Source organism: Eptesicus fuscus, chromosome 13 (assembly GCF_027574615.1).
Source record: "Eptesicus fuscus isolate TK198812 chromosome 13, DD_ASM_mEF_20220401, whole genome shotgun sequence".
Classification (NCBI taxonomy): Eukaryota; Metazoa; Chordata; class Mammalia; order Chiroptera; family Vespertilionidae; genus Eptesicus; species Eptesicus fuscus.
In genome coordinates this window covers 49,238,916-49,350,984 of record NC_072485.1, presented here as the reverse complement: position 1 = coordinate 49,350,984, position 112,069 = coordinate 49,238,916, and the positions used below count along the sequence as shown (strand labels likewise).

Genomic DNA, 112,069 nt, shown 5'->3' with positions numbered 1-112,069 from the left:
TGAAAGAGTCAATGGAGTGTGTATGTCCTTTTCCTTGGGAGCTTTCCTTAATCAAGCAGCTCTAGGCCATCACACTGTAGGATCCTCAGGGTCTGTGATAATAAAGCTACTGTGTATTAAGGTCATCTGGTGGCAGGCTGCCTATATTACCTCATTTAATCTTCATTGAACTCATGAATATTTTCTCCATTTAACAGATGAAGAAATGGAGGCTCCGAAAGGTTAAGTGATAGAGCTGGAAGTCAAACAAAAACAATACGAAGGGTAGGATACTCAGGATCAAGTGATAACTTTAAGATCAAATATAGAGCTCTTCTCTGTTTAATGTTAAAATCATCATTGTACATTCTTATTATTCAACATATTTACAGAGAGCCTGCTCAGAACCAGGTGCTGATATACTCTGGGGGTACAAGTTGATCTTGATAGGGTCCCTACCCTGAAGGCATCACAGCCTAATGAAGGATACCCTAAACCCAGCACCGATAACACATAAGCAGTCAAACTGATATAGTAACAGAATGTTACGGTGCCTCAAAGAATGTGGCTTGGGAGACCTAGCATGGGAACTGGCCCTCAAAGATGATAGGAGTTGATCAGGAGGCCAGAAGAAATGGGAAAAGGCATCTGGGCCATGGGCAGAGGGAGGGAGGCAAGGAGGATAGTATGTAGGGGAAATAACAAGTAATCCATAGTGGCTGGAAGACAAGGTACATTTGAGCAAATGTTTGGAGAAGAGGCTGAAAATTATTTCAATCAAAAAATTTATTGAGCCTGGGGCTGGGAGAGGCCAAGCGTCCCTGGGTCCGGGTGAGACCATGTGTCCCTGGATCCGGGTGAGACCTCATGCACCTAGGCCCGGGTGAGGCCACGTTCCCCTGGGTCTGGGAGAGGCCAAGCGTCCCCGGGTCTGGGTGAGACCATGTGTCCCTGGATCTGGGTGAGGCCTCATGCACCTAGGCCCGGGTGAGGCCACGTGCCCCTGGGGCTGGGAGAGGCCAAGCGTCCCTGGGTCCGGGTGAGACCTCGTGCACCTAGGCCCGGGTGAGGCCACGTTCCCCTGGGTCTGGGAGAGGCCAAGCGTCCCCGGGTCCGGGAGAGACCATGTGTCCCTGGATCCGGGTGAGGCCTTGTGCACCTAAGCCCGGGTGTGGCCACGTGCCCCTGGGTCTGGGAGAGGCCAAACGTCCCTGGGTACGGGTGAAGCCGGATCCTGGGTCCGGGTGAGGCCGTGTGCCCCTGGATCCATCAGGGTGAGGCTGGGTCTCAGGCCCGGGTGAGGCCACGCGCCCCTTGGGTATGGGTGTGGCCACGTGCCCTTTAATCCGGGTGACGCCGTGCCCCTGGGTCCGGCCGAGACCAAACCAGAGGGAGTCGGACCTCCGTTACCACCATTTGTCCACCATCCAGAGCTGAGGGGTCAGCGCTGACATGTACACACAAGGAACAGCTGGACATTGAAATTGGGTCTCAAAAGAACTGTTGGTCCAGGGGGAAGTTCGCTACAGACTGATTCATTTGCCTGTCAGCATAACTATTATTGCTCGTCTCACATTCAGTTCTTATAAGTATATATCTAGTGACATATGATCTCGCTCATCTAGGGGAAATGATGGACAACATAGACTGAGGAACAAGAACAGAACCAGAAGCAAGGAGGCATCGATCGGACTATCGGGCCTCAGAGGGAGGAAAGAGGAGGATGGGGGGAGGGGGAGAGTTCAACCAAAGGACTTGTGTGCATGCATATGAGCCTATCCAACTGTTAAGTTCAACAGGGGCTTGGGGCATGCGTGGGGAGAGGGGTGGGATGGGAATGGGGGGATGAGGACAAATATGTGACACCTTAATCAATAAAGAAATTAAAAAAAAATTATTGAGCACCTACTATATGTCAGGCTCTATATTAAGTGCCTGGGAGGAGACAATGAGATAAAACTAGGTTCCTTCCTCATGGAGCTTATATGCAGGTATATTATCTTTCTCTACTTTGTTATCAATAGCCAGAAAAATATAAGCAAAGGAGAGAGGCTTTGCAAAATACTTGGCTGAAATCCACATACAGAGTAGCTGATGTATCTCCTTACAGTTCTAAATGGAATGTGGTAAGGGTTCGGTGAACTTTGGTACGTGAATCTTACGGCCAGAGTTCCTGCCAAGGCTCCGTCTCCGTCCTGACCTTCCTCGCAGATGGATGGCTGGCCTGTTCACCCACCAGGCCGCAGAATGAACAGGAAGTGTGATGGGACAAAAACGGTGGCCATGGATTCTTCCTGTTTAGTTCCTTCTCTTTCCCCTCCTGACTGGCTTTTCCTGTCTCACGAGCTTGGTTCTTTAGGTTTTGACACAGGAGAAAGGTATGCAGGGCAGAAGGATGAGAGAGAAGCAAGGGGCCTGGCCTATGTGGCTCAGTGGTTGAGCATCGACCTATGAACCAGGTCATGATTAGATCCCTGATCAGGGCACATGCCCGGGTTGTGGGCTTGATCCCCAGTGCAGGGGCATGCAGGAGGCAGCCGATCAATAATTCTCTCTCATCATTGATGTTTCTATCTCTCTCTCCCTCTCCCTTCCTCTCTGAAATCAATAAAAATATATTTAAAAAAAGAAGAGAATCCTGTGGTGTGGGGTGGGATCAGAAAAGGGGCATTGAGTATTCCTGTGGTCTGTGTACCCCCTTCAGATAGCCAAGAAATGCACCTCGATTATTCTGAGATGACTTTGATTGCTGGACTGGGTTTCTAAGTTGAGGCCAACAGCTGTGGAGCAGTTCCCTCCGTGCAGGGCTTGCTGAGGTGCCATTTCAGCAGCAGCACAGCTGTTCTGTGGAAAGCCCAGAAAGGGGTTAAGAAATCCCCGTTGAGGAAGTTAGTGTTCAGAAAACAGGCTATTTCCCTCCAAACTCCCATGAAAGGGGAATCAGACTTCTTCCTTTAGCTAAACTTGAGAAGCACATAATTTGTATGGGAGCTACTGATGCATTATGGGGTGAGGCTGTGCAGAAGCCGCAGGTCCCGCTGACTTGCCACTTGACCAGAGGAGCACCGGGGAGGAGAGGTGGCATGTTGCAGCAGCTATGCAGAGTGGAACAGAGGCAAAAAGGAGACTAGCAGCACTCACCCCGCGAGAGGGGTATGGAAGATGGAATAAGGGAGAAAGGCTCAGCGGGGACCAGGGCAGCATGGGACAAATGGTGCACATTTCACAGGAAGGCCTCGTGCCAGCAGGAGGTTGGCAAGAGTCAAGTTTCATAAACTCCAGTGCTGTTTGGAATTGAGTCCTCGTCTGGTAGGACCTGCTGGGCTCCTGTTCACAGTGAATGGACAGGACGAAAGACGACAGGAACCTCACCATGACCAACAGGAGGCTGCAGTGAGGGGATGTCTTTACCCTCCTCCTTCCCCTCCTCCAGTCAGAGCTGGTGCAGGAGCGGGTGGGTGGGGAGAGCGGAGCACTGCCCCCCGCCTTCCTCTCCAAGCCAGGTGCCCCAAGGAGGGGCACTGTGCTTGGTGGTGGGGAAGCTTTAAATCGAATGACTAGTAAGATGATTGTTTTAATGCCAAGTGACTTAAAAGTTACAGGACTGCACTGAGAGCTGGATGACAGCAACTTCAGTGGGAAACTGCATTCGACAGAGCACACAGGGCTGGCAGTTACCACTGCATATTTGTATATCAAGTTGATACTCCGAAATTAAACGGGTTCCTTAAGCATTATCAGAGAGGTGGAAAACTAAGAGATCTGGACAGGGGAAGGGGCAGGCTGGGAGTAGGGAAAGCACATGAGTATCGTCCCCACCTCTCAGGCCAGGCCACAGGGCCCACTAGGAATTCCCTGGGGAGGGGGTCACTTCTCAGCCATGACCAGTCGGAAGGCCGGCTTCTCTTGCAGACAGGAGAGCAGAGCATTCTGCCCAGAGTTGTTTGCCCTCCTTGCTTGCCCCTACTGACTGCTGCATTCTTTTCTAAATGCTCACACTTGCTTTAATACATTCTGGGTTTTGTCCAGTATTCTTGAGTGTTTCTCAAAGCCAAGTTTTGAAAATGAACACTGTACCTAACCACATGACCACAGCATCCCGCTTCCCCAGGTGAACGACACTGAAGGGACATTTCATGTACTCTTAGGTCTAGGTCAGTGGTCGGCAAACTGCCGCTCTGTTGACTAATGAGTTTGCCGACCACTGGTCTAGGTAGTTACAAGGTTTATTTGGACAACAAACTCCTTTATAAATCTGATTTAAACAAAAATAAAAACCTAGAAAACTATACATACACACTATTTTGCATTTAAGAATTTATGGCCTTTTGATGGCTATTGACTCCAGTATTGATTTGTTTTTCAAAAACTACACAGAATTGTTTAGATGGAGTTTTATTTAGCAAACAAAAAACTTGCTAATTCAGATTCTCCTCTATTCCATGTACTCTAGACTACAATTTGCAAGTCATAAGCATAAAAGAGCTGGGTAGGGTCTCGAAGCAGAACAGAGCAAAATTCAGAGGGAGAACTTCAGTAGCCAAATGAGCCAGAATAAAATACTTTATTGCATTCCATACATTCACAGGTCACTTCCAGATTTAGTGCACTCATTTAACTCAGGCCACATTGTAAGCCAGTTGCTCTCTCCTTCTCTCTTAGCCTAGAGATGTGTCACAAAGCCATTCCTAACAGTGCAGCCTGGCAACCAATAGCTACTTGACCATTTTCTAGCTGTGGCACAGGTTCATCCTGCTCTCTCAGAATTTTAAAGTACTTTCCATTACAGTACAAAAGAGAGAACCAATCATCCTATTGTAGATCCTCCTTCACTCACCATTTTTATCCCGTCTTTTCACTTCGTTTCTGAAGTGGACTTTTAACTAACGAACTTATGTACAGAGCAGCTACCACAGCTTGGTCTTGAAACTGTAGCTTTTCCTCCTCTGGCCAGAATGCACCCCTTGCCTTTAACACCTGCCTCAGAAGTGTCCGTGCCTGGTTCTCACAGGGCGTCCTGGCTGACACAAACCCATCTGCCGCACAGTAAAAGCGCTCTGAAACCTCGGTGTGGCCTGTGGAAGCAGGGTCAGTTTACTGCCTGTGGCCTGTCTCAGCCTCAGGAGACTCAGCAGGCGAACCAGGCTCCGGGCCTGCCCGGCGTGGGCAGTTGGTCCACAGTTAATGCTCTGCCCCTTGGCCTCAGAGGTGCTCACTTGATCGTTTGAATCTGAGGAGGGGTGGTGGTGGTGGGACACACATTTATCTCCCTTACACAAATTACTGTTCCTATCACAAGTTCATTTTGAAAAGTTTACCACCCCCTTTACTGAATACTAAGTGCAACATTGTGTTTTCACTCTATTGGGTTCTGAAAAACAAGAGCTTAAACTTTTTCTTTTCTATAATGAAATTTTCTTTACTCTTGGTATTTGTGATATGCCTGCAACTAAAAGTAGCAAACACAAATCAAAAATCAGGGCAGAAGGCACAGAATAAGAATTTTACCATTTACTCTTATAGGATCACTAAACAAAACCAAATCAAACAAGATCACAGATAGTTTTGTTTACAAATCAGCCTCCTCTGCTCCAGTCAGTCCCTGAAATCAGAAACCCCATTTATTAACCCCATGACCCAAGTAAGCAGGCCTGTATGGACCAAAGAAAGTCAGTGATCCTGAGAGACAACTCACCACCACGTTCCCAGTTTTCCTCCGAGACAACAGCCAATTCCAATAATGCAAACTCGGAACACTACTTCAAAGTGATCAGAATGCTATATAGTTTACACGGAATAAAAATTAGCCAGAAAAATACCTTAGAAAAGATTTTTATCCTTGTGGATGCCAAGAGACTTTTAAGCTATATTAAGTCATTATATTCAAACTGCAGAGCCAACATCTGCTAATATTGTTTTCTAATTATTATTTCTTAAAAGGAAAAAAGGTAAAAATCTGATTTTGTAATATTGACAGGATCCTCCAAAGTTAAATATTAACATCTTTTCATCTCTTATGAGAACTTTACTGTAAACATACGTTATAATAGAAGTGAGATAATTATTCAGTACACATTACAAAATGTTATTTTTAAAGAAAACAAATCAATTCTTAACCCAGATTCTTCATCCATAAAAGTTGAATGACTAAAATAACACAACAGAATGAACAAATGTTTTATTGGCATGTTCATTGTTGTAAACAGCATCTGGCATGAAAAAGTTTTACCAAAACCTTTTTATTGATTTTTATAAATTAGATGTCATTTTCAAAATGTACGTATAATTGTGTTCATTGAATAGTTGTATTTAGCAAAGCAAAAACTTGCCGATTCTAATCGACTCTGCAATGAAATCATGTTGACTGCATCAGCCTGTGCTATGACCTGACTTACTAGCAAGTTTATTCAACACGATGTTAAGACATTCCCCCAAAGTTAAACTACGTGTAACTACAAATCAACTCCAAAAATTAAAGTGGGATTTACAAGGGTTCTGGAAGATTCAAACTTGAAGTATATTTTCAAAAGCAATGTACAAAAAGAAATAAAACTGAAGCTGCTGAACAGAAAAACCTCATTAACAAGGGCAAATACAACCGTATGGAACCCAGCACTGAGGAACCTCACCGAGGAATACATTTACAGACTGCTATACTTCTCAATGTACACAAATGTACATCATGAATGACATGTGAAAAGAACAACCACGGGAAATAGGTGAACTGCAAGTAGGATAACTCAATAGGATCAATTATATTTACATGCTGAATGAACGAGTGAAATGTATTGTCTACATCCATAACTTAAGTACAGTTATAATTACAATATTCAGCAATTTGAGCTGCCATCTACTGGGAGCAGTCTAAGGGAAATGTTTCGATGTTCCAGAATAATGTTCTTTATACTTCGCAAAAAATGAAACAAGAAAACACAAATTCACAATTCTTTACTGGGTTACGGCTGGTTCTAAGAATTTCCTTCTTCAGCTTCTATTTTTGCTGCTTTCCAAGAGTCAACACACGCTGCATTTACTTACGAATTGTCAATGAGGTAATGTGTGTATCAGTGAAATAAACAGAAAATTCATTCATTCATGGCCTTTGCACAGCTTTTATTATTAAGCTATGAGCATCCTGTTTGAGGCTAGTTTTACTAGCGGCTATGTGCACATTTGTCCGCAAAAAAAGACATTTACTCATTCCCCTTTCCCCTTTTCTAGTAGCAGGTTTTGTTTTTTGTTTTTATTTTTTTGCACATCCTTTTTCACTTTACAGTACATTTGACTATAGTGCACAACATGATTCCAAGTCAAAACAGTGGCCCATTGGGCACTGAGCTTCTGATTGGTGAAGGGCAGTCCAATCAGTGCTGGTGTCACGGGGTTACCCCTAACCATGTCCGGCCATAATGGCACTACACAGTAGCAGTGAACCATCTAATTAAAACCAAATCCCCCAGGGAAAATGCTATACTAGCAGAGTCAGTCTTGAGTCAGATCTTTATTTGGTGCTCCATCCAGATATATTTTTAATGCTTTCTCTTTCCGAGGTGAGTATGTTACTCGATGTCCCGTCTTCTGGAGTCGACTGCTTTCTTTTTTCATCAGTTCATTTCTTTGCTCATCTGTCAACTCCATTAATTCTTCTGTTTTATCCCTACATTTAAAATATTAATGATGCATTAGGCCAGTATAGCCACCTGCCTCCATTAAATTATGCTTGAATACTATAATGCTCCTTAGTGAGAAAGTGAAATCTGCTGTCACCAATGAAATTAATCTCATATAACTAAGATGTTGTAAATTTCTAATGTGTTTATTAGTATAGCACTCACTTCTGAAACTGGCACAATTTCCATGTTATTAGTATAACAGCTATCATTTCTGAACATCTATTTAATAACAAGCACTGTGCCAGTTTTCAAAAATGTAATAATAGTTCTAATTCTCATAAAATCTGTCACCACTGTACAGATGAGGAGTTAGGTAAATAACAAAGCTAAATTTGAACCTGTATTTGTCAAGCTCCAATGACTCCTTTGTCCTCTACATCTGTGTTATCCAACATATCAGCCAGTAGCCACATGTACGTACCGATTGCTTGTAGATGTGCCTGATCAAAATTAAAATGTGCTGGACGTATAGCATATACACAGTATTTCTAAGACTTACTACAAGAAAACAGTGTAAAATATCTCACAAATGACTTTTTTATATTGATTACATGTTGTAATCATAATATTTTGGACATATAGGGTTAACAATATTTTATTAAAATTAATTTTACCTGTTTCTTTTTATTTTTTTAAATATGGCGACTAGAAAAATTTCAAAATGAAATGTGTGGCTCTCATTATATTTCTATTAATCAGGGATGCTCTAACAATAGTAAAGGTATTTATGGAAAATGACATTTATGCAAAACAAAAATGTTATATCACTAGAAATAACAAAAACAATGTGCATGTTACCTATAAAATATGACTGCACCATCATCGCAGATATAAAGAGGCCAGACATTCAGGGTAGAAACTTTAGGATTCCAATCCAAATCCTGATGAATATCAAGGACAGAAATATCGCAGGGAAAGGTTCCTCTACCCTAAGGAGAATGAAGGAATAAACCAGGCCATTAACCATGTTTAATGCCTACTAGTTACCCAACGCAAACATTCTCATTGCTTTACCTTGGCAAATTCAATATCATCCAAAGGAATTCCACTGATTTCACAAAGCTATAAAAGAAAACATCATATGAGTTCATTTAAAATATAAATTTACTTTAAAAAGTTATTTTCCTTTCATCCAACAAATAGAAATAGCTAGATTTTTTAAAAAAAGTAATATACATTTGATATAAAAAATTAGAAAAAAAGAAAGTGAAATTATTTCATCTATCTGCTCTGTAAATGCCATGTCCCAGAAATATCAATTTAGTATATTCCTTCTAGACCTTTTCCTATGCATATATAAACTATATGCAAAAATTTCTAATACATAAAATTTTATTTATAAAACATCTCTATATAATACATTTATTTTATAAGAATAATTATTCTATTGTAAGAATAGGATATGGAATAACTGCATTCTCTTTAATAGTTGAACTATTTTATCGCCAACTGATGTGGACATTGAGCCTGTTTTAAATTTTTCCCAGTTACACTGCTATACTATACACTTCCATGAATATCCTGACATATTTCTTCAAATATTTCTTTGAACTGAATTCTTAGATGTGGAATTGCACATGTGGAATGTTGATCATGCCCAACTGAACCATGAAAAAAATTATATCAATTACCAAAGGTGTATGATATTTCCTGTTACCTAATGACTTTAGGTTTTCACTGACTTTCTAAATTTACATCAATTATAGGAAGTGAAAATGCTGTTGTTTTAACTTGTATTTCTTCAACAAATTGCCTAATCATGTACTTGTCCTATTTTAAAATTAGATTATTCATCATTTTCGTATTAATGTAGTGGGCTCTTTATAAATTATGGACAAAATGTTTCATATATTATGTTTCAAATATTTTTTTCCCTTTCTTATTTTTTAACTTCATCAGTTGTCTAAAAAATTTTTTTTGGCTGTGCAGAAGATTTAACTTTTATATACCTTTTTTTTTTTTTTTTAGCTTTTTGTATTATGCTTACAAATATCTTTCCCTCTCCTGGATTATAAAAATATTTTCATCTAGTATATTTATCACTTTATTAACTTTTTAATATAAATTTAATACATTTATGATTTATGTGTTTAGTGTAAAGTATCAAAATAATTTTTTCCCCAAAATGCCAGTTGTCCTAGTATTGCTTCTAAATAATTCACTCTTTTCCCAGTGATCCTTAGAACTCTCACCTTTAAAATAAAAAATTCAGCCTGGCCGGCATGACCCTGGTTGAGCATCAACCTGTGAACTAGGAGGTCACGGTTCAATTCCTAGTCAGGGCACATGTCTGGGTTGTAGGCTTGATCCCCAGTGTGGGGCGTACAGGAGGCAGCCAATCAATGATTCTCTTTCCTCACTGATGTTCCTATCTCTCTCTCCCTCTTTGAAATCAATAAAAATATATATAAAAAATAAAATAAAATATTCAAAAGAGAACTTCATCTAGATTCTCTTATTTAATTTTATCTCCCTCTCTTTTTCTTTCTTTCTTTTTTTTAATACATACAGCAATTTACTCCGGTAACTTCTAATTAATCCTAACTACTTAGGACAAAGTTGATGGAAATAACAGAAAGTGAGGGTCCACTTCTGAATGGCCAGAAGCCAATGTTATTTTTCAAGGCATTAGGAGCCTTAAGAAACAACTAGAATGTGTAATTCAAGGTGTCATAAAATGTGAGAGACAAAGAAAGAAAGGTTGCTGCGTCAGTATCTGGCAGTCACTTCCTGGGATACCTCTTAGGCAATACAGAGAAAAATACAAAATGTATACTAGCTCATTTTGTTAAAAATGAACTTACCTTCTCTCGCAACTCATCAACACTACTGCTTTCCAACACAACCTCCTGGAAGGGATCCAACTTCATCTCAGAGGGCCTCCACCGTCTTGACAAAACTGCAAGCTGTGACATGGACTTCATCTTCTCCACCCCTATGAACATGCAAGATTAGACTAGCAGAGTATTTTCTCTAGAGTTTGTAATCTGACTTTTCCTATGCTTGACTAAACAAAAGGATTTACTTCAAGTGTTACTCTGACAAAGTGGGCATAAAAGAAACCAATTATCCCCAGGAGTGTTTGAGAATGAAATATTTACTCTCCCCTCCAGTCTCAGAAGATGATTCCTAACTCTTCTGCAAGCTCTGCTTCCACCAGTATTCCTAATTCCATTCTCTCCTGACCCCTGCTGAGCACTGCTCTGCCAATTACTCTCTTCTCTGGATCTCCGATCTTTGCTTCTCTATTGGCTACTATCCACAATCTAAAATTGTAATCACATTGTCTTCACTCTGCCTCCTTTGTTTACTCAGGCTGTCATTAATTCTTCTCTTTAAAATTTATACCCCCAAATTTACCGTTTCCTCAAAACCCAGCTCTATTGTTACCTTTCTCTCCGGTATATATAAGAACAAATTGTACTGATTTGGTCCTTAGTACCTATCATTTTGGAATTACAGGTTTCGAGTTCTGGTTCACCCACAGACTATGTACATCTAGAAGGCAATCACTAGTTGCTTATTCATTTTTGTAGTACCAAGGATTAGCAATGCCTGGCAAATTACAGGTCAATAAATGCTTCTTAGATTTAATTCTACAACTTACTTCTTACTCAACTATTTGATGCTAAAATATATATTGGAATGATACTGATGCAGGCACCCGCCTTTCAGTAACATTATCTGGCTAACCCATCTCTGCTAACACATAATCAATCCTTCCTAGGAAGGGTGACTTCTGTGTTCTTCATGATCTCCTCCTGGCCTACCCAGACATAGTAATTATTCTCTAAGGCCCCAGACACTCAGAGAGGAAATTACATCCTGAAGCACTTCCTTACACACAACTGCATACAGTATCCTGATTTTTCCTGGTCTCCCCATAACTTGTCATTTAATCAAAATTTCAACCATTAAAATTTAAACCAAATTAGATCTGAAATAGGCAAAGTGTTAGTACTACTGAGCCTTCTGAAAACTATCACAATTATAAATAGAAACATTCAGAACTTATATTTTAATTTCTATGGGAATAAGAGGAAAATCAAAATCTTTCTAAGTGACAGCAAAGTCACAAAAGAATATATATAGAAAACCCATTGCTTCCCTTGATATCATCTCCTAAAAGCCAACTTTCCTCCCACTACTTCCTCTGAAAAATAATACTTTAAATATGCCAATGTTGGTAACACCAGGAGGTATGACAAACACAAGTACCTCCTCTAGGTCACTGTTATGGGTTTAATTGGCCCCCCTCCCAAATACTTATTGAAGTCTTAACATCCCAGTACCTCAGAATGTGACCTTATTTGGAAATAGGGTCATTACAGAGATAATCAAGTTAAAATCAGATCATTAGTGTAGGCCTTAAAGTGACTAGTGTCCTTATGTACAGGGAAATTTTGATAGGGATAAGTAAGCTCACAAGGAGAACATGTGAAGATGAAGGGAGAGATCAGGATGATACATTTACAAGGCAGGGAGCACCAAAGACTGCCAGCAAATCACCATAAGCTAGGAGAGAAGCATGGAACAAATTCTACCTACAGCCCTCCGACGGAACCAACGCTACTGACACCTTGATCTCGGACTTCCAGCTTCCAAAACTGGGAGGCAGTACGTTTCTGTTGTTTAAACCACCCACTTTGTGGTACTTTATTATGAAAGCCTAGGAAACTATTCATTGTTCTCTAAATCTCTGATAAATTATCAATAGCACATCTTCAAAACAAAATAAGCCATAACAAAAAAAGAAACTAAGTAACAAACATGGCTAAGAAAATATTTTAAAAATTTTCTGTAAAAAGTACTAAAAATACAACCTTGAAATTGCAACTTCTCTGTAAGAAGGAATATTTTTTAAAAAATCAGAGCAAAAGGGGAACATTTAAAAGGCAAATGGGAGCTGGAGAAAAGATAGAAGAAACTCATTATTTGATTAAAAGAACTATAGGCTTCTATTAATTATACAGCATTTCCAAGTGATTTCCCACCCACGAAAATATTGGTAATACCATCTAGAACTTCAAGGAAAACCTCCCAGTTGCTGGAAATATTAATATCTTCTTCATATATATGGTAATCCAAAAAGACAGTGCCAGGATTCTTCCATGTTTTCTTCCTTAGACGAAACCTACAAATGTGATAAGACATTTTAAAGTACTATAATTTGAAATTCTTAATTTTAAAAAATGACATAAATCTGACATCAAGGAATAATTAATTATGCTTAAGTCAAATGGTTATTCATTAAAATTTGGGGAAAATAAAATAAAATGCTCCTAATACTTCAGCTTTAGTAGTATTCTACAGAGGAAATTTAAATACAACTCTAGCACTTTTGCTTAGTTCTATTAAACTAATTTGCAGTGCTAAAATTCTGAATACTATAGGGATTTTTAATTCTTCTAATTTTAGAAAATCACACCAATCCATATAATTTGACACACGTTCTTTCTTCAAGTCACTGATGACACTATAATTTTACTTTACCTGTCAATACTGAGCTCTAAACCACATTGCTCCCTGAGTTGAGGAACTAATTCCTCTTTTGATTGCTGTACAGTCATTCCTTTAGCAAACACAGCATCTAGCAGAAACTTGCATGGCTAGAAACATAAATAATTAGAGCTTGAGTTATACATTAAAATAAGAGCAACAAGACATTTTATTTGCACTTTATACTGTGACAATTATGGGCCTCAATTTAGGTGTCTAAGATATCTTCCTAGGTTCAAATATTGGCTCCACTAGTTATTAACTTAGTTATCTTGAGTAAATTTACTTAATATTTCTGTGCCTCAGAGTTCTCATCTATAAAACTGGGGACAGTATCTTCCTCACTAAGTCACTGTAAAGATTAAAATAACAAATTCATATTTCCCTTCTTGTATTAAAGTGATAATTTTGAATGTAAAAAGAATCACTTTACGGACTAAAATAAGGGAAATGCATACTAATTCTCCAAGTAACATTCATTAAATGTCTCAAAAGAGACATAGTATCTACAAAACCCAAACTTGGAAGAAACATATAAGTCAAAATGATTATAATGGATCACATATAAGAGATATGATTGGTGCCCAATAAAATGTTTGTTGAATGAATAAAGTTATTTCATGAAAAATGTATCCCCTTATATGTTTTTCACATTTGTCTAGGTCCCCAATAAGGTATAAAAATCATGAAAATAGGGTCTTTGCCTTATTTTTCTGGCTTATGTATTATAGGAACTAAAATATGTTATTGATTACTCCCTAAAAACATAGCCTGGTTAGAACCTTAATCCACTATTTGCAAGTTGTATGACTTTGTGCAAGTTACTCAACTTCTCTGCCTCAGTTTCTTCATCTATAAAATGGGAATAACAAATAGTAGTTACAGACTTAAAAGAGTTAATACTTGTAAGCCCTTAGAGCACATAGTAAACCCTAGATCAATGCTTGCTAAATACTAAAATGATACTCTGAACACAAAAAGAACCTATAAACTCTACAGGTCAAGTGCTATCCACTTGTAGCATTATACAATCATTCCCAGAAAACAAAATACCCTTTGAAAAGCAGGAAATTTTTACCTCACTCCAACGATCGCAGCAACACTTTAGAGCAGGGGCACAACAAAAAATGACCTGAGAGCAACATTCATCCCCTGCCTGCTTTTATAAATAAAATTTTAGTGGGACAGAGCCACTTGCATTGGTTTTACATATAGTCTATGTCTGCTTTCGTGCTACAATGGCAGAATTGAGTAGCTACAACAGAGGCAGTATGGCTTGCACAACTAAAAGACATCCTAGAAAAAGTCTGCCTGCTTCTGCTTTAGAGAGATAAAAAGAAATGACTAGTAATAAAATTTCTGCACTGTATGTTTTTAATAACTAATAAAAGTGATCTTATCTTGCTTTTAAGTTTATTACTTACCTCTTGTTCATTGACCAGGAGCTGGTACACTTTAACTCTGTATTCTCCTTTTTTTAGTGCTCTCCCCAGTCTAATTGTAATCTATAAATTAAAAACATGTTTTAGATGTACTTTCTCAGCAGAACAAACAATCTATTCTCACCCACTGTTTAGCTTGTTTTCCAAAATTCTCTAGATAATGGGCTCTAAGAACAGATATATCTTTTACCTCTGATTCCCCAGCACCTAGAACAGTAACTGACACAGTTAACATTTAACATTTAGATGAATGAAAAAGCACCCAACAACAAATAACCACTAAACATCAAATTATCCATTTAGGGTGTCTAGTTCACCTTACTTGGATGTAGTACAAGATGTTTTATTTCTATCATTTAAAAGACTCTAATTATTGAAAATTATTTTAATCAACCTTATTGTCATCTGAAAATGATGAAAGTGTCTCATTCAGTCGAACGCTCTCAAACTCTTGATTGCTGGCATATACTCGAAAGACCTTGAAGTGAGAGGACAAAACTCCAACAAAGGGCTCTAAATGTTGTTTGAAAGCAGCCAGGGTAATTCTTTTATCAACATGCACCATCAACCCTAAGCACACAAAAAACAAAACATAAACAAAACTGTAAAAGTAACCTGTCAGGTTACAAATAGAACAGATCATATACTTTTTATTGTACTGTAAGCAGGAAAAAGCACCCTTTTCAATTATTTGACTTTTAGCTAATATAAAACATTTGATGGATAAAATACATGGACACGGAGTATATGATAGCTTAATCTGACAGCTTTAAATGTTCTGATATATTTAAGTGCTATTTATTTATTTTAGCTGTTGAATTAAAAACAAACGTCCAGGAATTCTTTTCAAATACACATATTTCTAGTTCTACACAGCAAAGTGTAGGCTCTGACTGGGTTCCAATCCTATCTCTTATGCTTCCTCGACATGGAGCAAGCCATCAGCCTCCATACCTCCATTTCTTCATTTGAAATATGTAGATAATAATAGATAATAATAGTACCTACCTCATAGTTTTACAGTGAATTCAATGAAGTAGTATAGTTATCATGCTTTGAGCACAATGCCAGATATATAGTAACTGTCTTTCCCGTGCTTCCCCACAATTTCTAACCTCTGCCTAAAGAGAAACTAGTTTTAATTGCTCCAATGCTCTTGCAGGGTTGAAAATGGTAAAAAAGCACAGTAGGTACTAGCTAATTTTTTTACTATGATGTGAGGAAAGTAAGAAGCAGTAGTAGTAGTTATGAGGTGGTAGAAGACACTAGGCTTACAATCAGAAAACCCGAGTTTGATTCCAGGAGTGTGACCTACTGGCTCTGACTTCAGGCAAACTATTTAACCTATTTAAGCCAGTTTCTTCATCAGTGAAAAGCATCTACATCAATTTTACACAGCTAATGAGAACTAAATGAGATAATGTAAGTCAATGAGCCTTATGAGAGAAAAAAAACTCCACAGAAATTTAAAGCATTATTTAGAGTTTCTCTGTCTCCATTTGGGCCCACCAATTCACATTTTCTCACTTGAGTTTTCTGCAAGTTGTATGTGTAAATGTCACATATTTCCAGTGTTATTTGGACCTTATTAATTAAAAAAACAAAAGCACCTTTCCTTTTCTCTGACTTTTTCAATTAGTTATATACCTTTTAGGAGGTGTCAGAGGGGAGTTGTTTGCATTGGGGGAAAGAGGAAAGGGAAGAGCCCTAACTGGTTTGGCTCAGTGGATAGAGCGTCGGCCTACGGACTGAAGGGTCCCAGGTTCGATTCCAATCAAGGTCATGTACCTTGGTTACGGGCACATCCCCAGTAGGAGGTGCGCAGGGGGCAGCTGATCGAGGTTTCTAACTTTCTATCCCTCTCCCTTCCTCTCTGTAAAAAATCAATAAAATATATTTAAAAAAATAAAAAAGAGGAAAGGGAAGAGATAAAAATTTTTCTGGGCATTGAGTACATTGAGTATAGCATTTTCTAAAGTGTCCATTTTATTTTTTTGTATATTATTTACTTTTTAAACTATTTCATAATACTTTATTTAGTATTTTTATCATAATTACTTCCCTATTAAAATATTCTTTTTAAAAAATAACATCTCACCAGAGTTCTGACTTCATTACTGTCAAAGGTCTAATGTGTTTCACAGGTCTAAGAATGCTGTTCACTGTTCACTATAACTCCATCGAAAGTGAAAACTAAGGTGATAGGGAACAGTTTTATAATCCAGGAAATTACAGGTGGTCTTAGAACAAAGTACCTAACTCTTAGCTGATTTTTTAAACTAAAAGTTTAAATAAACTGAGTATAAATTTAAAGCTTTTTCCTTTTTAAGTACATACATTTATGTCCTTCCCCAGAACCTTCATCTGCAGCATATGGTTCCGCTTTGAAATACATGTACTGTATTTCTCCCCTACTCTTGCCACTTTCATCATATTCACTATCAGTTCCAGAGTCTTCTTCTGCTGTATCCCATGTCTCTTTTTTTCCTTCATTTGATTTAGTTCTTCTACTACTCGTGATGCTATGAGTGTCAAGTCCATTAGCCAAAGGGATTTGAGCATTATCTGCATTGCACAAAGTGTCACTGCTATGACTAGAGCTAAGAATATCACTGTCCACTGAACTTGTACTCCGGTCATTATTCACATCTGAGTCTGATCGTTCTTCAGACTGAAAATTTTCAGGATCAGACGTCTGAAGATGCTGTTCGAGTTCTCTATTATCCACCGATGTAGAAGAGTCTCTCTCATTGAGAGGTGATTCAATATTTTCAAAGTCACTCGTCTCAGTACTTTTGCTGCTGTCCCCATTATCTCCATCTTGCTGCTGCTGCAGTGACAAGCTTTTGAGTTTCTCAGTGCTTTCTTCTAGAATAGCTTCCACAGACTTTAGGTTCCCCACAGGTCCTTTGACTCTTTCACAATCATCATCCACATTACCAGAATCACCCCCCGCTTTCTGGTATGCTGTCCTTTTGGAATAAGATCCTGGGGATTGCTCAGGTAACAAAACAAATAATCTGATTGTATTTGCATGCCGATCCAGGAGTTTCCACAAATGAGAGTCGGTAAAGGCCATCTGGTAATCCAAACTTTCAGAACTTTCAACAAACACCTAAATAGTAAGTCAAAAGGGTTATACTGCATCATTAGTTATATTGCATCATTAATTTTAGTGACATTCTCATTCATCATACCACGTCAGTACCAGACAGTGCATAATAAGTGATATATTTTGGGATGATAGTTCTTCTAAAAGACATATGCATGGTTTTTGGAGATTATACAAAATAAATATTGTTCATATCCTACCTAATAAAAGAGTGATATGCAAATTGACCCTAACTCTGCTACACCAAGCCACGCCCACCAGCCAAACAGGAGCAAATATGCAAATAAACCCAACCAATATGGCTACAGCCACAGAGAGCAGGAGGGAGGCTTGTGTTTCCCTGGTAACAAAGGAAGCCAAGCTTTCTGCCTGCCGTTGCTGGCCTAAGCCTCCACTCAAGGCTACAAAGTTTCAATTATAGAAGCTACATCAATCCCAAGAGAAATGGCTGCCGGCCACCGAGAGAGCAGGAGGCTTGGCTCCGCTCCAGGCTACAAAGTTTCAATTGTGGAAGGTAAATAAATCCCAGATACCAGGGCCTCTGCGTGGGTCGCCAGGGGGCATGGCTGGCCTGCAAACCACCACAGGCCCTTCACCCAGGCCGCCCCACACCCCAAGGGAACCCCCACCCTGATCCAGGATACCCTTCAGGGCAAACTAGCTGGCCCCCACCCATGCACCAGGTCTCTATCTTATCTAATAAAAGAGTAATATGCAGATTGACCATCACTCCAACACACAAGATGGCTGCCTCCATGTGGTCAAAGATCTGCCCCTATGTGGACATAAGATGGCCAGCACAAGATGGCCAGCAGGGGAGGGAAGTTGGGAGGGACCAAGCCTGCAAGGGAGGGCAGTTGGGGGCAATCAAGCCTGCATGGGAAGGCAGTTAGGGGTGACCAGGCCAGCAGAGGAGGGAAGTTGGGGGTGACCGGGCCTGCAGGGAAGGGCAGTTGGGTGGGAACCAGGCCTGCAGGGGAGAGCAGTTGTGGGGGACCAGGCCTGCAGGGGAGGGCAGTTAGGGGTAACCAGGCCTAAAGGGGAAGGCAGTTAGGGGCAAACACGCTGGCAGGGGAGCAGTTAGGCATCAATCAGGCTGGCAGGGGAGTGGTTAGGGGGTGATCAGGATGGCAGGCAGAAGCGGTTAGGGGCAATCAGGAAGGCAGGCAGGCGAGCAGTTGGAAGCCAGCAGTCCTGGATTGTGAGAGGGATGTCCGACTGCCCATTTAGGCCTGATCCAGGCCTAAACGGGCAGTCAGACATCCCTCGAGGGGTCCCAGATTGGAGAGGGTGCAGGCTGGCCTGAGGCACACCCCCTCCCCCCCATGCACGAATTTCATGCACCGGGCCTCTAGTGTATTTATAATTACCCATAAAACTGTACTAAGAGAGATGGACACACACATGCAGGTATCTTATTTATTGGGTTGTCCATTTTTAGGAAATTTTTGTATCCATATCTTGCTCTTTAGGAAATCAAAGCTTAGCATGAATATGGATAGAGGAACATGTAAAAAGATATCTTGGGAATGCAAGACCAAAATCGAGATTATAGGAAAAAAAAATCTAATAGACAAATGACTTGATTCTATAGCAAATCAATTGCAAGGAAACAATAAAAAAATACACAGGGGAATCTTTAGATTAAAATAGACTTGAGAGATATATTATGGACTTTATTTGGATCCTGTTTTGAACAGACAAATCCTATTGAAAAAATTGCTATAAGATACTCAGGGAAATTTGAATACTTACTAGATATATATTGGTTGATATTAAGACATTTCTGTTAATTTTTTAGGTGTAATAATGTAATTATAGTTATGTTTTTAAAAAGTTCTCATCTTTTAAATATGTATGTTTGGATTACTTAGATGAAATGATATGATGCTAGGAATATTTTTTAAATAATCTGGAAGAAGTAGGTGGTTGAATGTAGATGAAATGAGAATTGATAATTATAGAAGCTAGTTGATGAGTACATGGGGTTCATTACACTATTCTCTCTACTTTTATGTATGCTTAAAATTTTCCATAGTAAAGTTTAGAAAATAAAATGTACATATATAAATTGACAATTATGAATAGCGTTTTGAGTTTTGCATAAAAATATAACTACTATTCAATAAATGTTACACATCAGGATTAACAGTTAATCATTTAAAGAAAAAAAGAGTTAGATCTCTCCCACTCCGCCTAAACCAATATTAAGGTGGATTAGAACTTTTAATGTTACACACAAATACACCACACAAAAGAATTAAAACAAAATACAGTTGGATTAATCAATAATACTAAATATGGTTAAATGAGATTAAAAAAATCAAGAAAAATGAGACTGAAAAAGGTGATAAATAAAAATGACAAACAAGGAAACTTTTGAATAGAATTTATCCAGTGAAAACCAATGGCATTAGAAATAGATAGGAAAAATGATAAATAATGAAATGCATAGTGACATCAAGAGATGAAACAAAAACATCAACATGAACTTTCTCATTTTTAACAGAGGTAAATGAGTAGGCAAAGAGTGAAGCCAATATGATAATTTTCTTTATACTAGGCATGCCTCTAACTTTCACAATGAAGTATGTACTACTTTATGGGAGAAGCTCAAGAATGAATAAAATTCAAAGACATAATCATTGTGGACAAAAATAGTCATGAAGGCTTCATCAAAGAGGCAGGGCTAAATCTGGGGCTTGAAAAAATGTAGGGAGAAGAGAAAGAACACTCCAGATGGGAAAGCTCATGATCAAGGCAAAAAAGAAGAACCAGTAAGACTAATTCAGAGGACAGAAAGAAGCCAGATCTGACTTGACTACAAAGGATATTGCTAGAGGTTGAGCTTATAATATTAAAAGTTAATTTCATTTGCTTACCAGCATAGAAAATAATAATGAAAAAATAAGAGATACCTTGTTACTTCTAAAAAAACCTTCGGCCTTCAGGGTTTTACTAGGCACAGTGAGAAGACGCAAATCATTGTAGCAGCGTTCCAGCACTATTCTCATTGTTTCAGCAGGTAAATGGATAGCCTACAATTAAAGTAATTTAATTAAAAAATATTCTTTCTGTTTGACTTAGAAATATGAGAAAACAAGACAATGCTGAGTTCTTAAAAACAGCAGAAAGAAAATTAAGAGAAAAATAATCTTGGTAGATATTTAACACCTTTTAAAAGAATCTATGGAAAATTACTAGTCTCATCCATTAATTAGTCTATAAATTAGAACAAAGGATACCTTATAAATGCATGCTCTGAAGCTATTTTAAAAGGTTAATGATTTTTCACTAAAAATTCTATTCCTCTCAAACTAATCAAGCAAATAAAGAAAATTGATTCCAAAGAAATAATTTGGGAGCTGATGTCAAATCAACACCTTTTTTGTTCAACTTATTTTTTAATAATTTTTTATTGATTTCAGAGAGGTAGGAAGGAGAGAGATAGAAACATCAATGATGAGAGAGTATCACTGATTGGCTGCCTCCTGCACGCCCCCTACTGGGGATCGAGTCTGCAACCTGGGCACGAATCGAACCTGGGACCCTTAAGTCCGCAGGCTGGAATCGAACCTGGGACCTTCAGTCCGCAGGCCGAAGCTCTATCCACTGAGCCAAACCAGCTAGAGCTTGTTCAACTTCTTGACTTTCAATGGGTTCTTCTGTATTCTGTGAATAGTTATTAGTTTTACTAAATCAATTTTTTTCTGTGTAAAATAAGATCAAATTAGTAGGTAAAATTTAAAGTTATTTTAGAATTCCATATCCTTAATTTTTTATGTTATTTTATGAATTTCACATAAAATGAACAGATCCAAATAATTGACATTTAAAAAAATATAACTGGTTTCAATACAATGAATGATAACATTCTTAGGCAGTCTAGTTTAAACACCGTGTTTCTTGGCACAATGTTTTGTGACTGCTTTATCCTCTACAAACATATTTTTCCCCAGCAAATTATTAGCTTGTTAAGGAAAGGGAATGTTGTGTGTTTCTTTTGTATTCTATTTCAGTGCTTATACTTTAGATTAAACTGTAATACAGTGCAATTACAGTAATGTAGTCTTTTATGAGCAATTTAATCATAAAATATGGCTTTACAATATGATTGGTTTTCTTTATTTGTTACTCTGACAAAACGTTAGAAGTCATTGTTTTTTAACATAATAATAAAAATCCAGCTTTTATATATGACTTTACAATTTTTTTTTTCACAAAGCACTTGCTTGTTTTATTAACATTTACAACAACCTGTTAAAAGAAACCCTAGGTGAAATAAAAGACAAGATTAATATAAGATGAATGACTGAAAACTGAACTCAACTTCTTCACTTGTGATTGCTATACAATTTCCACTACACCAAGGGATCTTTACTTGGGGTATAGAAACCCTGCAAAATTTTGCCTGTGTTTGTGTGCTCAGTGGTCTATAGAGTACAGAGGCCTTGAAAGGATATTAAGTATTTCTCTGCAATGAACTAGTATTTTTATTTTTTTGTCCAAGGAAATGTGAACGTTTTCATCATGTTTTCAAACTCAGAAATTCTGAATGAGCTTATGTTCTTTATCATTAACTCATATAATGTGGCCAATATTTATGCCATCATCTTCCCCTACCTTATTCTTTTATTTCTATTAATATAATACTACCTTTGTGATTACCCAAGTTTGAAACTCCTCAGGCCATCTGTGCTCCCGCCTTATTCCAACATTTACCAATCACAAATCCTACTTCTATTTATATAATTATTACAATCTATACCTTTTCGAATTTCTAGTCAGATGCCATCACCTGAATTATTTCAACAACTGCCTCATCTACATTCCTGACACCTCTCTCAATCTATTTGAAATACTAATCTAGTGTGGGCAGACTTAACATTCTATAGTAGAGCTCATCACACCAATGTTATACTTAGAAAAACAAACCAAAAAACCTACTTTCTATTGCCTACATCAGATAGATCCCAAACTTTATGTTTATTATTTAAAAACCCTCCATGAGCCCTCGCTGGTTTGGCTCAGTGGATAGAGCGTCAACCTGTGGACTGAAGGGTCTCAGGTTCAATTCCAGTCAAGGGCACATGCCCAGGTTGCGGGCTTGATCCCCAGTAGGGGACATGCAGGAGGCAGCCAATCAATGATTCTCTCTCATCATCGATGTTTCTATCTATCTCTCGCTTCCCTCTTCCTCTCTGAAATCAATAAAGATATATTTAAAAAACAAAAAATAAAAATCCTGCCCTGGCTGGTTTGGCTCAGTGGATAGAGCATTGGCCTGTGGACTCAAGAGTCCCAGGTTCGATTCTGGTCAGGGGCATGTACCATGGCTGCGGGCACATACCCAGTAGGGAGTGTACGGGAGGCAGCTGATCGATGTTTCTCATCGATGTTTCTAGCTCTCTATCCCTCTCCCTTCCTCTCTGTAAAAAATCAATACAAAATATATAAAAAATAAAATAAAAACCCTGCATGAAATAACTGAACTTACATTTCTAGGCATGTATTTTACAATGATCCATCCAAACACACATGTAATTGTTTTACATACTTGCCTCACACTTTCTTACCTTGATACTTTGGTCAATCTGTTTTTTTTTATTTGAAGTGTCCCTCTGTCCTAACTATTGTTGTCTCCTAGCTATAAATACTGGCTCCCTAAAGTAAATACAGATTCCTATATCTTACTCATAACTACATCACAAAGTGCTCTGTACAGAGCAGGCACTCAAAAATAGTCACTAACCAATTTTAAAACTTACCTTTGAAATAAGTTGTTTGAACTCTGTAATTGTTTGATTTAAGTAAGCGCGAACAGTGATAGGTGCAGCTACAGATTCTGCCTTTAGATCAACAACATGAACTTTCACCATCACTTCTGTCACATTTGGAAAAAATAAAACATAACTGGAGGTTATTTTTAAAAACGTATTTCACATGAATAATGAATTTTTAATATGTTTCTAATAGATGGTAAAGATAACATTTTTTCTAGTTATCAAACTGGTAGATGTATAATATGTTATACATGTATAACACATGTTAAAACTTCTTTCACAATTTGTCACTTTACAAGCAAACATAAAAAGATATGGAAAAGAGCCTAATAAAAGTTCTAGATGTCTTGTAAAAAAAATGACAAAAGTAAAAATGTGGTTTTTAAAAATCCATGCTTTGTTTCCTTATAAAACAGAACACTGTCAAATTTATTAAGTATGTTAAAGTATATGTCCAAAGTTCCAAAATACAGACCCAAACCACAACACTAAATAAATATAACTAGAAAATGAAAAACAAATAGTAAAGGGGACGCAGCAGCCCTACTTGCTTTTGAACAACCTTCGTTAAACCATTCAAGACCTTGTTTATAATCAAATAGTATTTTCTATATCCTATGAAAAAGTCCTACAGAAATTCTTCATATTATAATTTAATCCCATCTTCTCTGCTTCTGTTTTCAGGAGATCACATATAACTAAACTTTCAATCATCAGAAAAACAAATGATCTTCAAATAGTACATTTAAGATAGTTATTCTCTAGCTTAAGTGATTTAATCTCTTATATGTAGTTTATGTCAATCCTCAATGTTTTCCCCCTATGTTGCTAATCTAAATCTGATAAAATATTCTGAAGTCTTGATTATTAATCAACTAGAGGCTCAGTGCACGAATTCGTGCATGGATGGGGTTCCTCAGCCTGGGCGGTGATCGGGGCCAATCAGGGCCATGGGAGATTGGCCGGGGGAAGGGGCCACGGGAGGTTGGCCTACTTGAGGAAGGGACCTCTGGAGGTTGGCTGTGGGAGTGCACTAATCAACAGAGGGCAGCTCCTGCTTTGAGTGTCTGCCCCTGGTAGTCAGTGCACATCATAGCAACTGATGGTTTGGTCACTTAGGCTTTTATATCCTACTAGAGGCCTGGTGCACGAAATTCGTGCATGGGGGTGGGGTGGATGGGGGTGTCCCTCGGGCCAGCCTGCACCCTTTCCAATCTAGGACCCCTCGAGTAAAGTCTGACTGCCCGTTTAGGCCTGATTCTGGTGGGATAGGGCCTAAACGGGCAGTTGGACATCCCTCTCACAATCCAGGACTGCTGGCTTCCAACTGCTCACCAGCCTGCCTTCCTGATTGCCCCTAACCGCTTCTGCCTGCCAGCCTGATCACCCCCTAACCACTCCCCTGCCAGCCTGATTGATGCCTAACTGCTCCCCTGCCAGCGTGTTTGCCCCTAACTGCCTTCCTCTTTAGGCCTGGTCACCCCTAACTGCCCTCCCCTGCAGGCCTGGTCCCCCACAACTGCTCTCCCCTGCAGGCCTGGTTCCCACCCAACTGCTCTTCCCTGCAGGCCCAGTCACTCCCAACTTCCCTCCTCTGCTGGCCTGGTCACACCTAACTGCCCTCCCATGCAGGCTTGATTGCCCCCAACTGCCCTCCCTTGCAGGCTTGGTCCCTCCCAACTGCCCTCCCTTGCTGGCCATCTTGTGCCAGCCATCTTGTGTCCACATGGGGGCAGATCTTTGACCACATAGGGGCAGCCATCTTGTGTGTTGGAGTGATGGTCAATCTGCATATTACTCTTTTATTAGATAAGATAGAGACCTGGTGCATGGGTGGGGGCCAGCTGGTTTGCCCTGAAGGGTATTCCGGATCAGGGTGGGGGTTCCCTTGGGGTGTGGGGCGGCCTGGGTGAAGGGCCTGTGGTGGTTTGCAGGCCGGCCATGTCTCCTGGCGACCCACGCAGAGGCCCTGGTATCTGGGATTTATTTACCTTCCACAATTGAAACTTTGTAGCCTGGAGCAGAGGCCTCGGACAGCCAGGGTGCAAAGCTTTGCTTCCTCCATTGCCAGGGGCAACCCTTGCCTCCTGCTCTTTCCAGCTCCGTGGCTGCCACCATTTCTGTTTGGATTTGTTTACCTTCTATAATTGACACTTTGTAGCCTTGAGTGGAGGCTTAGGCCAGCAACGGCAGGCAGAAAGCTTGGCTTCCTCTGTTGCCGGGGAAACTCAAGCCTCCCTCCTGCTCTCTGTGGCTGTAGCCATCTTGGTTGGGTTATTTGCATATTTGCTCCTGATTGGCTGGTGGGCGTGGCCTGTGGGCAAGGCTTGTGGGTGTAGCAGAGTTAGGGTCAATTTGCATATTACTCTTTTATTAGGTAGGATACTAGTGGCCCGGTGCACAAAATTTCTGCATGGGGTGGGGAGGTTGTCCCTCAGCCTGGCCTGCACCCTCTCCAATCTGGGACCCCTCGGGGGATGTCTGACTGCCGGTTTAGGCCCGATCCTTGTGGGATTGGGCTTAAACTGGCAGTCGGATATCACTCGCAATCCAGGACCACTGGCTCCTAACCGTTCGCCTGCTTGCCTGATCGCCCCTAACCACTCTGCCTGCTTGCCTGATTGCCCCCAACTGCCCCCCTGCCGGCCTGCTTGCCCCCAACTGCCGCCCCCCTGCCAGCCTGATCACCCCCAGCTGCCCTCCCCTCCTGGCCTGATCGTCCCTAACTGCCTCTGCCTCAGCCCTGCCACCATGGCTTTGTCCAGAGGACGTCAGGAAGGTCTCCCGGAAGGTCTCCCAGTCTAATTAGAATATTACCCTTTTATTAGTATAGATAATAAAGATATAATATACAAATTGACCATCACACCCTCACACACAAGATGGCTACCACCATGTGGTCACAAGATGGCTGACAGGGGATGGCAGTTGTGGGTGATCAGGCTAGCAGGGGAGGGCAGTTGGGGGCAACCGAGCCAGCAGGGGAGGGCAGTTGGGGACAACTGGGCTGGCAAAGGAGGGCAGTGGGGGCGATTGGGCCAGCAGGGGAGAGCAGTTGGGGGCAATCGGGCTGGCAGGGGAGCAGTTAGGTGTTGATCAGGCTTGCAGGGGAGTGGTTAAGGGTGATCAGGCTAGCAGGCAGAAGTGGTTAGGGGTGATCAGGCAGGCAAATGGTTAGGAGCCGGCAGTCCCAGATTGTGAGAGGGATGTCCGACTGCCAGTTTAGGCCCGATTGCACAGGGATCGGGCCTAAACTGGCAGTCAGACATCCCCCGAGGGGTCCCAGATTGGAGAGGGTACAGACTGGGCTGAGGGACATCCCTTCCCCGTCCCCATGCACGAATTTTGTACACTGGGCCTCTAGTATATAGTTAAAGGCAATTAGCTAGCCTGGCCAGTGTGGCTCAGAGGTTGAACATCGACCCAGGAACTAAGAGATCGCAAATTCGATTCCCAGTCAGGGCACATGCCTGGGTTGTGAGCTTGATCCCCATTGGGGGGCCATGCAAGAGGCAACCGATCAATGATGTTCCTCTCTCATCGATGTTTCTATCTCTCTATCCTACTCTCTCTAAAATCAATAAAAACCTATTTTTTAAAAAGGTGATTAGCTGTAAGTTTTATAATTCACACTCACATTTAGAGTTCTTTTTTAAAAAGTGGTTTTACTGCTGCTCCTATTATTCCTTGATAATAATTTTTTGCTATCTAGCTCAAAAATAATCAGCAAGAAAATGCTCCAAAAGGACTCTTTACAGATTGGGCAGAGTCTGACTGAAGGAGCCCTTGAAAGAATACTGCATGTATTTTACTTTGAAAAGAGAAGTCTTCATTAAAATAAAGGGAGGTGTATAGGATACACAGAGGAACAGAATTTGAAAGGGTACAAGTAGTTTTATAAATTCAACTTTTAGGAATAAAAGTAGAGAAAATAAACCTGATTTCTGATTAACAACCAATCCAAGGGAATTAGGGTCAAGACAATAACAATAAAAAATTGGTAAAAGTTTTTTAAACATTTTGATTTTGCCCTATTTATTATAGTTTACATATAATGATGACTAGAAAATTTTGAATGTGTAACTCTTTAGGGACGACTTAGGGGTATGGTATTTTGCTTTCTAGGTCAGTCTCAAAGAAAAAAAAAACCCTCATATACTGATAAATGTGATAGATTTAATAAAAAACAGAAAAAGCTGAAATGACGAGGATGGAGAAAAATAAAAAATGTTGGCAGTGTCTGGCTGGTGTGGCTCAGTGGTTGAGCACCAACCTATGGAAGTCTAGGTTCAATTCCTGGTCAGGGCACATGCCCAGATTGCTGGTTGATCCACAGTAGGGGGCATGTAGGAGGCAGCCAATGAATGATTCTTTCTCATCATTGATGTTTCTATCTCTCTCTCCCTCTTCCTTCTGCTCTGAAATCAATAAAAATCCCACTGGACACAGTAAGCCAGAATTTTAATTATTTTTTTTTAGCTTTGTGTATATCTTCTTGAAAGCAATCAATTTAATTCCTAGCTTTATGCTGACTACTTCCTAACCTATCTCATTTATTTTAAGGACATATAAAATATTTTAAAAATATAAAAAATTAAATTTAGTTCTATAAACAAAAATTTTATGAAAAATTTAAGTCCAGTACCATGCAAAAATACTGCAAAATTCCTTACCCCCAGGTTTATAAGATTGAAAAACTTGATCAGGTTTTCTTGTCTCCAACAGCAGATCAAACATATATGTTGACTTGACTCCACCTAGTAGAAGTCCCATTGGTGTATCTTCTTCTCCTTCATATGATCTTTCAAGATAATCATGAAACTCATCATATTTAACAAGGCGACAACAATCCACAGGTATTACCTCTTCCAAATCCATCATCTAAAAGAAAAGGACCCCCCCAAAAAAGAAAAAATATACAATATTTTAGTCTGATGTGTAATTATACTCACATTTAGAGCTTTCTTTTACAAAATCTCTGCATAGGTCCTAACAAACAATAAAATCCATATGTTTATGATTTGCATCAAAGCTCAAAGAAATCAAAGTTAAAGGCACAAGTTAAATACTATCCTATATAATAAAAGCCCAGTATGCTAAATGTCTGGTCAACTGGTTGGTTGTTCAACCAAACAAAGCATAATATACTAATGATATGCTAAGGCTGCTCAACCACTTGCTATGACATGCACTAACCTCCAGGGGGAAGATGATCTGACCAGTAGGTTAGCTTGCTGCTGGGGTCCGGCAGATTGGGACTGAGCTAGACGGGCTGGACATGCCCTGGAGCCCTCTCATGATCCCTCCCTGGATGGCCAACCTCCCGCATCCCTCCCCGGCCCTGATCATGCACTGGTGGGGGTCCCTCAGCCTGGACTGCACCCTCTCGCAATCCAGGACCCCTTGGGGGATGTCAGAGAGCCAGTTTCAGCCCGATCCCGCAGGTCAGGCCAAGGGACCCCACTGGTGCACGAATTTGTGCACCAGGCCTCTAGTCCTATATAATAAAAGCCTAATATGCTAAGTGTCTGGTCGACCAGTCGGCCATTCAACCAATCAAAGCTAATATGCTAATGACATGCTAAGGTTGCTCAACCACTCGCTATGACATGCACTGACCACCAGGGGGGCAGACAGTTGACTGGTTGACCAGTTGCTATGATGTGCACTGACCACCAGAGGGCAGATGCTCCAACTGGTAGGTTGGCTTGCTGCTGGGGTCCAGCCGATTGGGACTGAGCGAGATGGGCCAGATACCCCCTGGAGCCCTCCTGAGGTCCCTCCATGGCTGGCCAACCACTCGCTTCTCTCTCTAGCCCCGATCATGCACTGGTGGGGTCCCTCGGGGTGGCCTGCATCCTCTCGCAATCCGGGACCCCTCGGGGGATGTTAGAGAGCCGGTTTCAGCCCTATCCCACAGGGAGAGTGCTGCTCAGCCAGAAGCCGGCTCATGGCTGGCAAGAGTAGTGGCGGTGGCAGGAGTCTCTCTCACCTCCGCGGCAGTGCTAAGGATGTCCGACTGACGGCTTAAGCCCGGGGAGCGGGCCTAAGCCATCAGTCGGACAACCCCCGAGGGCTCCCAGACTGCGAGAGGGCGCAGGCCAGGCTGAGGGACTCTCCCCCGAGTACATGAACTTCGTGCACTGAGCCTCTAGTTTTTAAATAATCACATTTCTTTATCCTTCAGATCATATAACCTATGCACTAACATATATTAAAGACATTTTTTGTTTTAAAAAAGTTAACATTATAAACTCTAGATGGACTCAAAATCATGTAATGAATAAATAAATATTTTTGTGAGACTTTCTCAAAACCAACTATGTTTCAAAGATTTAAATGAACTATCAGTGTGATTGCAAGTGCTTATACTACTATTGACTATAATAAAAACTTTGGAAAATATGTTAATACTGTTATCTAAGATGTCAATAATTAAATGCTAACAGTACAATTATACTTACCTTGTAAGCTATTTCTACTGCTTCCTTTAATGTCTTATCCTTATGAACCTCCAATTTATTTTCCATCATGACTTGTTTCACAGGATGCAAGCAGAATAGTTTTATCTAGGAATTGTAAAATACCATCATAACTCAGCAGGTCAAGAGTCAAAGCTTAATTCTTTTGTAGATAGCATTTTTTTCCTAATAGTAAAAAAACTATAATTTTTTAAAAAACATGCATTGGGATCATTCTCTCTGGTATCTCTTTTTCTCACTTAATAACTGATAGTGATTATATTTAATATTATTAAAACTTGAAAGACATTAATTTTAACAAGTGTATGTTTCTTTTTAAGCATATATCATATTATACATAATCATTCCCTTACTGATATACATTCAGATTGTTTCCAATTTTTCCCTAGTTTTAAAAATACTGTGATCAATGTCTTTGAGGTCATAATTCCACAGCATCTGTTATTATCTTATTAGGTAATACTTCCTTAAGAGAATTATATATAAAATAATATGAATTTGCATTAAGACTCTTGATAAATTCTACTCAATATCTATGCAGAAAAGTTTTACAAATTTATTCTTGTAGCAGAATGTGACAATGCTCATCTTATTGTAACCTCACCAGCACTGAGTATTATCACTACAAGTTATTGTTGTTTTTAATGTATAACATAAAATCTTATCTTACTTTAGTAATATGGTTGGTTTTACTCCTTAATGATCATGATAGCATAACTGTCTACAGAATCAACCCAATTAGTTAGCTATGAGAATTGCAGTTAAGCAAACTGCAATAGCACTTTTTAATTAAAAGTAAAATTATAAAATCTAACCTTGCATGTGTTACGCTCGATTTCTCGTTGCCTCTTTTCTTGTTCTTCCAATTCTCTCTCTCTCTGCACCAAATTTTTAATATGTTCTGGATATTCATCTACTTCTAGAAATTCTATTAATAATGAAAACAGGGTAAGACAGTGCCACTGAAATTGAGCTTCCTTTATTTAATTTTGTTCTACTAGTTTTCCATTGTATATAATTCTACTATTGCTCTCATCAAAATATATCTCAATTACATGACTCAACTTGAAACATGAGCTTCTTTCAGACAAGTGTAAAACGATAGTTAATAATAACACATGGTTAGGTCTCATATTTTAAAAAGTCATATATTTATACATAATAGCATTTGGCTCCAGGACAACTCTATGTATATTAAGACTTTTAAAATAAAAAAGCTTCTCTGAAACTTGGAAATAAAATTATTTCTGATTTTAAATTGTATTATCACCATAAATTATGTGACCCTGAGTAAGCACTTCTCCAGACCTTGGTTTCTTCAGCATATTGCTAGCACACAGTTATTACTCGGGATATAATAAAATGTAATAAATGCTGTTGCTGCTTCTACTACTACAAATACTATTTATTTGTATATTATTTCCTAATACAATTATCTTTCCTTTGTACTCAAAGCAGTATTTTAGCTGCCTTCTAATCAAAGAATTTCACATTTAACTCAAGTATTAAAAGTGACACTGAGATAATGATACTACATAATAAAGCCAATGATTATTAAGCAATAAGTTAGAAAAATTTATATTTTAAAAACCATGCCTCTGTGGAAGGTAAAAATCTACTGCTCTTAGAAATGAGCTCTAATTCTAAAAATATTCCATGTCATACACATAGCGCCCCCTGGTGCTTAATCACAAACCTAGAGCCCAGGAGTGAATAAAGGAAAGCTGTTATTTATTGCTCTATTGTAAATATCTGGAATGCTGGGTGCTAAAGAGACACATGAACCACAATCCTGGCTCTGCCTCTAGGTAGACTAGACAGTTACTTTTTGGGTTATATTGAATGATTACTTCTACTCTGAAATATTTGTTCTGAAATGACTTCTTATTATAATTTCCTTTCTTTTCATTAATCCTACAGTAAATTATTGAAAAGCCACTATATGATAGACCCTGGAATATATTGTTGATGAAAAGATGAATAAGTCCTAAGCCTTGCACCAACTGAATTCAGAATTTAATGAGGGTTAAAAAAAATGCAAACAAAACTTTATACTGCTGAAAATAGATTTACTCATGGCATGGAAGTTTCTAAATAAAGAAAAATGTTAAAATCAATGAGAATGAATATATTATTTTAATTATAAAAAGAATATAAACAAACACATCATCTGTGTATATAACTATGTTCATGTACAAACACATATCTCCACCTATTTGCATACTGTTTTAGTCAGAGTAAAAGTTAGCAAGACAAATCAGGAACTGCAATTTTTCAAAGTAATAATTACAAAAAAGAAAAAAAAAAGACAACCCCACATGCTTTGTATACAGGATTATTTGGGGGAATTATTAATAAAATTAAAATATAAAGGAGGCACACTAGACTCATAAAACTTTACTTGCTTTTTAAGCAAATAGCAAAGACATTTAACACTAGTTTTTAAGAATCTTTCTAGAATGGTAAATGAGAAGTTTACTTCATCTATGGTCCCTATGCAAAGCATATAGATATGAAATACCCCCAAAAATTATAATAGAAAAAAAATAGCTAAATTTGAGTTTTTACTATGTACCAGACATGATGTTCAATGCTTAAAATGTTATCTCATTTAATTTTTTATACAACCTTATAAAATACAATTATTCCCATTCTACAGATGTGGAAAATAACACTTAGAAAAGATAAATAACTTGGTTTGGGACATGCAGCTGCTGAGTTATGACTGCTACACAGGTCTGGAGGTTATCATCACTAAACCAAACTGCATATAATACAAGCTTACTGCAAATAAATACCTGGTTTATTCCATGCAGAGTAAGTCTTGCCCCTTAATGTAGTAAAAAAACAAAAAACCAGTTCATTTTTCCCCAAAATGTTTTTATCAGTTGGTATTATCTCATAATAGTCTTCATAATTAATTCTTCCATGCATAAAAATAACTTAATTATCCTATCAGTTAAAAGTGGTCATCTGGGTTTGCAAAACTTGCTTAAGAAATTAGTTTATACTACAGATTAATATCAAATAATACTACAAATTAAAATCAAATTAATGTATGTTAACATACTTGCATTTCTTGTTGGATCCTTCAGTCTATATATCAGCATATATGCATTTGTGGAGCTAGTAAAAATACAAAAAAGATTAATAGAAACAAAAAGTAGATTGTAAAAACTCCATTTCCTAGCATCAAATATTTATTTAAAATACTTTTTGTTGTTTCAAACAATTAGAAATCATGAAACTGTTCTCGAATAGGTTCAAATTTAAAACATTCTAGAAAAAAAAAATCTACTTTGCTTTTACTGATACATTTATGAGGAGATTCCATCTCCTCTTGGTAAAACAGTAAAGTTTTCAAAATAAACCTGTGTTCTAGAATGATTACTATAATTAAGTCAGGAGTCAGCAAACTTCTGGAAAGGGCCAAATAGTAAAAGTATGATCTGTGTTGCAGTTACCTAACTCTGCTGTGGTAGTGGGATAAGATCAACATATAATATTTAAGCAAATGAGTATGGTGATGTTTCAATAAAACTTTATTTCCAAAAACTGGAAATAGACTGGATTTGGCACACCAGTGGGTTAAACTTCCTTAATGGTGAAAAATATTGAGAAGCTGTTGTTAATTTATAGACACTAAAAATTACGAAATTATTTACCTTGCAAAAGCACTGGAGTAATACCCTCTGCTTCCTGAAGATCCACCATGAGTTTTCTTAATGTCCTCTTGTGTTATCTAAAAAGTTGTTACATTATTTACTTTTTGGTAAAATTTTTAACACCATTACCTTTATGACAATATGTAACCCAATATGTAAATTTTGAACCTCCGAGTTAAATGGACCACACATACCAATTCACAAAGTTTAATCATAATCAGCAGCTGCTAGTGACCCCTTAGTTCTAGTGCTCTCAAACAGCCCACATGAAGGCTCATGACAAGAGGAAAACTGGGAATCTATCTCTGGAAACACTCAGCAAGCCCCCAAAGAAAACAAAACCAAGAAATAACAACAATTAACAAAGCAGGAAATTTACTGAGAGCAAAAACAAAAAATTGATTTGGTATGTATCTTAAAATGCTTCACTGTACACATCCAGTCTCCCATTTCAATAAACCCGGTGATTGATAGAAACGTCCCTGCTCATCTTTTAGAATAATAATATCAAAAAACCCCTCCTTACCCTGCTGACATGTTGATCATTGAAGCTGTACCACTGATCATCACTGAATGACTTTATACAAGCATAATAGTGACCACCAGCAGCACTCCCTGAATGAACCATAACGGAGAAGAGCTCATAGATCAAGGAATTCTAAGAGGAAAAAATAAAGATAACTCAAGAAGAGGAAAAACACTTATTTGTATATTTCCTATTCTCTATTAATACATAGTGAAGTAACATGTTAGTTGTCCTATATGTTTATTGTAGGTTAATGTTTCTCTAAGACAGGGGTCCTCAAACTTTTTAAACAGGGGGCCAGTTCACTGTCCCTCAGACCGTTGGGAGGGCCGGACTATAGTTTAAAAAAAAACTATGAACAAATTCCTATGCACACTGCACATATCTTATTTTGAAGTAAAAAAACAAAACGGCAGAAAACACCCGCATGTGGCCTGCGGGCCGTAGTCTGAGGACGCCTGCTCTAAGATAATTAAAAAGGCAACTCACCATATAATTTTATACACCACAAGCTTCACTCAGTGTATTCCTTCACATTTTAATTATACTACAATCTCTGAAACTATGCATATAGAAATATAATTCATTTATGTAAAAAAGAAAATAACAATCTTAAATATTAGAAGCAAATGCCAAATATAACACTATTCTAATATGCATAGTCAAGATCAAGAAATTTCAAATAACTTTTTTATTCAAGTAAGATTCAATTTCCTTCATAGAGGAGCTGAATGATATAATGATTTGGAACATCTAATGTATTTATGTAATATCTGTGATACAGTGATTACTGATTTGATAGCTTTAAGGTATGCAAAGCTGTTCAACATTAGAAAATCAATCTATGCCAGCAATTTTCAACCTTTTCCACCTCATGGCATACATAAACTAATTACTAAAATTCTGTGGCACACCAAATATATATTTTGCCAATCTGACAAAAAAAAAAATATATGATGATTCCATTTACACCGGACGGCTATTGTTGTGTTGGCTGTTTTTATTTGACAATCTAAGGGAAAAGAGGTGAATGCCCCTGACTAGTCAGGTATCGCATATTTTGAAAATTCTTGCAGCACACCGTTTGAAACTCGCTGATCTATGTAATCCACATTAAAGAAGGGAAATTACATGATCATATCAACTGACCCAGAATTAGCATTTGACAAAATCCAGTACCCATCATGATAAAAACTCTCAATAAACAGGAAGAGGGGAACCTCCTTAAATTGATAAAGAACATCTACAAATCACCTCTAGCTAATACCATAATTAAAGATGAGAGACTGAACATGTTCCTTGTGAGACTAGGAACAAGGCTATCGTGTCATTTGCCACCACTCCTATGCAACATTGTAAGGCAAGTCCTACCTGTTTTAATAAGACAAGGGGGAAAAAAAGAAAGACATAATTGTCTATGCAGAAAAACAGGAACAGTGTTTTTTGCTCTAAAGCCACAGTGTGCCAACCCTTGCTTAAATGTAATGTTCTTTGTACTAAATTATAATGTGTTCTCTACATTATTCATCTACCTGTCCTGAAAAAAATAGGTAAGTTTAAAAGGTAAAGGGTAATGGTTGTGAGAATATAGGTCTTCATCGAAAAATAAATTTATGCAAGTGAAACTCCATTCTCAAATACTGCCTAAAAAAACTATCCTACCTAATAATAGACAAATATGCAAATTGAACGTACCTTCGCTATGCCCGCGATTGGCCAGGAGGCACGGGGGGGGGGGGGGCGGGACTCGGGTTGGCCAAGGTGGCAAATTGGGCCGGCGGGATGCTGAGCTCGCGTCGCCAGCGGCGGCTCGAGCTCAGCGTCTGCGCCATGGCTGTGCTGCAGCACAGAAGGGACCTCTGGGGCAGCGATCTCACGTCCCACCGCGGATCATCAAAAGCGGGGGAGCTGGGTGCCTGTCCATTCAGGCACCAGCGGACAGGCACCCAGCTCCCCCAAGATCGAAAGCAAAAGCGTGGGAGCTGGGTGCCTGTCCACTCAGGCACCAGGCCTTTCAGAAGCCTTCGCAGCGCCAGAGGCTTCTGAAAGGCCTGGTGCACCAGCGGACAGGCACCCAGCTCCCCTGTGATCGAAAGCGAAAGCGTGTAGGAGACCCTACACGTGCATGATTCAATCATGCACTGGGCCTCTAGTACATATATATAATACATGACTCTAAGACTGCACTAGTGATCAGTCTTCATGCCAGTGATTCATATTCATACCATGCCTAAGATATTTGATCTATAATTCTCTCCTCAATAAAGCAGATTATATGAATGTGAAAGAAATGTCTGAGTAAAACTCACCTACACAGTGACAAAAAAATTCTATCCTAGAGATTATCCACCTTTTCAATTTTAAAATTATAATCCATGGAACTATAATATTTTTGAAGTACCTTAAGGGATGTCATGGAGATGGGGTGGTAAGAGGAAGCAGACTGAGGGTTTTGTCTTTCCCCCACCTTAAAAAGATCAGTTCTATTACCGTTGGATAAAGGGTTCCACAGCCCGAATTTTAAAAATCAAAAGACCTAATGTTTTCATTTTGCTATATGAGAAAACTCTTAAGATGTAAGATGTAGAGGCTTGCTGCAACTTTCCAGGCAGAAGTCCTGATTACTAGGACCCTCTCCACAGCATCACCCACCTTACTTACATAATCACAGTCGAGCCTCCCAGAAATCAATGCTCCCACTGTAAGTTTTTCATAAATTTAACTATAACCACATAAATGCATAAAAAATGAACACCTTAAAAAGTCTTAATTTTCAAAAATTAAACTTTTTTTAAAGAGAACTTTCTCAGTCACACAGCTACCGCATTTTATATATATACATAGTATATATCACCTCTGAGATTACATTATTCTCTCTTTCAACTAAAAACCGCAAACTATAAAAGGCACCTTTTCAAGACCAGGTTTTGAAATCTTTTCAGTTCCACTATTGCTTTCAAGGCAGATCCCTTCATCAACACCATCATCATTGGAGAAATCATTGCTCATTTGATCACTGTGACAACTGCCTTCGTTTTCTGCTCCACTGTCAGTGCAACTTTCAGTCTGAGGAGATTTCTTAATAAAACATAATTATCTTACAATTGCAAACTAAATAAAGGAAAAATATATAGTCAAGTAAAACTTTTTATCTACATTCTGCTTTTTCACATAATTTAATATACTGTTAATACTTATTTTACTTTAAGTAAATTAAGTTTTTCTTAAAAAGTGAGACAAAAAATAAAATGACCAAAAAAGTGTATTTTAAAAGCATTTATATTAATGTCCTTAAAATTCTAATTCAACAAATTGTAATTCAGAATTCTAGTAAACTCCTTTTATGTTTATAGTTGCAAAGTAACAATAAAAAATTATTTCTTTCACCAAAATCAATAAAAGCAGAGAACCTAAACTCCAAAATGAACTTCTTCTGTTTTCAAGTTCCCAAAGAACGTAATCTTTTATTGAACAGAAAGTTCCATTCAGTTTATCATTGTGCTATGTATTGTACTGGACAATTAGAAGGAAAAACCAGACATTGTTTCTATCCTCAAGAATTTTATACTCTAGTGTATAGGAGGTGGAAATGTAACAAGAGCAAATCATACGTATCCCTGCTTTTATGATTTTTAAATCCCTTTCATGCATATTGAAAATGAAGAAATCTACTTCTTAAAAATCCTCAATTTTTACCCTTTTCCTTTAATATTTTATATACATACCTAAAAATATTTTTATTTAAATAATTTAAGAATTCTTCTCTAAGATATTGCATAGAAGTTCTTGAATTAACCAAGCAATCTATAATAATAAAAGCGTAATATGTTAATTAGACCAGATGACCTTCGGGACGAAGCCTGGGCTGTGAGGGAAGCCCAGGTCCCAGGTGCCTTCTGGTGGCCAGAGGGAAGCTAGTGCTGGCAGCCAGGGGAAGAAAGGCCTACTTTTGCATGAATTTTATGCATCGGGCCTCTAGTATAAAATAAGCACCAATTTTGCCAAGAACTTTGCTGTAGGAACTGCGTCTAACATAGTCTTCATCCCTTTAGTTGGTTCAAGGAAAAATGGAGGTGAAAACCAACATCAGAACTCTATACTAAGTCAAAAGAGATCATTCCTGAAACTCCTTTACCTAAGCCAGAACATCTCTTTTCGTCTCCCAAGAAATGGACTTAGAATTTCCTAAAAGTTCCTGTCAAACTTTATATATAGGTTTTCTTCCCTTGGGAAAAAAAAATTCCCCTTTAAGAAATATATTAGGAACATACAGAAGACAAAAGTAATAATGATCTCTGAGTAGGAATCCTTCAATGATTACACCTTCTTTGAAAGTTTGGTACACTCTGATTTCCTAGCTTAAGCACAAGTGTTTGAGATATTATTTTAAATTGAATCTTTCAAACTGTTACCTGGCCATAGGTATCATTGAATGAACATCTACTTTATCAAAGGCACTTCCTTCTCACTTATTAGCCTTACTTTACAGACAAGCAAAGTGAGGCTCACAAAGGCTGCTCTTTTATGCCAAACTGCCTCTTAGTACTTAACAGCACTAAATCCAATTTGATGAATGTTTATAATTATTTTTGAGCTTCTGGGAAAAGGTATTTTTATAATTACAGTAATCAGTTCCAATCAGAAAAAAATGTTTCATGACAGTTTTGAGAATAATAAAGATTTATCACTCTTACAACTATATTAAGTAATTGTAAATATTCCTCATAATGAAATATGAAGAGTTTACAAAAAAATATAGTGGGACAGCCCTGGCTGGGTAAATCAGTTGTTGGAGGTCCATCACAATATGCCTGGTTGTGGGTTAGATACCTGGTTGGGGCACATACAAGAATCAACCAATGAACACATGAATGAGTTGAACAACAAATCAATGTTTCTCTCTCAAATTAATTAATAAAAGTTTTTAATAAAATGGTCTTATTTGGAAAAAAACAAAAGAAGGATTAAAAAAAAAAAGAATATAGTGGGACATCATGAATCTTTTACTGGATAAGGAGAAAGAAATAAAGAGAATTCGGGGTCAATGAGTGGAAGAAATTGAAGAGCTTTACCTGTGTAGTTCAAAGTCCCATTCTCAAAACTATTTAAATAAAGTTTTAATTTTTAAAAAAACTAATTAAAAAAGAAAAGAGACAAAATACCTTCCTTTTCTAGCTTCCTAATCTAGCCAATTTAAGAGCAAGCAATCCTTAAATGAGAATAGCCCAAAACCTTTAACCCTGAAAAAGACACTAAGACAAATAAGAAATTAAGGCCATCCTACTTAGTTTGCTTGTTATTCATTCATATATACTTGTTCTGTGTTTTTCATATACCACAAGTGCAGCCACATCTAGATTGTTTTGTTTCAATAAGAAAGTTATTAAACATAAGATTAACTCTCCAATTAAAGAAATAATTTCAGAGTTTTAGGTCTTTTTGTCTTTTCAAATGATATATTAAGTTATTCCAAATAGCTCTTTTAAACATGACTAACCAAATGGATTAATGAAAAACATAAGAAAATATAATACTTACCTCATCTTCAACATCAATAAATGTACTCATATCCAGCTCTTCAGGAAATGTCATCCGATCATTCAATTTAATCCTGTGCATGGTTGTATAATCAAAATCAAACCTTTTCAATTGTAAGGTCAGCAGATAAGGAAAATGCAAAAACCGAAGACCCTAAAAAGAAAGGGGGACATATTAAATATTGACTATTATCTCAGGTAATTAAGTATTAATTTCTACATGGCATCTACCTTTCGTGCATCACACTTCTTCTTACAACGTTCACAAAAATATTGATTTGGGCCATCCAGGATCTCTGGCTGAATAAATGCATGCAATGCTTCTTCCTAATTAGAAAAAAAATGGTTTCATAATTACTTAATGATATTATAATACTAACGACAAAATTCTGAATATAAAAACAGTGCAAAAAAAAGTGCAATTACCAATACACTTATAAATAGAATAAATAGAAAATTAGGAACTCAAAATGCAAAAAGGAAAATAAAAACAAAATGTTATCATTATAAAAATTGAGCAATAATATAAATTCTTATTTCATTCTGTATGAGATCTGCCTTTCCTAGCACTGCGCATCAGTTTGTCATTTCTACCTAATTGTTATTGACTTTACATTGTGGTATTTGCCTAAATAATCTAATAAAAATCCTCAGTCTTTAAATTAAAAAGCAAACCAGCTCTGGCCAGTATGCTCAGTGGTTAGAGTACCAGCCTGAGCACCAAAGGGTCGTAGTTTTGATCTCTGCCCTGGTTGGGGGCACATGGAGAAGGCAACCAATTGATGTGTCTCTCTCACATCAATGTTTCTCTCTCTCTCCCTCCCTCCCTTCCATCCACTCTCTAAAAAAATCAATGGAAAAAATATCCTCGGATGAAGATTAACAACAAAAAAAGTAACTTCGTATTTCTTAGAAAAGCAGTTATATGTATCATTTCAATATTCTTATGAGACATTTTTAAACTGTACAGTAAATAACACAGAACTCTGAAAATTTGACACTACCCATACACTTAAAAATCTAATAATAATAATCTGAATCACTATATTTCGAGTCAATCAGTAATCCACCACTGCACTAGTGTGAAGGTTGAAAACCATTGTGCAATCTTCTCACTGCATGTCAGATACTGCTCCGTTTGAAAGTGTATGAGAGCTCCTGGACTGTTCACCTAGTGTACCAGGTGGTTCTCTTTTCTCCATACAGCTTTAAGACAGAAGCAAGAAACTTAGTATGAATAATGCTGAAGAATTTGCGGGCATTAAATTAATTTTTAATCAATAATTTTTCACAATCAAAAAATTAATTTTAGTTAATACAACACATAAAATTGCATAATCTCAAATTTCATTTGATGTCAGAACTACTGACAATACATATTTATTACACATAAAGAAAAAATAGAAATATTAAGATGAAGTGTTTTCAAATATTTGGTGTTCTTCAAAGGACAGATAAAGGAGCTTGATCTGGCAAAATGGACTTAGTTTAAAATAGCTGGCAGAGCTTATAAAACTACTATCCACATATTGTTTGATCTAGCTCATTTTGGAATAAGATCAAAGCTATGAAAAGATATTCAAAATGCTTCTAACTTCATTTATCTTCCAGTTGTTCTCAAAAACACAAGGAAGACCACAGGTGGGGGGACCAATTAGTTGGGGGATTGAGGGCAGGGTTCTGAAACATGACCAAGCATTTTACTGGAAGTCATAAGAAAGAACACATTTAGCAAATGATTTTTTTCTCTAAAGCGTATTTTAAGCATAAAAAGGCAAATTTTATAAAAACCACAGAGTAAAAGAAGCTTTCAGAGAATCACAAACATAGCTTAACATACAATGACATCAAATTTGTTGTTTTCCAAATAGAGGTCATTTGAATTGGTAAAACACTCAATATCTAAAAAAAAAAATCAGAGCAGGGGTAGGGGGATAAGGGATAGAAGGAGAGTGAAAAATTATCTCACTCAAATTCTACTGCACTAAACTAAACTAAGGTATGTATTGTTTGTATCGGCTAAGGTATATGTATATTGTGTGTATTGTTTTCTGCCTTATAGTTTATACTGAAAGCTTATCTTTTTTTAATTTAAATTCAGAGAAAAGTTTAAAGAACAGAAAACTCCCAGTAACTATTTACTCAGACTCACCAGGCTTTAACATTTTGCTACCTTTGCTTGATCATCCCACCCACATATACATTATTTTTCAAACCATTTGAGAGTAGGTTCATACATCATGCTTTTCCTCTTAATACTTCAATGTGACTTTTTAAGAACAAGAATATTATTAGTTATCAAACTCAGAAAACTATTGATAAAGTGCTTTTGTCTGTCCACATTCCAATTCTATCAATTATCCTAATAGAATTTCTCCGCTTCCAGTACAGAATGGAATCCAGGATCACAAATTGCATCTGGCTGACTGCCTCTTCAGATTGCCTTTTTTTGGGAATAGTTTAAAGCTATTCTTTCATGACATTAATATTTGTTTTAGAGGCCAGTTATCTTATAAACTGTTCCACAGTTTGGGTTTCTCTGACGTTCCTCATGATTAGATTCAGATTATGCATTCCTTTCTAGACTACTAAGTAAGGATATGTCCTTTTAAGAGTATCATAGTCCCAGGCCATGTCCCTATCCTTATTGGCAATATTATTAATTTCAATCAGTGTCAGGGTGCTGCCCATTAGTTATTTTTTCCCCTTGAAACTAATAAGAAATCTGTAAGGAAACCCTTGGAGACCAGGCACAAATCCTGAGCCTTAAACTTTGCACCCTAGATTTAGCACCCACTAATGGATTCTTGCTTAAATCAAATTTTAATGTTTGCTTTTATGAACCAACTTAAAAATCTTTTTAATAGGCCATTTAAGTCCATTCATATTTGATAATGACTGATGTTTAGTTTCATTTCAGTCACTATCATATCTAATAAAGATGGAATATGCAAATTGACCATAACTCTGCGACAAAGATGGTGGCGCCCACAGCCAATAAGGAGGGAATATGCAAACTGACACAAGGCGAGAGGCGGAAGTTGGTTCTGGCTGGAGTGAAGGCGGAAAGGCAGCTCCGGGCCAGAGCGAAGGTGGTGCCAAAAGCCAGGGGAAGGAAGGCCTATTTTTGCACGAATCTTCAGGTCTCTAGTTTTGTTATAATTACTGTATTAAGGAAATTTACTGTGTTCCTTTATGTATGTTTTCTGTGCTGTTTTTACAATTTCTTTTGGTATTTAGGGAGGTTAGCTATATTTTTGTAGTGCAATATACTTGTTATTACCCTTGACCCTTTGCACATGCTTGCTTTTTTCTCGAGCTGCTACTGATGCTAACCGTGTCGAGTCACACTCAACATCCGAGTGCAAAAGGTTAATGCTATTGTTTTTTCTTACTTATGCTTGTAGTGTCTAGTCTGCCAGTTATAGGGGGCACTCTTGTGTTTCCACCTACTCAACAGTCTATGAACTTTCCCTTTCTCTCCTTTTTAAGAATGGCATTCTTTATATGTTGTCTAACATTTCATACCATTCTTGTACCCAGTCCTCATCCTTTTAAAATTTTGTCCTTATTTCTACGGTTTTAATTAGTCCTTAATTCTACAATTCAACAAATCAAATACTCAATCCTTTTGCTGAAGCTTCCCCAGTGGTTCCTTGGTTAGATGGAGCTCATTCTCTCATAAACTCCATGGAAAGGGCTCATGATTATAACACTTAATGAGTTCTTCCATGTTCAAAATTGGTTTTATATAGCCATAATCGAAGGAATACTTGACTGGATATTGAATCCTTGGCTTGTAATTGAGTTTTTTAAAATTGCTATTCTGTTGCCATGATTTGAATGTTGCTCTTCAGAAATATGATGCCAATCTACTTTATCCTTAAAATTTAAGTTTATTAAAATTTGTCCAGAGTTGACTATTCAAAGCCAATCTGTCCAGATAAATGGTGGGTCTATCAAAAGGCAGGTTTAAATTTCCCTTATCCCAGAAAACTTTTCTGGGACATAGTTTAAAAGTTTTGTTTCACTGTGTTTTGTTCTTCACAGACTTGTTATATTGGACACCTCCTTTGCTGGTCTTCCCTTACAATTTTCTCTGAGGTCCTTCTTTTTTTTTTTTTTTTTCTATCTCATTTTCATTTGATGTCCTTTAGATTTTTATTTCTTTTTATTCTCTTTCAAGTACTTTATAAGTTTACTCTTCATTTCTAAGTGTTCTTTTTCTTCAATTTCTTTCCTGAATTTGATTAATATTCATCACATTTCATGTCTTTTTTAAAAAAAATCTATTTCTCTCCTTAAATTTTTGGATACCAGACTGTTTTGCTTGTTTGAAATATTTAATTTAGTCTAGAGTACTGTTCTACTTTGTACTATTCTATTTTGTGGCTATTTTCCCAAGGGCTTTTTTATGGGGGTGGGGAATAGATTTTCATAAGGTGATAATAAACATTTTCTGTTTTCTTCTAAAAGTGGTGTTTAGTTGCTTTTTCTCCCCCTAGTCATTGTGTGGACAGCATTCTTTAGGTTAAGAGTACTTTCTTTTGTCAACATAGTAAAGTGCAGTTTCTTGAACTGGTAATGGAGGAGAGGTTGGTGTCTTTGTTCATTTTGTAGGAGCCTTAATTCTTCTATTTCTTGTCTTCTCTTCACTTGCTATGGATTGGAGCCATCAGCTCTTCTCTATTTCTCTCTTTCTCCAAAAGCAAAATTCCTCCAAGGCTGCCACTTCTAATCCTGCTCATTCTAAAATTCCTTCCTGTAGCTGATGCTATAAACTACTAAGTCCAGTCTATATTGGCACATACTGTTGTATTTTCTCTTTTTGAGGGTGATTTTGTATCTGTTTTGCCTAAGTCCTTCAATCCCCTCTCCTCCATTTCATACAGTCTCTAAAGCTTCCCACTCCACACTCTCCACATACAGACTGCAGCAGCAGTAGAAATTCTGTTGGGACTTGGTGATTATTTATCATGCTACTTACAGGTAATTTGAAGTTCATGATATTCTTTCTCCCACTAATGCCAAAGGAATACAAATGAAACCTAATTAACTCAAACCTTCTATGATTTTGGGGAAGGATGTGTGGAGGTAGCCATTATTATCCTTCAGACTGAGAAACCAGTTAAAGCTGTATTAGTAACTTTTGTTTCTATATTAATAAGTTTCTGCAGCTTCCTTACCCTAGCTTTTTAACAAGTTGTCACCATGATAACTGTCATTAAGATTAGTCAGTTATAAAAATTAGCTTCAATTTATCCATCCATACAACAAATAATTATGTGTAAATGATACATAAATGATGGGCTAATACAGTTGTATACATTTATCTTAATGTGATGTACAAGATAACTAAAAATCATGCCAAGCTACATTTTAGATAGTAAAAATTAGTCATGAATCACAAAATAGAATAAAATATTATAAACTCTATACCATTATTCAAACACACACACACACACACACACACACACACACACACACACACACACAGTGTACTGCTTACCATCAGCTGTTACCTTGAGTATGTTAAATTGATGCATCATCAAAACCAGCATTGGGTTAATTATGATTGTTTTTCTTCATTCCATAGTGAAGATAATAGTTTTACTTTCTAGAACTTATATAGTATACAAAATGTAATTTTGCATTTTTTAATACTGTAATTTTCACAATTCAGAATAGAACACAGATAACTCTTATATCCTTAGTTCTCCAAATAAAAAATATCAGTTATCACAATTTTGTATTTAATGAAGAAAATATAGGCACAGTGCAATCAAAAGATATAACCAAAAAATGGTACTGTCTATAAATCATCAGTTTTCTTTTTACTCTTAACCTATATATAAAATTCTTTCTCCATCATTTAATGTCTATTTTATTTTGAATGGAGAAATGGGCATTAAAATGCGATACTCTACTTTTCAAATTTAAAAGATAATTAATTAAGAACCACAACTGATAATTATTTTCGGATTTTGATATACTTAGCAATTTTGGGCTACTGATATACAGCAGCAAATATATTCAACTATCTTCCCAGGATATATACTTTAATAAACACGTGTGTTTTAACTAGGGAAAGGAGTCCAAATACTCTTAACCTAAGCCATCCACTTATTTTAATTGCAATTTTTAAGGTAACTGTAGATTCATGTACAATTATAATAAATAAGAAATAATACAGAGAGAAACCTTACAGACTCTGCCCAGTTTCCTCCAATGATAACATTTTACAAAACTACAGTATATCACAACCAGGATATTGACATTGATATCTCTACCTATCTTATTCAGATTTCCCCAGTTTTGGTATAGTCATTTGTCTGTATTTGTGTGCATATTAAGTTCTACAGTTTTATCACCTGAATTGGATCATGTAACTATTACCAGTCAAGAGACTGAACAGTTCCTACATCACAAGGATGCCTTAGGTTGCTTTTTTAGAGTAACCATCTACCCATTCACCTGCTGACCCCACCAAATCTATAAGCTCTGGCAACGATAAGTTGTCCTCCAATTTTAAATTTTTGTCACACCAAAAATACTGTATGAATGGAATCATATCATATGTAACCTTGCGATTGTTATTTTCCCCCACTCAGCATAATTCCCTGGAAATTCATTCAAGATTTTGTGTGTATCCATAATTTATTCCTTTTTATTGCTGAGTAGTATTCTATGATTTGTATGTACAAGTTTGTTAATCACTCACATGATGAAGGACATTTGGGTTGATTTCAGCTTTGAAATATTAACATAAAGATGCTATGAACATTTGTGTACAGGTTTTTGTGTGAACATAACTTCATTTCCCTGGGATAAGTAACCAAGAGTAAAACTGCTGGAGTTCATGGTAATTGCAAGTTCCATTTTATACGAAGCTATCTGTAACATTTCACATTCCCACCAAAAATGTGTGTGATCCAGTTTGTCCACACTGTCGCCAGCTTTTAGTGCTGTCATTGTTTTTTATTTTAGCCTTCTGTAGGTAGGTAATGATATCCTCATTGTGGTTTGAATTTGTATTTCCCTAATGATAGGAACATCTTCTCCTTACATCTGTATATCTTCTTTGGTGAAATATTTGTCTTTTTCCAATTACCTAAATGAATTGTTTGGGGTATTTTTCTGACTATTGTGTTTGGAGACTTCTTTATATGTTAATCAGTCCTTTGTCAGATATTTGGTTTGCAAGTATCTTCTCCATCTGTAGCTCCTATTCTTATCCTGTTTGAATGGCTGTCAAAAGACCAAATTTTTAATTGTGAGGAAATCCAACTTCTCAATTTTCCCTTTGTGAATTGCACTTTTGATATCAAATCTAAGAACTCATTTCTTAACCTCAGATCTGGAAGACTTCTTCCCTAATTATATTTCTAAGGTTATATCTTTACACTTTACGTTTAAGTCTATGATCAATTTTGAGTTAATCTTTGTACATATAGGTGCCCAATTGTTCCAACACCAGGGTGTTGAGAACAGATATTCTTAGCATTCTAGAGGGGAAACACTCAGTCTTTTACCATGAAGTATTGTGTTAGCTATAGGTGTTTTTTTTTTAAATATGTTCTTTATCAAGTTGCAAAAATTACCTTATTCCTAGTTTTCTGAGTTTTTATCATGAGTGTTTATTGAATTTTATCAAGTGCTTTTTCTGAGTCAATTAATGTAATCATGTAAATTTTCCTTTTGGTAGAGTAACTCATCAATTTAAAAAAATACTGATCAGCCCTGAATACCTGGAATGTATTATTTAATTCTATCTGCTAATATTTTGCTAAGGGTTTTTCCATTTATATGCCGTAAGGGCACTGGCCTGGTCATAATTTTTTATTTGTTTTGTTTTAACTGTTTTTGTCTGGTTTAGCACCAAGATAAGACTCTGCTATTGTTGAGTGCAGCATTTTCTTAATATCCATTCAATTCTGCTGGTTGATGGTGTTGCTGAATTCTCTATCTTTGCTAATTTTCTGTCTAGAGGGTATACCTATCAATTATTGAGAAAGATGCACTGACAATTGTAGATTTGTCAATTTCTCCTTTTAGTTTGGGCAGTTTTTACTTACTATGTTTTGCAACTCTATTATTTGGTACATACACATTTAGGACTGCTGTCTTCTTGATGAATTGGCCATTTTATCATTACATAATGCCCATCTCTTACCTATATCAATGTACTTCAAGAGGTTTTTGTAGACAGCATATTACTGGGTCATGTTGCTGTTTTTTAAGCTAATATGCTGATCTCTACCTTTTAGTTGGTATAGTTAGACCATTTATACACAACTAAGTTTGCTATTTTAGGTGTTGTTTTTTGTTTTGTTTTGTTTCTCCTCCCTTCCTGGGGATTATACATTTTTTGAATTCTATTTTATCATACTGTTTTAAACATATCTTCTTTTCAGTGGTTGCTCTAGGTATTATAATTATATACACATAATGCCTACTGATGCTATCCTTTTCCCAGTTCAAGTGAAGTACAAAAACCTTACCTCCCTTTATGTCTTCTCATCCTCTTCCATTTATAATAAAATTATCTCAAACATTTCCTCTCTATATATTTAGAATCACATCAGACAGTGTGATAATTTTGATTCAACCATCAAACATAATTTAGGAAACTCAGGAGGAGAAGGAAAGCCGGTTTTATTTACCCAGATTTTTGCTTACCAGGTTTTTTTCATCCCTAATGTTCCAAGATATCTACTTTTTAATCATTCCGTTTAGAGAAATTTCTTTAGCCATTCTTTAAAGCTGGGTCTGCTGCTGACAAATTCTCTTCGTGTTTGTTCATCCAAGAATGTCATAATTTCCCTGAAGAATTTGGGTATAAGACTACTTGACAGTTCTTTCTTTCAGCACCCACTGAAAAATGTGCCACTTCCCTCTGGCCTCCATAGTTTTTTATGACAAATGTACTTTGAAAAAAATCAAGAGTAGTTTTCCCCTATAAGAGGTGCCTTTTCTCACTTTCTGTTTTCAAGATATTTTCTTTGTCTTTAGTTTTTAGAAGTATGACTACAATTTGAGTTGATGTAGAATTTTTCTGGCTTATCCTATCTGGGGTTTGTTCAGCTTCTTGGATCTGTAGACTTATCCCTTTTCCCAAATTTGGGAAGTTTTCATTGATTATTTCTCTGAATATTTTCAGTGTTGCCTTTTTTCTCTCCTTCCAGGACTCCAATGACACAAATGTTAGATTTTTTGCTATATAGTCCCATAGGTCTCTGAAGAACTCCCCCCCTCCCCCTCAGTCTATTTCACTCTGCTGTTTAGATTGGGCAATTTCTATTGTTCCGTCTTCAAGTGAGTTCACTAACATTTTCCATTGTCTCCTCCATTCTGCTGTTGAGTGTATCTGTTGAGTTTTTTTTATTGTTATTACATTTTTCAGTTCTAAATTCCTATTTCATTTTTCTTTATATCCACTACTTCTTCCCTGAGAATATTTCCTCATTTGTTTCAAGTGGGTTTGGAATCTCTCATTGAAGTATTTCTATGATGGTTGCTTTAAAATATTTGTCAGATAATTCTAACATCCGTCATTTTGGTGTTTATGTCTATTGATTGTCTCTTCTTTTATTCAAAAAGAGATTTTTCCTGGTTCTTAATATGTAGTGATTTTTGTTTTTTGAAACCTGAACATTTTGGGTGCCCTAGACCCATTTAAATCTTCTGACTTAGCTGATTCCTTTGACACTGCTCCAGCTGGGGAAAAGGTCCCTGTCTCATTACTGCCAGGTGGAAGTAGAAGTGTAGGTTTCCCACTTGGCCTCTGTTGACACCTGAGGTGAAGAGGAGCGCCTCATTACTAAAGGGCAAGGGTACTGATTCTGGCTGCTCAGTAGGCCTTTGCTGGTATCACCTTGGCTGTGAGGGGACTAAGCTTCTTACTTACGGGGAGGAGATGGAGATAAAAGTTCTGATTCTCCTCCATGAGGTATCAATCCAGTGGGGAGGGAAAGGAGCACTTCCTTACAGTCAGACAGGAGTTAAAGGCACGCTCTCCATGTGGTCTCTAGTGACAGTGAACCAGGGGAACAGGAGAATGGCAGTGGGAAGGTTCCTTACTGCTCAGCACAGATGAAACTTCTGGCTAGCTACTCAGTCTTCTCTGATGTCACCCTGGTACAGAGTTGGAGAACTTTGTTATAACTTTATGAGGGTAGAAGTTGAGGATCCATACCAGCTTCGGCTGGCATGAGTTGGGGGACAAAGTTTTTCCATGGTGCTTGGCTAGAGCAGAGCCATTATTATATAAATGTTTTGTGCCTTACTAGGCTGTCCTTTTCCTGGCCTTTTGATAGAGCAAGTAGGCTTTTTAGTTTGTGCCTGTTGTTTCCAGATTGCCAACTTCTTCATCTTCAAGTCTGGGATATAGTAGGCAAAAAGAAAACCCAAGGAACTCACCCCGTGTCATTCCTTGAGTCCTGAGGTACCTGGTCTTTATGCCTTTTCTCCACCTTTCAGAGACTTCTTAATGCTTGTTTTGTATATAACGTTCAAGATTTTCAGTTGTTTTAATGGAAGGAATAAGAAATTGTACATCTACTCCATTTTCCTGAAAGCAGAAGCCCCACTTTTTAAATTGGTTCCCACTAGTCCAACCACACAAATTCCTGGAAAAATGAGGGTAGTCTATGGAAGAGATTTTTCTCTATGTAATGCTTACAAAGTTGGACCACTGAGCCAGCCATATAACAATGTCCAAATCACCTGATAAATCAAGGTGTATGTCTTATGATATAAACTTATGTAAACACTTGAAATGCTTGTGATTTTATGAATACTCATAAATTTAACAATTTTAAAGTTACAAATTTAACAATTTTTCATTCAAAACTTAAAAATAATCATTAGCCCGGTCATGTGGCTCGGAGGTTGAGTATAAACTTATGAACCCAGCCAGAACACATGCCCAGCTTGTGAGCTTGATCGCCAGTGGGGGGCATACAGGAGGCAGCCAATCAATGATTCTCTCTCATCATTGATGTTTCTATCTCTCCCTCTCCATTCCATTCTGAAATCAATTAAAAATATATTTTTAAAAATCATTAAACTATGTTTACTTATGAAACAAAACCTCTTTTACATAATCTGATCTTCCCAAAGACACTATATGGAACTATACAGCTAAACCCATTTCAGGCTTTTGAATACATATTGTTATAATAAACAGATATTTAAATATACTTACCCAATAATAGAATAAAAGTATCCTAATAGAAAATGACCTAGAACAGTGCCTGTCAGAGTAGGCAACTCAATAAATATGTTAAATGACAAAAGATACCCTTAAAATATAGTGTCTAAAATTTTACTGTTAAAAATGAAAAGCACCTCCCCTGTTAATGTCAAACATATGAGGTGCTATCATTTTTATTTAGTTTGTGAAACAGGCTTTCACAATTAACCAATAAAAATTATGTATCTAATTTTTATGTATCATCATAATGTATTATGTATTCTACACTATCTCCTTATAATACATTCTCAAATGTGCCTGGCAATATGCAGATTCAAGATTTCTTTGATTATAACATTCAGAAAGACTGGTTTTAATATAGACAGCTCTAATCAGTGAAAAAGAAAAGGCTCCAATTACCTAAAAAATCATTAAGAACAAATTTTTTAAAAATAATAATACAAACAACGTTTCAGCTAATGTTAATTTTTTAGGAATAATAATAAAATGTATAAAATAGGAAATTGAAACATGTATTTTAGCATTCTCATACTCCCTCAACATCCCAAGGACATAAATGTTAATGTGACAAAGTAGAAATAGCACCTTAATATAATGCAGTGCTTCCCAAAATCTATTCCTCAGAATCTAAGTATCCCTTGAAATACTAACAGATGTCCCACAGAGAAACACAAGGCTAGGTTAAATACAGTTAAACAAATTTCTCTATTATAGGAATCCTCGGGACATTTTCAAAAAAATATGTACCATAAACTTCACACAAAGGATTACCGAGTTTCCCAAATTTAATCAAAGATCTCCCAAACATGCCAAAACCGGTTTGGCTCAGTGGATAGAGCGTCAGTCTGCGGACTGAAAGGTCCCAGGTTCGATTCCGGTCACGGGCATGTACATCGGTTGCGGGCACATTCCCGGTAGGGGATGTGCAGGAGGCAGCTGGTCGATGTTTCTCTCTCATCGATGTTTCTAGCTCTCTATCCCCCTCCCTTCCTCTCTGTAAAAAATCAATAAAATATATTAAAAAAAAAAAAAAAAAAGATCTCCCAAACATCTATTAAATCTGGTGGGAGACTAGTGTTGAACAAATTCAATCTGAAAGACAGAGAATGGCACAAGAACCCTTAAATACAGATGACCTACTTGGCCGGGTAAAACGAAGACCAGAAATTTAATAAGTATCCTAGTTATAATAACTAAAATATAATTCAACAAGAAAAATATTATGATGAAGTTTTTTTTTTAATTGGAGGCAATTTCTCATACTTATTAGATATAAGTCTATCAATCATGCTGAAAACTCCCATAAAAATTAATCATAGATGTCATAAGGATAAATTAGCTACATGTTAATTTCATTCATATTTTAATTCTAAACATTATTCTAATTTATTTAAACATGGAGATGTTAAAACAAGTCCATGTTTTAGAAGTTTTAGATGACTAAAAGTAAAAAAGCTTCAACTTTTAACAGAACCTCAAACATAACTGTCTGAAATTAAACATTAGGTGTTACTCAATCTCACTGATATGGTGGTACACTGAACAGAACATACCATAAACAGAACATATAACTGTCAATGTTGTGTGTGTGTCTATGTATGTATGTATGTGTGCTTATATGTGTGTGTGTGTGTGTGTGTGTGTGTGTGTATATATGTGTATATATATATATATATATATATATATGACAAAAAAACAAATAAACAAACCAGAATCCAAAATTAAAAGTTGCAAAATAAATTTAAGAAAAGTTCAATTCAAATTAAGGCCAAATATTATATATAGCCTTAATGAGATTTTACAATTCTCCTTTTAACTAGATTTTTACAATCCACATTTATATAATTCCTTTTAAACACATAAAGTTAAAAAAATACACAATGGCAAACAGTGATATAAAACTAATTTTAGATGCTGTGTGATGATTCTGTGGATTAAGAAGTATAGATTGTAAGTTTTGAATTCAGAAAATAATGGGAAGTCACTTACCTCTAACTAAAGTTCTCTGAAGGTAGTATCCTCCTTAGAACCCCTATCTTGGGTAGTTTCACCTGCTGTTATTTCCCTCAAGAGATTCCAGCAAAGTCTAGGAAGTTTTAAGTTACCTTCCGCAAGCCCTATTAGCGCATGTGTGTTATAAACCTGCTCACATACTGCCTCATAGCTGTAGCTTTCAGTTCCCACTGAATCACCACCACCACCATCTGTGTTTTAAGGGAGGATACTACCTTTGGAGAATTCCACTTAGAAATGTGACTTTTTACACTCCTTCAAAAATATTCTCCAAATAGCTCCTCTGCTGTGTCTATAACGTACTTAAGAGAGTGGTGGCAATTCAGTAGGTAAATAGATAATGGCAAAAAAATTAGCTAAGCAATTATATTTGCTGACTACTCAAATACAACACTGCAAAAGACAAATAAAACTAGCTTCCTCAACATTCAATGAATATATCAAAAAACTAAACTAAATGTATATATGAAAAATCCTTTAAAAAATACTTTTAACAAATTAGAAAAAAATATTCTATATCACTTAAGCCTATCAAGTATTTCCCTAGTATATTTTGCTCAAGAAATGCCAATATTTAAAAATGAGTTAGGAAAATAAACCATTGAAAGACAAGCGCTAACTAATTTCCAATGGTTCTTTAGTATGTCACTTCTAACTTAAACTGCCAAAATAAAGTAAAATAAAAATGAAAAACAAAACTAGTAACTCAAACCACAACCAATCTCACATACCTAAAATGGCAGTTTAAAAGGGCACAAAATTTTTCAAATCTACTCAGGAAGTAAACTAAAAAAGAGTGAAGGAAAGAAAGGAGACCTGATCTGCCACTATCTAGGAAAGGTTTTTTACCTTGGATTCCACCAATAGATTCCCTAACTTCTTGCTGATCATTTTCTGATAGCCATATAAAAGTAGAAGAAAAAAGCAAAGGGAATCAATTGTCCTAGAGACCAGAGGACTAAACCACACATGTAGCACTATTTTAGATAAAGTATGAACTAGCTTTAAAAACACTGATTTTAGCTACGGGCCACTATCAGTTTATTAGCATAAATAAAGCCCAAACAACATCATGACGAAATTCTACTTTTTTTTAGATGTGTTAGTTAGCTCTGAAAGTTTCTCCTGGCTCATAATAGGTTCTAAATAAATGTTTCAGAATTCTCTCATTTTAAGTATAAATATAACTCCTTCTGTGACTCTCCTTTCACATAAGTAAACACACATAAGGATAAAATGCAATTAATAATAACAAAAAGCAATTAAGAAATGGTTAACAGGAAGACTAGGAAATCTTAATCTCCCACTTACATACTCAATATATAAATAAACTAACCATATATAGTTCTGATTCTTCAAATTATCTGTGCTTCTTAAATGCATAGATTTAAATAAATTTCAGCATAGGAATGCTCCTTTAAAAATGTGGCCTCTGCTTATCATTAAACCAAAGGTTATTTTTCCAATTTTAAAAGTATAGGGAGCAAAATGTCCCCAAAACAAAATGTACTTCTCTATGCAACAAAAGGTCACAAAATAGCATTTATGGAACAGATTGTTTAGAGGTAAAAAAAAAATAAGTGAAATAATCTAGTCAACTATCAGAAAGAATAAAACACTGAGCCATGAGGCAGTACATATGCATTTACTTTCCCTCGTATACATGTATACATGCACTATTAGGACTCACTGAAGGGTCAAAAATCTTCTAGATCTTGCTAGCTTAAATGCAGGAATGACTAACAACCCAAGAAGGTGTATCTAGGATGATACTTACCTTATGAAAGATTATACCACTGTGCTATTATGTATTCTGTGTATGATACACAAGCAGTCAGCGGAAAGGTACACACCACACTAGCAAATGCTTGGCTGGACCCATAAGGTCGGATGACCAATGGAATATCAAGATATGTGTCGATTCTCCAGCCCTCATAACCACATTCCAGGCATCTCACGTAGTCCTTCAGCTTGCCTTGATATAGTTCATTTATAAGATCAGCCTAAAAATAAGAACATTTACATTTTAAAGTGTTCCTTAAAAATAAATTTTTTTAAATGTGAAAACACAATTCATGCTTTTAAATATGAATTTCAAAAGGATATTCATTTTTACTGAAGTTTCAGAAAGCTTTAATTTAAGGTTTGTCTAAAATTCTATTGAAAAAAGTCAAGGCTTGATAAAAATCAACTGAAAATCAAAATTAGATTAACACTAATTTAAAAATCAATGTACAAAAATTACCTACTGTATTTTCCAGCATATAAGACGACTGGGCGTATAAGATTTTCCTGGGTTAAAAAGTCGATTTATACGCCGGAAAATATGGTAGTCCAATATATCTAATCCATTATATCTAATCCCATCAATATAGTCCAATATACCGTATTTTCCGGCATATAAAATGACTTTTTAACCCAGGAAAATCTTATACGCCCAGTCATCTTGTATGCCGGAAAGTACGGTATTTCAATTATCATATACTAGAGGCCCGGTGCACGAAATTCGTGCATGAGTAGGGTCTCTAGGCCTGGCTGGCAATCAGGGCTGATCGGGGCCTTCTGGCTGCTGGCCGGGGCCTTCCTTCGTTCTGTGCCATCCCCTGGTGGTCAGCAAGCGATCAAACTCCCAGTTTCCCAGTCGAAGTCCTGAGGGGACACTTTGCGTATTAGCCATACATACATATATATGTATGTATGTAGTTAAAAACCCCATCATTAAACAATGTTCTGTTGAAATCAGTTACCAATTTATTATACTATTAAGTGTCATATCTTTTCATTAGGCTGAAAATACTTCCTAATCTATCACTTTAGGTACATTGGTAATTACACAGTTAAATAACTGGCTGTTTTTATAGCTTTACATATGCATATGACCACTCTCACAATATATTCATATTTTTAAAATCATATCTGCTAGGACAAATAAAACTTTTTAGTTTTCAGTAACATACAAAACTATTTTTTAAGAAGGTTATAATTTATTTTTAATGTACAGAAATTTTTTAAAAATCTCCCTTAAAATATCCTCACCTAAAATAATGGATCTCTTACCTGGCCCAAAAAAGGCACATAACTCCCTAAGTAAGGAACCTCCCTCCATGTGAATGTCTTGCCTCAAGATTCTTGTACCCAAACTTTGGAACGCAGCAGGAATACCCCAGCTGCTTTTAATAAAAGTGTTAACTCATAGAGGGATGTAATAATAAGAAAACTTCAGACTTATGAAGAAAAAACAGGCCACTAATACCATCTATATAAATTACTAAAATACAATTCCACAGGACTGTTTAGAGAAACTAGATAACTAAATAAACTTAACATGTTTTCAAATCCCTTAAGAAAAAAGTACATTATAGTTTACCTCTCATAAATTTAAATCTCTTCTAATATCTAGGACTTAATAAGCTTTCAAACTAGGATCCACCATCATTGTCTACTCTAATATTTAATGAAGACTTCTTTATTCTCCTGTCCCAGTCACATTTGATTTTGTCTTCTCTATAATTTTGTACTGGTTCAATCCAGTGTTTTTCAAACAGTTTCAATAGCAACCCACAGAAAGTAATTTTAATTGCAACCCAGTACATATAACTGTAACAAAAGTTACATAACAATAATACTTACCCTTACTTATGTGATGCTCTCTTTTTCATTCTCTTTCTTTCTTTCTTTTTTTTTTTTTTTTAAGTGCTGGTGTATATTCACTAAACTGATTTCATAAACCATGAAGGGGTCACAATCTAGTTTAACACATTAAGCACCCAGCCTGTTTTGTCTTCCGGACGGAAAGTATAGTGTCAGTCACCGGTGACTGACTGGGCATTTTACATGTTAAAACCTCTGGCCCAAGCCACCATAATAGTTTCAATGAGAAAACAGACCCTCCAGGCTGCTGTCCAGATTCTCCACCGAGTCCCCTTGTTTTATCTCTATGATCCTCTATCACTGCACCCAGTATAAATCCTCTGTGCTGAATCCTCAGTGTCATCCAGTTCAGCCTTACTCCACACCCCAATGACATATCTAAGGTTTTTTCATTCTTCTAACCCATTCCTCCTTCCGGTAGATAAGAAAAATAGGGTCAGAATAACATGGATCCTAAATGTGAATAGCATATGACTATGGTCAAAACTAAGGTAATGCTTGATGAATGTACTTTGTAATGTGCTACAGAATACAGACATATATTTTACTTAATAAATATCTGAAAATACTGTTCAAAAATCATCTCCTTAAATCATGCATACCACATGTATATATGTATGTATGCATACACACACACACACACACATACATAAGAATTATGTAGTTTTTAGCTAAAAAGAAACCTTCTACTAGATAATAGAGCCCAACTTCATTATTATAAAGATGAGGAAACTGAGATCTACAGTGGTTTAATGATAATTTTTATTATTTTTTTATTAGGTTCTCAGTTGGCCATTAACTGAGAACCTAGTATTTTTAATTCCCCATTTAGTATTTTCACAATTGAACTATGAACACGTCAAAACATTTCAAAGGAATAAAAGTCCCTTTAGGGTAATGAATGATTTATTAGAAAACACTCCCCTCAACTTGAGAGAGATGAATTACCTGTTCTGTTTGTTTCCATTTCTGTTCCAAAGCATCAAACATGACTCTGCACAGTTCTTGTACATCATGCTGCTGCCAAGCTATTTTAAGACAAAATTTAATGAAAATAGCAATACATTTAGTGTAATAAAATGCTAATTTGTTGTTTAAAGACAAATTTCATGGAAAAGTCTACACAAACTGCTAAAAAATACACATTACAGTCATAAAAAAGCAATTACAGGAAAGAATGAAGAGATCTCAACATTTACAGATAACATATGCTTTATGGTGCTATGTGTAATATTTGCTATTATTCTTTTTTTCACTATAGAGTTAAGAAAAATCTAAGATGACAAATTTAAATTTTTTAGTTTAAGTACACATAAATAGAGTATAACGAAGTGTATTTTAGAGGAAATTTTTAATTAATAAAACATTTAGCTCTGGCCTGTCTTGCTTAGTTAAGAGCGTTGGTCCGAGGACCAAAGGGTCAAGGTTTCAATTTCCAGTCACAGGCAAGTACCTCGTTTGCAGATTCAATCTCCTGATCTCATCAGGGCATGAGCAGGAGGCAACCAATCGATGTCTCTTTCACATGGAAGTTTCTCCCCCCCACCCACCTCCTCCCCTCTAATCTAAAAATCAATGAAAAAAATATTCTCACTCCTGGAGGATTAAAAAAATATATATATATATAAAATTTTAAAAATAAGTTATTTTTAAATACCAGCAAAGAGTGAAAATGTTTAAGGTAAAGTTAATTAAGTTCTTAATTTGTGTTATTTTGCTATTTGTTTATAATACTGTCTGCCAAAATTCCTTTGAATATTAAAAACATTTATCATTACAAAAGAATTAGTACCCTCACTACTATCCCATCCAAAGCTCCTTGTAACATCTGTGGTTTCAATTGCTCTCTTTTTGCTTGTTTGTAACAAAACAAAAAGCCTTTGTAGTTGGTATGGAATACTGGTCACTGGATCTTCTTCAGATTCTTCAAACTCCCACCTATTGAAAGGAAATGATTAAAAATTATTTATAAAATATTTTTATTCCTTAAAGCATAATTAATATTAACATCATAGTAATGTAAGAGCCTATATAGACCATGGATATTAACTGAAGCTAGTAATATCTAATGAAACACTAGTCTTTCTAGAATTCATAAATTCAGAGGAAATTTAGACATTAGTAAGAAAAGACATTAGAAAGCAACATAAATGAAAGACAAAGCACATTTAAAAGTAATTGTCAAACTTAAATTTGATCAAGACTCTTGTTCTAATTATTCACAAAAAATACAGGGGGATAGAACAATTATTAAATGACACTATGGAATTCAAACATCAAAATCCAAACTGTTGAAATTACAGGACAAATGAAAATATATTTTCAAGAAATAAATTTCAAGGGGGAAAAAAGATAGAAAGGGACTAAAAACAGATTAAATAGATTAAGGGACTTATCAATCAATCTGAATAGATTTTTATAATTTAGGTGAAAGCTGATGATAGGTACAGATATATTCATAATAACATTTCACTATTTTTTAATGTTTGAAATTTTCCTTAATAAAATTTTTTAAAATTCGGATAAGTAAATAAAGTAATCCAGATTCAATATTCATCCTCAATATACTTATGATAAACATTACTCTAGCCCTAACTACAAGGACTGTCTCAATAAAAAGCAAATTCCTAATCAAAGAACTTAAGAGCTCATTGAAAAAAATAAGATTTGGTGGGATTAAAGTTTGTAATGTAGCCACAAAAATCCTTAAAATAACTTATATACAATAAAATAAAATGCCAAAGACAAAATTAAATAAGGATATAATTAATGATTCTCTTTCTCTTAAGCTGGCAATAATATTATTACTTTCCACTTCCTCGATAGAACTTTCTTGATTCAAAGGAGGCTGCAACATTAACTTTCCTGTAATGCAAGTTATATATATACTAAAAATCTTTTTTTCTTCTTTTGGTATGTCCTTCTGTTAAAGTATTCAATACTTTGCTTATTTAGGGCTAAGAAATTGCAGTTATGAATCCTGTTCCTTTTTTTACACACCGAAGCTCCCTTCTGTTTTGCAGGTGTCAGTGGAATACATTTAACTTTTTTCTTCTCAAAGTTTCCTTGCAAACACCTCTAGTCATTATCCACTTTTGTATATTCAAACCCTAGCCTTCTTTTATTCTTATTTTCCCAATAGAAGGGATTTATACTTGACAATGGGATCTAAAATTCCCCCAGTAGCTGTAAAAAACAAACAAACAAACCCCTAAAGTCAAAATAAAGAATGCTTAAATTTCTTGCTAGGGAAATTCACTAAGTGGGAGGAATTATTATAATATACAACAGAATTCTCACCTGTCCTTTATGCCTGGTATAAACACCTTAAAAAGGTGTTCGTTTTTTTGTTTTTTTTAATATGTTTTTACTGATTTGAGAGAGAGAGAGAAAGGGAGAGGGAGAGATAGAAACATTGATGAGAAATATCAATCTGCTGCTTCCTGCATACTGGGGATTGAGCCCAAAACCCAGGCAAATGCCCTGACTGGGAATCCAACCAGTGATCTCTTGGTTCATGGGTCAACACTCAACTACTGAGCCACCCTGGTTGAGCCTTAAAAAGTTTTTTTATCTTATTGGTACTTATTGTTATTCCAGTCACCTAAATTAGAAACTTTGGTGCCATATTTGATTCTTCCTTTTTCTTTACTCCTAAATAAAATTTGTGATTAAATCATATCAGTTTTCAATCTGAAATACCCACTGCCACCAACTTCATTTTGACCCTCCTATATCCATGTCTGGTTTAATAACAGAGTCCTTCAGGGTTCCCTACCTTTCAAATCAATTCTGCATGCTGCAATATATAAGCTTTCCTAAAACAATGTATTTAATGCATCACTTATATGCCTCAACATCTAAAGTGGTAAAGTCTCCGTTGGCTATCACATAACAAGTGAGGAAAATAAAGAAACAGAACCCTATCCGTTCAGGCTAGTGCTACCCTGACTATAATGCAGCAAGGTCCAGCCTTTTTAGAGCCATCCTTTCTCTGGTTCTATATTATCAAACATCATCAGGTCTCAGGCGTTGTTTCCCAACTGGCAATAAACATCACTCTATTCTCACAATCCCCATGGCATTTGGCCTTCCTCTTTAACCTTATGTTTCACTGCCTCTCCTCACCACTGGGTTCCAGTCACAATGGATTTGTGTTTCTAAAAGGCCTTTGCACTTGCAGTTCTGTCTTGAATGCTCTTCTCCCAGATCTTCACTTGGACTGGCTCCTGTGAAGTCTAGTCACATGGTAGCTCCTTAGTATTCCCTGACTACCCCACCTCCTGACAGTTACTCTTTCCACATAGTCCTGCTTTATTTTCTTCATGGCATATATGACTATGCAAAAGAACTCATTTATATAAGCTGACTTATGGAAGCTTGAAGGGAGGGACTTTGTCTTATTCACCACTGTCATTTCAGTGCTTAATACACAGTATGTACTCAATATGTATTTGTTGAATGAGTAGACCTGGCTATGCTCTTAGTCTTCACCACCATGCTATATATTTACAGACCACATTCAGGGATTAAGAGTCATGGTTAATCTCCTGGAATCCCCATTCTATGCACTACTTGCCAAAGCAGGCACATCACCATAGACTGTTTAATATGTTCTAGTTTGAATGGCAGGCTGGACTCCATATTTTAACCACAACTTTTAATACTCTGACAAAACTCCAATTATGCTACCTCTAGGAGACCTCTAGGGCATATTATACTTACTAGCATCAGCTACAGTACAGGCAGAATAGGGAAGGGATTCTGATATCTACTGGGTGTGTACTTCTAGCATTATGGCCTCTGGCAAAGTACTTAACCTCTCTGTGCCTTCAGTTACCTCCTTTGTAAAATGTAGATAATAACATTGTGTAATTCATACAGTTACCATAAGAATTAAATTAATCTATATATAAAGTGCCCAGCATAGTGTCTGATGCAAACTAATAATAACTAACATTCAGAGCACTTATTATTACTCATTTTTACTCTCGAAAGTCCCCCCATCTGTAATGCTATTTCTATCTTCCCAACCTGGTTAAACCATACCTACCTTCATGACACCAAATTACACTTTCTAAACTAAGCCACTTCTCCAAGTTTCCTTAATCACCCTGCTCACTAAACACTCATGGTATTTAGCTATTCTTAAATGTTATTTAAACTATTTCATACATACACATGTTGCTTTTGTAAAGCGATCTGTCACTTACTTAAGAACAAAGACCTTATTTCTAACTCCATTTCTATGCACCAAGTGCCTAACATATAGACACTACTGGGTAACAAATACTTGCTGAATGAAAAAAAAAATGTCAACTTTTATAAGTAAATTGAGCTTACACATGAATGCAGCAGTATTATAATGTTGTTTGAACAATATGAACAATATTAAAAGTTCCCCAAATACTTTAAATACATATTTATAATAATTCAAAAGATGTTACTCAAAAGTAACATGAAAATGGAAAGAAATCAGTTTATTTGTATTTTAAAATGTCTTTAAAAAAATAAATGTATAAATGAAAGAAAACATATGAGGTGAGGATGTATTAAATGTATTGTCATAGGCATTCATAAAAATAAATGCGTGATTTTAGGGCAGGCGTCCTCAAACTACGCCCGCGGGCCACATGCGGGTGTTTTTGCCGTTTTGCTTTTTTACTTCAAAATAAGATATGTGCAGTGTGCATAGGAATTTGTTCATAGTTATTTTTAAACTATAGTCCGGCCCTCCAACGGTCTGAGGAACAGTGAACTGGCCCCGTTTAAAAAGTTTGAGGACCCCTGCTTTAGGGTTTACTTACATATGGACTTCATAAAGCATTTTAAAATATCTGATGTATATACAGTCTTTTAAAAACACACACACACAGCCCTAACCGGTTTGGCTCAGTGGATAGAGCATCGGCGGCCTGTGGACTGAAGCGTCCCAGGTTCAATTCCGGCCAAGGGCATGTACCTTGGTTGCGGGCACATCCCCAGTAGGGGGTGTGCAGGAGGCAGCTGATCCATATTTCTCTCTCATTGATGTTTCTAACTCTCTACCCCCCTCCCTTCCTCTCTGTAAAAATCAATAAAATATATTAAAAAAAAAACACAACACACACACAAACAGAAAACACAGAACAGTTGCTTTATATATTAATTAGAAACAAAGTTTACAAGTTTAAAACTACAACTTTGCTTCTTAAATTGAGAAGTGAGGGGAAGAAGAAGTGGTTTACATATTAAGATTATCTCAAAAAAAGATGACATATTTCTTCATAAAGGTGTTAAAGTTATAAAGAAGGGAAGCTTATAAACAATAATTTATCCCAAATGTAAATCTGATCAATTGTATCCTTTGCTGTCTATGAACTTCTGATTCTCACTCCTCACAAGTTTTTCATATGCCAATCTCTCATACAATGCTTTTCTTATATATTATTCTGGTGTGTTTTAGGAAGTGAGAAATGCCCCAAACTTTACAAGTAACTGTAAGAAGATAAATTTGATTTTATTCATTAAAAATTATATTTTAATTTTTAATCAGTTTTAGTTATAGAATTTTTTAAATACTTACTTATATAAGGCATTCCTAAATTCAGGAGTCATAAAAAGTGTTTGCAAAAGGCTATTCAAATAGCAAGTCATTGCCTGGTTTACTAATCCCACATAACCTTTAAAAAGAAAACACAAATATACATGAATAAGCATTTATATTTACAAAAATAAACTTAGTAAGAATTTAATGCACAGTAAACTTGGAGAGGTTAAGGTTACTTAATTGGAAATTATTTCCATTCTTTCAATACCACCTAAGAAATATGTGTACTATGTAAACCTTGCTTCTCAGAAAGTCAAGATATTTTTTATATGTCCAGAGATATACATAGATATTATGTAGCATTTAATAACATTTTAAGAGAAATATGTTTAATATAGTGTTTAACTGACATAAAAATAATCATTGTTCCCCAAATCTAAAAGTTGTGGTTTAAAATGGAAAAGTACACACATATTCACTTTATCACACACACCCAATGTAGGAAGACTGAACTGAACCAGTTATCTCTGTCATCAGGCCCTATAACCCAATTTCTACCAGGAATTAATAACATATGAGATAAACTCATTATATAAAACTCAGAATGGCTTCCTTTATTTTAACATGCCCATAAAGTATGAGATTTTATACATCAGCATTGCTATGCAAAGAGTAAGAAGAGAAGTAAGAGATGGAAGTAGGAAAGATCGGAGGGAGGGAGAAGAGGCAAAGAGAAAAGGAGAAACTTATATGAACTTAACATTTGAGCTGGGGAGGATTGTGTCCTGGTAGCTTGAAGCCACAGGAATTCATTAAATATTCACAAGTACTCTTCAAAAAAATAAAAGTATTTAGCTTTATATATCTAACTAGAGGCCCAATGCACGAAATTCGTCAAAAGTAGGCCTTCCTTCCCCGGGCTGCAGGCACTGGCTTCCCTCAGGCACCTGGGACCCGGGCTTCCCTCTCAGCCCCAACTTTGTCTGGAAAGTGGTTCAGAAGGATGTCCGGTCTAATTAGCATATTATGCTTTTATTATTATAGAGTAGATATGGCCACCACTATTGAGAACATTTTTGTAACTCCTCTTTTGAAGTAGACTACAAGCCATTGATTATCTGATACACATAAGCAGCAACAACAAAAATTTGTCTCATCATTTTAGTTATACCTCATTATTTGAGCAAAATGTGGAAAACACCTTGCTTAATAATTACATTTATTTACTACAAATTAATACTGAATGACTTGTTGTCTCAAAGAAACTTAAATCCTTTCTCAAAAGATGCTGAAGGTGTTCATTAAAGCTTTTCAAATTACCTTTTCAATTTTCTAACAATTATAAAAAAAATCTTAAGGAATGGTAGGCTCAGCCTGGCTGGTTTGCTCAGTGGATAAAGTGTCAGCCTGAAGACCAAGGGGTTCGATTCCTGGTCAAGGGCATGTACCTAAGTTGTAGGTTCAATCCATGGACCCATTTGGGGCACATTCAGGTGGGAATCAGTCAATGTGTTTCTCTGACATGATGTTTCTCTCTCTCTCTCTCTCCTCTCTCTCTGAGTTGTTTATATAACATCTTGTCCTTAATCTATATCAGAGACTTTATCTCACTATTCTGTAATTACCTATTTACTTCTATTTCTTCCTTATTAGACCATAAGGGCAGTGGTCAAATCTGTAAGCAGTAGGTGCACATAAAGGAGAAGTGCATATGACATACAAGTAACTCAAATCTGTATATCTAGCCTGATTGTTAATAATAATAAACATTATTTCATTCTTAGTTCATGTAAACAGACTCTTCCCCACAAAGTACTCTGGCCAGGAGATCAGGTTATTCTGCACTTTCTTCTCAGCTATGGCTGCCTGGGATTTTTCCCTTCTCAATCTCCTTTGCCCAATTCCTCAACAGTCAAGGATAACCACTTTACCTACCCCTTTAAAAATTGTCCTTTGTGTACCTGCAGACCAATCATGTATCATTTATTTTGATTTTGTTTCCCTTCCCTGGGCTTAAAAAAAGGGAGGGGGCGTAGGAAAGGGGGTTTAAAGGAAGGAGGGAGAAATAGCAATTCACTTTTGCCATCACTCATTGTTTGCCATTAGCAATAAAATAATATAAAAACCTATGGTTGTTTGTACTTGATTTAACACCATTTAAACAGAATGAACAATGTCTCACATAAATGTACTACTATTTTTTTAAGATATGAAGATTTTAGTGAAACAAGTTAAAAGTGCTCCTGAATTAATGTAAATATTTTCTCATTATGCATCGTCTAAATCAACAAACTTCAAATGACAACTATCATCAAGTGGGTCTTCTACTTGAAATAGTTGTGAATAAATATTGTTAAGTATAAGCCAGTAAGGGGAAAGAATGTAAGAACATATGCAATTTTTTAGAGGACACATGTGGAAAGAAATCCTGAACAGAACCAATAGGTAATAAAGTAGAAATCAAACAGGTAAACTCCTGGAGTAGATGAAAGAATTATACAAGAAACTGGCCAAGGACAGATATGCATTTAAATAATGAAAAATAACCAGTCACATAATTTCTAATCACCTATGGGGCCATCTCAGCCTTCAATCCACTCTTCATTCCTCAGAATTCATACCTTCCCATCCCCCAATCATTTTCTATTTACAGTGGCTAGCTACCAAAGAAGAGTTGATAGGCAAAGAAGACAGGAAAGAATATGTTAAGATCCCAAGCCCACTGCATTATAGAGGAATGTGTTCCTAGAGTCTGAGTTGAAATCATGAGAGCATTATCCAATGAAAACATTTTACACATGGTGCCACGATTTACAATAATTTCTTAAGGAAAATGCAAATTCAACAAAATAAGTTGTTTTTATTTAAATGTTATTTTTCAATTAGTTTACATTTAAAATTATTTTGTATTAGTTTCAGCTGTATGCATAGTGATTAGAGAATCATCTTCACAAAGTGTGCCCCCTGATATTTCCAGTACCCACTTGGCACTATATATAGTTATTACAACATTACTGACTGTATTCCCTATGCTGTAGTTTGCATCCCCATGATTACTTTGTAACTACCAATATGTACTTCTTAATTTCTTCACCTTTTTTCACTCAGCCCCCCAATTCCTCCCTCTCTGAGAACCATCAGTCTGTTCTTTTTATATATGGGCATGTTTCTATTTTGTTTGCTCATTTATTTTGCTCTTGAGATTCACCATATAAGTAAAATTATGTGTATTTTTTCTTTTCTGACTGCTTATTTCACTTACCATAATACACTCTAGATCCATCTATGCTGTCACAAATAGTAAGATTTCATTCTTTTTATGGCCAAGTAATATTCCATTGTCTATATATACTACAGCTTTTATACACGTGTCTAGTGATCAAAATAAGTTTTGAAACACAACTCCTCGGGATGCTTATAGACCATTTCAATTCGGAAAGGCACTACCCCAGAATACTGGAGAAAAATGTACAGATGGGAAAAAGTATAGGAGCAGATGTGTATGAGGAACAGTAATTGGGAATAAAGACTATGATTACATGGCAATATATATCAAAGGCCTGTAAAATGTCTTAAAATAAATTTAAACTTAGTAATTCCAGTTCTGGGAACTTACCCTAAGGAAATAATCAGCAATGAAAATAAAAACTTATGTGCAAGAATTTTCATTATAAAACCAGTAACAGTTTAAATCTCTAAGCCATATACTAAAATACTAATTTTCAGCCATTTTAATTTTCAACCGATATTAAAATACTATTAATAGCATTAAAAAATGGTCCCATAAAGTATTATGTTAAAAATATATTTTAAAAATTTGCTCATATCATGATTACCCTATTTTCTTAAAAGCATGTATATATACATGCACAGGGCTCTCGCACTGTGACAGGGCACAGGCCAGGTTAGGAGATCCACCCCTCTGAGTGCATGAATTTCATGCACCAGGCCACTAGTGTATATATATAGAGGAAAGATAAAAATAAGCAAATCACTAAAAGTAGTTTCTGCTAGGAGTACTGTTGATGATTTTCACTTTTTTTCATTTACAGTGTGAAAATGAATCTGTATTACATTTGTATAATCATAGAGAAAACATTTTTAAAGTGTTTTAGTCTTTAACCCTTTGCACTCGCTTGCTTTTTCTCGATTCCTGCTACCGATGCTAACCGTGTCGAGTCACACTCGACATACGAGTGCAAAAGGCTAAGAATTTAGGGGCATCAAAAAGCCATCCTACTTAATAATAGACAAATATGCAAATTGACCATACCTCTGACACACCCACAAGCCACACCCACCATCCAATCTGAGAGAGTATGCAAATTAACCCAAACCAAGATGGCTACAGCCACAGAAAGCAAGGTTTCCTAGGTAACAGAGGAGCCAAGCTTTCCGCCTGCCCTTGCCAGGCCTAAGCCTCAACTCAAGCTACAAAGTTTCAATTATAGAGGGTAAACAAATTCAAACAGAAATGGTGACAGAACAGAGCTTGAGAAAGCAGGCCAGGGTTGCCGCCAACAACAGGGGAAGCAAAGCTTTCCACACACCCTGGCCGGGCCCACCCGCTTAAGCTACAAAGTTTCAATTATAACCCCAACAGAAATGGCTGCCAGCCTTGGAGGGAGCCCCAGGCTTGGCTCCGCTCCAGGCTACAAAGTTTCAATTGTAGAAGGAAAATAAATTCCAGATACCAGGGCCTCCGCTTGGGTTGCCAGGAGGTGTGGCCGGCCTGCAAACCACCACAGGCCTCTCGCTCAGGCCACCCCATGCCCCAAGGGAACCCCACCCTGATCAGGGACACCCTTCAGGGCAAACCAGCTAGCCCCCACCCCTATACCAGGCCTCTATCCTATCTAATAAAAGAGTAATATGCAGACTGATCATCACTGCAACACACAATATAGCTGCCCCCATGTGGTCAAAGATCCTGCCCCCATGTGGACACAAGATGGCCACCACAAGATGGCCAGCAGGAGAGGGCAGTTGGGAGGCACCTGGCCTGCAAGGGAGGGCAGTTGAGAAGGACCAGGCCTGCAAGGGAGGGCAGTTGAGAGGGACCAGGCCTGCAAGGGAGGGCAGTTGGAGGTGATCAACCCTGCAGGAGAGGGAAGTTAGGGGTGACCAGGCCAGCAGAGGAGGGAAGTTGGGGGCAAACAGGCTGGCAGTGGAGTGGTTAGGGGGTGATCAGGCTGGCAGGCAGAAGCGGTTAGGGGCAATCAGGAAGGCAGGCAGGCAAGCAGTTGGGAGCCAGCAGTCCTGGATTGTGAGAGGGATGTCCGACTGCCCGTTTAGGCCCGATCCCACTGGGATCCGGCCTAAACGGGCAGACGGACATCCCTCGAGGGGTCCCATATTGGAGAGAGTACAGGCTGGGCTGAGGGAAAACCCCCCTCCGTGCACGAATTCCGTGTACCAGGCCTCTAGTCCTATATAATAAAAGCCTAATATGCTAAATGTCCAGTCATCTGTTCAACCAATCAAAGCATAATATGCTAATGATATGCTAAGGTCGCTCAAATGCTCACTATGACGTGCACTGATCACCAGGTGACAGTCGACCAGTTGCTATGACATGCACTGACCACCAGGGGGCAAACACTCCAACTGGTAGGTTAGCTTGCTGCTGGGGTCCGGCCAATCGGAACTGAGCAAGAGGGGCCAGACACACCTTGGAGCCCTCCCGTGGTCTCTCCCCGGTTGGCCAGCCTCCCTCGTCCCTCCTGGGCCCGATCATGCACAGGTGGGGTCCCTCAGCCTGGCCTGAGCCCTCTCGCAATCTGGGACCCCTCGGGGGATGTCAAAGAGCCAGTTTTGGCCTGATCCCGCAGGCCAGGCCAAGTGACCCCACTGGTGCACGAATTCGTGCACCCGGCCTCTAGTATAGTATACAGCACAAAGTAGGAGTTTTATAAATACTTGTAGCATAAAGGCTGAACTGGTTGTCAGAATACAAAGCAAATATTTTAAGAATCCTGATTCATTAAATCTGGAATTTTCTCGGTATTCCAACTATTTCAGAATAATATAGGGTGCTTATTTAAAACAAAATGCAATTTATCCAGCCTGCTCCAGAGCAGCTAAATCAGCATTGCTTTGAAACATACATTTTTAACAAATATCCCATCCACAAATGATTAGCATTATGCTAAATGAAATAAGCCAGTCAGTGAAAGAAAAATACCACATGATATCACTCATTTATGGATAATAAAGAACATTATAACCTGATGGAAAAAAAAGGATAGATACAGAGGCAGAGAAGCATCGAACAGAATGTCAAATTATAGCAGGAAGGCTGGGAGGGTTGGGGGGGAGAAGGTAAGAAATCAACCGAAGGACTTGTATGCATGCATATAAGCATAACCAATGGATGCAAGACACTGGGGGGCTGAGGTGAGGGTATGTGCCAGGGGGTAGGGGAGGCTGGGGGAAGGTCAATGGGGAAAAAAAGGAGACATATGTACTACTATCTGTAATACTTTAAACAATAAAATAAAATTTACAAAAAAAGAAACAAAAATTTAAGAATCACTATTATTCTATATAATAAAAGGCTAATATGCAAATCTACCGAATGGCAGAACAACTGATCACTATGACGTGCACTGACCACCAGGGGACAGACACTCAATGCAGGAGCTGCCCCCTGGTGGTCAGTGCATTCCCACAGGGGGAGCGCCGCTCAGCCAGAAGCCGGGCTCACGGCTGGTGAGTGCAGTGGCGGTGGTAGGAGCCTCTCCCGCCTCCACGGCAGCGCTAAGGATGTCCGACTGACAGCTCCCAGACTGGGGGAGGGCGCAGGCCGGGCTGAGGGGTCCTCCCGAGTCCACGAATTTTGTGCACCAGGCCTCTAGTAGACAGTATAAAGATAAACAGCTTTATTGTCTCCTATTGTCTGAAATACAAGATAATTTTGCATTCCCTTTTATTCTTGGTAGTTTGCTGCAAAAAGTCCTACTGCTATAAATGGTCCTAAGTCCAGCTTTTGCTGCAAATTCCAGAACAAATATACCATTTAGCCTACACAAATAGTTAGCTCTGAGGAAATTAATATACATCTTAACTACAAAATACAGTAAATGGAAGGTTACAATCACATTCAAACAAAATGTGCAATGTAACTCTAAAGTTTTCTTTTTATACCAAATATTTGTATGTAATACTTAAAATCATTTCTGTTTTGATGTTCTAAGACTAAAGGTTCAAAAGCCATACCTAGCATTAACTAGCTGCAAAATCAAAGGCTTTTCTGTACCCCCGTTTCCATTTCTTTTAATATGAATAATATTATTTACAGCAAAAATTTATTGTAAGATGCTATATGCAAAAGTATTTAAATTACATTTTTAGGCAATTAACCAATTATATATAAAGGAATAGCCTTTGTATAAAAACAGCAATTTCATAGTCAATAAATTTTAAAAAGTTAAAAATCTAGGTTTAATCATGTTTGGGAAAAAGGGAGCAGATTTTAAAATTACATGATCAATGTCAAATATATTATTAGGTTAAACTGAAAGATGACATAATCTTATATCATAAAAGGCTAATATGCAAATTGTCCCCTCGACCAGGAGTTCGGCGAGGGGGTGGGGTTGATCCGCCAACCGCCCGTGGCCCCTCCCCCAGGCCGGGCTTACCCCTGGCTGTTTTCCCCCCCCAACCCCCGGATCAGGGGCGGGGCTGGCCCTGAATTCGTGCACGGGGCCTCTAGTAGGTCTAATAAAATAAGTCTGGTTTATCTGCTTCAAAATGGATGTATCCCCTGTAGTCTATTCCAGCCCAAAAGATAGCAGAGACATTCCTTTACAGAGGAAGTCAACATCAAAAATTTAAAATTAAATTTGAACACAAACTTACCAAAAATAAATCTTCCTTCAAAATACAAACTCAGTATTTTTTACTTTATTACTAAATAGCAGCAATAACAAAACAGTAAAAACAACAATGGGTTGAGGAATAGGGAAACTATACTCTTGTTCTAATTTTGCTTCTGTTAACTACTGATCTTACTCTGGATCTTGGTTTTCTAATCCATAAAATGAGGGGATTAGGCTTGAGACTGCTCTTGAAATGACCTATATTTCACGAAAATACAACAATGAATCTTACCAGTTTCTGATTTATTCAAAATGGATGAATAGGAGTAGCTTTGGCTGACATAATCACTGGTCGAGCCCACAGAACCTTCTCTTGGAAGTGGACCTATAAATCTGTCATGTGCACTGTCATCCCCAGCACTGGAATCCTCCTAAAATACAGCATATTCAGTATTTACCAAATGGCAGAAGTGGCTAAAACAATGAAGAAAAGACGTACTAATTGCTGAGGCAAAGGAAAAGATGAGGCCTTACTATTATTTTTACCACCAAGACATTTAAAGGAGTGTATATCCTCAACTTTCCTGTAGGGAGGTTTGAAAGATGCTTTTTAGAAAACACTTTGGAGAGTTGCTCATGTCTCCTCCCAAAGTTCTTACTTTCCCAATTTTAATTCTCTTTCAATTACATGAGAAAGCGGAGATATTTTTGGTACTAATAAAGCAGAAGTACCGTTGTGCACTCCTTGATGACAGAGTCGATCATTAATTTTTACAACATCCTTGCCAAGTAGACCTCACAGGTAGAGGATATTCAGTAAGTGTTGAGTGAAATGAAGTTTCTACTGTCTCCAACAAGAAATCTCCCATTAATGAGAAAAATGTCAAAAAGGATTAAAGAATATAAAATCAGCACAAACAAGACAAAGTTGAAGAGTAATTACTATGCATTTTAAAACATGAATTCTCAAATTGTGAATCCAGAGGTTCCTAAATTTTTTAGTTGATTTCAATGTTGGACTAATCAAAATTTCTCACGATGTCATAAAAATAAATAATGACATTAAAGCATATCAGAGAGCACATTCTGATATTGCTTCAGTATGGCTGCCCTATGTTTAATTATTACCTACTGTCTAGAGAGGCATTCTAATTCATAATAGACTTCTAAATGAAAAGCATCAAATAGAACTTTTCCTAAAGAAAGTTTTACTAAAGAGAAGGTTTCTGGAAAAGTCCATAAACTCTTGAAGCCTTCCTTTCTTTAGTCCATAAAATAGCAAGGTTAAATCACACCAGGTTTTCTCCTCAAATTAAGTTACTGTGATAGATTGTCTCTAAGGCTATTAGATCAGACAGAAAATCTTATCAAAATATGAATTGGAGTAAACACTAAAAGAATAGAAATATATAAAATAATTTACAAACTAGTCATTCCCCCAAAGGCAATGAGGAATGGGAGCAAAAATAACAAAGTAGAGTATTCTGAGGGTCTGTCCCATCTCCAAAATACCAACAAACCTGAGGAAAAACTGTCAAAGATTTACAGCAATCAAGCGAATGCTTAACCAGAGGAAAGGCCACTGAAATACAGTAGGAAATCTTTGTAGCATTTTAACTTATCCTAGACCTACCCGTCCCTGATGTCCTGGTGGTCTTAAAGATGGAAACCTATGTTCCCCGCATGGCAACAGACTAAATAGACAAACAACAGTGCTATGGATGTTCAGTGTAACCATGTGAACATATACACTTATAACAAACCAACATAAAATAGAAAAGTAATTTATTATACATAAATTATAAAACAGATCTCTCCTCATTCTTTTGGAAAATTGCTTCCCAAGCAGTAGGTGACAGTGCACAAAAATTATGAATAAAGGGCTTTCTAAAATAGTTTACCAGCATTATTTGAGGCTGTTCACCATCTTTATCTGTCAAATGTAGAAAATTCTTCTTTCCTGGCTCAAAATTAGCATCAAGAAGAGACTTGTCACTGGTATGATCTAGTGGAGCCTATGAACATAAAGTAAAATATCTCAGATTATGAAAAACATTAATTACAATAATAAAATAAAACAAGTAATATGCAAATGGACACATATCTTCAATTACTTGGCTCAAATAATTTTTTTAAAGGTTCTGGTGAATTCTACTAATCTACACTTGGAATTAACTCATTTACTCATGTATTAGAATGGCCAACCCCAGTAACAGTGCATATACTAACAGGTATCCCATATGCTCCCACTCCCCAACGTCTAAAAAACTGAAAAGAGAAAAAGTTAAGAACTAATGTAAAGCACTACACAAAGAATTAAAAACATTTGTACTTTATGTTCTCTAAAATGGATGCAATATAGTATTTAATGAATTTTCATGAAAATTAACTAAAGACAATTTTATATAACTAAAAAACTAAAATCATGTTTTTATATTTGAATTATTGAGACTTCTCAGATAAGCAACACACTAAACAACCCATAATTATGTAGTATAACAAAATGGGCACTTTTAGATAGTCCCTTTAAGGAAAATCCTCTCTTAGTAAATGATACCTATTTTAAGCCCACTGCCAGGATCCAGAGGATCCCAGGATGAAAGTAACCACTCCTTTGAAAATTAAACACCTAACTCTTTTATCTGTTAGGGCAATTTCAATCCTAGCTGTCATTGTTAATACACTCTAGATAGTGAATGAGAGATGGAGCTCAACATGCTCCAAGCCCTACTCACCCACACACACTCCAGTCCATTGCTGAGAAAAATGTATGATGAAATGAATACTCTATTCTTTGGTTTTAAAACATTTTTGTTATAGTAAGAAATGTTTTTTAATGTTTTAAAGACATGGAAATGTCTCCTTAGAAGGACTTATTTTATGGAAAAGCCTTTGTTTCTTAGGAAAGTAACATTTTATAAAAGTATAGGTATGTTAAGGACAAAATAAATAACTTAAGTGATTTTTCCACTTGATATTTATGTGACTTTGGGCAAGTTAAAGTTAGTTCACTTTCCCAACACTCAAATGCCTCAACTATAATATGAGGCTGTAACACCACCTACCTTTTAAAATGGTTGTAAGATTATATTTGTATAGAGCCTAGTGTTAGAACAATGCTAGGTACCTAGTAAGTGCAAAATAAATGTTAAGGAAATAAAATAAACTATATAATCTATATAATCTATTTCTTATCTTTGGCTCTAGAAATCCTTGAGAAAAATAGGAGATAGAAAACCTGAAGCTAAGAGAAGCCACATAGAAAGAGGAAAGGTATCTTTGGGTCCCTTACATACCCTGGCAGGGAATAAAAGATCAGATGATATAGCTCGAATATATAGGGGTTTTACCTCAATAAATGTGTCTATGTGTACAAAGTGGTGAGTAGCTAAATAGGCTAGGTTTTCAGAGAAGCATACATTCAGCATTGTGCAGTAAGCAGGTGAAAGTTTACTTGTAGAAATGTAGAGTAGGCAAATAAAAATATATAAATTGAGTATTTAAGAACGGCCATAGCTGAAGAAAAAGAAATAGTAATCCTGACTCAGAGGTATTTGAAGCTATGTAGATGTTAACTTAATAAGCACTTTTTGAGTACCTAAGGGAATATTTATAGAGAATACAAAATTAATACTATGAGATCCTAGCCATCAAAATACATTCTACCAAATGGAAGGACACAAATGAATAACACATACAATAAGAAGAGACTAATAAGTGGCACAGCAAAAGAAAATATGGAATAGGAGGAAAAAGAGAAAGATATTACTTTTAAAGTTGCATGAGGAAACATCAAGTAAGGCTTCTTAAATGTGAAATACAAACAGGGCTTGGGTAGGCATATATGACAGTATAGACTATCCTTTAAACCAGTAATGGGGAACATCCAGCTCAAGGGCCTTATAGGCGAGAGAAATCATTTGGTCTGGCCCCGTCAAGGCATTAGGCATTAACTGTTGGATCAAATACAGCAGGCTAATTTTTAAGTTGATAATTTTGTTTGGCCCTAGAATGATGTTATAAATATCCAAATGGCCCTTGGCAGAAAAAGGTTCCCCATCACTGCTTGAAACTGAAAAAAGAGGCAACGCTAGCAGTTACATGGTGATATAATGGAGTATTCCAAGTTTCAGATTAAATATTGTTTCTCTTTGTATACTTTGTGGGACTACCAATTTCAGAAGACAAAGCTGACTAATTAAAATATTAGATCCATATTTTAAAAAATAAATATATTACAAAATAGAAAGTAAAATATCATGAATTTTAAAGGCAACATCAAATACCTTGTATTCTTCTATGGAGCCAATCAAAACTATGACCTCCAAATACCAACAGGAGACACATTTAATTTCATTTGCCATTATAGGTATTTCCTAGAAAACTTAAGAGTAGCAATAGCATAGGACAGAAAGAGGTAATATAAACAAAAATATGGACATGGAAAATTCTGTTAAGAAAATAAATTAGTCCATTATCTGGGAGTTAAGATTACAAAGACTTAAAGGACCAACTGTAGCTTGTCTTGAATGCTAACCTAGGGAGTCTGATTTTTAATGGCAGACAGTGAACAGTCACTGAAGATTTCTGAACTGAAAGGTGACACGAGTGCTAGAATTTAAAATGACTAAAGATAATTCTCAAAGTAGTATGCAGAGTGAATTTGGACTGAGAGATAGGAAACAAAAAAGATTATTTAGAATACTATTCTAATGGTGCAGTTAGAGCCAACTCAATAGCCTCATTTACCGCTCTCCCACGCAAAACTGATCAATGCCTCCTCTTTGTACTCATGGCAAATTTATAACATAGTATTTAAAACATGTTAGTGTAATTAATTGTTGATACATCTGTCTTTACAACTGGACTGTGAGAACCTTGAAGTAGAAATCATGTTACCACCAAACTTCCTGATAAGGGGCCTATCACTCTATCTGGTACATAATCTCTGTTAACATTGGTGTGTATAGCCTTTCAGTCATTTCTTTTTCTATATACACTCTTTTCTTCTTTTCCAAAAATTAGATTATAAAATACACATAATTTTATATCATGTTTTTCATTAAAAAATACAAAAGGAACATCATTCATTCAGTAAATATTAAAAGTGTTCTGTAGTTGACACAACATGATAGTCATCTTACATGAATAAAAAAATTGATGGTGCTAACTTTAGGATAAGCAAATACTGAATCCAGAATGAAGGCAAAGGTATGAAGAGGGATACAATTATTGAGTGGCACATGGGCTCTTAATATTACAGCTTGCTTATATTAAAAAGGGCTCCAGGATTAAATATAGTCACTTATCACAATAATAATAATTATGATAATATTATTAGCCACTTAAAAAAAATGCTTTAAGTCTAGGGTTTTACCATATCAGCAGTATTGATTCCATTTCCCCACACCAAATCAAAGGTTCCATTTATGTAGCCTACTTTGTTGGCTACATCTTCAAAGAGCTTTCTGAGTGGAGTAGAAGCTGGCAAATTTAAAGTGATCCGTTCATTCACTGTCTTTGAATTAGTAATATCTTGTATTATACATAAGACTCTAGGTTCTTCAGCAGCATTTTCTATCTGAAATTTAAAAAGCACACACAAATATTATTTATCTTTATAGCCTAATTTTTCTATGATTAAATGTTTAAAAAAATTCCACAAATATTATTTTTTTGTGCTAGTATGACTATTTTATGTCTGAAACAATCTAATGGATATGTCAAACATATAAAGCACCATATTCGTTTGCTTTGGAAAAACTGGGGAATATTTAAAAATAAACAGTCATTCTTGTATTTGCTTTTACCTCTTAAGGATATAAATCAGTGGTCCACAAACTATGAAGACAGTATACTTAAGAAGTTTTCAATTGAAAATAAAAATCTGTTCTTTAAAAATGTGTCATTACCTTGCTAGTCAAATCAAACATGTCTAAGTCTCCTGAAGAAACAGAAAGGGGAACTATGTAGAAATGCAGTGAGGATTGTTTAAGATTGCAAAATCCATAACTAAGGGACATAGGCAACCAGGCCTTCAGACCTTTATAATACTGTATCCATAGACCAGATGTCCAAAGAGTCCATTATCAATGTATTGGGAGCTGACAAGATTATCCAAACAAATCAGCCAGCAGAGGGAGAAGTTTAAAAAAGCAAGAAAAACATTTTTTTAAATTACCAGTGTAGAAGAAAGTTAGGGTCACGAATTCTCCTTTCTCATTTTTCAGGATTATCAAGACAGAATTTAAAGGACATTTTCTCAAAGAAGCTATGTCCCCCTCAAGCTATTGAAGGACACTGATTTTCTTTACCACTTTCCACAGGGTAATAGGCTACACTGGATACTTGTGGAAGAAGTTCTTTCTCTCCTTCTCCTATAATGCCCAACTCAATGAATGGCACCTTCACTGAGCTGGTGAAACCAAAGAGCTGAACATTTTTCTTGTCTCCTTCCTCCTCTTCACCTCACATGATCACCAAATTTTTATTCCTTCTCGTTATTTCTGCCTGCAATCAGAATCTTACACTGAGATGATGGCAATAGCTTCCTGAGAAATTTAACTTTTCCAGTGTCATCTTCTTTCAATCCAGAATAGTATTTTAATATGAAAATTTGATTATGTAAATATTGTGCTTTCCATCAAAGTCAAATGCAGCAGTCATTTAACTGGAGGACCTCTCACTATCCCCATGACAGGCTTTTCAGAATTATGAACTGTACAAACTGGTACTGTATATAAGAACTTATTTCTTTCCTTCCTTTTTACAATATAACCTCTTGTTACTTCTATATTATCCATTTATATATATAAAAGCCTAAGCAACCATACGACCGAACAACCAGTCAACTGGTCGCTATGACACGCACTAACCACCAGGAGGCAGACACTCAACACAGGAGCTTCCCACTGGTGGTCAGTGCACTCCCACAGCAGGAGCGCCACTCAGCTGACCGATGGGCGCCAGACGCAGGGTTCACCGCTGGCGAGCACAGCTGCAGCAGCACGAGCCTCTCCTGCCTCCGCGGCAGCAGGCACAGCAGGGCCAGGGATGAGCAGGAGCAGCAAGGCGCCCAGTCCGGGCTCGGGCTCCTCCCTGGCCGCCTGCTGCTTCGCACACTACTACATCCCTCGGGGGATGTCAGATTGCGAGAAGGCACAGGCCAGGCTGAGGGACGCCACCGGTGCACGAATCAGTGCACCGGGCCTCTAGTTTTTATATAAGAACTATTATTATCATTGGCTAGTATCAAAGAGAGAAGAGCCACAGGTTTGTTTGCTTTGTTTGATGGGATGATACAATTATAATTTGTTTCTGCCATATATAATTTTGGGTTTGCAAAAGATCACTGAAGTTAAGTTTAATCCAATTATTTCAGAACAAAAATAAGTTGTTATAAAATAAGTACAATGTTTAAAACAGATTGGCTAACACTATATTTCAGACACATTAAAATAATTACCAATAATAACCCATTTTAAAGGGAAAAGAACAATACATTTCTATAAATAAAAAACAAAAAAAGCATTACTAATATACTTCTCAGAAAGGAAAAAAAGCTTTACTTATAAATTTAAGGTTTCGTATTGAACATGTAATGAATTATTTTACACATTTCAATCCAAAACTGAGAACCACAAAGTGGACCTTTTAAAAAACTGATTTACAATAAAAGAGTGAGCAACTAAATTTCAACTATAAAGGTCCACTTTTACAGTTTCAATAGTATAATTCAGAAGTAGGTTCAAGTTTTCGAGGTATAAAATATATGGTGGCCAGATTTTCAAAGCTTCAGATAAGTTGGAGTTGATCATCCAAGGAAGGTGACCCTAAGAATTCAGAAATCAGAAGTGCTGACGCAGCATTAAGAATGGTGATGTGGCAACATCAAATGGCCAGACATTAATAGTTCCTAGTTTTTCCTCTAAATACATGAGTACAAAGGTACAGGCACTCCAGCCTCTTCATCTTTCACCCCAAAAATGTGGGGAAATTATCCCCAAATAAATCTTATCTGAAGACATAAATGTACAATAGTAAACAAAATTTAATCCCATGTAATGCCTTTTATTCTTTTTAATGACAAAAGCTCCTTTCTGTTCATTGCATATAAGTAATTTTTCTCCCTTTATTAAAAAAAAATAGGAAGAGTTAAAGGAAAAAGTGGAAACCACCTGTTAATACCATAAAACAAGAGATAACTTTTTTTTTAAATGTATTTTATTGACTTTTTACAGAGAGGAAGGGAGAGAGGAGAGTCAGAAACATCGATGAGAGAAACATCGATCAGCTGCCTCCTGCACACTCCCTATTGGGGATGTGGCCGCAACCAAAGTACATGCCCTTGACCGGAATCGAACCCGGGACCCTTGAGTCCGCAGGCCGACGCTCTATCCACTGAGCAACACCGGTTAGGACACAAGAGATAACTATTAACATTTTGTTATATATCCTAGAAACAGTTTTCACACACACACACACACACACACACACACATTCACACTCACACACTCCTATGCTTTATACAAACAAACACTGGTTAGAATATAAATGCTACTTTGTAATTTCTTTCTTTACTTATAAATATATCATGTAATCTTTCCCTATCAAAAATTTTAAACTCATCATTATAATAGTTGAATAATATTTTGTCACATGAATTAATAATTTGTTCCATCAATTCCATTTCACTGACTCTTAGGCTAAACTTTATTACACTTTTAGAGATAATTTTGTGATGAACATCTATATAACACTTTGTGTACTTTTGTTTCCTTAAAATTCCTACAAGCAGAATTTTTGAATCAATCACATTTTACTCTTAAATTCAATTCTAGGATAATTTAAACAAACAAAACTCTCTGCTCTTCAAACAAACCTCTGTGCTCTTCTTTAAAGCTCTAAGATAGTCACTTGTAAATTATATGATTTTATACCCAACCTTCTGGCCCATTGTTTATTACTAATTTAGTATGTGGTTAACATCCATGAACTGAATCTAAATTTTTTATATTACTATTGCGCCAACACTAATCACACTTCCCACCCCCACCTCCCAATTTGGTAACTGATAAAAAATTTTTTTCAATTATAGAATACCATCAATAAGGTATACCAATACTTTTATAATAGCTTTTATTTTTACTTTTTAAAATATATTTTTATTGATTTTAGAGAGGAAGGGAGAAGGATAGAGAGATAGAAACATCAATGATGAGAGAGAATCATTGATTGGCTGCCTCCTGCACACCCCCTACTGGGGATCGAGCCCACAACCAAGGCATGTGTCCTTGGCTGGAATCAAACCTGGGACCGTTCAGTCCGCAGGCTGACGCTCTATCCGCTGAGCCAAAATGGCTAGGGCTATAATAGCTTTTAAACAACAACTCTGTAATATTATATTATACATGCCGATTTCAAAAACATTTAAATTTAAAATGGCATTTTTTTAGAATTGGAAAAATAAAGTAGCTTTCTTCTTAATTTCTTTGGAGTTCTAACCCTAATTGATCCTACTTATGCGGGGGGTGGGGGGGGGAGGGGAGATCCACTCCCATCTTGATGTGAATTAAAAAGATAGCTAAAAACTCTTTGCCATTCTTTTTCCTTTCTTTTTTATTTTTCCTCTTCCATTGCATATGAGCTGGCCTTGTGACCAGCTAGGACCAACAAAATGTGACAGAAGTAATACTGTGCAGGACCTAAAGAAAGCAGCAGCTTCTGCTTTTGAACTTCTGGGAACATTTCCTCTTCTAAGCCAGTCACCACAAAAGAAATCCAGTTAGCCTAGAACCACCATGCTGTGAGGAAGCCCTAAGAATCCACACATAGAGAAAGTGGCCACTTAGTGAAGCACTGAGGTGTTTGATATGTGAAAAAAGCCTTCTTGTATATTCCATCCAAAGCCAGCCACCAGCCAAATGGAGCCAAGTAATGATCTCAGATGATACAAGTGAAGCAAAATAACTGACCTGCTGAACCTTTGCCCAAGTCCAGTCTCATAGGATTGTGAGCAAATAAACTAGTTGTTTCAAGCACTAAATTTTGGGGTAAGCCATTCCATAGCAGTAGATAACACACACACACACACACACACACACACACACACACACACACACACACATATATATATTTAAGCACAGCCAAGCTCTAGTTGGGAAGGGTGGTAATGGTGATGTTGTTAAGGGAGTTAAGGAGGAGGGTGGCCATTTAAGCACTAAAGCCAATATTAAAGTAAGATATCTGAGGACAGAACAAAATTTATAGAAGGGAGCACAATTTTTGAGTCAATACAGTTCTATGATGTAAGAGGAAACTGACAAGAGAAAAGTAAGTGCCAAGTTTTAGAAAAGTCTAAAGAATGCTCCATTAGAGAAAATATCCTATCTAATAAAAGCGTAATATGAAAATTAACCATCACTCCGTTATACGCACAAGCCACGCCCACAAGCCAATCAGGAGCTAGTATGCAAATTAACCCAACCAAGATGGCTGCCATCACGGAGAGAGGCGGCGGCTTGGGTTTCCCCAACAATGGAGGAAGCCAAGCTTTCCACACACCATGGCCGGCCCAGGCCTCCACTCAAGGCTACAAAGTTTCAATTATAGAAGATAAATAAATCCCAACAAAAATGGCGGCAGCCATGGAGCTGGAGAGAGCAGGAGGCTTGAGTTGCCTCCAGCTATGAAGGAAGCCAAGCTTTCCGCATACCCTGGCCTGCCTTGGCCTCTGCTCAAGGCTACAAAGCTTCAATTATAGAAGATAAATAAATCCCAACAAAAATGGCTGCGGCCACTGAGCAAGCAGGAGGCTTGGCTCCACTCAAGGCTACAAAGTTTCAATTATAGAAGATAAATAAATCCCAGATCCCAGGGCCTCCGCTTGGGTCACCGGGCGGCGTGGCCAGCCTGCAAACCACCACAGACCCCTCGCTCAGGCCACCCCATGCCCCAAAGGAACTCCCACCCTGATCCAGGACACCCTTCAGGGCAAACCAGCCGGCCCCCACCCGTGCACCAGGCCTCTATCCTATCTAATAAAAGAATAATATGCAAATTGACTGTCACTCCAACACACAAGATGGCTGCCCCCATGTGGTCAAAGATGGCTGCCCCATGTGGACAAAAGATGGCCACCACAAGATGGCCAGCAGGGGAGGGCAGTTTGGAGGGACCAGGCCTGCAAGGGAGGGCAGTTGGGGGCGATCAAGCCTGCAGGGGAGGGCAGTTAGGGGTGACCAAGCCAGCAGAGGAGGGAAGTTGGGGGGGACCCAGGCCTGCAGGGGAGAGCAGTTAGGGGGACCAGGCCTGCAGGGGAGGGTAGTTAGGGGTGACCAGGCCTGAAGGGGAGGGCAGTTAGGGGTGACCAGGCCTGCAAGGGAGGGCAGTTAGGGGCAAACAGGCTGGCAGGGGAGCAGTCAGTCAGGCATCAATCAGGCTGGCAGGGGAGTGGTTAGGAAGTGATCAGGCTGGCAGGCAGAAGCTGTTAGGGGCAATCAGGAAGGCAGGCAGGCGAGCAGTTGGGAGCCAGCAGTCCTGGATTGTGAGAGGGATGTCCGACTGCCCATTTAGGCCCGATCCTACTGGGACATCCCTCGAGGGGTCCCAGATTGGAGAGGGTGCAAGCTGGGCTGTGAGACACACACTCCCCCCGACCCCCCGTGCACGAATTTCATGCACTGGGCCTCTAGTTAAATTATATTTAGGTGAGCTTTTGAGGGGCACAAAGTTTTCTACACAGAAAAATCTAGCCAAGTACAAAAAAAGGGATAAAACATAACAGCAGTTATATTAACACTGAGTATTCTGTATCTATGTTCATTGCAGAAACAAAGCCAGATTTCCTAGAAAAGTCTGAAGAAAGAATCCTTGAAAAATATTGGGATTTTTCATTGAAAACTCATTTGTCTTCCAAAGATAGGCTTACTGCTAGGAACATCTACAAGTGTTTGACACAGATAGTTCTAAAAAATCTCAGAGACTGCTGAAGGCATGCTTGTTTGTGTCTTGAGTCATTTAGGCTCCTTTTCTTGGCATTCTTAACAGTTTTAATTTCAAATCTGAGTTCTCTGATGTTAACATCAAAATTTTTGTTTCACAAAAAATACTTCCTAGGTGTTTATTTTGAAAAACACAAAACAAGGTGTATAATTCATGATATATATTCAGAATGGCATTAGCATGTAGAAAACACTTAAGAGATGGAGGGATTGGGGGAAAAAAAGAGAGAGAGAGAAAGAACTCATGGACACGAACAACAGTGTGGTGATTGGGAGTGGAGGGATGGGTGAAGGCGGAGGAGGATATAGGGGATATAAATAGTGATAGAAAAAATTAAAATAAATGTATACATATTAAAGATAAACAGCATTACTTAATATCAAATAAAATTGAAAGTTATCAAGATTCAGATTTTCCTAACAGGAAAAAATTAAGATAAAGTTTAAAATATTAAGAAGGGATCTCTTTACCTACAAATTTAAGTCTATTTTCTCTCAAAACTTTCTTCCTTTTAATGTTACTACAAATAATATAGCATTATTGTTGCAAACAAAAAAATACACATATACTCATAAGTCTATTTTATCTACTTCTTGACAAAGGAGCTGCTATGAGCTAAGAAATTAAGCCTTAACCCAATACCCTTCTAGATATTCACAGATCACGTTTAATACATTTAATACATTAAAAAAGAGAATTGATGGTGTGAACACTTTTGCTGATTGAAACTTATTAAATTCAGTGGGCTCATTCAGACTGTGCATTTTTACTTTAACAAGTGACAATTCCTTGGGTAGTAATGGGGATCCTAACTTATATGGCAAAATAAACCACAAAACAAGATTATTTTATTTTAAGTTCCTCCCTCCACTCTACTCCACTCCAACCATCTCAGCAAACTCTGATGTAATATGATCTGTTGCTAAGTGGTCTCTAGTCATAGGTCACTTGGAGAGGACAGAGGAAGAACACTTGGGGGAGGGGGACTTTGAGCTAGAGACCTGAGAAAAATGACGTATTAAGTAAAGGTTAAAATGGGATGCTACAGCACAGGAAAGTTTAGGTTTGAAGTGTATAATGGGCTGCCAGAAAGTTAACCTTTTACATAATTCTTCAAATAAGATTTCTGGGTTTTGACTCAGTAAATTATTAAATAATTTAATCCCAGAAGCATTAATATTTTAGAAAATAAATATGGCTGTACATAAGAGAGACAATATCCCCACAAATCAAAACAAAGGGATCTTGTGGTTTTTATATCAGTTTCCCCCCTCATTCACTTGTTAGAAAAGAAGACCCAATCAGACACACATTCATTTAAGGTGACTTTCTTATTATTAAAATTGGGTAGAAGTAAAATAGTTAAAACAAGCATAAAACTCAACACATGCCTTGTTATTAAATAAAAATACTAACATGCTGTTACATGCTCTGCTGATTATCACACTAAAGCAATTACATCAGCAGTCTACCTGTAAAAATTTCTTCTTCATTTCATCAAAGATATTTTGTCTGCATCTCCAAAACACATCCTATGACATACAGAGAACAAATGAATCACAAATTATTTATTTAAAATACAGAGGTAAGACAGTGAAATGAGAACAATTAACCTAAAGACATTTTTTTGCAAACAAAATACATATTAAAAATATCACATCATCTAGAATTTTATTCAGAAATTATATTTGTAATTTGTATCTTAGGCCTCAATTACTCTTTTTAAAAAATATTTTTTTATTGATTTCATAGAGGAATGGAGAGGGAGAGAGAAATATTGATGAGAGAGAATCATTGATCAGCTGCCTCCTGCACGCCCCCTATTGGGGATCAAGCCCAGAACCCAGGCATGTGCCCTGGACCAGAATCGAACCCAGGACCCTTCAGTCCACAGGCGGACACTCTATCCACTGAGCCAAACCAGCAAGGGCTCAATTACATTTATAAGGTTACTGAAAATCTGTGCTATCGCTGTAAAGGATAACATGGAAAACAACCACATTTCAACAAAGAGTGGTAGCTTAAGAATTGTGAATAAATAAAATGTTCTAAGTCACATAATATTTTCCCAGCTTTATTGAGATATAATTGACATACAACATTGTATTATTATTACCACAATAAGTTTAGTTAATATCCATCATCTCATCTCACATAGTGATGAAAACCTGGCCACTATGCTTTGTGGGTGCCAGGTAGCCACATGGAAAGGTCATGTGTAGATGTTCCAGCCACAGCCCAAATGAGATCACAGCTGGCAAACAGCATCAGCCACCATACATGTGTGTGAGAAAGCATTTAGGTCAAGCATGTCAAACTCAAAGGCTAACATAGGCCAAATAAACAAGGTTTAAGTTTATGGGGGCTGCAAAAAAACAAAAGCTTCTATTTTCATAGAAACGTAGGTTTATTTCGATAGAGACCTGCTGAATACAAAGGGCTGAAATAAATGAGTAATTGTTAACATAAAAGAATAGAATATTTTAATAAAAATCAGTATTTTTTCTTGAACATTAACTTACCAGACACTGAATAACTGCACAAATAAGCGTAACGCAAATAAACCTATTTTTCTTGTCCTCCAAAAGTGAAATATTTCCTGTTGCGCACACCAAACAAGTCAGTACACGACTAACGATGTGGCAATCGGCTGCTAAAATATTTGGTGCTAGTATTAGTGGAGAGAAATGGTGTGCCTGCGCAGAAGGCATGTAAGGGAAATGAATGCAATATGATTATAGTAATCAGTCATTAGCGAACGTTGTAGTTTGTTATTAATAATTATGTATAAAGGATATTGTAAAAATTAAGTTACGAATTTTGATTAAAATGTTTCTTACATACCGTTATATTGGCTGGGCCGCAAAATATTCGTTGTGGGCCGCATGTGGACCACACGCCGTGAGATTGACATGCTTGATTTAGATGATTCCAGCCCCAGCTGACACCTAGCAGAGCAGAAACAAGCTGCCCTAGTCCCACTTTGCTTAAATTAACATCTGTGAGCAAAATTCACTAAGTTCGGGGGCAAATTGTTATATAACACAAGATAATCAGAATAATAGTCAATTTCTCAATCTAGTCTTCTCACCATCCTATATAAAAGTACAATCCTCTTGATGCGCTGGTTGGGTGGCTCAGTTGGAGACTCTTCCCCCACACAAAAAAGGTTGCAGGTTGGATTCCTGATCAGGGCACAAACCTAGATTGCAAGTTCGATCCCCATTAGGGGCACGTACAGGGGCCAACTGATCAATGTTTCTCTCTCACATCAATGTTTCTCTTTCTCTCTCTCTTTCCCCCCACGCTTTCTCTCTCTCTAAAATCAATAAACATCCTAGGGTGAGGATAAAACAACAATCCTCTTGGTAATCTTCATTTCCCTCCCTTGCTTCCGGTTTCTACACAGTACTTATAAAGACCTGAAATATTTGTTTGCATTTTACTTATTTATTGCCTATCTCCAAAAAAAACTTCCATTGTGAACCAAGATAAAATAGCAGACTGGACTTACCCTCCCCACCTTAAAAAACTAAAAATCTAGATAGATAAAATATATAAAGAAATCATTTTCAAATATTGAACAACAGCCAACACAAAACAGTGATCCCTGTGAAAAGCACCTTTCAGGCTGCAGTGCTGGGAGGGAGAAGCCAGGTAGAGTCCAATCCAGCAAACTCCCTGAGTTCAAGAGATCAGGTGGGGGAGTTCGAGGAGGCTAATTCAGCTAGAATTTATAGGGCAGAATACTAGGGAGAAGAAAGCTGCACGAACAGCAAGCTCCAGGGATCTTTTTTGAGTACTCAGCTGAGTACTCAACAGCATATGTATGTAAAGAAACTTCATGAGTCAGGGGAAAGAACCACAGGAAAGAATCCCTGGAGCTCACTTTAGTTTCCACCAGAAGAGTGGGGAGGTTTGGGGGCAAAGAATCTCATTAATACACATCAGATAACCTTACAACACAAAATTAATAGCCTTTTAAAAAGTCTGCATTGGGCCATGGATGGTGTGGCTCAGTGGTAAAGCATTGGCCCGAGCACTGAAGGGTCATGGGTTTAATCAAGGGCATGGTCAAGGGCAGGTATCTGGGTTGTAGATTTGGCTCCAGCCAGGGCACTTGTGTGCCCTTCCTGGAGGCAACCAATTGATGCTTCTCTCTTTCTCTCTCTCCCACCCCCTCCCTTCCATTAGCTCTCCCCCCAAAAAAAAAAACAAAAAAAAAAAATGGAAAAAATATTCTCAGATGAGGGGAGAAAAAAAGTCTATTGGGAAAGAGGACACATGGACAGAATAAAAGAATTGCATCGAAATGTTTACAGTATTGTCTTTCAAGGATAGAATTAGAAGTAATTTTTTTCCTCTTTATGTTTTTCTGGGACTTCCAAATGTTTGGCACTGCACATGAATTTGTTTTTACAATTTAAATGTAAATCACAAAAAAGAAACCTGTAAATTTAGTTAACATATATAAAGTAAAAAATTTAAGTGTTAGTCCACTCTTACCCTATCAAGAGAGACAAAACAACTAAGTGCACAGTAAGAAAATGAAAGTCATTTGCCTGGGCAGCAGTACACATGAAAAAGATCTGGGAGAGTTCAAGAACTACACTCTTAGTGTGTACAGCACGCAGAATGATGTGTTTACAGAAAACAATAGAAACTAGTATAATCAAGATCAGGTAACATTAGCAGATATCTAGATTTTAGGCAATTTGAGGTTACTACATAAAAATATAATTAAAGAAACTAAGGATACCTAAAATAGGGAAGGCAATAAACTTCAACTTCTAAGATTCCTTTGCTTCAAGTAATATATACTTGGAAAAATACAGGGAACAAGGAAGGGTGAAAGCCTCTTAAAAGGAAATTAAAAAGAAAATAGCATTAATTTAGATAGTGGTTAAAAAATAATTACTGTCACTTATAGGCTTAGAGCCACACACAATATTCTACTCTTTAAAATATCTAATATTTCATTTTCTGGAAGAGGGGGTAGATGCACTTCTCCCTATTCCTCCTGCTAAATAAAACTAAAAATGTTATGTATAAGGCAAAGATAAGAAGACATTGAAATGTGAAGAGAAAGCAGACTGGCTAGAGCCCCAAGGAATGAAGGACATGGTGGTTAATTCCCTGTATTTATTTTTTGCCTGATACATTCTGGTCTGAGAGGGCACACACTAAAAAAGCCCCAAGAAAAGAGTCCCCTTCCCTAACTAAAGGATCAGGAAAGGGCAGTCTTATAAAACAGAAGACTTTTAGACACTAACCACTATATACTACAGCCAAACCTCACAGAAAAAAAAACACAAAAACTGTTGCCTTGCCAACACTCTCATCATCGAAGTCTGAGAGAGAAGTCTTAGATTTCCAACCTCAGCTGGTTGTAACAAGGCACTCCCTTTCCCCTGACCAGGGTGGTGTCAAAGAAGACCTAGTGGGCAGCAAGGACTTTTCATTACAGCCCAGTGGTAAGGAGAGCTTCCTCATTTCTCCATCACTGGAGGTCACATGGGGATAACAAAGTGCCTCACCCACTCCCAATCCAGCAGGTGTCCACAGAAGCTTAAAGGGAGCATGAACTTCAATGCTATCCAGTAATAAAAAGGCACCCCTCTCACCCCTGGTTGTAAATAAAGGGGGAATGAGGAACTGGACTCCAACTTCCAGGTAACAAAGAAGTACTCCCTTTTCCACATTGACATGGTATCAGAGGAGGTCTCTTTAAAAAGATTTAAATAAGATCCAGAGTCAGCACGCATTTTGCCCATCCAGCGTGGCTCAGTGGTTCAGGGTTGACCTATGAATCAGGAGGTCACAGTTCGATTTCTAGTCAGGGCACATGCCCAAGTTGTGGGCTCAATACCCAGTGTGGAGTGTGCAGGAGGCAGCTGATCAATTATTCTCTATTACCATTGATGTTTCTATCTCTCCTTCCTCCTTTCTCTCTAAAATCAATAAAAATACATTTTTTAAAAAAGATTCAGAGTCATATCATAATACCCAAAATGTCCAGAATATAATACAAAATCACATGTCAGACCAAGAACCAAGAAAATCTCAACTTGGAGGAGAAAAGCCATCAACAGATGCCAACACAGAGATGATGCAAATGTTGAAATGATCTGATAAGGAGTTTAAAATGGCCATCATAAAAACATTCAACAAGCAACTATGAACACACATGAAATAATAAAAAAGTCTCAGCAAAAAATATCAGCTAAAATACAATAACCAAAACTAAAACTCACTAGTGGGCTCAACAGCAGAATAAAGATGACAGGGAAAAGAACCAATGACCCTAATGATAAGAACAATAGAAATCTTTATCTGAATAAAGAAAAAAAAAAAAAAGGCTTAAAAAACCCATCTCAAGCACCCATAAAACTATAAAAAAATTATTCTCAAGCACCTGTAAGACTATAAAAAAAGGATCTAACACTTGTGTAATCCCAGTCCTAGAAGAAAAGGAGAAAGGGGGTGGGCCTGAAAGAGCACTCAAAGAAATAAGTGACTTTATAATGTTGACATATTTGTGGCATTAAAATTGTAACCATGTTTTCCTCTTACTTCTATCCTAACACTCTTCCCACTTTTGTCTTATTCCTTTTAATAGTAGTTGTTCTACTACTGGTAATGGATAAACCACTAATATGTACTGTAAGTATCTAAACTTAGAAACTAAACAAACTGCTCTCAGGAGGGGAAATAATATGCTCTTTACTATTCCTGTTATATTTATATTTCATTACAGCTAAGTTTTCTTCTTTTAGTAGTCTGTTGTTGACAAGCAGTGACTCAGCTTGTGAAACAACTGATTTGTTTAAAGGTCTTGAATGTTCTTCATTATTACTAAATCAAAGAAGCTGTAACCATGCTCTTTATTTAGAAGCATGGATAATAATTTAAATATAAGAATATCACTTTCTTATAATACTCTAAACATGAAATTATACAACTAAGAATGTTAAGGTTATTTAAAACTATTTAAAGACTATTTCCTATTGGAGTAAGCTATAGTGTAAAGAGCAATATACTGCAGAGGCAAAAGATCTAGAACTCCCAGATTAAGGTGGCTGGCTACTTTATTTTGCTGTGTAATCCTATGCAAGTCACTTATCTGTGACTCTCAGGCATCACAAAGAGATTTTTTGAAGATCAAAAGAGTAACTTGAAATGCACCATAAAGTATCCTACCTAATAAAAGAATAATATGCAAACTGACCACACCTTTGCTATGTCCAAGCCACGCCCACCAGCCAATCAGGGTGAGTATGCAAATTAACCCAACCATGATGGTCGTTAATTTGCATATCAAGACAGCGTGGAAAGAAGCCAAGTGCTGCAGAAGGGAGCGAAGCTGCAGAGAAGCAAGCAAGCGGGCGGCGGAGAAGGAAGGGAAGCAGGCAGGGCAGGGTAGAGCGCAGCAGGAAGCCCTATTGCAGGAATCTTCCTGCAACAGGCCACTAGTATATCATATAAAAGGTATTATTATATAATTATCAGTTACTATCCTTATAACAGATTTAAGAAATCTGCAATCCTCAACTGTGTTTATACAAACATATTATATTTATACTAGAGGCCCGGTGCACGAAATTCGTGCACTGGGGTTGGGGGTCCCTCAGCCCAACCTGCCCCCTCTCACATACTGGGTGCCCTCAGGGGATTGTCCTACTGATGGCTTAGGCCCACTCCCCACACCCCTTTGTGGGAGGCAACTGGGCTGATCAGGGGAAGGCACCAGCCCCATCACCCCGCTGCTGCAGCCACTGCCAGTCACCACAGTCACCAAGGTGTTTTCATCAACACGGACTCCAGTCCTTTCACCAAGAAAAAATGACAACATTCTTTAGGCATTTTTAAGATGTGTCTTTCATAGGATATGCTTTTTTTTTTTAATCCTCACCTGAGGGTATGTTCCCATTGATTTTTAGAGAGTGTGGAAGAGAGAGGGAGAGACAGAGAGAAACATCAAAGTGAGAGGAACACTTTGATTGGTTGCCTCCTGTATGAGCCCTGACCATGGGCGCCAGGCTGGGTGGCATGCAGGGACCCCTGGGCCGCACGCAGCGGTGGCCGCCGGGGTCTCCACACACCCTAGAAGCCAGCAACCAGACCCCCATCATGTGCACCAGGATGGGGGCGTGGACCCAAACTGCCTCTTGGTGCTGGAGCATTCCCAAGCGGCTGGGGGCACTATGGTGACATGGGATGTTCCCGCCCCGCCCCGCCCGCAGCCCCTTGGCGCCTGCACCTATAGGCTCAAAGTGGCCAGGGGGCGTTCTGGGACCCCTGCTGCTCAGGACCTAAGCAAGGAGCCTACAGGCTCGGACTGGCCTGGGTCCTGAGGATGTTTGCGGGACCCAGCCCCTTGGCACCTGCACCCTTAGGCTCCAAGTGGCCAGGGAGCATTCTGGGACCCTGCTGCTCAGGACCTAAGCACGGGCCTACAGGCTCTGAGCAGCCTGGGTCCAGAGGATGTTTATGGGACCCAGGCCGAGTTCTGGGGCCCCTGCCTCTCAGGACCTAAGCGCGGGCCTACAGGCTCTGAGCGGCTTGGGTCTGGAGGATATTTTCCCGGTCCCAGACCCCAGACCACTGCAAGTGTTTGGGGGCGGGAATGTTCCCGCCCCACCAAGGCTCCCAGTGGCCAGGGAGCGTTCTGGGCCCCTGCTACTCAGGACCTAAGCGCGGGCCTATAGGCTCTGAGCGGCCTGGGTCCGGAGGATGTTTACGGGACCCAGGCTGCTCAGCGCCCGCATATGCAAATTAACCGCCATATTGTTCGCTCTGATTGGCTGTGGGCATAGCGGAGTTGTGGTCAATTTGCATGTTTGTCTATTATTAGGTTAGATGTTGTTTATACTATATAAAATTTCAAAAGATAATCTTTTTTGGATAATATAAATTTCATCAGATGAAAAATCTGCACATACCTAATTTGTTTTCTGATTGCACTTGCCATGGCCTTCTCACAAGTTTAAAAATCCACCACCAAAAAAGTAGAGAAAAACCTACTACTAAAATGTTTATGTAGATTTATAATTTAGGAACACATCTTATACTTTATCACCATGGTCCAGCTCCCTTATTACACAGATGAAAGAAATTAAAAAAGAAAGACCCAGAAAGAGTAAGCAACTAGGGCAAAGTCAAACCAATGAGTTTTCTGATTCCCAAACCATTGTTCTTTCAACCAAACCAGTTAATATGTAAAACTCTCAAAGAGCCTACCAAAATTATAGCCACATTACCTTTTAAACAATTACGTTTTCCCTATGGAAATCATAAACTCCTTGAAAATAGGCACTTTTCTCTCTTATCTTTTCCTAGCAAAACTTCAACCATGTAATACTTTCATAAGGTATGTTTTTTAACCAGTCTTAATAAAAAACCTTATGCACACAAAAAGATTCTCTATATCATTAGGCTTTAGAGAAGTGCAAATTAAAACCCAGAGAGATATCATTACACACTAATTAAATCATTAAAAGTTCTAAACTGAAAAAAAGCAAAAAACTTACATTGCCAAGTACCAACAATGTACAGTAACTACAATGCTCATACACGGATGACTGGAGTGCAAAATAGTACAGCTACTTCAGAAAAGACTTTGGCAGTTTCTTACAAAGTTAAACACTCATTTACCATATGAAGACATGGCCACCCAAAAAATTATACACAAATATCTGTAGCAGCTTTATTCAGAATCACCAAAAACTGGAAACAACCCAAATGTCTATCAGCTGGTGAACGAATTAACAAATTGTGGCATTCAGCAATAAAAAGACTGATGATACATGCAATCTGTTTTATGCCAGTTGAAAGAAGTCAGACTCAAAATTCTACATACTATATGAATTCCAGTTATATAATATTCTGGAAAAGGCAAATATGAGGGCAAACAACAGATCAGTGGTTGCAAGGGCTGGATGTAAAGGAATGAGTTGACTACAAGGGTCATGAGAAAACTTTTTTAAAGTGATGGAGATATTTTGTATCTTGATTGTGGCTGTGGTTATACAATGAATAAGTTGTTTGTTTTTCTAATCCTCCCCCGAGATGTTTTTGATTTTGAGAAATAGAGAAAGAGAGACAGAGAGATAGAAACATCAATGAGATCAATGAGAGAAACATTGATCAGTTGCCTCCCTTACTTGGGGACTGAACCCATAACTAAGTCATGCCATGACCAGGAATTGAACCCACAACCTTCTGGCCCATGGTATGACACGCCAATCAACGGAGCCACCTGGCCAGGGCTACATGTATAAGTTTGTCAAAATTCATAAAACTGTATAACTTAAAGGGCAAATTTTACTGTCTATAAATTATACCTTAGTAAAGTTGACTTTTTTTCTTTATCCTCACCCAAGGATTTTAGAAAGATGAAGGGGGAGAGGTCAAGGAGGGAGGAAGAATGAGAGGGAAAGAGGGGGAGAGAGAGAAACATGGATTGGCTGCTATAATTTTAGTAGGCTCTTTGAGAGAAACATTGATCATCTGCCTCATGTACTCACCCCAACCAAGATCAAACCTGCAACCTTTTGGTGTAGAGGATGATGCTCCAGCCACCTTCTTCTTTATAAGGCCTCATTCTAGCTTTCACTACCTGAGACCTTGAGTAAGTTAAAGTACTTTTATAGTTTACTAGAGGCCCAGCACACAAAATTCATGTGCGAGTACGGTCCTTAAGCCTGGCCTGCAATCAGGGCCATCTTCCCTGGCTGTCTGCAGCTGTCCCCAACCCCCGCTGCCACCTACCCCTGGGTCCCCTTTCACCATTGGGTGATTGGTGCCTGACAGCCATTGGAAAGGACCAAGAGGTTGGCTGTTCCTGCCTGCTTGCTGGCCCTGCCCCGGTTGTGGGTCGCCCTCCGTGTGCGGGGAGACAGGAGGGGCGGGGGCCTTGGCCTGGCACCGCCTGCCACCCACCCCCAGTTCCCCATTTGCCATCAGGCGATTGGAGCCTGCTGGCCAGGGAAAGGGACCAAGAGGTGGTCAATGCACCTCATAGTGACTGGTCCAGCAGTCGTTCTGGTCATTCTGCCGTTAGGGTCAATTTGCATATTACCCTTTTATTATATAGGATGATTTCCTCACCTAAAAATAAGGGGACTATAATACCTTACTACTACCTTTCCAGTGTTATGTCATATTACTGAATTGTAGATATATTTTCTGGATCATGTCTATTTTTCTTACAATTCTTAAAATTATATTTATATTATGTTTATGGTAGTTATTTCAAGACACATGAATTTAAAATGTCAAAATTAAAGCAATAATATTTTACAGATGTCTTTTAATAAGAAATTTCATTGTTAGGTATCTAATTTTTTTTTTTTACCAATTCCCTTTCAATACTTCAAAGTACCATAAAGAAAATAATATTTTATACAATTTGGTGCAAATTTAAAATTAAAGGAAATCAAATTAAAATACCTAAACACATAAAAGGGTAGATAGACATTTTATATCTATAAAATGAAAGAAATGTATATAAATTCATAGTTTATTTATATTTACTAAAGCAATACATATCTTTCATGAGTCATACAAAAATTCTACTTTCTAATCTAGCCTGGAACTGGTTGAAATCAAGAGCTCCTCTTAGTTAAATATTAAAGTCAATTTTACTTGGAGCATTGGGAATATCCTTGGGAAGATTTCATTAATCCCTTAATTAAAAACATTCCTTGTGGTGTTTTCAGATGCTGTCTCTGCTGCAGTCACTACCAGAGTCATCCCTTTAAGCACTGGTGCCACCTCTAGCCTAGTGAGCTTCTGTCAAAAAGAAGGGGGGGTTGGTAAACAGGGAATTCTCTCTATTATGACTCCTCCAAGATGAATATCTGCAAAAAGACCAGCAGAAAATCACTCAGAAAGCAACCAGCTACAAAAGTCACACTGAAAAGGTGAAGAAACCACATGGCGCCAAGCTTAGAACTGTGGCTGTCGATACAAATCCTAAGTACACTGAATTTCTCGCTTGCAAACTTCCCTTCTAGCATCAAGTGTGAGAAATTGCTTGGGCTTCCAAATAGATCTGCACTCCCAGAGTGCAGCTACTGGCACTAAAGAAAGCAAATGAGGCCTATCTAGTTAGCCTATTTGAAGACACTGACCTGTGTGTTATCCATATCAAATATGTAACAATTACGCCAAATGATATCCTGCCATCACAACTCCTAAGTGGAGAATGAGTTTAAGGTGAATTATGATGGGAAAAATTTATTCTTAAAAAAACAAAAAGTACCTAATTATATGACTGCAAATAAAAAAGAAAAATAAGTGAGAGAATAAAGTATTAGCAAATACCCCCTTCTCCCATTTTCATTTGTGTGTAAATTTTCAATATTAATTTAGGACATAAAACATTCATGTAAGTAAAATATTTCAAAGAACAAATTTCAGCAATTAAACTTTATAACAATTATAAACAAATTGTTAACTTGCTTTGGGGGAGGAAAAAAACATTTCCTTGCCCCCTAATGTCTACATAATAAAAATCTAAACTCCTTATAGGTATACAAATCCTTCAGAATTTTAAGACACAATGTGCTAGAACTATCTTCTCTCTCTCAACCCCAGCACCCGAAGCATCTACACCAAACTTTTGCTTCTTCTTAAAATGCATTACCAATTTTGTGTTTCCTTCTAACTAAAACTCTGACCTTTTTTTTATCCTCACTCAAAGATATGTTTATTGATGAGAGAGAGAGAGAGAAACATAAGACATCCATTGGTTGCCTCCCATAAGTGCCCCGTCCGTGGATCAAACCTGCAACCCAGATATGTGCCCTGACAGGGAATGGACACTCCAACCAAATGAACCATCTGGCCAGGACTGACCTCCTTCTTTACATGGCAATCAAGTCATCTTTGGGACCTAGTTAAATGTTACTTTCTCACAGAATCCCCTAAATTAAGGCAACTGTTTAGGATTTGTGCTATGCACATAAGAATATTTAGTTGAAAGGTCATAATCAGAACTGTAACTTCAAGTAGCATCTACACTAATAAAAGAGAAATATGCAAAATTGACCGTGCCTCCACAACGCCCACCAGCCAATCAGGAGTGAGTATGCAAATTAACCTAACAAAGATGGTGGGTTAATTTGTATATGCAGGCACAGAGGGAAGACTGAAGGCTCCAGCCCAAGCGAAGACTGAAGACTGAAGACTAAAGACTGAAGACGACTGAAGACTGAAGAGGCTTGGCTTCTCCACTGTGGCTGGAGCGGAGAAGCCTCAAGGCTTGGCTTCTCCACTGCAGCCAGAGCGAAGGCCTGGGTCCCGGGTGCTGGAGGAAAACTGGTGCCGGCAGCCAGGGGAAGGAAGCCTATTGCATAAATCTTTGTGCAACGGACCTCTAGTATTTAATAACTAAAAAATCATTATCAGGAAGTTGGGATATTATCTACCCCACTGAGTGTTAGGGGTAGAGTCCTTGCAATATTTTAAGAAAAAGAATTTTCTGAGACTTGCACGTGAGGATGAAAGATTTTTATTTGAGTGGAATTGCATGTCTGTGTTCTGAAGTGTCCTGGAAGGGCAGCTGGGGATTCAGTAAAGCTAAAAGCAAAGCCAGTGTCCAGAGTTTACATTCCATGTTGCAGCATCAGGCTAGTTGTAGTCCATTAGTCCATGGTATGTGGGGGTCCACATGGCTGGGTCCACGAGAGAGCCCTGCAAGCCAGGAGTAAGTGCAACACGCCAAGAGAGCGAACTTCTTTGTTCAGGGAATAAGTATCCCAAATCTCCCTGTGCTTGCAGTAGCCATGTCCAATCTGGCTAATGACCTCTGTTCTTAGGTGTGACTGATAGCAAGAAATTTCCCTATGTCACCCCATCTTTACTGGACATGTGTCTATTCTCTCTCCTGTCCAGTTCCTTCCCCCAGCAATCTGTGGGGGAATGGACCGGTGGCTCCCTAGGGAGTGTAAAGCTGCAGCTTCCTAACAAACCTGCCCAAATGACATCCTATAATATTTGGCCTTCCCTTTGCTCCTTTCCTGTTATTCATAACTAGGTTAATTACAAATGTCTCATTATGACTTCATTTTCATTAAACAATAAATATTTATTGGACAACAATGTAGAGCACACTGCGCTCCTCTAGGGAAAATATAGAATAAAGGTGTGAGACAAGAAGATATTTTCCTTAGGTTCTTTTGGCTGGTCTAATAATCAAATAGACACAAAACAGATTAGCAAGAGAAAAGAGCCAAATTTAATACATAGATATATATGTATGGGAACCCCACGTCCATGAGAGACTCACCACATGTATAACAGGTTCAAAGACAGAAAGGGAAAATGGGTATATATCACATTCTGATCTAGGAGTGAGGTAAAGCATCTTGAGGTTTCAGAAGGTAGTTGCAGGGAGAGCACATGTTCAGTAATTAGTAGTTTGCCCTATCCTATAGATAGGTCCTAAGAGGTTATTTCTGATAATCCCTTATTATGGGCAAGGGCCCTAATTCAAATTCTTCTAGGTAGTTAAGGGAGGGGCAGAAGATTCTTTTGAGCCTGCAGCTAAAGTTGCCATTAGCTCAAAACAATTCTCATATCACAGAGGCACATCTTGGGGTGACTCGTTCTGAAGCCCCACAAAGGTAATAACAGTAATGAAGGTAGTCAAAGTAATGAGGAGCTAACATGTATAGAGTGCTTATTATGTGGAAGACACTTTACATGTATTAACTCATTTAATGTTCCCAACAATCCTACGAGGTAGTTACTAGTATCTCATTTAACTAAGGTACTGAAAAGTTATGTAACTTGCCCAAGGTCACAAAACTGGTATTTGAACCCAGGTACACTGGCTGTCCTGACTTTTAATAGCTTCTTATCTAATAAAGGCATTAACGTAAGTAACAAGTAACTTATAATAAAGGGGTATAATTTTTTAAATGCTGAAAACTACAGTGATATGATATTTCAAGGCTAGGAAAATGTAATCAGGTTGAAAGAGGAGCATCAGGAAAGGTTTCTTGTAAAAGTAAGAGAGGCTGGATTTTGCTGGTTAGACAGAATTTTTAAGAGTATGGTTTTTAAAAATCATCAAAATTCAATACATTTATCTTAGTCATTTTCATAAAAACAGTACTCTCTCAAAAATGGGTTATAGCAACAGTTTTACGTAAATGAAAATATTCATTCAATGGTTACTTTAAATATGCCTGGTTCGGCTTAGCTCCATTAAACAAAAGAATAGGGCAATTATTATTGCTCCCACACCTACAAACAAAGTAAATGGAAGTATGCAGTAGAGCGGAGAGCAAATATCTGTTTACTCATACTACACCAATGAAAATAAGTTCAAAAATATATGTGGTCTTTAAGAATCTTGATGTAAAAGATCACATCATTTTGCAATCATTTGCCATCACTGCCAAACACAATCATTTTGCCAAAGGCTTTTTAACAATGCAGAATATTCGTATAAAACTAAATATTAAGCCAGCAATACCTGGGCAAAACACTTTAAAATATGTGTAACGAACTATAGAAATGATCCCTGAAAGTATAACATTATGCTAAGTGAAATAAGCCAGTCAATGAAAGAAAAATACCACATAATCTCACTCATTTATGGATAATAAAGAACATTATAAACTGATGAACAGCCGAAACCGGTTTGGCTCAGTGGATAGAGCGTCGGCCTGCGGAGTCAAGGGTCCCAGGTTCGATTCCGGTCAAGGGCATGTACCTTGGTTGCGGGCACATCCCCAGTAGGGGGTGTGCAGGAGGCAGCTGATCGATGTTTCTCTCTCATCGATGTTTCTAACTCTATCCCTCTCTCTTCCTCTCTGTAAAAAAATCAATAAAATATATTTTAAAAAAAATAAAATAAAACATGCCTCTGCATTTCATGACACCTAAACATGTTGCCTGAACTGAAGAAGGTCCTTAATACCAATGAATCAGTTTTAAAAGTAGTTATCTTCTAGAACCTTAATTTAAATAGGTATTTAAATCTACATTTAATGCTATATTTTCACAACCCCCTATTTTTTTGACATAATCTTTTTTTTCCAGTTTGGGCTACGATGGTACACTAGTATTTTAGAAATGTACTAACCCTCTCCCCTCCATTTTGGCAAAAAAATTACAGTATCTGGGCACTAAGATACAAAAAATTCATGTGACTAATCCAAAAAGTGGAAAATAAAAAAGAGGCAAGAATCCTAAGAAAGTACTTAAGTACTTAAATAGTAGTTCTCATGTAAAATCAAAGTTCGCCTGTTTAAAAATTGGATAATAAAAACAAATTCCTATTATTCACACAGGGCAAGGGAGCAGCAGTGACAAATGAAGGCATATAGCACATTTGGGAACAGTAACTAATGCAGTCAAATGTATCTAAAACAAAATTAGCTTGGGGCAGGACATCAAAACATTAAGTTAGGAATTTCTGGTTAAAGAGGCTAGATTGAATACAAGCATTTAGCTCTGAAACTTCTCCAAATATCTCTGAAACAAGAGTAAAGAAATTCTTTAAAAGATCATAAACCAGAAACAATTTTAGAAGCTGGAAAGGTGATAATGACTATTACACCTGAGAAAGCTGAATCCTACATTACTAGCCTAGAGGAAAACCAAAGACACCTGGTTTATATCACATTTACATTTATACCAAAATACCACTAAAATCCTTGGAAATGTGGTTGGTTCCAGGGTTGAGGCAGGGAAAATAAAAGATGGGCTGAAGCATTATTTGGTAACACTTGTAAGGAGTGCTCAAAAAGAAAGAATGACCACAGATGCCAATCAGAAAGAGCTTCCCTTGGTCAAGATTGGAACAGTTTGAGAAAAATAAAAATAATAACAACAGTATTGTGTTACAATCCAAAGAATAAAATGAGTATCTGTTAAGTCTATACTGATATAAATAATAAACGGAGGAGAAAGGACAACTCTTCCTCAGAGAATTCCAATTAATTATTGTAGAAATAATGAGGGAAATAAAAATCGCTACTAGAATATAACAGTAATAAGGATGCTAAAATTAATGGGCATAAATTTAAGCAGAAACAGGATATCTGCATGGTCTCAAAGTATTTAGTAAAGAGGAAACAGTAACTTTACAATGGAGAAATCTAGCAAACACCACCTTAATTAACCAAGTGATCAAGGTTAACATCCCCAGTAGTACATACCAGCATCATGTCTCCCCACCATCTCCGAATGGTGTACTGAGAAGGACACGTTTATGATATCCCCCTCTTTAATTCATAACCTCACTCTAATCATAAATACACACCAGACAAATACAAATTGAGGGTCATTCTACAAAATAACTGACCAGTATTGTGCAAAAGTGTCAAGGTCATGAAAGGGAAAAAAAAAAAAACACTCACTAAGAAATGGTCACAGATAAAAGGAAACTAACCTGATTTGACAACTAAATTCAATGTGGGATCCTGAATTTGGATCTTGGAACAACAACAAATTAGTGAAGAACTAATAAAATCTGAATAAATTTTGTAGTATAGTCAATAGTATTAGAGTAAGGTTAATCTCTTACTTTTCATAAGATGTTATAACAGAAGAACCAGCTTAGTGAAGGGTATATGGGAATGCTGTATTCTTCTTGCAACTCTTCATAAAAAAATTAAAAATAACCTAAACGGCTCAAGAATGACAGTTTCAGATACGCTGGTATAAGGGTGGAGTTCAAATCAGAACAGACTGAAGTCTGCTTAAAATAACCCCAGATCCTCTCTTCTACTTTTTGACCCACCCACCCTGGCAAAAGACTGAGCAATCTCCGGAGAGCATAAAACAGGGTATCTCTGGACTAGAGGACACCAGGTTCAACTGAATTTAAGGAGGGCTATACTGAATACTGGGGAAATTAATTAAAAGTATACTTGCATACTTTATGATGAAACCCACATACCCTTTTCCTATTCAGATCCCAAGCTTTTTCCCTTTGAGCAAAAGATCAAACACCTTTTCTGAGAAACCAATGCAGCACAAGAGAAAAGATATGTCACTGGGAGTCTGCAAGGAAATTATCCAGACATATCAACCTACAGGGGAAACCATAATCACCTACTGGCAGAACTTCCATTCAGCTTTCTTTTAATTTCAATTAAATTTTTTGTGGTGACATCCTATATAATAAAAGCCTAATATGCAAATTGTCCCCTCAACCAGGAGTTTGACTGGGAGTTCGACCAGGGGGCGAGGCCGGCCGACCCCGTCCCTGGTTGCCCACTCCCCACCCCAATTGGGAGCAGGCTGTCTGGCCAACCTCCTGCTTCTCCTCCCTCCGGCCGGCCCAGCCCAGTCAGCCCCAATTGGGGCAGGCCAGCTGGACCTCACCCATGCATGAATTCATTCAGTGAGCCTCTAGTTAGTTAATAAGATTACATAGGTTTCAAGTGTACAATTCTATGGTATACCACCTGTATATTGCATTGTGTGCCCAGCACCCAAAGTCAAATCTTCTTCCATCACCATATATTTGACCCCCTTTACCTATATTACCCCCCACCTTCACTCTGGTAACCACCATACTGTTGTCTGTGTCCATTCAGCTTTTTAAGGTACTTCTCTTAAATAAGTGTTGACTTCTAAGGATCACCAAACATCTAAGGAAAGCCCCCAATAGAAAGACAAAGCTCAAAGCAATAGAACAGAACGAAATTTGGAGAAAAGAGAGACTATGCAGAAAAGAAAACTACCAATAATTTCCTAAGAAAGAGAAAGACATTGCACCATAAAACAAAAATAGGATATAATTTAAAACTCTTTCCAGAAAAAAAAATAGTGCTTGAAAATTAAACTTGATAGCAGAAATAAAACATTAGTAGAACTGGAAGATAAAGTTTAGAACAATTTCCTAGAAAACAGGAAAAAAGAAGAGAAAAATGGAAAATAGATGAAAATAGACAAAATTAGAGAAACCACTCAGTAAGCCTAACACCTAAACAACAGGGATTCAAGAGAGAGCACAGAAAACGAATGGGGAAAAAAATTATTTAAGGAAATTTCTTGGAACTGATGACATATATTCAAGATTGGATAATATTACCCTGAACCCAGCAGAAATGGATTAAAAACAGACCTATTCCAAGACACATACTACAGAAATTTCATAACTCTAAGTAAAAAGATTATCCAAGCTCCCAGAAAAAAAAAGTTTAGTGAAAAATAATTTTTAGACATCTGATATCCCAACTGCAACACTGAAGAAAAAAAAAAGACAATGAACCAATGTTTTCAAAATTCTAAGAGAAAATTATTTCTGATGAAGAATTCTCTGCCCAGCCAAACACTTTATAAAGCAAGGGGATAGAAACAACATTTTCAGACATATGAAGTCTTGAAAAAATTATATCCCATCCAGAAAGCTATTGAAAGTGGTCCTTCAAAAAATGAGAAGGTAAGCAAAAAAGATGAAGACATCAGATATAGAACCAGGAGCTCCAAAACAAGAGAGACCTGAGAAGATAAGATGACAGTAGAGGCAACAGCAGGAATTCAAGGAAATTCAAACAAAAACTGGTAGGTCTGGATGTAGTACGAAATTTTATACACTTGAGAAGAGAGTTAGGATTAAACCAGGATTTCTCAACCGTAACAATAATGACATTTGGGGGCACATAATTCTTAGTTGTGGGGAGCTGTCCTGTGCAGAATGAAATTTGGCAGCATGGCTGGCTTCTGCTCACTAGATTATCAGTAGCACACTCCCTGCCCTCCCTCCACCTACCTAACATTGCCAAGTGTCCTCTACATTGCTCCCAGTTGAGAGCCACTTGGCTAAATTAATAAATATCTAAAAAACTAAACAAAAGCAAATTTATAAAAAATATTAACTCAGGGAAAACAATCACAGTAAACTACATGGCTCAATTGTGAATAGTTGAAAGTCTCATTGATATAAACTGTGAATACTGATGTATCCAAACAATTTGAATATGACAATATTGGGAGGGTTGAGAAGTGTGTCTTTGTGTGGGTGGGGATAGTGGTAAACCATTTCTTGCTCTGTGGGAAGTCAGTAAATAGTCCCTTAAAATGAAAAATCAAGAAAGAAAACTATTAGCGTGCTATTTTAAGATATGGAGCTAAATATCAAAAGAATGAGTTGAACGTAGTTGCTTCTGGAGAGCCTGAAATAGAGGGGGAAAAGATTGTGCAGAGAATTATAGTTTTTGTTTAGTCCTGCAGAGCTTTTCAACTTTTAAATGTGCGCATGTATAACTTTGATAAAAATTAAATTTAAAAAATCAATTGAGACTAGAATACAGACTTTCCAACTGGTTAAGGCCACATGAACTTAAAATTAAACCACTATACAACTTCAAGCAAGTTACTTAACCTCTCTAAGCCTTACTGTCTTTATCCACAAAATAAATAATGAAAAGTAGCTGTCTTAAAAGGCTGTTATAGAAATTAAATGAGATACTATGTGTAATTGTTTAGTATAGTGTCTGGCACATACTAGTGTGTATAAATAGCACCCATTATTCAATTTCCAATAGAGGGTACTAATTATAAACTGTAAAGCAGGTAAATCTTAATGTCATCTGTTTTAGAAAATAATTCTGGCAGTTGTGAGAAGGATGGGTAGGAAAGAAAAGAGCTTAGAAGCAGAGAGACCATTACAAGAGCTACATTTGAGTGAGAAAAGAGAGGGACTCAGAGCCATAAATAGAAAGATAAGGGTACAAGAGATATTTAACAAGTGATGAGCCACCTACAGTATATGTGAGAAAAAGAAAAAAGGAGGAGTCAAAAAAATGCTCCGAATGTAAGCAAATAAATAGATGGTGATGATACTAAATGAATAAGAGAATACAAAGAAGGAATTATGTTGGAGGAGGATGTGAGTAAGGGAGAAAAGATAGGTGAGATTGATATTACCCACACTAAGCAATACATTTCTATATAAATAACTCTATGTAAATACCTCACAAACTAAATCAGATCATCTAAATTTCTTTTTTTAGTAATGTACATGGCTCACTGTTAAAATATATATAGCCCAATAATCCAGAAACAGCAATTGTTAATATTTCAGAGTATTCCTTCTGTTTTTCAATGCATATAACCCTAAAGAGTTTATTTTTTCCATGACAAAATTGGAATCATATACAACTCTGTATTCAGTTTTGTTCACTTTATTAAATAAGTATTTCCAATGATAAGTGAAATACTAATGACTTATGTTAAACGCTTCAATTTATGTAAATCACTAATTAGTGTTACCTGACATACTTGCCTTTTACTGTAAAGGAGAATCAATACCCCAAATTTTAGAAAAAAATACTAATTTTAAAAAACTACCCAAAACAACAATGACTACTGCAGTCCATTTTCTCAAGTAATTTAATTAGGAGAAATAATATTAAAATAACATTTATTTGACATGCTCAAGAATAGATATTGATGATTTTATAAAAACAAAACCACACAACAGAGATGAAAAACAAGTTGTTTGAATGATTTTGGGGGGCTCTCAATATCAATGGCCCATATATAGTTGTGAGGTCGCTGTGAAGCTCAAATGGTTTAATACATACAACGCACATACAATAGTATCTGCTATATAATAAATGCTTAATAAATATTGGTTATTACTACCATTATCATTAGTTCCAGGTGGAAGTAATGTTTATTGCATGGAAAAGAGAAGCAGAAAAAGCAACACTGAGATATGGAACTGCATTCTTTTTCTTACATTTTTCCATCTTCTCTACATTTATATACTCCTGGGACACCACTTTAAGTGTTGCAGTGAAAAGTATTATTTTAAAAGCATTAGTAAATATGCACCCTATCCCTAATCTATAATAATGAAAGCGTAATATGCAAATCAACTGAACGACTGATCAGTGGAACAACTGTCAGGACAACCACGCTATGACACCCACTGGAGCCAGGCCAGCCAAGGCGGGTGTGATGTGATTGGTCGGGGGCCGGGCCATCGCCCACAGAGGGAGGCCCAGGCCATTGGCCAGGGGCAATCAATTGGGGGGAGGAGGGGAGGAGGGGCTCCACGGAACGGGGTGGGAGTTGGGGGGTGTAGCGGTGGACAAGAGCAGCGCCAGGCCAAGGCAGGTGCAGGTAGGGGGCCATGAGGCAGCAGTGGCCGCGAGGGAGCCTGGGCTGCGAAGCCTACCCTTACACAAATTTTGTGTATCGGTCCTCTAGTTATACTATAAGATACTTGAGCGCCCTGGCTTGGTTTGGATCAGTGGATAGAGGGTAGGCCCATCAAGTTTCCGAGAGGCAACCAATGGATATGTCTATCTGTCTCTCTCCCTCCCTTCTACTCTCTCTAAAAATCAATGGAAAAATATCCTTGGGTGAGGATTAACAACAACAACAAAAAGATACTTGAGGGAAGAATGAATTTTTTGCATTTCTTCTAAATGTTCCTTATATGGCAAAGTACAATAATATGCACAATGAATACTCAATAAATATTAATGTCATAAATTCATATAAGGAAACAGAATAAAAACAACAAAGCAATAAATACAAATTGTGAAGATATTAAAAGCAAGAGATCTCAAAGCCTGTGTCAATATACAATAATTCAAAGACATATAGTAGAGTGAAAAAATGAGATGAAAAGCTTTATTGTTAACCACAATGAACAGACCACACTCTTTGCTCTTCTCTGTGCACAATAATTTAGGAGGAATACTAAAAACACTGACTATGTCTAAAAGAGAGCAACTGAGAAACAGTTCAAGAACTGATATGCTCAGACTGTCTGTAGAACAGAAAAGGTTTGCCCTCCTGCTCTCATCCTCCACCTTCAGCAATGAGAAAAAGGCATCCAATGGAAAATGATTCAAGATTTCTCTCTTGTCCAGCGGCAACTATCAAAAGATGGCCACAACAGAGATCAAGACTTCTCTCAACTCAAAAACTTAATAGATTTCTTCTAAGCCAAAGATATTGTGAGAGATTAGTCCTGAAGGTATTCAAGCAAGGGCTGGAAAACAGCTTGCCAAGGACTCTGTGGAAAATTAGAATTTTAAGTTTCCATACAACTCTGTAACCACATCAATGAATATTATTCAATACCTGCTCCAGGAAGGACACTGTCCTAGACCTATAATAAATACAAGACAACAGAGAGAAACATACAAAGATCTCTGCTGCCAAGAAATGCATAATATATAAAATGTATATTACAGTTTGAGACTATAACAGACATCACAAAGCATTATTTGTTCATTGCCAAATGAATTCTATTCACATACAAAGGTCTTCTAAGAAGGAGAAACCCCTAAGGTTAAAGTGTTCAGAAAGCGCTTTTTAGAATAAAGATATGAGGTACTTGTGGAGGGAAAAATGTGTTTGAAAGTTCTGAACAGATAGAGAGTAGGAAAGAGAGAACAGCAGAGATAGAAATGAAAAGCAAGTTAGAAACCTGTTTGGCTGCATTAAAAACTTGTTTCATGGGAGAAGAGCTAAGCTGAAAGGGCAGGTTGTGGCCAGAATCAAACTGTACTAGGCCTTGAATATCAAGCTAAGTAGTTTCAAATTTATCCTGCATACAGCAACTGTAGCAACCACTGGACTCTGTTGTAGCCACAGACAATGGTAAATACTAGTACATTGCGGGGATGGGGGATTCGAGGGGGGCGGGAGAGATAATCATGGCTACATTCCAAAAACAAAACTGAATTACTATACTGAAATTTGAATTTCATGTATTTCCATATGTCACAGAGTATTCTTTTGATTTATTTCAATAATTTGAAAATGTAAGAATCATTCTTAACGCAGGGGCCATACAAAAACAGACTGTGGGCTGGATTTGGCCCATGGGCTACAGTTTGTCAAGCCCTGTACTGCACTAAGCTGTCTTCTTCAGCAACCCTCTTAGGTACATTTGTCCTTGAGCTTCAGGGACCAGAATAATATATTACTCATTCAACATGCACGAATGCACACACTTAACCAAAATCTAAATCTAGTAGGGGTCAGAGGTTCTCTATACAAAGGTCCTCAAAAAAAACTAATAACAACAAGAATTCTCTAATTCGCCATTAGAACAGAAGAAAGAAATTTTTAAATTTTGTTATTTTCACATAGTAACTGTATATAAGAGAGTTACAAACTATTCTTATAGAGCCTCTTTGATACTTGGTGGGACCTGTAAAATAGAGTATAATCAAAGGGATTGTCTGTTCTAGTCCTACTTCTGTCATTTACTCATTATGTGACCCTGAACAAGTCAGTCTCAATCCTCTGGCACTAATTTTCTCATCTGTAAAGTGAAGGGGTGTAAGTTACTGGAGGATCACTGTTCTCTCTCAGCTTTAGCACTGTATGGTTCTACTCCTACTTAAAAAGGACCAGAGAGGAGATGACAAACACCAGACAAAAGTGATAATTGAGGACACAGAATAGAAGAGAAAGGCATTGACTAAATGAGTGGGCAGACAGGACAAACAGGTAGAAAAAGAGACCAGAAAAGTACAGATTTACTAAAATCAAGGAATATATTCTTTTTAAGTATCAAATGCAAAAAATAAATAAATAGAAGCAAGAAAAATTCAAGGAATATGGCCATAAAAAAAAAAAAAAAGAACTAATTAGCTAGCTTAAAAAAAGGCAAGGAGTTCAAGTGACAGTCTTAAGATCTGAGAGTACTGTGCATGCTTCCAGAAATCATAAGATGAGCCAGGGTAAAAGAAAAGACTGAAGATGAGTGTAGGGAACAGAAAATGAAGGCATATGGTCCAGAAAATGTAGAAAAAAAGTTGGAGTGAGCTTGAAGCCTCAGTTAGTAAGGGAGTTAGTCTTAAAGGAGAGACATTTTTTACCTTAACATCCAAAAGGGAAAAAAATGCATTACAGTATCAGTTTTCATGTTTTCTATACATCACATTATTAGGGAAATAAATCTAATGTTGGCTTTTCTTAAAGCAGAGTTCCACCTATGTTATATTTTCTAATGGTCACAAAATTAGGAAAACTATTTGTCATAGATACATAATTTCAACATCACCAGGGCCTGCTTTAGTGGCAACAAATTGCTACAAAGCAACTAAATAAGGCAAAAAAATAAATAAATAAAAATTAAATGAACGTTACTCATAAATACCAAGATCCTACTGCGGAGCTAATTTCAGCAGACACCTGCCTCTATGTAAGTATATGAGAAATAAACATCCAAAGCTGTAGGCTGAAGTTTTAACCAGTTAAAAACACACCTTTGTACATGCTGAAAATATGTATAAAGCCAACAGAGATACTAGTCATATGATGAAATTCCCTAGCCAGTGCATTAATTTTCTACTATTCAAGAGAAGCCAAGAACTCGAGGCTTCTCATCTCACCCGCTTTTAAGAATTTAAGAAGTCACCCAAACTGGCATACACGCCCAACTTAGCAAACAGTAGTTCAGCTCTCCATATGGTAACGTTAAGCGACCTCTTACACCTTCACGTGAAGTCACATTTACTCCTTGGCCAGGATCTTCCACGGGCCCCGTGCAGACGGGCCAATCGCACCACCAAGAAACAGCAGTTCATAAAAGTCTTCAGTTAACTCTGCCCTCCCACCGATCTCAAGTCGGGTGTCGATTTCACAAGCCCTGAAAGTTATCCACCGCCACTGTCAAAACCAGAAACACCGTCACCCCGGCGGGCCCATCAAGAACTGTTCCAGAATTATTTTTTTTTTCCCTTTGAAATTAACCGATCTTGACTCGACAGGTTCAATAAGTACTTAAAAGGCCACCTTCTCCCCCAAAGCGGGACCTGATTCCTTCCAGTTCGCTCCTTTATTTGTCCAGCCCCACACCCCGAGGTGGGGGGGAGGTCTCTACTTCCTCGGCCCCCGGGATCCAGTCGGGTCTCCCAACTGTTCGCCGCCCCAACCAGGCCCCCCACCCTCCCCGCCTCCCCGCCGCCACCCCACCCCTCCTCCTGGCCCCACACCCGGGCCCGCACACGAGCTGGGGCCTTGCACCGAGGCTGGGCCTGCGCTCCCTCCAGCGGCCGCAGGCCTCGGGCCTAGCCTCCTCCGCTGGCCCCTCACCTCTTTCGGGACCAGTTGGTTCTCCTCTCCGGGCACCATCGCTCAGACTCCGGCCGCTCCTCTCCGCCCTGCCGGGGGAGTGGGGAGGTGCGGCGGCTCAGGAGAGAACGGCGGCGGCAGGCATCCTCTCTCCACCGCCCGCGCTCCTGCCACCGCGGAGGCCTCAGCCTGGGCCTGACACCAGCGCGCAGATACCGACCCACCGCTCGGCTGCCGCCGCCGTCGCCGTCGCCGTAGTTGTCGGCCCCTCCCCCAGCCCGCGGCTATCAATGGAAAAATGGCGGCGGCCGCTCTCGCGAGAATTCGGGCCGTCGGGCTCCGAGCCCGGCGCCTGGCGCCCGAGGTGATGAGGCAGCTGTCGCTCGTGTGTAATGACTTCAGGTCTTCCTCAGCCCCGCGGGGTACCAAATTGGTGGAGCGGCCATGCCCACGCTTTTCCTGAGAGGGATTCTGGGCCGTCCACCCCGGGACTCCCGCTGCCGGCAGAGGAGGGACCAGGCCTCCGAGTCCTCCAAGCGCTCTCTGGCTCCTCGTCCTCCCTGCCCACCGGGGAGACAGACCCTGGCGCCTAACGCCCTTTCCTTCCGCGATCGCACCGCCGATACTGCGCTCCTGGCCGGAGAGAAAGGCGCCTGAACTTCACCCGCTCTGCACATCCCCCGGCTTCTGCCGGGAAGAGAAAGCACCCCGGGCTACCTCCCGACCTCCGCCCGCAACACGGCCCCAAGCAGAAAGGGCTGTTTTCTTTCCCCCTCTCCCTACCCTCCCGACGGCCAGGCTGGAGGGACAAGGGGCCAGCTCCCGCTAGGGGCGGCCACAGCCCTGGCCTCAGAGCAGTGGTGTCACCCCCCCACCCCCCCCCACCCCTCCCACCCCCCCCCCCACACACACACACACACCTCCATTACAGCTGCATTCCCCTGCAGCCTTTAAAGGTACTTCCTTCTGCAACAGGTTCACGCCTGGGACTGAAATGGCTTCAGGGAGCAGGGCTGCAGTTTGAACCTATGATCCTCTTTTTAAATGTTTTTAGAGGACTCGCATCTCCTCTAGCAGTAAGCATTGTGCAATAGTTATTTTTCCAAATCCTCCTCATTCCTCAAAACTTTTCCTTTTATGAACCAACGTCACCCCCAACAGATTTAATTCTTAAAAAACTTTCTTTATGAAGACTGAGTGGGGTGCCCGTCAGGAAGACTGCCGTGGATACCGTGACTTGACAGCACGCTGAGATAACATAAGCCTGCCTTGTTCCTGACACCCACAGCATTAACTACCTCTACCTGTGCTCCTCCAGACTGTTTTTGATTGCACTCTATTACCAAATAGAACAAAAAAAAGTCTACATACTTATGTAAGTCACATACATGTCCTGTTGCATATGATACAAAACATTTTTTAACTTAAAAAGGGTAAGATAAAGATGAAATAAACACTTAAAGTAACTATAAGAGTTATTTTTAGATTAATGGTAGAAAATCCTTGTTACTCTCAGTAAAAATATCTAGTGAAAGCAATATGATTGACTAGGTTTCAATGTTTGTAAAAATCTTTTAATATCTTCTGAAAGTTATTAAAATGTCTGATTCAATCTTCAGGTTATTTCTGTACTCCATTTTAATGGCCGTCATGAGCTGACAAAGATATGTAGATCCTAATGGAAGAAGTACATCTTTATCCTTAGCTGCTCTTTCTAATGCGTTTCCATTTTTATTACTTCCATCCACCAACCATGGAAAGTTTTTGTAGTAATTCAACTAGTAACTCTGTTTTCCCTGTTGTCAGCCAGAAGATGTTGCATTTTTATATTCTTAATGAATGGGTTCAAAACTCTCTGGAATCATTGCTCGGAGGATTTTTAAATAGGCTAGGAAATTCTGTCTTCAAATTTTAGTGTACATGTATACATGCTATTTTTTTTAAGGTACTAATCTTGTCTATAAAATTTTGATATTTTTGTTCATCACAGATTTTTGCATTAATTTTGACTTTTTAAAATGGTCGTCTTGATTACTGAGTCCAGAACACTTAAACTGGAATAAATCACAATATATTGAAAGGAAAGGAATTCCTGAATTATTCTCCACCTTGCATAATTTGCACTTTTCACTCTAATAATGAGATGCCAGTGTAAGTCTATATAGTAAATATTTGTAAACTATTTTATTTTTGTTCTTAGAAAAATATAAGTATTTTTAAAAAGTTATAATATTTCCTTCCCATGATCCATTATATTTTTAAAAAGTTATAATATTTTCTTCTCATGATCCACCTTCTCTGGTTACACACACTTCTCTTTAGAGGCCAGTGGCATGACTGTACTAGACACTGATCGGTTGATGGGTATACAATAAGTATTTCTGGAACAAGAATATGACGGCATTAACTGATTAATGAATAAATGAACAAATAGAGGTATATGGCTACTCTCCCTAGTAAATGAAGTTACTGATACTACATAATATGTGTTTATTTTATAGTTGCATTTTGACTCCAACTCTGACCTTTCCCATAGACTCCAAACTCATATATTCATTGACCTTTTTGATGACTCTAAATACCTCAAATTTAAGTTGACCTGAGCAAAACATTTGAATCTCAAGCCTCCCACACCATGATAAACTAAGTTGATGGTGCAATCTAGTTTATCAAGCCAAAAAGTAGAGAATCTTCATCTTATATTCGACTTATTAATAAATGCTATTGCTTCCTCCTCTGAAATATATTCCAATCCAATCACTTTTCTTTATGTCCACTGCTGCCCATTCCATTCCAATAATCAGCTTATCTTGCCTATCTATAATAATAAAAGCATAATATGCAAATTGACCGAACAGCCAAACAGTGGAATGACCGCCCAGACGATGAAGCCGGGGCTGCAAGGGCTGAGCCCCTTGCACAAATTTCATGCATCAGGCCTCTAGTACTATTATATGCAATTTTTTCCTAACTGGGCTCCTGGCTTCTATTATTATCCTCCAACAATTCATACTCCATACAGCATCTTTTTAAAACCCGTATTCCTAACTATGGCCTGTAAAATCCAATGTAATCTAGCTGTCTAGCTTGCTCATCTTATCTACTACTCTTCCTT

General features: G+C 37.6%; 1 protein-coding gene across 5 annotated transcripts; it reads right to left on the bottom strand.

The window, feature by feature from the left end:
- Positions 1 to 4,526: 4,526 nt before the first annotated feature.
- Positions 4,527 to 109,234, bottom strand: USP47 (ubiquitin specific peptidase 47). Of its 5 annotated transcripts, none has more exons than XM_028159850.2 (29): positions 108,976 to 109,234; positions 84,405 to 84,464; positions 76,307 to 76,510; positions 72,831 to 72,944; positions 71,222 to 71,360; positions 63,143 to 63,239; positions 58,370 to 58,515; positions 57,526 to 57,605; positions 54,780 to 54,929; positions 39,930 to 40,025; positions 39,700 to 39,852; positions 37,072 to 37,239; positions 34,162 to 34,293; positions 33,636 to 33,712; positions 33,041 to 33,096; positions 30,786 to 30,898; positions 29,953 to 30,057; positions 28,162 to 28,369; positions 23,474 to 23,589; positions 20,624 to 20,743; positions 16,931 to 17,708; positions 14,988 to 15,163; positions 14,576 to 14,656; positions 13,146 to 13,261; positions 12,668 to 12,786; positions 10,457 to 10,587; positions 8,667 to 8,714; positions 8,451 to 8,581; positions 4,527 to 7,636 (listed from the first exon to the last, which is right to left on the bottom strand). In XM_028159850.2, exons 1-29 carry the CDS (start codon positions 109,012 to 109,014, stop codon positions 7,462 to 7,464), a joined length of 4,128 nt encoding a protein of 1,375 aa, XP_028015651.2. In that variant the 5' UTR covers positions 109,015 to 109,234; the 3' UTR covers positions 4,527 to 7,461. The 5 variants fall into 5 exon arrangements, with proteins under 5 accessions (XP_028015651.2, XP_054580731.1, XP_008149249.2 ...); XM_054724756.1 differs by having other exon boundaries at positions 23,474 to 23,586; XM_008151027.3 differs by lacking the exon at positions 84,405 to 84,464.
- Between the last annotated feature and the right edge of the window lie 2,835 nt (positions 109,235 to 112,069).

What these genes read in the sequence shown, in the direction of transcription:
- USP47 (XM_028159850.2), bottom strand. Translation starts at nt 109,014, where the DNA reads ATGGTGCCCGGAGAGGAGAACCAACTGGTCCCGAAAGAG. An exon ending in TTTGAATAAATCAGAAACTG is followed by an intron (nt 63,240 to 71,221) that starts GTAAGATTCATT and finishes TTCTTTTTAAAG; the next exon opens with GTTATGTGGGATTAGTAAAC. An exon ending in TCAATCTTATAAACCTGGGG is followed by an intron (nt 23,590 to 28,161) that starts GTAAGGAATTTT and finishes CAAATGTGACAG; the next exon opens with AAGTGATGGTGAAAGTTCAT.